Source organism: Mustelus asterias, chromosome 4 (assembly GCF_964213995.1).
Source record: "Mustelus asterias chromosome 4, sMusAst1.hap1.1, whole genome shotgun sequence".
In the NCBI taxonomy this organism is placed as follows: domain Eukaryota; kingdom Metazoa; phylum Chordata; class Chondrichthyes; order Carcharhiniformes; family Triakidae; genus Mustelus; species Mustelus asterias.
In genome coordinates, this window is record NC_135804.1 from 95,855,367 (window position 1) to 95,978,961 (window position 123,595).

The 123,595-nt window shown below is 43.4% G+C and overlaps 3 protein-coding genes and 1 pseudogene across 3 annotated transcripts in view; all 4 read left to right on the forward strand.

Annotated features, from left to right (window-relative positions):
- Positions 1 to 4,673: 4,673 nt before the first annotated feature.
- On the forward strand, positions 4,674 to 5,498 carry LOC144493147 (uncharacterized protein C21orf140 homolog). The gene has a single exon (XM_078212047.1). The coding sequence runs from the start codon at positions 4,674 to 4,676 to the stop codon at positions 5,496 to 5,498; it is 825 nt and encodes a 274-aa protein (XP_078068173.1).
- Positions 5,499 to 19,676: 14,178 nt separating this feature from the next.
- On the forward strand, positions 19,677 to 116,353 carry LOC144492862 (uncharacterized). Its single transcript, XM_078211395.1, has 21 exons — positions 19,677 to 19,817; positions 41,843 to 42,303; positions 47,956 to 48,107; positions 57,654 to 57,747; positions 60,584 to 60,677; positions 64,992 to 65,073; positions 68,716 to 68,991; positions 70,864 to 71,115; positions 79,230 to 79,472; positions 80,139 to 81,788; positions 83,105 to 83,200; positions 90,896 to 90,943; positions 93,845 to 93,936; positions 95,404 to 95,505; positions 97,818 to 97,987; positions 98,484 to 98,586; positions 100,943 to 101,104; positions 103,081 to 103,159; positions 106,084 to 106,183; positions 107,031 to 107,236; positions 113,635 to 116,353. The coding sequence occupies exons 2-21, from the start codon at positions 42,182 to 42,184 to the stop codon at positions 113,778 to 113,780; spliced, it is 4,269 nt and encodes a 1,422-aa protein (XP_078067521.1). The 5' UTR covers positions 19,677 to 19,817; positions 41,843 to 42,181; the 3' UTR covers positions 113,781 to 116,353.
- On the forward strand, positions 61,960 to 62,170 carry LOC144493206 (U2 spliceosomal RNA; annotated as a pseudogene).
- A 6,807-nt stretch (positions 116,354 to 123,160) lies between the features above and the next one.
- LOC144492863 (ras-related protein Rab-39B) overlaps positions 123,161 to 123,595 on the forward strand; it is an 18,056-nt gene continuing 17,621 nt past the window's right edge. Inside the window, exon 1 of the mRNA XM_078211396.1 lies at positions 123,161 to 123,375. Within this exon, the coding sequence (XP_078067522.1) occupies positions 123,161 to 123,375 (215 nt within the window). The remainder of the gene's footprint in view (positions 123,376 to 123,595) is intronic.

Below are 123,595 nucleotides of genomic sequence, written 5' to 3' on the forward strand. Positions count from 1 at the left end.
GTCCAGGGAAACTCAATGAGCCCTCGGATGCCCTCTCGCGTGGAACATGTGCTAGTATTCAGGAGGATCGTTTGAACGCCCTCCATAATGATCTGTGCCATCCTGGGGTCACTCGGCTCTACCACTTTGTAAAAGCCTGCAACCTGCCTTACTCGGTGGAGGACGTCAGGTCGGTAACAAGGAGCTGTCGGATTTGCGCGGAATGCAAACCGCACTTTTACCGACCTGACCGGGCACATTTGGTCAAGGCCACTCGTCCCTTCGAGAGACTGAGTGTTGATTTTAAGGGCCCCCTTCCCTCAACAGATCGGAACGTGTACTTTCTAAACGTCATCGATGAGTACTCCCGGTTCCCTTTTGTTGTTCCCTGCTCGGATACATCCGCTGCCACGGTGATCAAGGCATTCCGTGATCTTTTTACCCTGTTCGGGTACCCCAGCTACATCCATAGCGACAGGGGCTCGTCGTTTATGAGCAATGACTTGAGGCAATTCCTGCTCTCATACGGGATTGCCTCTAGTAGGACCACGAGTTACAACCCTAGGGGTAATGGACAGGTGGAACAAGAGAATGCTACAGTCTGGAAGCCTGTCTTACTGGCGTTGAAGTCCAAAGGTCTTCCAGTCTCCCGTTGGCAAGAGGTGCTCCCTGATGCGCTCCACTCTATTCGCTCCCTCCTGTGTACGGCAACCAATGCTACTCCCCACGAGAGGATGTTCTCATTCCCTCGGAAGTCTTCCTCGGGGATATCTTTACCGTCTTGGTTGACGTACCCAGGACCCGTCCTCCTGCGGCGACATGTAAGGGCCCACAAGTCCGACCCCTTGGTCGAACAGGTCCATCTCCTCCACGCCAACCCTCAGTATGCCTATGTGGCATACCCTGACGGGCGAGAGGACACGGTCTCGATCCAAGACCTGGCGCCAGCAGGGGACGTAGCAACCCCTGTCGCTCCCATACCCCCAGTAACAAACCCATTATCTCTCATTTCTTCCCTGGACACGGCGCGGGCAGCATCGGGACCATTGCTTAACCATTTTACTCCCAGGTACAGCTTGCCTGAGCCCAGAAGATGGTCGCCACCGCAGGACGTGTCAGGATCCCCTGGACTACCGTCATCTCAGGTCAACCGGCCTGTGAGTCCGTGGAAGAACAGCGGGACGCCGTTTTGGGGAGAACGCCACCGCAAGTGCCTACTCCAGTGTCACCACCGGTATTGAGGAGGTCACAACGACGGTGCGGTCCCCCTGACCGTCTGAACTTATAGACTGCTGACATTTTATTCTGGTTTTTGTACCCCGCCGGCCTTTGTTTTCAAAGGAGGGGTGAATGTGGTGAACCATCGTTGGTTCCCACTGGATAGTGCTGAGCCAGGGGCTGGCCAGGACTACAAGGATGTACATATGTTACTGTTGGATTGTACTATTGTTGCTGTTGGGTTAGGGTGGAGTTGTTACACCTTTGTATGATAGTGTTGTGGCACATCCCAGTCGGGCTCCGTCTCCTGGGAGAGGTATAAGAGTCCCTGCTCTGGCCGGGACCCCTTCAGTCTGGGATAGTGTACATAAGTTCTGATAGCTTCATTAATTGTAAATAAAAGCCTTCATTTACTGAGCTTCGAGCCTCATGTCTAAATTGATGTGCATCAGAGTCAGACTAGTTTGCACCAGGGAATCATCATAATGGTGCTTAGTGAGTGGTCACCACCCTCCTGCCTGCCAAAAAACTTACTAACACAGAGTACCCAGGCTCACCACTCTGGTATGACATTGTTGCAGAAGAAGGAATTTTTTGTGGGGGGGTGATGGAATCCACAGATACAAACCTCTAGCGAGTGAACCACCTGATGATCAGGGCCTCCCTTGCCGCCCTTGCATGCCTCATTTGAGCTGCCGGCCCTCCGGCGCCTGGTTGGTGTTCCTCGGCCTGCTCTTCCTCTTCTTCCTCCTCCTCTTTCTGCTGGTCATCCTCCCCAGTGACGCCCGGCTGGTCAGCCTCCATGTTGTCCTCCTCCTCCAATATGTCAGCTCTCTGTAGAGCCAGACTGTGCAAGGCACAGCACACGACCACTAAGCAGGAAGAGATCACAGGGCTGTATTGGAGGGCCCCATCAGAATGGTCCAGGCACCAGAATCACATTTTGAGGAGCCCAATGCACCTTTCGCGTGGGTGGCTCCATGGGCCTCATTATAGCAGGTCTCCACCTCAGTCACAGGCCTCCGCACAGGCATCATCAGCCATGTCCGAAGCGGGTAACCCATATCACCCACGCGCCACCCCCGCAGCCTGGGCTCCTCCTCAAATGTCTCCGGGATGTCCGAGCTCCTGACAATGAAGCTGTTGTGCACGTTGCCTGGGTGTCTCGCGCAGACATGAATAATGTTCATATTATAGTCGCACACAAATTGAACATTCGGGGACTGGAACCCCTTTCTGTTGATGAATCTCCACGAATTCTGTAGGGGGGCCTTGAGGGTGACGTGTGTGCAGTCAATGGCCCCCTGTAAGTTAGGCATCCCCGCAATGGCTGCGAACCCTGCAGCCCGGGCTTCCTGATGGGCCTGGTCCAGGTTAAATTTGATGTCCTGCCCAGCCCGGGCATACAGGGCTTCTGTGACCCACTTCACACAGGTGTGCACAGCTGATTGGGAGATGCCACAGACATCTCCGCCAGGGGTCTGGAAGCCAATTGCATAAAAGTTCAGAGCGGCTGAGAATTTGACAGCCACCGAGAGTGGGTGCCCCCCCCTCCCCCCCCCCCCCGCCCCCGCCTCTAAGTGCCAGGTCCTGCAACAGGTGGCACAGGTGTTGCACTGTCTCCTTTTGGAGGCGGAGACTTCAGCGGCACACGGTGTCCAACATCTGTTCAAATAACACTCGTGCACGGAACTGCCGAGGTCTCTGCTCCCTCCTTCTCCTGTACCCCCAGTCCCCCTCTGGGTGAATGGCAGCCACCTCTTGCCTCTGGTGGTCATCTCCCTCTACTCCTGCAAGTGGCAAGGCCTGGGCCTCCTGTGGCCACAATTCTTCCTCTAGCTCCTCCTCCTCAGCTCCAGCAGCAACCAAAAGAACAGCAAGATCAATCGGTTGCATCGCAAAAGCCATCTCATCACTCTGAAGTGGGGGGGGGAGATGGAGAGGAACACATGTAGAGGTTAAGGAACACTGCTTGCCCCTAACAAATGAACAGTCACAGCAACTCCCCACCCCACCCCCCCCCCCTCCAATTCCCCCAGCCACATACTCCCCACAATCACAGCTCCTTGCAAAGTTGAGAGGCTGCAGCAGTGCAATTTGCAAGGGCTTTGTGCACATCCTTCAGCTGGGAGTGAGCTGAGTGCACTAGGACCCGATAAGGATTACGGGAGTCCTTTTCAGATTGTTGAATCATCATAACACTGCTCAATGCTTGGAAAAATTAGACTAATATGCAAGAACATGATCTGCTCATTGTGCTTTGAGAACTGCAAAGACCCACAGCAGATGTAGATCTCCAGTTTGCATATCTAAACAATCTCCAGCCTATTTGGAGTGCCATTTAAAGGCCGGCCTGAAGTTGATTTGAACAAAGAAAATTACACAGGTTTGGGCCTTTCGGCCCTCCAAGCCTGCACTGACCATGCTGCCTGACTGAACTAAAACCCCCTACCCTTCCAGGGACCATATCCCTCTATTCCCATCCTATTCATGTATTTGTCAAGATGCCCCTTAAAAGTCATTATCGTATCTGCTCCCACTACCTCCCTAGGCAGCGAGTTCCAGGCACCCACCACCCTCTGTATAAAAAAACTTGCCTCGTACATCTCCTTTAAATCTTGCCCCTCGCACCTTAAACTTGTGCCCCCTAATAATTGACTCTTCCAACCAGGGAAAAAGCTTCTGACTATCCACTCTGTCCATGCCCCTCATAATCTTGTAGACTTCTATCGGGTCGCTCCTCAACCTCCGTTGTTCCAGTGAGAACAAACCAAATTTCTCCAACCTCTCCTCATAGCTAATGCCCTCCATATCAGGCAATATCCTGGTGAACCTTTTCTGTACCCTCTCTTTTCTGTACCCTCTCTTTTCTGTACCTTCGAGGCAGACAAATTGGTTCCAACAGACTTTCAACTGCTGTTCACCATTTTTCATGTGACAAACAGGCAGCCAGCAGGTATTAATAGTATCCACACCGCCCACCCCTCACCGCCCCCCCCCCTCCCCCCCCCCCCCACCACCACCCCACCCCCACCAAATCCTTATCATATAATTGGTGTCTTTGTGTTGAATAACATAGAATATAAAAAGACCAACCTAGCTACTGTAGTGCTACTATGGAATCCAATTACTTTATTATTTGCCTTTCTTTTTCTACTTTTCTTCCTTTCTTTACATTGCACATCTCTGGTGAGAGGATGGGTCAGAGTTTATTCCTAGACATCAGGCAATGGGAATCCAAGAGGTGGATCAAACAGCCTCTGGATACAACTGATTTTTTGCTCTCATTGCAATGTCATATACAGTCACTATCATCCATTGCGATGTCATGCATATGTCAACGCATGCATTATGTTGTCATGAGCAATCCCTCCCATCCACTGCAATGTCATGTATAATGAACCCCACCCATCATTGTGTTATTGGAGTTTTCTTTCTCAATTAGTAGTCATGTGAGCTATCCTGCATGGAACAATATGCAAATTTTCATTAAATTACTTCTAAGATCTAAGATATACTCAAATGAAATTCGTAACACAAGAAGATACCAATGTTTGCAATACTTGAAGACACTGAGGAATTTTCAGAATGATGGACTTTACAGTGTTTATTTGGGTGAAACTCATATTTCTGAAAATCTGATGACGGGTGACATCTCCTACAGTGTAGCCAAATCCAAATCCCCATTAGAAGGATTGACACTGATGCATGCTGGAGGAGTCAGAGGATGGGTTCCATGGCAATACAGGGTCTTCTACCAGTCACAAGAACTATGGACATCTCCAGACACTATAGGAGTTAAAGAAGAGGTTTTCAAAGGATTATGTCAGGTGCTCAGGACGTCCTACGGAAAATGCACAGTGGTGATTAAACCAAAAGATTGGGTTGCTTCTTCAGGATTGGGGCACCATAATCCTACTAATGAACCATCAGAGATTCCAGCACAGAAACCCGAGGTCATCCGGAATGCTCTTTTACAATCTTCATCAACCATCCAAATGACTAATGTTTCTTGCTGTCCTAAAATTGCTAGATATTACGGCCATGAGCTTTTGTACTTGCCTCCCAGTTACCCTCATCTCAGTCCTTTAGAATCGGCATGGTCTTCACTCAAATGGGCTATAATCAATAATAGGAAAGACTTTACTGTCACATCATTTCCAAAAATACATGACTACCAGTGCATCGACTTAAAGGCTCTGATTGAAAATGGCATTGAAGGAGTGACTCCACATAAATGGAAAACATCTTTTAGTCGAGTCAAGAAGTGGGAAAATCGTTATCTTCACAGCCAACCTTAGTTAAATGTCTATCATTTGAGAGCTGCAAATAAAATGTAAATAGAACATTTGGAGCTATTATTTTTTAACCATTTTGGAAAGACTTTATGAAAAGCACTTTTGTCATTTTTATAATTGAGAAATATTATTGCATCTCACGATCGACTGAAGGTGGAATTCAAGCCAGCACTAATTACTGGGGACATGACAGGGCTACTTAACTGAAAAATTCATTTTTTGTGAGACAGGATCTTTTTAACCAATTAATTTTCTACCTTCCTGCAGCCCACTGCATTCTTGCATTCAGAAGTTGATCCTTTCAACCCCATACTTTTGTTTTAAATCAACAAGGTCTGATTAAGCTCAGCAGTGTTGAATGCCTAACCCCCCATCACTCAAAGCCTCCACTCTGGTGAAGAGCTCTCACTTGTGTCTCCAAATTGTCTTCACTGGCCCTTTCTCCTTTTACCCTGCACCTTAACTTAGAAATGGAATACACCAGCTTGAGCCAATGTTTAATGGATTTAAGACCCCCAACAGAAAATTCAGTTTATCATCTGAACTGATGTTCCAATGCAATATTGTCAGAGAGGTTTCTTTTCCTTCAGATTGCGTGACTGGGGCTATGACTGACACTTCCAGGTGATTATTAATGACTTAATAGCATTATTTGAAGGTCATTGAGGAATATTTCTATCACCATCATTAATAATGTGACTGACATCGATACTTGCCTTTAGGTCTGCAGCTAGTGGATTTGGAACTGTAGTATTAGGGTGTTAAGAAATGAAATGTGTGGGACTGGAGAAACAGTATCGCCCACATGATTGTGTGAGAAAGAATCACATGACTAGGAGTCTAAAAGGAGAAAGCCCATGGCTTAGACTGAGTAACACTTGTATATCTGTAAATAGTTACTGTTCAGATATTCCTCTGTCTCAGCAACCATTACAACCAACATATATCATAGTGGCAGCTGTGAAGGACCCCAAAATCTCTGCAAATCAACTATAAAACATACAAAAAGAGATACATTCACAGATTCCGACCATGAGAGAGAAACATTGGATTGTGAGAGGCACAACAGCAAGGAGCAGAAGAGAGGATCAAATCTAGATCTAGATAATGAGTACATGGGACTTAATAGGATGGAGGGTTATAGGTAGACCTAAAAGGTAGGGATATGTTCGGCACAACTTGTGGGGCCGAAGGGCCTGTTTTGTGCTATAGTTTTCTATGTTTCTATAAGAGAAGTTTCCATTCTATATAGGGGTGACCCAGATGTCGAGAGTCAAACCAACAATCTACCAGCTACTGCAACTTTTACCAAAGACCAACAAAGTCAAAGCTAAGAAGTCCAAAGAGAGGCTGCCAATCTTCCAAGTCTGGTAAGAATACAATCCAGGAGAGCCGAGAAACCTCCAGACTGATTAAAACAATGAAGTCAGAGACTTTGAGGGAAAAGGGGAAGTATGTAAAATATATTTGGACAAAGACTTAGGGGGAGATGTAATATTAGGGTATTCAGGCTGAAGGGGTTAATGTGTGGGACTGATGGAACAATACCATTCACATGATGATGTAAGGGAATCACATGACCAGGAGTCTAAAAGGAGAAAGCTCATGTCTGCACCCAAGCAACCCCACATCTCTCCTTCCACCCCCCCCCCCCCCACTCTCAATTCCCCCATCATTGCCTGTGACAGTTAAAATTCCACCCATTGTCACGCAACAAGATTGAGAGCACAAGAGGTCAGGGAAGATCTGGTCACTAACTAATTCTGCAGATTTAGAAACATAGAAACGTAGAAAAACTACAGCGCAAAATGGGCCCTTCGGCCCCACAAGTTGTGCGGAACATATCCCTACCTTCGAGGCCTACCTATAACCCTTCATCCTACTAAGTCCCATGTACTCATCCAGGAGTCTCTTAAAAGTCCCTATTGAGTTTGCCTCCACCACCACTGACGGCAGCTGATTCCACTTGCCCACCACCCTCTGTGTGAAAAACTTTCCCGCCTTCACCTTTTATAGACCCTATTCCTTCACGTCTCATTCTTTTACTTTTCACATATTTATAGAACGCCTTAGGGTTCTCCTTAATCCTACCTGCCAAGGCCTTCTTGTGACCCCATCTGGCTCTCCTAATTTCCTTCTTTAGTCCCTTCCTACAAGCCGTATACTCATCTAGATCCCTATCTTCGCACATAGTACAAAATGTGCGTGAATGTGAGCATTAGCTGCTCAGATTGGGATTTAAGGAGGTGCATAAAGAGAGAAAGCTGCATGTTTGCTGGTCTGAGGAGTGTTGTGCAGGCGAATATTGGAAAAGTCCAACTTGGCACGTGAAAGTGTTATGCCTCTCATTATGTCCTTTCCCCAGACCCTTGACCTTGTTGAGTGCTCTAACCAGGTTGGAAGGAGCATATGCCTAATGGCTCCCTTGTCCTTTTCCATCCACACTACCTTGGTTGAGAGGGTGGCCTCTTCCTCCAGTCCTTGGCAAATATTTTATTTCAATTTCAGAAGTGTAGAGAGCAACAGAATCAGATCATAACATGATTATGGATGGAGAAAGTCAATTACCTGATCTTCGTTCATCAAGCCTACTTGATTCCCTCTTTTAAAAGTTGTATAACTGGTTTCTTTAAGCCTGGAAATGTTTGAATTCTGGATCAAGTTGAACTTTTTGATTCTGTGCTTGCCTCAACTTCCATTTCCTATATGTTTCCTCTGAGTTTTGGACAGGTCTCGCGATGTGCACTCCCCCTCATGCACTCTGACAGGATGACAAATAGAAGCAGAGAAAGTCACACCTGGAATACTCCCTGCTGCTTGTCGACCATTGGATGGTCACTGAAGGTGGCCTGTTCCAATTTCCGCAATCCGAGAGACATCAGACCATGTGACCAATAGAGGGATAAAAATGCAAAAAAGTAGTGAAGTACATAGAATACACTCAAAAAAATGAGAAAATAAGATTCAACTGAGATATAGGCCGAAATCTTCCATCTTCACTCATGGGTGGAACTTTCCAGTGCTGCTAAAAGTTAATGAAGTTTTGGTTGGAATGCTGAATTTTCCGTTCTTGCTTGCAACAGGCCATGGATGAGACCTGAGAATCCCACCCATTATGCAAGACGTTTCAGGAGGTTGGACAGCACCACCCTCTACACTGATGTGTTAGCCTGTTGCCTGTTGTCTTTTTATGAGTGGGAACATCTCAAAGGTAGAGCCTACCAGAGATCTGTCTTGGCTTATTGATCAAAATGTTTCTATCCCTGACAAGAATTTACCTCACTGATAATATTTGCCATTTTCAAAATGGATTGCGGCACAAGACTCGGGAATTTATGGCCCCGCTCATCCGAAACCGTGAAATCCCGTCCGAGGTCAGCAGACTTTTCCATTGTCTGTCCCTCGCCCGCTCCGATTCCTGTGGCGGGCAAGGCGGTAAAATTCCGGTCATAACGTCAGATCTTTTACAACTGAGTGAGCAAATGGCTGCAATAGGCGTCATTGTTAGTCCTCAGAGAACACAGGGACAAAGGTCCACTTACAGGAACTGCTGGCTGACTGTAGGGGGAGCCAAACCTTGCAAAAATATCAAGGTTGATTAAGCTTTTCCTATACTATGCCATCAAACACTCCCAGGTCTTGTGCAGTCTGGGAAACAATGTCAATCAAATAATTTTAAGCATTGCCAACTGGAGGAGCACAAGTTGATGCATACTAAACGAAAAGAGGGAGTAACCATTGTTGATCATGGGCTGTTAACAGGTTGTAACAAGATAACACTTCTGAACCAGCAAGATAGTTTACTAAAGGGTATTTTCTTTAAATTATTATTGTTGCAGTTGCCTAAAAATTTTTTTTTAGCCCAATCTGCTGCTCGGAACTTCCCATCTTATCATTAAAATAACAGCATTAAAGGTGAGTCCAAACTTCTGTAATGACGCTTTGACAGACTTGACATAACAAATGAATTTTGAAAATGGCAGCCTGAATTTATTCAAAAAGCCTTTCCACATGGCCAAGTGGTATTATCGCCAGACTATTAATCCAGAAACTCGTCTAATGTTCTGGGGCTCCGGGTTCGAATCCCACCACGGCAGATGGTGCAATTTGAATTCAATAAAATATATCTGGAATTAAGAATCTACTGATGACCATGAATCCATTGTCGAATGTCAGAAAAACCCATCTGGTTCACTAATGTCCTTTAGGGAAGGAAATCTGCCGTCCTTACCTGGTCTGACTTACATGTGAATCCAGATTCGCAATAATGTGGTTGACTTTCAATTGTCCTTTGAACAAGGGAGAACTCTGGTAACCTTGCAACAGTGTATGAGCAAACACTTAGCACTTCAGGGCAGAAAGGTAACAATTGTGTTTAAAGCAAGAAACATTTATCTAGCACCTCTCATAACTTTGAAACATCCCAAAGTGCTTTATGGCCAATGAAGTATCTTCTGAAGTGTCGTCACTGTTGAAATGTGGCAGGTCAATTCTTGCACATCTTAAGCTCCCACAAGCCAAGATATACTAACCACTAGATAATCTCCTTTTAAATCATGTGGATGGAGAGATCACTATCAGGCAGGACACCATCACTAAAAGTGAAATCGTATGAGCAGTGAGTGTTTAAATGAATTCAATTTGCACATTCAAATAATCTATTAGGGTCAGTCGATAATTAGGGTAAAATGGGGTACCCAGACAAGCGCTCCAATCCCGTGTGGATCAGCTGGCGGGGGTATTCGCAGACATCTTTAACCTCTCTTTACAACAATCTGAGCTCCCTATCTGCTTCAAGAAGATGACTATCATCTCTATACCAAAAGAAAAGCCAAGCAACGTGCCTTAATGACTATCGTCCGGTGGCTCTGACATCCATCATTATGAAGTATTTTGAAAGGTTAGTCATGGCACGAATCAATTCCAGCCTCCCAGACTGGATCCATTACAGTTCGCCATTCACCGCAAAGCTCTACAGCAGACGCCATCTCCCTGGCCTTGCACTCAACCCTGGAACATCTAGATAACAAAGACACTTGTGTTAGGCCCCTATTTGTTGCCTACAGTTCAGCCTTCAACACCATTATTCCTACAAAACGCATCTCCAAACTCCATGGCCTGGCACTCGGCTCCTTCCTCTGCGACTGGATCCTGAACTTCCTAACTCACAGGCCATAAACAGTAAGGACAGGCAACAACATCTCCTTCATGATCATCCTCAACACCAGTGCCCCAAAAGGCTGTGTCCTCAGCCCCTTACACACCTTATACACCTATGACTCTGTGGCCAAATTCCCCTCCAACTCGATTTTCTAGTTTGCTGATGATACCACCGTAGTGGGTCGGATCTCAAACAATGATGAGACGGAGTACAGGAAAGAGACAGAGAATCTGGTGAACTGATGTGCCGACAATAATCTCTCCCTCAATGTCAACAAAACGAAGGAAATAGTCATCAACTTCAGGAAGAGTAATGGAGGACATGCCCCTGTCTACATCAACGGGGATGAAGTGGAAATGGCTGAGAACTTCAAGTTTCTAGATGTCCAGATCACCAACAACCTGTCCTGATCCCTCCATGCCGATGCTATAGTTAAGGGAACCCACCAATGCCTTTACTTTCTCAGAAGATTAAGGAAATTTGGCATGTCCATTAAGACTCTCGCCAACTTTTACAGATGCATAATAGAAAGCATTCTTTCTGGTTGTACCACAACTTGGTATGTCTCCTGCTCTGTCCAAGACTGCAGAAACTACAAAGGGTTGTGAATGAAGCCCAGTCCATCACACAAACCAACATCCTATCCACTGACTTTGCCTACACTTCCCAATGCCTCGGAAAAGCAGCCAGCATAATCAAGCACCCCACGCACCCCAGACAAACTCTCTTCTACCTTCTTCCGTCAGGAAAAAGATACAAAAGTCTGAGGTCACGTACTAACACTCAAGAACAGCTTGTTCCCTGCTGCCATCAGACTTTTGAATGGACCTACCTCATGTTAAGTTGATCTTTCTCAACATCCTGGCTATGACTGTAACACTACATTCTGCACCGTCTCCTTTCCTTCTCTATGTATGATATGCTTTGTCAGCGCGCAAGAAACAATACTTTCACTGTATATTAATAAATGTGACAATAATAAATCAAATCAAATAAATCCTGTACTAGACCATGAACATCAAGGGCTGAATTTTTGTGGGAACCATTGGGTTTTTGGTTCAAAAACCTGTCTCCAGGAGAAACTGATAAAAATTAAAGTTTTCTCATGGGGGCTCCCATCATTTGCACAAAACAAGTTTCTTGTAAATCTAAGGGCGGAGAGCAGGCTATTGAAACTGAAGAGCCAATCAGAGACCTTCTAGCTTGAGTGGAGCATCATCTATGGTACAAGGTAAATTGCAGGGAGGGCACTTCGGCAAGAAGGTGCTCACTCTCAGCCACTGTTTAAAGAAAGATAGATAAAAAAAGGACACAAAAAGCAGCAGTGTCACCACTGTGTAAGGTTGCCAAACCTCTAGGGTTGGCCTGGAGTCTCTGAGAATTGAAGATCCATCTTCAGGACTCTGCTCTGCGAAACCCACCAACTTTGGGTGGGGCCTAAAATTCAGCCCCAGGTTTATGATTAATGCTGGACTATCTGCACTGGTGCAGATTCACCAACAGCCTACCATGCTCGAAACCTATTCTCACCAACAAATTCCTGACAGTCCGGCACCTATTCTGCTCACTTCATTGCCTAGAAAGCATTTCTCCCTCATGTGACCAGCCAATATTTTGAAATATAGCCAATGGGGAATCCAGAGTGACAACAAGTCAAACATAGAAACATAGAAGATAGGAGCAGGAGGAGGCCATTTGGCCCTTCGGAGCCTGCTCCACCATTCATCACGATCATGGCTTATCGTCCAACTCAATAGCCTAATTCTGCTTTCTCCCCATAATCTTTTACCCCATTTGCCCCAAGTGCTACATCTGGCTGTCTCTTGAATACATTTAATGTTTTGGCATCAACTACTTCCTGTGGTAATGAATTCCACAGGCTCACCACTCTTTGGTGAAGAAACAAACTCTCCCTTCCCCTTAGAGTAAAGCTGAAGGTTGATGGCACTGCATGACTCTCTTTCCTCCCCCCAAACCAATAGGGATTCAGATCAATATCACCCCCTCCCCACACGACCACCCCAATATCTTTTACATAATTATGAAATTTAGTAATTTAAAACAAAACACAAAACAAAAAAAAATGTTAACTATGTTTCTTAAAAATAAATTGCAGGATGTGAGACATTAAAAGAAGTGTCTCAATACCATAATATTCCCTTTAAAAATGAGAATTGCAAACAAATAAAAGCAATATATGAAATGTTAGAGAAAGTGATTAGTTATCTATGAACAGACCGTGGGCTGTTGGGCTGGTGTTCATGCTCAATGTTCCCTGCTTCATCAAGAACAGCAGTGTGCTGGTCAAACTGGAACAGAAATGGAAGTGGACAATTTTCACAATGTTAGTTGTCATGCTGGTTTCCCAACACTTCCGACATTCAGCAATCTTGCTCAGGAAGGTGGAAGTGGGACCCAATAACCCACCCAATCCACATCAATGTCCAGTTGAGCTGGTGGCTGAGCTTCCTGTCAGCTCATTAAAGGCTTGTTTCCATTTTTGTGGATAGGTCCAGGTTGCACAATGGATCAGGAACAGTCCAAGTAGGAATAAGTAGCAACACATCAGGTAGCTGGTCATGGCTGCTCCATTCAATGAGATGGGTTCATAAAAGTGTGCATTGCTGAGATGGGCATTCGTTGATTTAACTGAGGACTTCCAGACAACTACTGTGATTGTCTTCACATATAGGAGCACCAAATTAACAGCGTCAAGACCTTTTTGAACTTTATCCTTTTTCAAAATGTGCCCCTTTACACCAACCTCTGCAGGGACCTTATTTGTCCTTGTGTGTGTGTGTGTGTGTGTGTTGTGATTTTAAAAGGTGTAAATCATTACACTCTCAGTTTAAAAAATTATATGTTAACCAGTTTTGTAACTTGTTTTTAAGAATAATTTCTGTTTCATAATAAATCAATTATTCTAAGATTATTGAAAGAAGCTCGGTTAAACTCTCTTTTATTCTTGGTCTAGCAGCAGCGAGGGTAAACTATTTTGGTGAGTGAAATAAATATTTGCAGTTATGGTATGACCTGTGGAGTAGTGGGGCTGGATAAGCTGTACACTCCTCCCATCATGGTCATAACAATGCTGTTTAAAAATGTTTAATTTGGATAGTTCATAAGTTGCATCCTAATTCAAACTGAGGAATTTTGTGGAATTACTGACACTATCCCTTTGATCTTCCTTCCCCTATAGTATCTGGGATACATTTTGCTGTAACCGCTTTCACAAGCTTTACTGAAGCTTTATTTGGCTCTCCCTTGTTCACTATTGATCTGGCTCACACCCTGGTCACTCGCCATTCTCGACTGAGCTAACCCAGTGCTAGTCCTCTCTACGTACTGTCCCGCTCACAAAACTGGCAGTCTGTGCACTGCAAACTCCGCGCAAAGGATCCAGCTGCTTACCAGCTCTTTATCTGTGCACTGTTCTGGCATCGTGTCTTCAAAGCTTTTCCGTGTTGTCCACATGCTGCGTTTTCAACACTCACAAATGCTGTGATTTCATATATTCCAAATAACTCATTCAGCAGGAAGCTTTTGTGAGTTTAGAATAAAGGTTATTTGTTCTTACACACTTACCCCGCATTAATACAATGACGCACATAGGCACACATGTATGTACACACACAGTCACATTTATAGATTACAGCTAATCCAGTTGCTAAATTATGATTTCTAATCTCCCACGTGGTAGGCCTGTTCTCCGACGTGGCAGACCACTCCACACATCTACTCACCATCAGTGTCACTAACTGGTTAATGCTACAGAGGGTTGCATGTTTCTGTCAATGTCAGTGCACTCTTCCTGCATGCACTCCTATGTATGGCTCTCCAAGCGGTTGGCCACAATCTCGGCACGGTAGCACAGTGGTTAGCACTGATGCTTCACAGCTCCAGGGACCTGGGTTCGATTCCCGGCTCGGGTCACTGTCTGTGTGGAGTTTGCACATTCTCCTCGTGTCTGCGTGGGTTTCCTCCGGGTGCTCCGGTTTCCTCCCACAGTCCAAAGATGTGCGGGTTAGGCTGAATTGCCCTTAGTGTCCTGAGATGCTTAGGTTAGAGGGATTAGTGGGTAAATATGTAGGGATATGGGGGTAGGGCCTGGGTGGGATTGTGGTCGGTGCAGACTCGATGGGCCGAATGGCCTCTTTCTGTACTGTAGGGTTTCTATGATTTCTATGATCTCATGATGGAACTCATGTGTTCAGAACCCTGGGCCGTGATGGTGCAGATGAGCTGAATGGAGGCCTCTGTTCTCAGCCCATGGTTCCACACTATTTCAGGAACTCCTGACATGGGGCACACCTCTTCTACTGCTGATTAAAGTAGAGCCACCTTGCTAGTGCAACAGGGCTGTGTCAGGCCTCCATCCTCCAGGGGTGGTTGGGAGGTGGGGTGGAAATGACCTATAGCTTCCTCTGCCTTTCTCACCTCTTCTGTGCACTCATGACATGCTCTTCGTCCAGTGTGACAGGCTTAATGACCCACCAATGTGAGTGCATCTGCGCTGGTGCATTTGAATGATGTGACACTTTTAACTTTGCGACATCCACCTCTTCAGAGGGCTCCAGTGATTTTGCTGCAGCACTGGCATAATCCCCCTCTACAACCAGGCCTGCGGGAGATATAAAAGGCAGCTGAAGTTTTGGCTCACTGTTGGCTGAGGAAGAATGTACTCCATCTCCTTCACCTACAGATTTCAATATCTTTACGCCCTCTCCTCCAGGTTTCCCACCTCTCCATTGCCCAACGCCACCTTCGGAATGTCCAGTGCTGCCTCCTCCATTCTAACAAGGGTAGGAGGCTGGGGGCGGGCACTCTACAGTCTGTACAAACCATCTTAACTGGAATTGTGTGCCCTCTTCTCCTGCAAGGACAAAAGGGAAGGAGATATAGCAGTAACTCTCACCAATTCCAGCAGCTGATGTAGATTAAAAGCTGCATTTATTATTGCTGCCAGCTTCTCAGTAGTGCTAAATATTTGAGCCTGGCTGACAGGTCAGTTATTGTCCTGGGGACACATTTCTCCAAGGTGCAGGAACATCATGTACCCTCAGGTTGCTCAACTGGTGTGTCTGCTTGTGGCTGCAGATCTGGAAGCCTGCCATCTATGTGTCAGGCAGCACCTTGCCAGAACAAAGAAGCGCATTGAACCTCTTACAGCACTGCACCCTGGTCCTCTGGATCACACAGCAGAGGCCAGCCAGCCTGCTGAGTTTGGCTGGGTGGCCTTTTCCTGTCACCCTACAGGCCCAAGACCTCTCACCTTTCTTGTACTGCCTCCAGCATGACCTTGAGGATGGAATCGCTAAAGCTCGGGGCAGCCATTTTATGGCCTCTGCTCTCTCCTTGTATCACAACACAGCTGCTACAGTAATGGTGGCCACATGCCTTCAAATCAAGCCCGCACTTTCAGACACTCCTGTCCTCTGCTTGCACCCACCACCATTAATTGTCTGCCAAACCCACTTTCTTTCCAATTGGGGCCCTCTCAGTGGCAATCAGGACCATTGGCTGCTTCCCGTTCAGAGCAGGGTCAGGATCCAGAACCCCGGTCCTGAGCATAAACAGAAAATCCAGCCCCAAGTGTCTAGTTTCATTAGCATTGCTCTGGGCTGCAGGAAATTATATAATCGCCACAGTGCAGAAGGAGGCCATTTGGCCCATCAAGCCTGCACCAACAACAATCCCACCCAGACCCTATCCCGTAACCCCATGTGTTTACCCTGCTAATCCCCCTGACACTAAGGGTCAATTTAGCATGGTCAATCAACCTAACACGCACATTGAATCAGAGGGCAGAGGGCTAAAAAAAGATTGTGTCGTGAGATTGTGTGTGAGATTGATTGTGTCGTGAAAGAACGGGGCAGCACGGTGGCAAGTGGTCACCACTGCTGCCTCACAGCGCCAGGGACCCGGGTTCAATTCCCGGCTTGGGTCATTGTCTATGCAGAGTCTGCATGTTCTCCCCGCGTCTGTGTGGGTTTCCTCCGGGTGCTCCGGTTTCCTCCCACAGTCCAAAGACGTGCTGGTTAGATGCATTGGCCATGCTAAATTCTCCCTCAATGCGTCCAAACAGATGCCGGAGTGTGGCGACTAGGGGATTTTCACGGTACCTTCATTGCAGTGTTAACGTAAGCCTACTTGTGACAAATAAATAAACTTAAATGTTTGCTGTATCAGCCTTAAGCAGCTCCCAACATCCAGGCCATGAATTGCATCAGCTAAATCATGGGAACGGACTATTTGCTTAATCTCTCAGCCTGTCTCAGGTTACTGGAAATGTAGAGAAATGGTAACGATGGGGGTGTGGGAACCAGAGAGATGATATCATTGGTCACTTGGCCTCTAGGAACAGTCTAATGTTTAAAATCTGAAAGCACAAACTGACTTGTATTCTGATCCATGAGCAGTTGTAACCTTCTTATATTTATCCCAATAACCATTCTTCATTTGTGTAATTCATCTAATAAACCAGTGTGCAGGGGAGGGAAGAGGGGGGAATCTAAGCTCACTTGTGCTCTCACCTGACAATCACAAATATTATCTTTCTACCAGGGATCACTGGTCAGTTTCCTGATTGCTCACTTCATGAGTAATTGCTATGAACCCAAGGTGCCTGAAAATGTGGATCGCACTATCCCATGGAATGTTTGAAGCACATTGATGTATTTAAGATGCGTACATCAGATTGTGAAGAAATAGTTAGTGTCCATCTTTTGTTGGCCCAAAAAGGTGACCCCAGTCTGACCAAACAAAAACTTTCACAAGTGTCCCTCTTAAAGCACCACTAATAATTAAACTAAAAAATATGCCAAAATAAACATCAAATCTCATGAAAACAAAGATATACCTTCCCTGGTATGTTTATTGGTATACAATAAATGAAATTATTGTAATAGAAATAAAATGCTACGGGTGCCAGAAAATACTGGAAATACTCAGCAGGTCAAACAGCAGAGTCATCATGACCTGCAACTCTGTCTCTCTCTCTCTCTCCACAGATGCTGTCTGAGTATTTCCAGGATTTGATTGTTGTCTCTTGCGGTGCCCACTGGTAGTGTGCTGGTAGGCACTGCAGTAATTCGAGTGGGAGGAGGCTCAAGTGGAGTGGATGCACTGACTAGACAAAGAGGTTGAGTGGCCTATTTCTACCAAGTTCTATAAAATCATGTCCGATCACTTACATTGTGGGCTAAATGAACCCCGTGACATAATTTTCTAACCAGTTTCCCTTCTTTTCCTCAAAAGAATACTATAGCAATTTACTGCACAAATGAAAATCTATTATTTAACAACGTCACAAGCCTTTTGAGATTTATTGGAAATCTTTGTAATAATTAATGTAATATCTGAACAATTCACTGGTCCCTCCCTTTGCATTCCGTAGTAAGTAGTCTCACAACACCACGTTAAAGTCCAACAGGTTTATTTGGTAACATGAGCTTTCGGAGCGCTGCCCCTTCATCAGGTGAGTGCCAATAGAATTCCATAGAATCTCTACAGTACAGAAGGAGGCCATTCAGCCCATTGAATCTGTACCGATCACAATCCCACCCAGGCCCTATTCCCATAACCCCACATATTTACCCTGCTAATCTCCCTGACACTGGGGAGCAATTTAGCTTGGCCAATCCAGCTAACCTTCACATCTTTGGACTGTGGGAGGAAACCGGAGCACCTGGTGGAAACCCACGCAGACACGGGGGAAACATGCAAACTCCACACAGACAATGCCCTGAGGTCGGAATTGAACCTGGGTCCCTGGCACTATCAGGCAGCAGTGCTAACCACTGTGCCACCATACCACCAGCTGCTTCTATTCACACCATGTGAAATGTGTAATATCCCAGTAACAATTCTCCCCTACTTTAGTAGATCAAAACTGACAGGGTGGCTGCTTTGTAGAACAGCTCCATTCAGCCTGACCCTGAGATTCAAGTAGCCTGTCCTTTTCATGCTCCACTTCCTCCCTCTCTGTCCTTGGCTTCCTACTGTCCCAATGAAACTCAACATAAGCTCAAGGGACATTTTTCAGTTTGACACTTTACAGCCTTCCGGATTCAACATGGAGTTCAACAAATTCCAATCATAACATCTGCCCCATTTCTTTCAAACAGCACTTCTGCTGGTGATTCTGCTGTTGCTATTTCCTCCAGACTCAACTTTTGTTTCTTTATTTGTCCTGGTGTCAGTGTGGCAGGAGCCATTTGGGCCATAAAGTGCGGCTGCCAGAATTTTACTAGTAGCTGGACACCACCCTCACCACACGTGGAGGTTGCCAACTTCTTGGAGACTGTCTATCTGTAGCCGCTCGGTGGAGATGGGGGGAGGGGGGAGTGGGGGAGTGGGGGGGTGGGGGGGGGGGAAGGAGGGGAGGGGAATAATTGGAGAACAGTATCTCTATTATGATTGAGAGTGAGCAGAATATAATATTCCAGTTGTATTGGAGTGATGTCACCTGCAATGGCTGTAACAATAAGGTAGTAAAGATGCAACACATTTCAATGTGAATCAAAACAGACCATTATTGATTATCATAAAAATCCATCTGGTTCACTAATGTCCTTTAGGGAAGGAAATCTGCATCCTTACCTGGTCTGGCCTACGCACGACTCCAGACCCACAGAAATATAGTTAACTCTCTAAAAAATGTCCCAGAGGGTAATTAGAGATGGGCAATAAATGATGGCCCAGCCAGTGATGTCCACAGCCATGAAAGAATTTAAAAGAACTCAACATGGTGTTTTCTAGACTGAAGAATAAAAACAAAGTTTGGAATATATGCTGCTATTTTACATTTTAATTGCATGTAACCTCTTCCAAGATGGACGATTTTATTCAGGTTGCTTTATTCCTATGGAAATATTACTAACTGGACCCAGTAAGAAGAGCCCCAGCTGTCCAGGTTCCCTTGCTACTGGAATTGGAGTTGGATCCTGTGGTGGATTTACGGATTCCTTTTGGTTGTGTAAATCCAGTCCGGGTTTTCCCTCTGTTGGTGGCTGCTCATTGAGCTGGGTGTGCACAGATATCTGTGCAGAGATCCTGTTAGGTTGGGTGTGAGGACAAGCTGTGAAAGTTTTCCTACTGAGAGTAACAATGTTTTGGAATGGTGGCTTCCTCTCAACACCTGATGCAATTGATCAGAGAAGGTAAAAGTTTCTTTGTGCTGATTGTTATACTGATGCTGGATGTTTAAGCTTAATTGTTACTTGTGTGAATCCATGTTTTGGAATTTTTGTTTCATTTTAGAGGAAGCCAATAATCCGTCCTGCCCTAAAAAAAAACACGCATTTAGAGCCTGAGTTATTTTTGTTTCAGTAGCTGGTTGGATTTCTTTCTACCATGTCTGGTTTTTTTTTTATCAAGTGAGTGCTTTATGGTAATGTCAGCACTCTGACTATACAATAGCTAGTTAGATTCAGAGAAAAGTAACTATCTCCCGTCTAGTTAAATATCTTTTCCTGCCCCAATCCCTTCTCAGCCAGTGCTGTTTGGTGATTTATTTGCGTTATTATTGCTAGGGTTTGAGCATGTTGTTTCCCTGGTGAAACGTACAGAGGTAACACAGAAACAGGGTGAGGCCATTCAGCCCCTCCAGCCTGTTCTTCCATTGAGTTGGATTATGGGTGGCATGGTGGCACAATGGTTAGCATGCTGCTACACAGTGCCAGGGACCCGGATTCAATTCTGGTCTTGGGTCACTCACTGTCTGTATGGCGTTTGCACGTTCTCCCCGTGTCTGTGTGGGTTTCCTCCGGGAGCTCTAGTTTTCTCCCACAGTCCAAAGATGTGCAGGTTAGATTGATTGGCCATGGTAAATTGCCCTTTAATGTCAGGGGAGACAAGCAGGGTAAACACATGTGGTTACAGGGATTGGGTTTGGGTGGGATTGCAGGCTCCATGGGCTGAATGGCCTCCTTCTGCACTGTAGGGATTCTATGATTGGCCTGTACCTCACCTCCTTATCCATTGTTGTTCTGTATCCCACTACCCTTATCACAAAAATCTAACTTGGCCTTCAATTTCAATTGACCAAGATGTACATTTTGGGAGGTGAGTTCCAGTTGTAACGCAACCATTTGAGTAAAGCTGTGTTTCCTGATTTCATCACTAAATGGTCTAGCTCTAATTTTACGATGATACCCTATTGTGCTGGATTCCACCACCAGAGGAAATAGTATCCCTGTCTCTCCTCTCTTCAGTCCCTTCATAAATGTTAATTATCTTGGTTAGATCACCACTAAACCCTCTCAGCCCAAGGGGATAGATGTTAAGTTTATACAAATTGTCCTCCTGATTTAACCCTTTTAATACCTGGTACAATTCCAGTGAAGCTGAGCTATGCTGCTTCTCAGATCATTATATCCTCCTTGAGGTCTGGGGCGCAAAGATGAATGAGATACTCCAGGTATGGTCTGAGCAAGGTTAACAGCAACTGGAATAATAAAATATATTGGCTAGGAAAGCTGTAAATGAGCAATGGTAGACCGCCAAAGCAGCGAGAATTTGGGTACAAAACAAACTTATTCCATTAAGGGAGAGCGGCGGAATTTCCTGCAACATAGAAAAGGAGGTTTAAGATGCATGTTACGTAGAGAATACAAGCAGAAAACAAGCAGAATGCAGAGAGTGCAATGGGAAAATGATATGAAAGAGCGAGTGTATGAGAAAGGATTAACAGGTTACATGACTTGGAACCCAGTTTTTCTTTATAAACATATCCTTCTTTGGCGATCACTATCTAACGAGTTTGATTGTCCATCCAAGAAATTCCGTGTCACTGGTCATGGGTTCTATGGGTCCTTGCGTGGCTCATGAACCCGATCTCTGACTGCACATTTTTCAGATGTTTCCTGGAGGTGGGATTGATCCTTGGATTTGTGATTGCTGACATTCCTTTCTCGGGTTCCTTTCGGAACCTCATCTTATCGTCGGGTGTTCTGAAGAATTGTGTCCCTTCAATCAGGTAAGTTTCTTCTGAGCGAGAGTCTTCCGAGCATTGACGTCTATGTTGCATTACTTGAGGTAAGCCTTCAGGGTGTCTTTGAAGCGCTTCCTTTGTCCTCTTGTCCAGATTAAACTCCATCTGCAGACAGATGGGGCTAAAGGGATCAAGGAATATGGAGGGAAGACAAATTCAATAAAGAGCAGACAGAGAGCAGTTGGGGGAAGAAGGCTGTGGTTATATCTTCTGGAGTGGAAAATCCAAGGAACAGTCCATGATGTATGGACTTGGATTCACCATCAAGAACAAACTCGTCAACCGACTCTCAGAGCTTGAGCCTTCCTTAAGCTGGGAGATGATTTGCTTTGGCATCCTGAGAATTTGGCAACCCCAAGGAGTTGATTTTGGATGATCATGGCATCCAGCAGTCATGTGCAATGGTCATTACATTGGTGATGAGAACATCCTTTTGGCTTCGGGATCAGAAGATGACGTGGTTGATCGTGTGCTAGTGCTTTGATTGTGGATGTCTCCAGAAGGTCTTGAACTTGTCTTTTAAGTGGAACAATGTTAGTGATGTCAATCTGGTGTTCCACAGATTTAGTGGGCAGGAGAACACTGTTGTAGTTGCATTTCCCAACTCCGTCCTTTCCAATGGATCCTTTCCAGAGTTGGGAGTCCTTTCCAACCCTGAAGTTGAAGTCCCCAAGGAGGATGATCTTATCTTCCTTACAAATGTTGGAAAGAATATGGCAGGTCTGTCATATGATGAGAGACTAAGACTAGGATTGTATTAATTGGAGTTTAGAAGAGTAAGAAGGGATCTCATAGAAACTTATAAAATTCTAACAGAGTTAGACACGTAGATTCAGAAGATATGTTCCCAATGGTGGGGAGTCCAGAACTAGGGGTCATAGTTTGAGGATAAGGGGTAAAACCTTGAGGAGTGAGGTAAGGAGAAATTTCTTCACCCAGAAGGTGGTGAATTTGTTGAATTCACTACCACAGAAAGTAGTTGAGGCCAAAACTTTTTGTGTGATTTCAAGAAGAAATTAGATATTGCTCTTGGGGCTAAAGGGATCAAGGAATATTGAGGGAAGTCGGGATCAGGATATTGAATTTGATGATCCACCATGATCAAGGTGAATGGTGGAGTAGGCTCGAAGGGCTGAATGGCCTGCTCCTGCTAGTTTATATGAGAATATGCTGTCCAGGGTGAAATAGAAGTCTTCTTTGGAATCATCATCAGCTTCAAGGGTTGGGGCATAAGCACTCACGACCATTGCCTGCTGGTTCCTGGCAAGTTGTAGTTGGAGAGTCAGGAGGTATTCATTGATGCTGACAGGGAGCTCTGAGAGTCGGTTGACGAGTTTGTTCTTGATGGTGAATCCAAGTCCACACATCATGGACTGTTCCTCGGATTTTCCACTCCAGAAGATATAACCACAGCCTTCTTCCCCCAACTGCTCTCTGTCTGCTCTTTATTGAATTTGTCTTCCCTCCATATTCCTTGATCCCTTTAGCCCCATCTGTCTGCAGATGGAGTTTAATCTGGACAAATGCGAGGTGATGCATTTTGGAGGATCAAATTTAGGTGTGAATTATTCTGTAAATGGCAGAACTCTTAGGAACATTAACCTACAGAGGGACCTGGGCGTGCAGGCCCACAGTTCCCTAAAAGTGGCAACACAAGTGGCCAAGGCGATTAAGAAGGCAAACGACATGTTTGCCTTCATCTTTCCAGACATTGAAGACAGGGCAGGGACGTCAATATTGAAGTGTTTGAGTTCATGGACAACTAGGGCAGTTCTCCATTCTGGTTGATTGTTCTGCTCGTTTTCCATGAAGGTTCGTACATTCCAGTTCTGAGATTGAGTTTAACTTTGATTTTGTAACCACAGGTTGATGAGCCTGCTGGATGTGGTTTACCAGCCAGATTGCAGACAGAACAGACTATTTTTAGGGCACCGTTCCTAGCCCTTTCCCAGTGCAGGTGAGCTGAGTGGATCCTGAAGAGGGCTGCTCAGTTGTGAAGAAAGCTGCTCGTATTCCAAGAGCAAAATGGCTGAATCAAACTCCACTGCCCACATGCCAGTCCGAAGCTAGGGACTTCCAGATTGCACAGTCCTGTCACTGCTCGCTGTTCACCGCAGGGCCTTTCTGAGTGGGGGGGTGTATTGGTTTCCTCTAGGTAGATGCCTCCTGCGGGACTTCCTGTAACGTAGGAATGCAATTGCACATCATCAGATGCACGACCCTTGATGCGAGGTAGGTCCAGTTCTTGTGGCAAGGGAACCCCTGGCTTGGGATCTACCTACTGCTGCAGCCTTCATTCGTCAATGCAGCCATTGATATTGCACGAATATCTGCCACCTGATCCGCCATTGAGGACTTTTTGTTTGGATTGTACTTTGTCCTGTTCCTGCCCTCCAACTTTAGCATAGTGGGTGACCTTGCCTGGAGTTAAGATTCTCGATGGCATCTCTCTTGGGATCAATGGAACACTCAACCATGGCAAGGTGGCAATCCATGGAAAGATGCAAATGTATGAAAAGTAACAGGAAAGTGAGGGGACCAATAAATGAAATCTTGTGCAAGCAGAGGGCATGACTAAGCTCCTGAGTCTGTCTTCACAAAAGCAGAGGATGAGGTTAATGCTGCATTAGAAAAGTGGCAAGGAAAGATACAGGATAGTATAAAATAGATAAAAATAGTTTGGCGTCAACCCAAAGTTAACAACTCACCCTGTCCAGATATACTTTCAAAGTTGTTGAAGGAAATTGGGATGGATTCAGAAGCTATTTGAGTGGTGTCAGAGAAGCGGAGGATTGCAACTGTTCAAAAAGAGGAGACGGAAAATCCTGGTAACTACAAGCCAATCTGTTTAGTGTGAGTGGGAAAACCACTAAAGACTGTTATTGAAGGCAAGGTTCATTCTCATTTGCGGGTTAATGAGGGGCAGCCGAAATGAATTAATGCAGTAAATGTTGTATCTATGGATTTTCAAAAGGCATTTGACCAAGTACCCCATGAAAGGCTTAATTGTAAAATAGAAAACATGGGGCGGGGTTTTCTCCCACTCTGCGGCATGTTTCCTGGTGGAGGAGAGCCAGTGCATGCTTGCTGGCAGTGGGATCATACGGTCCCACCGCTGTCAACAGGTTTTTCCATTGACTGCACGCCTCGCTGCCAGGAAATCCACAGTGGGGGTGCGCAGTTGGCAGGACAGTCAGCTCCTGCTGGCGTGGACAGTAGCAAAATGTCAGCAACTGTATTAAAGAAACGCTTGTGACATTGACTAAAGTAGAGGCAGAGTATAGTAGTGAACAAATGTTTTCAGTCCTGTGGGTGCCTTAGGGGTCAGTATTAGGACCATTTTGCCACTTGTGTACATACAGACCAGGGTCAAGAGTTCGGATTTTGGGTCAGGACCTTGATGATGGGGCAAATAGAAGTCAAGATCCTGCACCAAGCAGTGATTTTTTTTTTCCCAAATTGGCTACTTAATGGTCAGCGGATGGGTGTGCCATCCAAGGATTTTTAAAATTCACTCATGGGATATGGGTGTCACTGGCTAGGCCAGCATTTATTGCCCACCCCTAATTGCCCTTGAGATGGTGCTGGTGGTGAACTGCCTTCTTGAACTGTTGCAGTCCATGTGATGTACCTACACCACATGTATCAGTGGTCGAGGGAGTGAATGTTTGTAGATGGAGTTCCAATCAAGTGGGCTGATTGGTCTTGGATGGTGTCAAGCTTCTTAGTGTTGGAGCTGCACTTAACCATGCAAGCAGAGGGTATTCTGTCACCATGGATGACCAGAGATATTCAGGATACAATGAGAAGGAAAAGAAAGGTTTTTAAAAACTACAAGAGGAGCAAATCAGTGAGGTGTAGAAAGTGCAGGGTGGAGCCCACTTTCAGGGAGCCATGTACTTGAACCCCAAGGTTCCTCTGTACATCAGTGCTGTTGAGGGTCCTGTCATTAACTGTATACTTACCCTTAACACTTCATCTCCCAAAGTGCAGTACCTCACATTTGCCTGGATTAAACTCCATCTGCTGTTTCTCTGCTGACAAAACCATTCACCCATTTTTAACATTGTTCCTAAGGGGAAATTGGTTTACCACCTGGTTTCCAGGAACCGATTGTGTTACAAGTCCGAGGACTGCCTGTATTACAAGAGCCTAATTTGCCCTCCCCTAAAAACCCCCATTCTAGCAGCAGTCATTAGAGAGCAATGGAAAATTTGGCTGAGTTCTTTTCCTTTGGTACCCTGGGGAAGCTGTGATCAATTATACACTAATTGCTGTTCAACCTTGGATCAACTAACAATATAGAGATTGACTGACTCATAGTCTGTGTGGTCCAATATCTTTAAAACTTTATACCTTTAAGATTTGATTATTTGTAAAGACTGCATTCCAATCATTATTCTGTAAATTGAGTTTGTGTCTCTACGTTTGTCCCTGTTTGTGAGCATTTCTCCACTCCACCTGACGAAGGAGCAGCGCTCCGAAAGCTAGTGGCATTTGCTACCAAATAAACCTGTTGGACTTTAACCTGGTGTTGTTAAACTTCTTACTGTGTTTACCCCAGTCCAACGCCGGCATCTCCACATCATGGTCCAATATCTCGCACAGCATTGTATTTACCCCAAAGCATTGATGGAACTCCATAGGTTTATAATTAGTACACTCTGGAGGGATTCCTGTTTGTCCGTATGCTGTTGTATCTTTGTCAGTATCTGAGAGTGACTGCTGCTATAATTCTTCCTTTGCCCTTGACCTAGGAATTGTAGCCAACCTCTATTTTATCATCTACTTCTGCTCTATCTTAAGTGGTTTTGAACATTGTCACTGTTGGTGAAAATTAAGAGCAAATCATCTTCAAGCCCTTTTCGAAAATCAAATAATATACACTCTTTGTTTTTTAAACATTTGTGCTGTTGGTTCCCTCCAGCATGAGGAAGTTGGGTTAGTATCAAAAACTAATCGCTGAGATGGTTCTTACTGCATACAGCATCCGTACTGACAAAGAAGATGTTTGCGTGATGCTATATTTATTTAAATCATTCTATGTATGGAGGGATGTGCTTGGGTAGTTTGCTGTTCAGATAACCTCCTTGCCTTGGTGTTCTGTTTCTAGTCCGTTGAGTATCATTTTTTTCCCTCTGATCTTTCTCTTTTTAAAGACACTGATTACTGCTTTACATTTGTACAGGTCATTGCTCTATTTTTTCCAGTAGCCAGTTTTCATTTTTTATTTGATTTATTATTGTCATGTACTGGGATACAGTGAAAAGTATTGCTTTGTATGCTATCCATACAAATCATACCATACATAGCTCTGGTGCCATCTTGAAACATGGATATGGTCAATCCGCAGTGAGATCAGTAACACATCCCCATTCTCTCTCCACTCCCTGGGCGGAATTTTACTGGCACGTCCGCCCGAAGTTTAGTATGATCCCTTGTGAGACCAACGGATAATGCCATTCTCCCAGTCACGCCTGCCACCGGAATCTGGGCTGGCGTGCTGGTAAAATTCCAGCCCCTGTGAGTCTCGCTATGCAATGTCAGCAGATTTGAGAGGATTGGAGCTGAGCTTGATTTTTGTCTTTATTCAGCAGCAAGTTACTAGATGTGAAGTGGCGCTGGAATCTTGGTCGATTTTGTGCTCTCCCTTGCACCCCAGCAGGGATGAGTCAGTCAGGCTAGTTGCAGCGCGGCGAATTGAGCAGAGATCAATTATTTGGACACTTGTGATTTGTACCACCTCACTGCACTTCTGGGCCACAACCTGAAAATTCTTGTCATGCTAGGAACAACCGAGCAAAGAAGTTGGGGAAACAGATTAAAGACAATATTCTCATGGCAAATAGCTCTCTTAACAGGAGAGTTTTAAAACATGTTCTCATAAATTTCCAGCAATGTCTCCTAATTGCATTTCCTGTCTATGTGTAAAAATATCAAGACCACAAGATTGAAAAGGAAGTTGAGCACAAATTGGTTCATCACGGCATCTAAGAAGACATTTGATTCCATTGCCCTCCCAGGAAGTTCATTAGAAATTACTATTTGGGCAAAGTATTCAAGGAATATTTGACCCTTTTTTTTCAGTGTGTGCCATGCCTCACACTCGCTCATAGCAAATGTCAACTTTTGTTCTATTCACTTTATTGCATATTGAAACAATAGGTGCACACTGGGGTGTGGTGAATGAACAAATTCTATTTATAATTCTGTGAGATTACAAGATCACATTTTAATATACTCTCAACTCTCTTTATTCGAGATCTTTAAATGCTGTCCATTGTGCAACAGATTTGGCAACCATGCCTTTGGTCCCTTCATCCAAGACATTTATATAAATGGTAAAATAATGAGGCCCCAGCACTGATCCCTGTGGCCTCACCACTTGTTACATCTTGCCACCCAGAAAAAGAAATATTTATGCCTACCCTCTGACTTCTGAGAGGAAATTTGCTAAAATGGTACCTCGGATGAGTGATTTCAGTTATGGAGAAAAATGAGAGAAACTGGGGGCTATTCCCCTTATAGCAGAGAAGATGAAAGGGAGATTTGACAAGTGTTGAAAGATTTTGATTGAGAAAATGATTCCAGTAGCAGGAGGGTCAGTAACTGGAGGATCCAGATTTGGGATAATTGGTAAAATAACCAGAAGCAACGTAAGGAAAAATATTTTTGTGTAGCAAATTGTTACGATCTGGAATATTTTACTTGAAACAGTGACTTAAACACATTTAACAACTTCCAATAGGAAATTGGATAAATACTCCCAAGTGGGGAGATTTGCTGGGCTATGGAGAAGGTGAATGGGTCTAATGGGTTAGTTCTTTCAAAGAGGCAGCATGGACACAATGGGCCGAAGGTCTCTCCTCTAATTCTATAATACCTGGAATTTACTAGAAACAAGAAGAAAGTTCAATGCAGCAATAATGAATCAAATGTCAACAAAAAATTGAGTGGTGGTCTATTGATGACTGGTTATTGTGATGTTCTGGGAGACTAAGCTCGATCAAATTAGAATTGATACATTAATATGAACTCACCAGTAGATCTCTGCTATTGAACGTGACTGCATGCCGGTGTTATTTGTGTTAAATGTTTTTGGTTTGCAGTCAGTTAGGTAAGGCAATTTATTAACTACCATCTTGTTACAACATCTGGCAAGATGTCACATGGATATATATATATAGATTTCAAATAGTATAAATTGAATTGATCTGTTTAATTTTGGAGTTGGAAACTCACAAAGCTGTGTTACGCTTAGTGGTGAGATCCCGAATCATAAAGATGAAGTTTGTAAGTGAATGTGTTGGATCATAGGAACTAGGAGCAGGAGTAGGCAATTTAGCTCCTTGAGTTTGATCTGCCATTTAATACGATCATAGCTGATCTCATCTTGGCCCCAACGCCACTTTCCTGCCCATTCACCATAGCCCTTCCAACCTTTACTAACTAAAAAGCTGTCCAACTCTTCCTTAAATGTACTCATGTCCCAGCATCCACAATGTTCTGGGATAGTGAATTCCATAGACTCACGACTCTTTTGGGAGAATTAATTTCTCCTTGTCTCAGTTTTAAATCTGCCACGCCTTATCCTACAACTTTGATCTCTTGTTCTAGATTGCATTACAGGAGGAAACATCCTCTCCACATCTACTTTGTTAGTCCCCTTATCTTGTACACCTCAATTAGATCTCTTCTCATTCTTCTAAACTCCAGGGTGTATAGACCTAATCTGTCCAATCTCTCTTCACAAAACAAACCCCTCCTCTCTGGAATCACTCTAGTGCCCCCTTTGAACCAACTCCAAGCAAGGGGGCCAAAACTGTACACAATATTTATATATATTTTTATATTATATTCCTTTAGCAATAACTGCTAAGATTCCATTTGCCTTCCTTATTACTTGCATACCAGTTTTCTGTGATTCATGCACAAGGACCCCCAGATCCTTCTGCCCTGAAGCACTGAAGTTTCTCTCCGTTTAGATAATTTGCCTCTATTTTTCCTCCCAAAATGGATAACCTCACACTTATCCACATTAAACTCCATCTGCCAAAATTTGTCCCATTCGCTTAACCTATCCATATCCATTTGTGAATTTCTTATTTCATTATTGCAACTTACTATTTTAGTGTCATCTGCAAATTTGGCTACAGTACCTACTATCACTACATCCAAGTCATTAATATAGATTGTAAATACTTGGGGCCCAAGTACTGAACCCTGTGACACCCCACTAGTTACATTTAGCCAACCAGAAAAAGACCCATTTATCCTGACTCTCTTCTTTCTATTGGTTAGCCAATCCTCTATCTAAGCCAGTAAGTTACCCCTAATCCCATAGGAACTAACCATGTGTATTAACCCTTTGTGTGGCACCTTATCAAATGTCTTCCGGAAGTCCAGATAAACCACACCTACAGGACTCCCATTATCCACCTTGCTTGTTGCATCTTCAAAGAACTCAAGCAAATTAGTCGAACATTATTAACTTTTCACAACCATGCTGATGCTGACAGGTTGCATTTTGACTTTCTAAATGTCCTGTTATTACTTTTATAATGGATTCTAAAAATTTTCCAACAACCGATGTTAAACTAACTGGTCTATAGTTTCCCACATTTTGCCTCCCTCCCTGATTTGATTTGATTTGATTTGATTTATTGTTGTCACATGTATTAACATACAGTGAAAAGTATTGTTTTTTGCGCACTAGTATGCAGACAGAGCAGACCGAGAAGGAAAAGAGAGTGCAGAATGTACTGTTACAGTCATAGCTAGGATGTAGCAAAAGATCAACTTAATGCAAGATAGGTCCATTCAAAAGTCTGATAGTAGCAGGGAAAAGCTGTTCTTGAGTCGGCTGGAATGTGACCTCAAGCTTTTGTATCTTTTTCCTGACGGAAGAAGGTGGGAGAGGGGGGTCTTTAATTATGCTGGCTGCTTTGCTGAGGCAGCAGGAAGTATAGACTGAGTCAATGGATGGGAGGTTGGTTTGTGTGATGGGTTGGGTTACATTCACAACCTTTTGTAGTTTCTTGCGGTCTTGGGCAGAGCAGGAGCCATACCAAACTGTGATACGACCAGAAAGAATGCTTTCTATGGTGCATCTGTAAACATTGGAGAGAATCATATCTGACATGAAAAATTTCCTTAGTGTTCTGAGAAAGTAGAGGCGTTGGTGGGCTTTCTTAACCATAGTGTCGGTTGTTGGTGACTTGGACACCTAAAAACTTGAAGCTCTCGACCCTTCCCACTTCGGGTGTTATATTAATATTTTTCCAATCCAGTTGAACTTTTCCTGCCTCCAGGGGACTTTAAAATATTATCAATGGATCAACTATCTCCAACACCACTCCCTTTAAGACCATAGTATGTAGGCCATCAGGCCCTGGGGTTGTGCCTGCCTTCAATCCCAATAGTTTGCTCAGTATTTTTTCCCTAGTGGTGATAGTTCTATGTTCCTCCCTTTTCTATAATGTACAATATACATAAATGATTTGGAGGAAGGAACTGAAGGAAGTTTTCGGATGATACAAAGATATGTAGAGCAACAGGTAATATTGAGGAAGCAGAGGGGCTGCAGACGGACTTGGACAGGTTAGGAGAGTGGGCAAAGAAGTGGCGGATGGAATACAACGTGAAAAAGTGTGACGTTATGCACTTTGGAAAGAGAAATGGAGGCATGGACTATTTTCTAAATGGGAAAATGCTTAGGAAATCAGAAACACAAAGGGACTTGGGCGTCATTGTTCAAGATTCCCTTAAGGTTAACTTGCAGGTTCAGTCAGCAGTTAGGAAGGCAAATGCAATGTTAGCATTCATGTCAAGAAGACTAGAATACAAGAGCAGGGATGTACTTCTGAAGCTATATAAGGCTCTGGTCAGACCCCATTTGGAGTATTGTGAGCAGGAAAATTATGTTGAAGTAGAAGATCAGCCATGATCTCGTTGACTGGTGCCATAGCAAAAATTCCGCTCTTAGCATCTATAGCCTGATGAAAGTTGAAAGCTCGTTAGGCCTAAAAACCACTGTACAGTTTTATTTTCCAAACCATGCAGGTATCATGTACCAAGTGCTTTCGGAAATCGCGTCAGTAGTTTATCCTAAGTACTAGATTTGTTTATGAAAACTCTCTCAAGACTGCACAGAGATAAAATCAAATACCAGCAAAGTTTTTGCAAGACATTCTACACGCCCTTGCTTTCTAAAGTTCCAGCTTTTAAACCAGGAATAAGGCAGCTTTGGAATGTATAAAACTACACTGTGATATGAGGTTACCTCAAATGGAGCAAAATTTGGAATGGGCTATTTTGCGCACACTTGTTTTGGAAAGCATAAACTATAGTTTTAACGGGTCTGATGGGTAGAAGGGCCTGAAAGCTACATTCAGTTTTTCTTAATAACCTTATTAAAGATGGAAATGTTAACTCCTCCCTCTGACCTTGGATCTTCCTCAATCTTATTGTAATTTCGTTTATGACATGTTGCTACAAAGACCTACAAAAGATCCAAAAGAATTCAGAAAGTTACTATAACTTTCTGGATAAGACAGCTAATTTTTCTGCACTGGGTATCAATGTAACTAATCAGTTGCTGTTTATAGTTTGAATGTAATCCCATCCTTAATGCTAGTATAATGTATAGTGGATATATCCATATACATTCAATCCTAATCCAAACGTGACCTTTAAATTTTTAATTAGGGAGCTATTTGTTTTTTGTTTGGCTGTTTGTTTTCAAACTAGTTAGAAACTCTGAGTGAAGATTTTAGTTTTGGATATTAAATATTTTGGGAGTTTTTTTGAATACTGAATTTATTGAATGCTTCACCAGAATACAATTGTAATAATTGTTGTTGTCTTCAGTGTGTGTGTTTCTCTTGTATTTTACTTTGAAAGTAGATTTTAATGTCGTTTTTCCACAATTGTCATACTATCTACTCCAGATGTTAGCTTTAGCGGAGGTGTGGTTCCATATGTTGCTCTCCAATACCTTGTTCAGATGGCCATTCTTCATGAATGAGGATAGGCAATAAGTGTTGGCAGGCACTTTGACTATATAATCCTTGTATCACAACCTATACTCAGCCTATGTCCATACACACATTCCAATGGAGATCGCTAGATGGCAATTAGGAATTTGGTCTATGTTTCCTCTCCAACTCTCTCTGCAGTCTAAGGATTCTGAGACCAGTTGTATCATCCCTACCCCCAGTCTGGCTGGGGACTAGCTCAATATCGACCAGGGGTCTTTCTACATCGTATGGTTCAGTACCAAGGTAGGCAATGTACCATTGGACTTGGAAGCTCCACATTTTAAGAGACATTCTTGGAACAATGGTGCACGTGGGAGAAAATGGAAACGGCATCAAGAATTATAACCGATGGATAGCATTTCTGTTGCAATTACATTTTCACAATTCAAATTTAAAAATGTATGACATTTTTGTCCCCTATTGACAACTCCTTTTGGATGTCCATTGTACACCCCCTGTTTATCTCCTCTTTCTGGCTGGAAGGTAAGAATGCACACTATCGGATATCAATGGACCTGTTATCCTCATTAGCAGTTAGATTTGAGGATGACCTGTGTTCAAGGTCGCGAGTTTCTGTCTTGGGGCCTACTGTGACTGAACAGGCCAATTCTTGACTCAGGCTTTTGAGCACATGGGGAATGATGTCCCACTTGGCGGTGAGATCCAGAGTGCAGGATTTGCTTCCTTATCTTTCTTTCTGTGCTGCTGCTCTGCCTCATCATTAAGATGTTATGACTCAGTGTGATGCAGCTTAATGGACAAATTGTCACCATTTGAATGATTGGTAGCAAACTCCTCCCAGTCATTAATGTCAATGTTGCCATGCTTCAAGGTGAGCTTCTGAGTGCCTTTGTAGCATTTTCTTTATTCTCACCTTAAACATTGGCTATTTGAGATTTTTTTTAAATAAGATAGGGTGGGGGAGAGACTTCTGGCCATCCAGACATAGTGTCCAGTCCATCGAAGTTGATTTTGCAGGAGTTTTGCCTGAATGCTTGTGCAGCTGGCTTTAAGAAGGACATTAGATTTATTCAATGATCCACCTGGTGAATCAATGAACTAGGCAGGTGTGCAGGATAATGGCAAATGGAGTTCAATCCAGACAAGTGTGAGGTAGTGCAGCTTTTGTTTTGTCTTTTTAGGGGAGGTAGTGCAGTTGAGGAAGGCTGCTCTAACTATGACCATATATTATCTTGTTAAATCCAATTCTGCTTCTGCAATTGAACTTGACAACATGCTGAAACCCTTCGACACTTCCAATCACAGTCAATGGGGAATAAATTTAATTGATAAATTCCACTGTTGGGCTCATTGCAAAAGCCCTTGGAAAAAGTTACATTTTGTTAAATGAGCTGTAAATGGGTTTTTATTGACGTATTAAGTTTATAATTTCTACTAAACAGCCTCAGTAGTCCTCAAGGTGCAATTTTGTATTTTTTTGAAAGCCAGATTTCTCTATTAATAAGAATCTACATTTTTTTTTGCTTATGTGATTTTTAGCTTCTATTTTAATCAAGCCGTCATTTATTTTCTTATCTGAAAATTTAAAAGTGGAGGGATCCAGTTCTTTGACCTTCTAGATTGCTGTCTGTGAAAATACTTGAATTTGACTGGCTGCTTGCTGATGCTACTGTTTCTGCAGCTAGGTGCCTGATTTAAGATACTGTTGGGAAAAGATAAAAATTACCCTACAGAAATTGTTTTCTTCTACGCGAACAGGATGAGATATTGTTTTGCCATTGGCTGCAGAATTGGGGCCATTATCTCCTCCTGCAATCCTTCTCCCCATCACTATTCTTTCTAAGAGCCTTCGGTTTTCTCAATCCTACTCTCTGGCATCCTTTCTAAAACTTCTGTCATACAATTTTTTCAAAACCTATTTTAATGCAGTACCAACACGCTTAACTCTTCCTTCTCATTGTCCGCTGTGTGTAATGTGAAGGCATTACATAGGTATGTGATTTTTAAAAAAAAAATCGAGTTTGAACCTTTTCGGTATCATGCCAATGTTTCTGTTCCTCCATCCAGTTAATTGCAATGGGAGATACAATGATGCAGATTAAGCGGCTAACTAATGTATTTATTCGTGAGCTGATATTTGAGCTGCGGTCTCTAGCCTTTGTACATTGCTGTGTGTAATTCTTTGACATCTACATACACCACCATCCCACAACACCAGGTTGAAGTCCAACAGGTGAACAGGTTTATTTGGTAACACAAGCTTTCGGAGTGTCGCTCCTTCTTCAGGTGGGTGAGGAGTTGTGTTCACAAACAGGGCATATATAGACACAAACTCAATTTACAAGATAATGGTTGGAATGCGAGTCTTTACAGGTAATCAAGTCTTTACAGATACAGACAATGTGAGTGGAAAGAGGGTTAAGCACAGATTTAAAGAGGTGTGTATTATCTCCAGCCAGGACAGTTAGTGAGACTTTGCAAGTCCAGGCAAGTCGTGGGGGTTAAAGATAGTGTGACATGAACCCAAGATCCCGGTTGAGGCTGTCCTCATGTGAGCAGAACTTGACTGTCAATTTCTGCTGATAACTTGATAGCTGACACCCCCACAGCAAGGACTCCCCAGGCCCTGATCGCCATCTCCTTCTACTCTTAAATAAAGTATTGTGGGTATGATTAATTTTTTACGTTTCTTGTTTTATTCAACAATTTCTCCAGTAAATTTCTCCAAATGCATTAAAACCTTGGGCCTGATTTTCACCACACCCCTGCTGTCTGGCTTTTAGGCAGGGGTAGCATGAACCGACTTCCCTCTGGGTTCCTGCCCACCCCAACTTTGCAGCGTTTCTATGCTGGGATGGACAATGCCCATGGATGGGCTGCTTGCCCTTGCTCCAGTTAAGTCCCGAGCCATTTAGGGCTATTTTCCGCCAAGCCTCAATATTTAGGCTGACTGGAGAAGTTCCCGGGAAAGGGGACAGTGGGGGCACCTTCACCAGAAGCCACTTTCTGACTTTGGTCACCGCCTCCTTAAGGTCTGGTGACTGCTGGACCCAATGCCCCGATCTCCCAATTTCCGCCCCTGGGACCCTGAAGCTTACCTTGCCTTCCAGTCCCAGGACTTGGGCTCGGTCATCTTCAGGCACTTCCTCTCCTGGCCATTGCAGCCCCAGTCATTGCAGGAACTGGGGACTTCAGAGTGAGGGACGGAAGTCCTGCCGAACTGACCCCTATTAATAAATTATATTTTGTCATTATATTGCCATTTACGAGGCATTGTAGCCACCCACCCAGAGTATGTTCTGTGCCCCTGCTTTTTTTAAAAATTCATTTGAGAGGCATGGGAGTCACTGGTTGGCCAGCATTCATTACCCATCCCTAGTTACCCTTGAGAAGATGGTGGTGAGCTGCCTTCTTGAATCGTTGCAGTCCACGTGCTGTGGGTTGATCCACAAATCCTCAGAACCTTTCCAAGTGATATTAAACATGAAGCAATATTTATCAGTTGAGGGAGGACGGTGAATGGTAATCAGGGCATTTGTTGCCCACATTTGACCTGACATGAAACCTCATGGGGTCTGGAGTCAATGTTGAGGACTCCCATCTCTGTCCTGCTGAGACAGGCCATAGTCAGGAATGGTGAAGGAAGAGAATGAGAGACCTGAAAGACCTGATTTGGTGATGTCAGGCTGATGCTTGATTTACACAAGTTCCCAGATTTTAGTGAGGAGAAGTATATAACATCGACTGAGCAGGTTGTACCACTGTCGTTTCTGGTGCCTAGGTTGATGGCAAGTGGTCTGTCTGGTTTTATTCTCCTTAGACTTTGCGGTAGCAGTTTGATACAACTGAGTGGCTTGCTAGGCTATTTCAGGGTGCAACGTCATTGCCATGGGCCTGGAGTCACAGGTTGACCAGATAAGGATGGCAGATTTTCTTCCCAAAAGGACAGTAGTGAACGAGTTGGGTTTTCACCAATGAGCTGGTAGTTTTCTGATCATCATTACGGAGACTAAATCTTTATTCCAGATTTAGTAATGAATTGAATTTAAATTTCCTCGGCTGTCATGGTGGGATTAGAACTTTTGCCTTCAGAGAATTAGTATAGGCTTCTGGATCACTAGTCCAGTAGCATTGCCACTATACCACTGTTCTCACTTGGTGGTAGGAACGGCCTAATCTGAAAAATTCTGGAGAAAGATTGTATGCAATGCAGTCAAACGTCAGAACACTGCATTGCGTTCAGTGTGGTTTAAATTTAGAATTTACCATCACCTTCATATGTACTCTTGTTTTTTGCAACAGTGCTTGCACACTAAAAATATTGTTCATGATTGAACTTGGTAGCAGGGGAAAAATGTGTTGCCTTTTGAAAAAGTGATTTCTCTTGTTGCAAGATGTAAGTGGCACAATGGTTTTCACAGAATGCAAGTCTGAAGTGTTATTCAGTCATGAAGGTGATGGGATAGACTCTTCCAGTCTCTTTTTATTTTCCCCATCTCCCCTGATTTCCAGAATTCATTGACTATTTGCTGGCATTTTGGAACAGGGGGCTCCCTGGGAGCATCATTCATTTAAGTTTCGACTGAATATATCGACAAGCTTTTTAACAATGGCAGGGATGGGGGGCGGGGGAGGGGGCATTCTCCTTATCTGACCTCTGCGCAGTAAACATCTAGAGAGGGGGCTACATGAATTCTTGGCCATAAAAGCTTGCTCTTCAGGGCCAAAGTCTGAACACTGGGGGAGGAAAATTGGCAGATTTCTGGCACAGCTGTTTTATAGGGCACCAGAGTGGGTATCTTGTGTTCTGGAAGAATGCAGAGCTGGCAGATTGTGATGCCACTTTTCGCTTCTAGTACATGATCTACCATGCTGGATTTTTCAAAAAAAAATCCTACCCACCCCACCAGTGTGCAACTTTTAGTTGAGATTTCTTTTTACTTCCTTTTTGCTGTTGTAGAATAAATGGAAGTTGGAGGAGTTGCCAGAAATTCTTTCATTCATGTGGCAACCTTTTCATTCTTTTATCATTGCTGTACAACTGAGCTAACCACATTAATATATAACAAAAGCCCTACCTAACATGTTAAGAGACCACTTTTTCAACCTGTAGCTCAGCTAGAAGTTGTGCCCAAATTGGTTTTACTTTTTTTCGAAAGAAACTGTCACAGAATCATGCCACTTTCTGGCACCAGATCTCTCTCCACCATTCTCCCCTTCAATAACAATGATTTAAATCTGTGGGCTGGAACAAGAGGGAAAATTAGCTGTAAAATCCAACTGGGGTCATGAATACCCTGTGGGAAGGGAAATGTGCCAGACCATACCGCAGTGTTCTTCTCGTGAGCCAGACTTCTGGTTTCATGCTTCTTATCTTGCCCAATAGCAGTTTTATTCATGAAGACTTTGTCATTGAATGAACTACTGCTTGGATTTTCACTAAAGATTAAGCACAGAGAATGAATAAATAAATCACACGCAATGTATCAGTGTTGGCATGGAAACCAAAGTCCATGAGGTCAAATTGGAGCTATTTGATTTCTTGTTTTGAGTTTGATGACTTAGAGTCATAGAGCTGTGCAGCGCAGAAAAGGCCCTTTGGCCCATCAACTCTGCACCGACAATTATCACAAGTCGTGCTAATCCAATTTTCCAGCACTTGTCCCATATCCTTGAAGGTTGTGACATTTCAAGTGCTTGTCCAGATACTCTTTCAACATTGTAAGGTTTCCAGCCTCCGCCACATTCCCAGGCAGTGAATGCCAGATTATCACCACCCTCGAGTGAAAATATTTTTTCTCAAATCCCCTCTGAACTCCTGCCCCTTACCCTAAAACAATGCATCCCTGTGATTGACCGCCTCAACTAAGAGGAACAGCTGCTTCCTCTTCACCCTGTCCAAACCCCTCATAACCTTACACACCTCAATCATGTCCCCCCTCAGCCTTCTCTGCTCTAACGCCAATCGAGTCTCTTCTTATAGCTCAAATGTTCCATCTCCAATTGCGAAGATTTGTTGAATTGCTTAACCTTGCAGCATTAAGTAAATATCTTCAGTGCCCCTTCCTTATCTTGCTTCTTGTGTCCTGCCTATATGTAAAAATATATTTCGAACAGCTGTATGCCTTTGGTGGAAGTGTCACATTAGATAGTAATGAAAGATTTTGTTGTAATTGGAACTATAATATGAGCTTAAGTGAACTCTATTCATTTTAAACACTTTCTTGTACACTTCCAGCTTTGCTGTTACTTTTATTAAAAAATCGATCTGGTTCCTCCCTACTGACCATTAACAGTGGGCAGGGGAATGGAGATCTAAATCTTTGAGGCCAAAATAATCTTTTCCTGGGCAGCCTTTCTCATGTGCCATAAAGTTTATCAAACATACAGCTTGAAGATTAAGATGGCTGCTGAATGGATCTATCCTAGATAGAAATTTAAGGATATCATATCTGTGAGCCTACTCTTTCGATGTGTAAAACAACTTACTCATAAATGACAGGGAGAAACAATGCATCCATGATTTAACTTTTTATATAGTTGAGTGCAATAACTTTAGATTTGGGTTTCAGGGTTTGTCTGGATAGAGGTATTGGGGGTGGGGCGGGTGGAGTATGGGTGCAAAGTCGGGGAGAGGGGGGCTTTGATAAGGAGAGGTTCCTCAGAAAAATGGGGCTGAGTTTGTCTTTGGTCCCTTTTGACCTACTGGGTGTAACTTCTCCATCTTCCTGCCTGCTGGCTAATGCCAGCTATTGTTTGCTTAGTAGGCGAACCGACTTGTACAGTCATAAGAAAAATAAGTTTCCATAAATAAAAATGACTTCATAAAACTCTGCACCTGGAAATCAATTTTTAAAAAAAATATTTCAGCAAAATGCTGTGCTGTTAGCAATTTTCTCATTTGGAAGGCAGTGGGTCTTCAGAGTATCAAGTTGAGGCATGTGTTTGGGTTTTTAAAAAAAATAAGTGCCGATCCCTTGTATTGCATGCGGCAACTTATTTGCTTTTGATGCAACATGTGGGTTTACCCACAGCTGGTAAGGACAATAATCTTTGTATCAGGAACTAATCAAACTCTTCATGTCTGGAATCTATTCCTTAACTATTATACCTCTTCTTGCATGCATGCAATTACAGCAAGAAATGTACCAGGCCTTTTTTTTTCAAAAGGCTGGTTAAAACCTGAAAGGTGTTTTGTGTGCAGTTCTGCTGCTTTCTGGTCACCCTGCCCCACTGGTTTATTAACAGCTGCAGACAAATAAGGGAAAGGTGAGGTACTCAGGCAGATTTTTCATCTTCAATTCAGAATCATTTTAATATCTTATCAGAATAGTGTTTTTTCTTATTTTTAAAGAAGAAATGTCTGAACCTTGTGCATAGTGCACTGTTCCTCTGAATAAGTTGGATAAGCATTTATTCAATTCATCGTAGACAAGTTTTTCATTGTGAATTTGGTCCTATTACAATGACAATGAATTATTCAGGAACTGATGGGACGTCCTCCTTGAATTAAAAGAAATATTGGCTGAAATTTTAACATCCCCTTGGCGATGGGCTCTGAGATGGCAAGGCTGGTAAAATGTTGTGGGGTGACATGCCCTGGTGCATCCCTGCTATCGTGCCTTTTGCCAGTAATGGGAAAACTGTCAGACTGGGCCCTTGGCTGGGCCCAATTGAATGATTTAAGAGCCTCTTTCAGCCTCTGTGGGAATTCTACCAGCAATTGTGGGGGTCTGCTGGTCTGTGGGGAGACCATCTTGTAAAACCTGATGGTCTCCCAGTAGAGTCTAGGAGGGCAGTCTCCTTTTCTGGGCAATTCACGGCCTATGAGGGGTCTCCCAACAGCAATGGCCGTGCCCATGGCAACAGCACTGCCTGGCCTCAGGAAATTCCCTCCCCAATCACTGGAGAGCCCAGACTACTTGTCCACTGCAGCCCCAAAGAGTACTTATCTGTATTTGAGGGTGCACAGCCATCGATGCACTCTCATGCTGCAGATACAGCTGTGGTAATGGCCACTGCTCGCGGCAGCTCTGCTGAGCTGCTAATGCTCTGATTGGGTCGGCAGATCTTTGGGGACAGACAGCTGTCCTCACTGGGGATGGCCACTTAACTGGCCAACCCTAGGCACATGTCTCCCTGGGTCCTACCACCGGGTGAGTGAGAAACTTTCAAATTCAGTTTCAGGACTTGAGCTTTCTTCATAAAATGCAAACTATTGTGCCGAGGAAATAAAGCTAAGTTCAAGAAAGTTTGCTGAAGAGACAACACTTACCAAACCAATTAGACAATGAAATAAGATTACAGGCCTATTTCTATTACTGTTAGCGTTCCAATCACCTCACCCTTTCACTGCACCTCCAGGACAGAGGACAAATCTCACCCAGCTACATTGTGTACCCAGTGGATTTTGCAAAGCATCATTCTGACAAGAGGCTTGGTAGCCTGCCAACCTCCCAGCCAAAGTAAAGTCAGACAGGGATTAAAAATTCATGTGACTCTCCATAAACCCTGGTAATAGCCGCCTTTTACATAGTGTGTGGGAATAGTGACACTTCTAACTTGATAAAGTACTTCAAATTTAATGCATTTTTGACTTGATGTGTTTTATTTACTTCCCTTTTCCCTCATGAAACGGACTGTTATTTTCCTTAGCAACCAGACTTGGAATTAGATGCCTGTCACATTGTCCTCTTGTATTCAATGCCAGCTAACTGGCACTCGTGACGGTATTATATTCCAACTGTTTTACCAAAATATATAAACACACAGTGTAAAATCTTCAAGGAGTAACCGCAGAGTTTCTGCCCCTCTGATCTGACATGTGCCAGGAGTGTTTACTGGATTATTTAAAAGTTTTCTAAGATCAGTGAGATCTTCGTTCATCTGGACAAAATATTATGCCTGATTTTACTACTGGAGACTTCTAAAGTATTTCTCCATTCTGTACACTAGCCTGCTGGGAATGGTCGTTGATTTCTTCAAAGACACGTGTGAAATAACAAAGGTGCCAAGAGTTACTTGTTTTTAAAGATGCCTGTCAGATTCAACTGGTATATAGTAGGAGTTGGAATGTTTCATTGTGTTTCAAAGGTGCGATGTAAATATTAATTGTCGAGACAATCTCTTTGGCACAGTGTACCAGTCTAATATGTCAATGTTGTGACAGTGATCTTTATTTTTCTTCCTGCAGGTGCTTCCAGATATGTTCCCTCTGAAGCTGTTGATGAGTAGAATTTGCAGATGCATGCACACTCGGGATGTGGAAATCTACTGAGCTTCTGATTGAAGACTCTTTCATCTGAAGCAAAATCTGATGACTCCTGGATGTGGACATTCTGATACTAGTCCTGCAAGCAAGAAGAGAACTTGATACTTTTTGGAGAACCATTGCTGAGATTTATTATGTAATTGCTTGTCCAACTAAGTCTGATCGTACAGGATTGGGTTGAATATTGTCTGTGAATCCAATAGTAGTAGCGGTGCTTTGTGTAACCTCCCCCACCCTCACCCTGTGCTACTGGAGAACGGAATGAAGGGAGTGATGGATAGTCACCTGGACCTCAGCTTCCTGACGGAGGATGAATATCAGACAGTCTTGAATGTAATTCAGAGAGATTCTGAACTCAAGAAAAGAGATAATGAGCGAATCAAGTAAGACCTTTGTTTTATCAACATTTATTCACCGAACAACTGTAACTCAGTCTGTGCTGATAATTGCTCAGTGTTGTAATGTAGCGACCACACCTATGTGCAGGTGTAGACTTGTCACCCTTGAGATATTACGAGGGCTCCAAATGAATGAAAATCCTCCCAGGCTTTGGTCTGTAACAAATTTTCTTGTTTTAGTCATCATAATTCATTACAAGCTCTTTCCTAGTTTTCAAGCTCAATTTTCTAAATTATCATAAATCCATTGCCAACTCCAGATGTACAGAAGTAGTCTTGATAAATAGCATTCAAAAATGTTGGCAGTGTATTGCGATGCATCAAAAACCTCTTTAACTAAATCTTTTCACCCGATATTGTGTGCCTGTGTTTTGCCGCCATTTGCTTGATCAATCAGCTTCACGTCATACAGTGCATTTCCTCATGTACCACTGGATTATCAAGCTTTTTGGAAATGTTCTAGTCCATAGAAATTTCAGCACTTAAAGAAGTCATGTTGGCACCTTGTACTGATTTCTCCAACAGAGACTGCTCCCAAAGATGTCCCGTTTCAAAGATCAGTGATGGCATTTGATGTGGAGAATTCTGCCCAAAATATTGGTACCTTAGTGTCGATCACGTGAGAATAGCTATGTAAGAGGTCACGTGACGGGAGCGCAGGAGTTATTCCCGGGATCTCTGGCAGAGCACAAGTACTGTATATAGCTATTGAGTTTAGGAATAAACCACCTTTGTTGGAATTCCTTGATGTTGGTGATTTGAGGAACCCATAACATTCTACATGGCATGGGGAGTTGGCAGTATGGCACAAAGACTTTGCTGCATCAACCCGCTCGTCTTTGATGAAAATATTGCAGGTAGCTTTGAAGAGTTCCAGAAGGAGTAGCGTATTTACTGTGGTGCTGCACTCTCTGACATATCGGAAAAGGTATAGGCTTTTACCCTATTAAATCTCACGTTCCCCGAAGCCATTGAAAATTTGAGTCATTTGTCTTCCAGCCAGAGAAGAAAAAAAAGTCCCCAAAATAATCTTGAAATGATTCGAGAACATTTGCCTCCCAGTAAAAAAAATCCAATCCTGGATAGACATGTTTCCAATTTCACAAACCAGAAAGCAGATGAGTCAGTGCATCCTATAAAGCCACCCTGAAAATATTGGCAAAGAAATATGCGTTCAGAACTCTCATTGAAAACCTAATCGCGGATTGATTAGCTTGTGGAATACATAGTGACTTCTAGTCCGCAAGCAGCTGCTGTGAGAAAAAGGCTTAATGTTATAAATAGCCAACAAAGTAAAATGAAGCAGAAATTTTAGGTAGGAAACCAAAGTATTTGCAGTACAAGGGTACACCCTGTTCCAACTACAGTCATGATGTGGAGATGCCAGCATTGGACTGGGGTGAACACGGTAAGAAGTCTCACAACACCAGGTTAAAGTCCAACAGGTTTATTTGGTAGCAAATACCATAAGCTTTCGGAGCACTGCTCCTTCGTCAGATGGAGTGGAAATGTGGCCAGCACCCACTGACCAGAACAGCTTGTTTTGCATGTGGTAAAAGATGCAACAAATACAGGACATGAAACAGCTTTTAAGTGCTGCAGATCCAATCCACAACAGCCCTTCTCTGCCATCAGTAGCAAGGCAGCAGTTCGAACCACAGACAAATTATCTTTCTATGTTTATCCTGTGTTATAATGAAGAATCATCTAGTCTCATGAAACTAGATGTACCACCGACAGTCTGTGCTCCAAGAAGAGTACCAGTAGCCATGAAGCAGAAGTCATTGGTGAGCTCCATCGGATGATGGCACTAGCTGTCATTACTCTTATAGATGGCGCCATGGAATGGGTTTCAGCAACGGTGGCGACAGTAAAAATAGCTGGCATGCTCAGGATATGTATTGACCCAGTGCACTTGAATAAAATGCTGCTCAGACCACATCACCCTTTGAAGACAGTGGAACTGGAGATAGCAGATGTGCCAAATGTTCAGCATTCTCGATGTGAAATGTGGGGTCTGGCAGATCCTGCTGGATGAGGAATTCTCAAAAGTAACCACATGTCTCCAGTAGGAATATATAATTTTCTTTGTATGCCCTGTGGGATCTCCACTGGAAGTGAGGTCTTTTAGTGGTGCATGGAGCAACTCTTTGCAGGCCAAGTTTTCAAGAGCATTGTTGATGGCATCCATGTTTGGGGTCATACTATGTAGGACCGTGATACATATCTGCCTCTCGTCCTTGACAGAATCAGGACCATCCAGTTAAATCTTAACCTGACAAAATGCAGATTCAGGGTCAACCAGGTTCCTTACATGGATCATTCACTCACAGCCGATGGTGTACAGCTGACAGATGGCCATACAGCAGTTTCTTGGTATGACAAATTATCTTTCTACGTTTATCCCGTGTCATAGGTCACTGAACCTCTTTGTCAGCTTCTCCACCAGGATGTCAAATGGTGCTAGCAAAAGTATCTCACTGAGGTTTTCTTCAAACTCAAACATGTGCTCCCAATCCCACCAATATTATAATATTTTGATGTTTGAACACCTGTACTTGTATCAGCAAATGCCTCCCAGCACAGACTTGGTGTAGTCTGCATCCAGAATGATAGACAATAGCCTTTGCTTCATGTGCCCTCACTGACACTGATACTCGCGCTGCACAGATTAGAAAAGAACTCCTTGCTCTAGTTTTCGCCTGCCAGAATGAAATCCTACATCGCATGAGACTAGATGATTCAGTCCCACCAACAGTCTCTGCCCTGAGAAGTATACCAGTAGCCATGAAGCAGAAGTCATTGATGAGCTCTGTTGGATGACAGTGCCAGGTGTCATGGAACGGATTTCAGCAATGCCCTGAATCATAACTAGATTAACGAAGCTCTCCACACTTCATCTGCACAGCTGCATGATAAAATTGCAATGCTACAACCTCAATGTCATCTACGAATGTGGCAAGGAGCTGTACTTGGCTGATGCCCTCTCCAGAGACTTCATACCCACTATGGACCAGGCAGATTGTTAGGAAGATGTAGATATTATGGCAATAGAGCTGTTTTCTCATCAAATTCAGGAACTCGAGCAGGCTTTACAGGCGGACATGTAGGGGCTGCGAGAATCCTCAAGGGAGCATCCACATTCACACATTCTTCGCCATCAGAGATGAGCTGGTTATACTGAATGGGCTAATATAACGCAGCCAATGATTTGGCATCCGTGTTGCTTTCCAGAGATACCACACACAACAACTTCACCAAGGATACTCTGGGTTGGAAGCATCCAGATACTGGACCAAAGAATCACTATACTGGCCCTCAAATTCCGCAGACACGGAAAGGAAAATCTCCAGCCGCTGCAGAAGGTCATTCGCAGCAGCCCACAGCTTCAAGTGGAATGCAGACAAAAGTTAGTCTTAGTTGATTAATATTCTGGGTGGTTTGAATTTGATTACTTGCCAAACATGCTGAATAAAATAGTAATCATTAGGCTTAAAAGAAACTTGGCCACTTGCGGCATCCCACAAAGACTCATGAAAAAACAACACTCGGCAATTCATCTCTGCTGAATTTCACAACTTTACGCACACGAGACTTTGAGCATATCACAAGCAACCCCCTATATCCACAGTCAAATGGCCTGGCGGAACAGGCGGTTCGCTCAGCCGAGCGTCTTCTCAAGAATGTGCATGAGATCACTGCAGCCCAAACTTGAAACCAACATCAATGAAGCTCTCCTGCAGTTCAGATTAAGATGCAAAATACATTATGATTGAGATGCCTGTAGATTCAGCCCTCTAACACCGGGTGAAACGGTCAGGATTTAGACTGCACATGACCATGACCAGTTAGTGGTGGTACATAGCAATGCTCCAAAACCGAACGGCTAAATGGCAGCCTCCGATGGTGTCCACTATGTATGCAAATGCCGTCACCTTCTGTAAGTATCAAAATCAGCACCAACAGATAACACAGCACTTAAGCCATCCAGCCTTAGGCACCAGCCCCCTGCACCAGTGAACATGCAAATCCTACAGAGGCCAACGCAGCAAGTCCTGCACCTGCCAAACACACTGATGAAACATCCAAGGTTGTTAACCGTGAAGACACTGACCAGAGAGAGACCACAACACCACCAACAATCAGAGTGCCTGCACAGGCCGAACACAAGATTCTAGTACTTTATTGCCACTCAGCCGAGAAATGACTTTCAAATTTCAGTTTTCTTTCCAGCAGAAAAGGCGGGGGTGATAAAGAGACGCAATGAGGCGATGCCTAATCTGTGCCCCTATATATGTTGCACAGAGGCCTGTATAGTTTCCTATAATGCACTCATGCCATTGGGTGTCCTGAATAAATGGGGAAGATGGAGGCGGCTACAAAAGAGATCACTTGGCGGGAGCGTAGGAGTTATCCCCAGGATCTCAGGCAGAGCACAAATACTGTATATAGTTGTTGAGCTTAGGAATAAACTACCTTCATTGGAAGTCCTTGATATCAGTGATTTGAAGAACACACAACATTCTACACCTGGCAATCTTTTTATTTTCTTTTAAACAATGGCTGACTGAGACAATGCTTATATAAAACTATGCTATTTTATTACCTTTTGCAAATGGAAAATTCAGACGCCTGTACTTACTGTTCTACGCCATTGAGCAATTACAATGCAAATTATTTAAATAATTAAGATGTGGCTCTTGGCTCAGTCACCTTATCGCTGGTCCCAGAAAAGTGTTATCTCTGTTTTCTCAGCTATGACCCCAGCAATCATGCTTTTGAAAACACTTAATATGCCAATATTATTCAGTAAGTGGTTTAAAGCACTGCCCAGATTTGGCTGCAATTGTGCCACACACTGTTTCAAGGGGCAGATTGGAAGTGTTTATATTTGTAAATGGTGCACAATACACACACACACTACTCTCAGTGAAACAGCATATCATTAGATTTATTATAGGCTATTAAGGTGATTACAGATGTCGCACTGCCAGAGATGGAAAGCAATCTTAAAATACTGGCGCTTCTGAACTGGAAATTCACTAGCATGTCATATTGCAGAAACTTTGCTGATCAAACTGTAAAACTTAGTGTCCATGTGTAGTAATTAGAGTTACAGCCTTAGACTAATCTGTCTCTTGAAAGACGTTGTCAGCATTACAACAGAATAATATCCCGTGTCATATTGTAATAACACACTAATGGGAGCATTATCCAATTTATTGCATGTGCTACAACCATGGTTTTTAAAAGGTTAGTTTCAACCACAAGTGAAATTTTAATAAGATATTTCTTGTGTATGAACAGGTCAGCGATCACCCTTTCAAAACTATTCATGATAATCATCAGCGCGTGGCCTTGAAACATACTCTTAGTGTTTGTGTGTACCATTACATAGAAATCTTCAAGTTTAAAATCGAGATAGCCACGGTTGACTGGTGAATTTTAATTTGTAATTGATTATTGCATTAGTTATGGCAATGCACTTCCAAATCTACAAAATGCTTGCCCTTTTCCCTTCCGCTCTCATTTTGTAAAGCTTTGTGCTTGACTAGGAGATTCTGTGACACTGGAATGTAACCTTTGATGTGAGGAAACCTGAATGCTGTTTGAAAACCCTCTCTCCTCTTGCTTCAGGACAGCAGAGAAATCCATTCAAGATGAAAAGAGAAGGAAGTTAATTACTGGACAGTGGTTTGATGAAGTTAAAGCAAAGCGTTACCGGAATTCTTTACTTGGAGTGGACCTGATCAAGACCTCTATAAGGAAGAAAAAACCCATAACGCACGGTAAATAATTACAAGGCCATGCATCACCTGAATCCCCTCATCATTTTAACTTTGTAGAATACAAAGATGGTTAAGTGACCAATAATGCATTTTAATGTAATTTATATATTTTCTACAAGCTTTATGAAGCTTGTCTTTTCTAAAAATTTGTTTTAACATCTAATAATAAAATTATACCTTCATATAAATTAAAGTAAGAGCACTTAGTGCCTTTCGTGATATTAGAAATGTAAAAGTGCATCATTGCCAATTAAGTATTGCTGAATTGTAGTCATTATTCAAATGTAGGAAATGCGCTGGCCAATTTGCATTCAACAAGATCCCACTAACAGCAATGAGATTAATAATCAGACAATTTGTTTCTGAGGTATGTTGAAAGGAAGCTGTTAGCTAGGATGCCATGCTGCTCAAATAGTGCCATGGGATCTTTTAAGCCCACCTGAGGGGGAGACTTGTTTAACATTCCATCCAAATTTAAATCTTATGGCTCTGATGAATAAGGTTGTTTTAATTATTTTATGAATTCAGATCATCTTCTGTTTTCAACATGATTGATCTTTCTTGTAGATCCATTGCTCTGTCGATGCACATATGCAGATGCAAGTTACAACATGGAAGCAGGCCACCTGGCTCATTTAGCAACTATTTTTCATGTTCTAATTTATTCACCAATTCCCTTCAACCCCACTTTTCTCTATCCATTTTAATCTTCAATAGTTGAGAGTCACTGCCTCAAATATTAAGCCTGGAAGTGAATAGCAGCCTCATAATTCTACGTAAAAGAAATTTCTGCTGCCTTCTTCTTCTAAATCTCTTGCATTTAACTTTGTATCAATGGCCCTTCATTCGTAACATCTCAACCACTGGAAAGAACATACAAGCATACAAAATAGGAGCAGAAGTAGGCCATTCAATCCCTCAAGCCTTTTCTGTCATTCGATAAGGTCATGGCTGATTTGTTTATGATTTGAGTTCTACATTCCCATCTACCCTCAGTAATCTGATTCCCTTGCTTAACAAGAATCTATCCATCTCTGCCTTAAAAATATTCATTGCTCCTTTCTCCACTGTCTTGTGAGGTAGAGTGTCCCAAAGTTGCACAACATTCAGAGAAAAGATTTCTCCTCATCTCAGTTCTAAAAGGGCGACCCCTAATTTTAAAACAGCGCCCCTAGTTCCAGACTCGCCCAAAAGAGGAAACCTTATTTCCACATTCACCTTGTCAAGACCGTTCAGCATCTTGTATACTTCAATATAATTACCCCTTCCCCCAATCTTCTGAACATCAGTGGAAGCAAACCGATTCTGTCCACTCTTTCCTCATAAGCCAACCTGCTCATTCCAGGTATCAATCTAGTAAACTTCCTCTAATACATTTACATCCTTCCTTAAATAAGGAGACCAAAGCTGAACACAGTATTTGAGATGTGGTCTCGCCAGTGCCTTGTATAAATGAAGCATAATATCTTTTTATATTCAATTCCTCTCCTAATAAAGGATAGCATTCCATTAGCCTTTTTTAATTACTTGCTATATCTGCATACTAGCTTTTTGTTGCTCATACACTAGAACACCTAAATCCTTTTTGCATCTTGGAATTCGGCACTCATTCTCCGTTTATGTAATGCTCTGCTTTTCCCAAATTATATTCCATCTGTCAGATTTTTTTGCCCACTCACTCAACCTATCTATATTAATTTGCAGTTTCCTCATGTTCTCTTTGCAACATACTTTCCTACCTATCTTAGTGTCATCTGAAAATTTTGCTACCATGCTTTCGCTCCACTCATCTACGTAATTGATACAAATTGTCAAAAGTTGAGGCCCCTGTGGGACTCCACTCATCATATCCTGACAATCAGAAACAGACCCATTTGTGCATACTCTTTGATTTCTGCCAGCCAATCTTCTATCCACACCAATGTTGCCCCTTGCATCATGAGCTTTTATTTTCTGCAATAACCTTTGAATCGACACCTTTTCAAACGTCTTCTGGAAATCCAAGTACAGTACACCTATGTCTGTAGACCTGGATAAACATGCCCCTTTATCCAAGGCATATATTATTACAATAAAATGGTAAACCATGACTTCCCTTTCACAAAACCATGTTGACTCTTCCGATTACCTTGGGATTTTCTAAGTGCATTGCTTTAACCACCTCAATGTTAAATGTCAAGCTAACAGTCCTATTGTTTCCTGTTTTCTGCCTCCCTCCCTTCATGAATAGAGGGATTTTGTTTGCTACTTTCCAATCTGATGTAACCTCTCCAGAATCTAGAAGTTGGAAAATTAACATCAACTCGTCTACTAACTCATTAGCCATCTTTTTTAAGACCCTAGAATGAAGTCCATCAGGAGCCAGAGACGTCAGCCCACAACTCCGTCAGTTTTCTAAGTAGTTTTGTAAGAGTGGCTCAAGGGTTGGTGTCAGAGAAATGGGTTTCAATTCATGAGGCACTGGTACCAGTACTGGGGATGAAGGGAGCTCCACTATTGAGACAGCTGTCACCTGAACAGTGCTGGGACAAGTGTCCTGGTGAATCAAATGACTAGGGCTCTAGGGTGGTCTGTGAACTGAATAGTTTGGAGGGGGGATGGTTATGTGAAGGCAAGTTTGGAAAGTTCAAGAAAAATGAGAAAGTAATAGTGTTGCAGTTAATGATAACCACAGTGTAACACAAAGGGACAGAGTGTACTGACATAAGAATGCATCAGCAAATAAGGTCAGAATTGGGGAAACTGGTAAAAAGATAGAATTGAAGGCTCTTTATCTGAACGCATGGGTGAGAAATTTTGGCCTGAAACTAGTCTCTTCAACTTAAAGGCAATTAAAATATTGTGAGGACCAAGTTGGCTAGAATGAAATGGGAATTTGGGTTAAAAAGTGCTTCCCAAATCTTTCCCTATGTGACTCTCATTTTAATGCCTCTGACATTGCGTGATCCCAGAATGGTGGAAGGGGTGGAGGTGGTGTGAGAAACTTAGGGAGTTGTTGATTGGAGGAGGATTATTTTACGGGAAATATTGATTACCCAGGATGGGTGGTTAAAGTTGCTGCGTTTTCCCTGATAAAGGTGAAAGACTACCTTTTTACAGTCTGTGGTCATAGCAAACAATCAGGCCTCATGATTAAATCATGATCACTAGCATAAAAAAATACAAGCAATTAAAGGTACCTCACAAATGTCAAAACTTGGCCTGAGCTCCACGTCTGCCATTGCTGCCTCAGAACTCGCGACCCCAAAATTCTGTTTAGTGACCTCACTGGCATCTCAACCCACATCTTGGGAAGCCCTAGGTTAAGAGGTAAAATGGTAGAGAATCAGCGACAGACATTTTGAGGAGATTTTTCATAACTCTAAACTCTAAACAAAGATGTATTCCATTGAGTAAGAAACACACTGTGAGAAGGATGCACCACGCAAATTGGAAAAAAAAGATATGCAAAGATTAGTGGTAGCCCACGAGATTTGAAATATTTTAGAAATCAGCGAAGGATGGCTAAAATAAAAGAGGGAGAAATTAGCGTATGAGAGAAAGCTAGAAAGAACTATGAAACAGAAAGTGAAAGCTTCTACAAGTATATAGAAAGGAAGAAAGTGTTTTGAGTGCTAATCCCTTACAGAATGAGACTCGGACATTAATAAAGGGGAAACTAGGAAATGTCTGACACTTTCAACAAATATTTTGTATCTGTCTTCACAGCAGAAGACACAGAAAGCATCCAAAAATAGTGCAAAATGGAGGGAGGAATAAAAGCTATCACTAGAGAGAAAATAGTAGGTAAACTAATTATGTCATCTGCATAATTTATGCAGCTCTGCTGATTTTCAACATGGAGCTGACAGCACCAGAAATTCGGCGCTGGGAGACTCACGGAGGCCATGGCACACAACGGGGAGCCCATGCAACAGCCTCCACTAGAGTTTCCTGGCCCGCTGCACTACAAAAGCAACGTAGTGGGCTGGGAGAATCACCCCGTTTAGTCTCATTGAGGAATCAAATTGGGCACACAGTTTAAAAATAAGGTGTCTCCTAGTTAAGATGGGGATGAGGAGGATTTTTCTCTGAAGTTGCTAGTCTTTGTAATTCTCTTCCATGGAGGGCAGTGGAGGTTGCATCATTGAATATATTCAAGGCTGAATTAGACAGATTTTTGATTGGCAAGGGAGTCGAGGGCTGAGGTACGATATGGCGGAACAGGTTTGATGGGCCAAAGGGCCTACGTCTGCTGCTATTTCTTAAGATCTTACCCTGATAATTATTTTCATAATTTTAAGCACTTGTATCATTCAACTGGCCTGTCATCACTATTTGCTGAGGGGGGGAAAAAAATCAACATAATTTTTCATGCTTTCCTCCATATTTTGTATTTGCTCACACAGGCAGTATCTTAATGAATCTGTATTGCAACTTTTCTAAAGCCTTAAAATCTTGCCTGTAGTGTGAAACCCACTGTCTCACATACTACTCTATTGGCAGTAATCTTTTAAATAGGCTCCACATAATCTGTGGCTTTTATATTCAGTGCCCCTTGTGACAAATTCTACAATCTCATAAGCCTTTTTTGCTGCTTTATCAAACTCAGTGTTGCCTTTAATGCCCGGAGAATCTACACCACAAACCTCTCTTCCACAGCACCAAGCCCACTTCCATTCAGAGTCTATTTATTGGGTGGAATTTTCCCAACATTTACCAGGCTCTGATTTAAAATGGGCGTCTATCTTTCCAACGGGACTGGGAGTTGAAGACAAAGGCCCCATGCACCCACACAAAAAGCGAAAACTCAAAAAGGGTGCAAAAACCCTAGGAGAAGTGAGAGAGACAGAGATTAAAAAACATGCTGTTGTAAAAATCACAATATTGATGCAATGCCAATAACTTGTGTCTATAGTTATGTTTAGCTAATGCCTAGACATGAGATTAGCATTATGCTGAGACTTCTGTCCTGCACTTCAGCTTTCTCCTTTCCAATTGTTACCGCTTTTTTTCTCATGCTTAGTTTTTCTATCTGAGGTAAGAGTACTCAAAATATTAATATGATGAAAGGAAAATACTGCAGATGCTGGAAATCTGACATAAGAAAAAAAATGCAGGAAAATCGAATAATCAAGTAGCATCTGTGGAGAGAAACAGTCAACATTCATACTGATGACCGTTTCAAAATATTAAATCTAGTATGAACTGGATAAATTATTTGTGAACTGTTTCTAAGGAAATCAAGGTTCCCTTTTATACAGTTTATATTTATATTATATTTACATTTTTCTAAGTCAGTGGCCCAGGTTTTGTGATAGCTTCGTAAAACTATCAGTGCTCAGCATTATTAAGGTGGGAATCAGATTTTTGGCATCCACACATGCACAGTATAACATGGAACCTGCATTTCCTGATTCTCTCCTGATTCTCTCTGACGGGGAGCGCAGGCTGAAATTTGCCCCAAAACATATCTTTTGCTAGAGGGCAGTACAAAGAAAATAGGAGTGTGCTTCAATTTTTTTAAATATATAGTATGGTGGTGCACCGTGACATGTAAAAGATTGGGAACCATTGATCTAGAAATAGGCAATCGTTAGAGGAGTCTCATCTTCAGTTGGCACAGTGATAATGAGCAGTTATTTCAGATAATCAGCATTAGAAAGGGAGCATAGGGTAAAAGGTCATTAAAAATACTAGTTACAGTGGATGTAAAAACAAAGTTCAACCAGATTGAGAACAGAAAGCATTGGTTTCATAGTTAGAGTGCATAATTTAACTATTGATCCCTTCTTGTCCCAAATGCACAATTCCCCTCTGTTAGAGAGTGCATGGCAACATGACAGGCCAAACCAGTTGGACAGCATTTTGCAGACAGGCAAGCTGACAGAATTGCTTCAGTGCAGTGTCATGTGAGTTCTGACCTTGGGCTATTTCAACGTTAATGATTTGGACACTTGTCCTAAACTAGAGGTTGGGTATGAACCGGCCAACATTTCCCACTGTTTAATACCTCAGAATTTAAAATGCCTTGAGATCCCAAGATTATTGAATCAGTATTTTTGTTGTCTTAGGTAGATGCAATAGGAAGACCCCTAGTTTTCTTTAGAATGTACTGAATGAGTTGACTCTCTGCTTGCACGATCCAGATTCTCGAGGGAGTTGGGGGGAGGAAATGTTGGGGGGGGGGGGGGCACAAGTGCTTCCCTAACTCCCAATATAATCTCATTTTGGCATGGTGGTCTTAGCCAAACTGGCATGATGGGAGGTGAGCAGCAGGTGGACTGGTAAGGTGCTCGTGTAACGATAGGCTTGGGTTGATGTAGAGCTTTCTTGCTGCGATCTCACTCCTTAGGTGAGGGAGTGGGATGTTGCTCAGGATGGCAGCCAGGAGAGTTGAGTTGATCAGAGACAAAACACAATTATGAGATGCCATACCATTCTATAATATGTAGGGGGTACCATATTAGCATGGATAAAGGATTGGTTAGCTCACAGAGAATAGGGATAAATGGGTCTTTCTTGGGTTGGCAAGCTGCAACCAGTGGAGTGCCACAGGGATCAGTGCTGAAGCCTCAACTATTTACAATCTACATCAGTGACTTGGATAAAAGGACCAAATGTATGGTAGCTAAATTTGCCAATGACACTAAGAACCATAGGACAGTAAGTTGTCAAGAGGAGGTGAGGAGACTGCAAAGGGACATAGATGGGTTAAGTGAGTAGGCAAAACTTTGTAAGATTGAGTATAACGTGGGAAAATATGAATTTGCATTCTCTCCGGGTCTGCGTGGGTTTCCTCCGGGTGCTCCGGTTTCCTCCCACAGTCCGAAAGACATGTTGGTTAGGTGTATTGGCCGTGCTAAATTCTCCCTCAGTGTACCTGAACAGACGCCGGAGTGTGGCGACTAGGGAATTTTCACAGCAACTTCATTGCAGTGTTAATGTAAGACCACTTGTGACATTAATAAATAAACTTAAATTCTTATGCTCTCATTTTCATTCTCGCTTGCTCACGTTCACTTGATTTGATTTATTATTGTAGATTGCTCTTGTTTGCTCACTTGTTTTACTCTCCCCTCTCCCCTCTTCTCTCTCGCATTGATATATATAACAGCGTCACATATATCCCCATGAAATGGGAGAAAAAGCACAGTAAATGGGATGTCATGTTAGGATCTCAGTGATTGCTTTTCTGACTTTTATACCTGGTATATTGAGACTTCAATAAAGGAGCTTTGCACCTTTGTTTTGGTGTTCTGACTTGGAAGGATTTAATTGGGTTTATTTGATGTCCTGCACCCTCAGTCAGTTCCAGTATGGGTCGAATTGATTGGTGTTCTGTTTCACCAGCACAGAGCACGTTGATACAGATCACCATTTACAGCAAAACATACCTTTTGCATTAATGTGTAACATGCCAAGGACACTTGGGAAAAATCTTTCTATTCGCTTAGGTACATACCAGTAGGCAAGACAGATTAGGGATACTATTTTAAGTTTTTTTTTCTGCTTGGCGATCATCAACTGGAAAGTTGATTTGCTTTTGTAACCATGCCAACGTAAATATTAACTGATTTCCCATAATTTGATTGGCCTGTGCTTCTGTGGGAATCAGATGACCTCTCCTAAACTGAAATGGAAGAATCAAAAACCTGAGATGGATTTTCTCGATGTGGAGATGCCGGCGTTGGACTGGGGTAAACACAGTAAGAAGTTTAACAACACCAGGTTAAAGTCCAACAGGTTTATTTGGTAGCAAAAGCCACACAAGCTTTCGAGGCTCTGAGCCCCTTCTTCAGGTGAGTGGGAATTCTGTTCACAAACAGAACTTATAAGACACAGACTCAATTTACATGAATAATGGTTGGAATGCGAATACTTACAACTAATCCAGTCTTTAAGAAACAAAACAATGGGAGTGGAGAGAGCATCAAGACAGGCTAAAAAGATGTGTATTGTCTCCAGACAAGACAGCCAGTGAAACTCTGCAGGTCCTGCAGAGTTTCACTGGCTGTCTTGTCTGGAGACAATACACATCTTTTTAGCCTGTCTTGATGCTCTCTCCACTCCCATTGTTTTGTTTCTTAAAGACTGGATTAGTTGTAAGTATTCGCATTCCAACCATTATTCATGTAAATTGAGTCTGTGTCTTATAAGTTCTGTTTGTGAACAGAATTCCCACTCACCTGAAGAAGGGGCTCAGAGCCTCGAAAGCTTGTGTGGCTTTTGCTACCAAATAAACCTGTTGGACTTTAACCTGGTGTTGTTAAACTTCTTAATGGATTTTCTCCACAGGATTGATTTTGGGAGTGGATGATTCACAAATCAACCTTGTTTTAAGAGTAACAATGTAATCAGATGGAAGTAAGTTAAGTAGAGGAGGAAACTTAAAATATAAATGCTAGATTCAAGGGGATGTCCATAATCCACATAGTACAGGGATCAAATACAATGTTCGGCTGGTTCAGATATTGTTTATTCGGGGAGAGGAGAAACTTAAATTAGTAACAAGAATTGACAGGAAACTTAATGCCATTGGGTGTGTGTGTGTGCGTGCGTGCGTGCGTGCGCGTGTGTGTGTGTGTGTGTGTGTGTGTGTGTGTGTGTGTGGAAGAGAGAGAGAGAAAGGGAATGGGAGGGAAAAAGAGCAGATGAGACCCAGTTACTTACACACGCATATAAATACACACACACACTTGAGTAGGCAATCCTGGAAAATCCTGCAATCATATATACAAAAATATATTTTCATAAAGCCCTTTGTGGGAATTATCTCTGTTCTCAATACTAACATCCATCATATTATTTAAGTTATCGTCATTGATGTGCTCTGGCAGCATGCCCTAATTTGGCAGAGTTTTATACAATTTGCTAAGTGTACTAGGAACCAGGTTGAGACTGTAAGAAACTCATTTCACATATTACTCTTGCAGCTGGCAGGGGGGAGGTGGCTTTTATCCCATCAGTCTGGGTTGAATATGAATCTAGTTCCTTGAGGTGAAAGGAGTAGTGTACTAAACTCTGCCACACTCGGTGCCAGTGGGGTGGCTTTAAATAAGAGACCTGTTGGCATAGTGGCAAATCTGCACCTTGTGAACACTGCAGAAGTTTAATCTTGTAATTTGTACTAGATTTGGATTCTAAATGAATGAACTGCGAGGAGGATTACATATCGCAAGAGTAGGATGAGTAACCAGTTGTCTGTCTTTTTGAATTGCTGGATGGATGAAATTATTGAGTATTCAATAAAATATTTTTCATTGAAAATATAATTTTTGATATTTATAATGGCTAATATTTGGTATTTACTAAAGTAATTGATGTTTTGTACATGGTTTCATAGCGCATGCTGATTGTTTGATATCAGATCTCAGCCCAACCCTGTTCCTCCCTGATATGCAGCTATTACTAAGCATTATATTGCTCAAGCGCACTATATTTTTGGAAAATAAATACGGATGGAGGAGGCGAGAGATATTTTCTGACATCAACAAATAAAGTTTTTGAGCAAATAATTGCACTTCCTTTTGGATGCTTGTTAGCTTTTCTTTTTTCTGCTTCCAGAGACCACTGCGAAGACTGAATCACAGCAAGTTCATCTGACTCCATCGGTCCCCATCCCAAAATTTTCTCAAACTACAAAATATGAAGATACCAGGTGACAACTTTCAAATATGCCATAACATTGTTTCCAATCGCTGGTAGAACTGGGGTCGGTAACCTTAATAACATAAAGAGCCTTTTTTAACATTTAGCCAAAAAGGGCATATTTTAAGAACTACATTGCTGTTACTCAGGTGCCCAATAATAAAAAAAACAGAGCAGAGACACGATTCAGCAACATATTTAAAGGTTTTAACAGCATGGTTGCTAATTGTATATTCTTGTGAGACGTTATCAATGTTAGTAGGAGTTTTTAAAAAAAAAAGAGGAACAAGCCATTTGAATGAGTTTGATCGATCAAGGTCAGGAATTGGGGGGCATGTTAATTCTTAGTCAGACATGTGACTCTCTCTGCAATGTGACCCCTGTTTTCAGGAATGGTGGGCTAGGATGAAGATTCTGCTCTGTGAGTGAGGATATTTAACCTTTTAACACTTGTGCAATACTTTGGGGCTATTATCGATCAAATTGTACCTTTCTGTTAATAGGATACACAGATAGGGTTAACACTGCTACCTCACAGCGCCGGGGACTCGGGTCAATTCCTGGCTTGGGTCACTGTGCGGAGTCTGCACGCGCTCCCCATGTCTGCATGGGTTCCTCCGGGTGCTCCGGTTTCCAGTCCGGAAGACGTGCTATTTAAGTGCATTGGCCATGCTAAATTCTCCTTCCGTGTACCTGAACAGGTGCCAGAGTGTGGCGACCAGGGGATTTTCATAGTAACTACATTGCAGTGTTAATGTAAGCCTACATGTGACACTAATAAATAAACTTTAAAAAGGAAATAATAAAGGCATCTGGAGCTTCATTTATGTATAAAACTATTTTGTCTCTGTGTTTCTTCCCTTTTCTTCCCCCCCCCCCCCCCCCCACTTCCACCTTCTGCCCCAAACCACCTTGTAACATCTATGTTTAAACTGTTTTCTTTTGAGTGTGTGATCAGCCTGGGTTGACTTTCATTCCAAATCTTTCTTTTTCCTCACCCCCACCTTGCCGAAGGGAAATGCTGTTCCCTCCCAACTGATCTTTGAGGAATCAGAACATTGTTGTACAGGGAATTGTGAAATGTGAACTTGTATCCTGTTGGCATGTGGTACACTAGATGGTTTTGCTTTGACTTGTGCAGAGCTGAATTTGTGTCCGCCTATTAATTATTAAATGGTTTGTGTAGCGTGCAAACCAAATAATATGCGCACTAAGTCAAGACGGCTGTCTTTCACCTGCTATGGAAAAACAAAGAACTCTGATCTTCAAACAATAAATTGTATCTCAAACACAAATGTAATGTAAGGACAATTGGTGTGATTGCAGAATGTGACCATTAAATGCTCATTAAAAATTCTGCATGCCTTTGTTATAACCAAATTTCACATCAGTCAGGTAAATCAAAGATTGGTGTGGCACTTTAAAACAGTGTTGTGTTCATAAGAATAGATTTTGTGCAACAATGTGTGTTATTGATAAACTGCATCAAAATCCACCCATCTGCTTGCATAGGTAACAACACCAGGTTAAAGTCCAACAGGTTTATTTGGTAGCAAAAGCCACACAAGCTTTCGAGGCTTTTGCTACCAAATAAACCTGTTGGACTTTAACCTGATGTTGTTAAACTTCTTACTGTGTTTACCCCAGTCCAACGCCGGCATCTCCACAGCATAGGTAACTGCCATGTTAAGAATTACATCCAACTTTTCCTGCTTTCTTAAATGCTTTCATAGTGAGGCTTGTATTGTTAGTGATGTGTGAAAATTTGATCACCTTGCCCTGTAGCCTTATCACTTTGCCTCCTAAACAAACCATTAACAGTTAATGTCTTTTTATCTTTCTCGGAGTCTGTATTGTTTGCATAACACCCTTGCATTCACTGCTTGAGTAACGCGATGCAGGTAAATAGACAAATGCTGCCAAGATAAATAGAGCGAGCGGAAGGGCTGTTTGTGGCACATATAGGTACATCTCCACACCCTTGTTAATACAGGCTTTTATCAATATTTGGGTAAGGCTGTCACAAGATTTATTTTCATGACTTGTCTGCAAATGAGCTTAAACTATTCTTCAGCCATTTGGCAGATATTTGGCTTCAACATGACCAATACGGTGACCTTGTGCAGCATTACTACTGGGTTTTCCATGATACTAAAGAATGTTGAGGAGTTGTTCAAGTTTTGATTTTAGTTATCATTATGCCCTTCGTTTTCCAAAAGAAAAATAGAGGGTGTGCCTCGGGATAATGGCCTCCTTCCAGATCAGGCCAGGAAAATGTTATGTTGTAAGCAGACCACAGTAGGAATTCAAAGTAATGTTATAGAATTGTTGATGGGTCAAGCAGCTCATGCTACCTTTACTACAGAACATGGTCTCTTGCTATTTATTCTCTGTTGGGTGGTATGGTGGCACAGTGGTTAGCACTGCTGCCTCACAGTGCCAGGATCCCAGATTCAAATCTGGCCTCGGGTCACTGTCTGTATGGAGTTTGCACCTTCTCCCTGTGTCTGCAAGGGTTTCCTCCGGGTGCTCTGGTTTCCTTCCACAGTCCAAAGATGTGCGGGTTAGGTTGATTCGTCATGCTAAATTGACCCTAGCGTCAAGGGGTTAGTAGGGTAAATGGGTGGGGTTGCATGTATAGGGCTTGGGTGGGATTGTGGTCAGTGCAGACTTGATGGGCTGAATGGCCTCCTCCTGTACTGTAGGGATTCTATGATTCTATAATTCTTCCACAACTTAATGCGTTCATGGTTCAGGAGGTGAATATGCAGTAATTTGGTTTGACGTGATCTCCTCATGTGCCCAGCAGCAGTTGTGATCTCACTGTGTGTTTGCTTTTTTTAAAGTGTTTCAACTGATGAAACCAGTGAAGGAGTTCCAGCAGAGGAAGAAAATATCCCGGCAAGGCGAAAAATGAAATTGAAGTCTGTGATTCAACAGGTAGAAAAGGCAGGATTGGAGTGTAGATGCTTTACCGGTGAAATCTGCAAATGCTTGACCTTTTTAAAAGCAATCGTATACACTGCTGGTTATTACTCTTTTTTTTTTTTACCTTCACCTTTCTTGAATTTGTTTTCCAATTTCTGACCTCCCCCCAAGACAAGTACTTGGTCCATAGATGCTAGTAAGCATCCACCGCCCCTCCCCTCCCCCAACACCGCCTGCACTCACCAGCTAAGACTGTGCCCCACCCCACTCACTGGTATCAGAAAACACCCCCACCCCACTAAGTGAGCGAGATCCCACTATGGGGTCACCAAAGGACCCCCATTCAGGAGCCCCTCTTCAGGCCCCCCCCCATTTGGCACAGCCAACCTGGCACCGCCAGGGAGAAGGGGGCAGAGTGGGGGGATCTAATGAGGAAAGGGGATCCGAGTGGAGGGTCTGAGTTCCAATTTGCGAGAATCGTGATCTTAGGAACATGTTATAAACTTGATGAGTTACCTGTGGAGCTGAAGAAAGTTTTTATGATTTTTAAGAGCAAAGAACAGTACAGCACAGGAACAGGCTCTTCGGCCCACCAAGTCTGTGACGACACAGATGCCTCTCTAATCTAATATTTTCTTGTCTCTAAGTGGTCCATATCCCTCTATTCCCTGCCTATTCATGTATCTATCCAGATGCCCCTTGAACGTAGTTATTGAATCTGCTTCCGCCACCACCTCCGGCAGCGTGCTGCAGGCATTCACCACCCTCTGTGTGAAAAACTTGCCCCTGACATCGCTTTTAAACTTTCTCACACTCGACCTATGCCCCCGGGTAATTGACTCTCCGATCCTGGGAAAAAGACTCTGACTATCCACTCTATCCAAGCCTGCCATAATCTTGTAAACCTCCAACAGGGACCCCTCATCCTCCGACGCGCCAATGAAAACAATCCAAGTTTGTTCAACCTTTCTTCATGGTCCATATCCTCCAAACCAGTCAACATCCTGGTAAATCTCTTCTGCCACCTTTCCAAAGCATCAACATCCTTCCGGTGGTGACCAGAATTGTACACAATACTCCAAATGTGGCCTAATCAAAGTCTTATACAGCTGCAACATGATTTTCCATTTCCTAAACTCAGCGCCCCGACCGATGAAGGCCAGCGTGCCATATGCCTTCTTGACCACCTTGTCCACCTGAGTTGCCACCTTCAGGGAACTGTGGATCTGCACGCCCAGATCCCTCCGCATGCTAATATTTCTAAGGGCTCTACCATTTACTGTAGACCTTCCAAATCGCTTCTCGGCCTTTTGGCTAAGATCAAGTGTAGTATGGATGGGATGCTGCGCTTGGTTGAGGTCATTGGGTTACACTGAAGCTTCATATGTTTCATATGAAGCAATTTTTAAAAGCGGCATCTCGGCCTTTTGGCTAAGATGCAAATGAGCTCAAGTCTTGGAGGAGGAACCTCCTCCCTTCTCCAATCAGCTTGGCTCATGTAGATCAGGCCCAGGACAGGGTGATTTGGTCGCTCGCCCTGTCTTGTCAGCCTGGATCGGAAATGTCTCAACTTGTTGAGACTTTGAATTGGATTTGATTTGATTGAATTGGAAAAGTATTTAAAAAAAGTAGACCTTCCAAATCGCATCACCTTACATTTAACCGGGTTAAATTCCATCTGCATCTTTTGGCCTAGGTCTCCAGCTGAATTATATCCTGCTGTATCCTCTGCCAATCCTCCTCACTATCCACTACTCTCCCAATTTTTGTATCATCTGCAAATGTACTAATCAAACCATCTACATTTTCCTCCAAATCATTTATATGTTACAAACAACAGAAGCCCCAGCACTGATCCTTGTGGAACACCGCTTGTCACAGACCTCCAGTTAGAAAAGTACCCTTCCACTGCTTCTTTCTGCTTTCTTTACCCAAGCCAGTTTTGTATCCATCTTACCAGCTCACCTCGGATCCCATTTGACTTCACCTTCTGTATCAGCCTGCCAGGAGGAACCTTATCAAAGGCTTTACTAAAGTCCATGTATACAACATTCACTGCCCTGCCCTGGTCACGTTTTCTTGTCACTTCTTCAAAGAACTCAACCAAGTTTGTGAGACACGAGCTCCCCTTCACAAAATCATGCTGCCTATCGCTAATAAGCCTATTTTCTTCCAGATGTGAGCACACCCTGTCCCTAAGAATCTTCTCCAATAATTTCCCCACCACTGATGTAAGGCTCACAGGCCTGTAATTTCCCGAATTGTCTCTTCTGCCCTTTTTAAACAGAGAATATCACTATCCATTACTCTCCAATCCTCTGGTACCTCGCCTGTGGCTAAAGAAGATATAAAGATTTTGGCCAAGGTCTCGGTGATTTCTTCCCTCGCCTCTGTCAGTATTCTGGGATAGACCCTATCTGGCTTTGGGGACTTGTCCACCTTAATGTTTTTCAAAACCTCCAATACCTCCTCCCTTATCTCAGCATGTCCTAGAATGTCAACATCCTTCTTTCTACACTCACCATCCACCACATCCTTCTCTTTTGTGAATCAATAAAAACAGTTGTTTTCTTTGATATCATCCCAGTCTCCAATCATCGATTAGAATCCTAGAATGGTTACAGCACAGAAGGATGTCATTCAGCCTTTCGTATCCATATTGCTTCTCGGCAGAAAGAGCTCAGCTGGTCCTACTCTCTTACCCTTTCCCCGTAGTCCTACAAACTTTATTTTTTAATGTAATTATCCAATTTCCTTTGAAAGGCATGATTGGATCTTTCTCCGCCACCCCTTGGGCAGTGCATCCAGATCCTAATCGCTCACCTCATTAAAATATTTTTTCTTGTGTCATCACTGACCTTAAATCAGTGTCCTCTGATTCTTTGCTCTTCCACCAATGGGAAAAGTTTGTCAACTTTTCCAGACCCTTTGTGATTTTGAACACCTCTATCAAATCTCTCAACTTTCTCTTCTGTAAGGAGAACAGTCCCAGCTTCTCCACTCTATCCATATAACTGAAGCCCCTCCCCTTGTGAATCTTTTCTGCACTTTCTCCAAAAGTTCATATCCTTCCTGAAATGTGATTGAGTATTGTGCAGCATACTCCAGTTGAGACAGAATCAGTGCTTTATAAATGTTCACCATAACTTCCTTGCTTTTGTGCTTAATGCCCCTGTTTCTATACAGCCTAGGATCCCATGTGTCTTATGAACTACTTTCTCAACTTGCCCTGCCACCTTCAACGATTTATGCACATGCACTCTTGGCCCCTCTGTTCCTATGAAATGTGTCCTTCATTTTATATTGCCTCTTTTCATTCTTCTTCCAAAAATGAATCGTCTTGAGAAAGAAATTGACATTACTTAGACTTTTGGAATAAAACTATCCTGTATTTTTGTAATATTTAGAACACTTGCATGTATAGAATAGAATGCATTGCAAGAAATTGGATCTTACCATTTTATCTCTGCACTCAATATCAACTTCAGGAACACTTGGCTCTTTGGGTACAGCACAGATTAGATAAGAGTATAAAGTGTGAATTAAAAAATGCTAATACCTGGATTTTCCTTTCTGATTGTGTGCATGTTTCACCTTTCAAAAGAAGATTCAGATGGGTCACTGACTAACTCATAGTGTGTTCTCACCCAAGGTGTGTACAGACATTCCCTTGTGAACATGCTTTCTGGTACAGGCAATCCAACAGCTTTCCCCTTTCTCAGTACACGTAGGAGAGGAGGGTGTACACTTCAGGTGGTTGATGGGGAACACTTGTCCCGATAAACATCTCATTCATTTCATTTTAGATTTTGTGGTCCGGATGGTGAGAAAATGAATCCTGTTATCAGCAATGTCTCAACATTTTTTCAGGCACTCGTGCCTTCAATTACCTGGGCCAACCTGTGAGGTCATTAAAACGATCCCAGCACAGAATTTCTCTGCAGGTGGTGGAATTGGCGCTGCCTATCAATGTTCCTTCCCTCCAGTCTGGCTGTGCTTCCTCTATCTGGGACTTTATTCTATGTATGCCAAAGAATCTTCAACCCTATCTCTGCCACCATAATCTCCACTAAAACCTCTGAGAATCATTGTAGAGTGCCCATTTGTAGATTTATTCTCCTGTCATTTCTTTTCTGCTTTTTGCTTTAGAGGCTTTGGGGGAGGATGGTGTGGTTGAATAGGATTACTTGTCTACATGGTTTTTGGAGGGAATGGGTTTCAGAAGTGAAATGACCTTTTCTGGGAGTTATACAGCTAATAATGTCTTAGCTGAGATTTTGATGATATCTAATCTGCAGATTTAACTCTTCTCTCCTTGTGCTGCAGGACAAGTCATTATATGATCCCTGGGAAAGCAGCAGTGATGAACCAAGTTCTACAGAAGTTGCTGTACGAGCAGCGAAAAAGGGTAATTAGACAATATCTGAATGACATTTTATCTTGATTATTGGTCCATTTACAAAGGGGTGGTACACCAACTGCACAAGTTATTGATTGTGAAATTTTGTAGATGTTGAGGCACAGAAACAGGTCATTCAGCCCAACTGCTCTATACCAGTATTTATGTTCACAACTTCCTCCCATCCCTACTAATTTCCTTCCACTTTTTTTCTCCCTCCGGTTCTTCTCCAGCCTCCCATTAAATGCTCTATTAATGCAGATAGAATTCAAATGCATTGATTGGACTGTTTTGTATGATGAGTATAGTATCGGAATGAATTTATAGCTGCATTTACAGAAATGCAGTATAGTTGCTTAATCAGACATTCTAGGAAGTTTTTTGGGGATAAAAGAACAAAGAACAGTACAGCACAGGAAACAGGCCCTTCGGCCCTCCAAGCCTGTGCCGCTCATTGGTCCAACTAGACCATTCGTTTGTATCCCTCTATTCCCAGAATGCTCATGTGACTATCCAGGTAAGTCTTAAACGATGCCAGCGTGCCTGCCTCCACCACTCTACTTGGCAGCGCATTCCAGGCGCCCACCACTTTCTGTGTAAAAAAAAAAAAAATCCCTCTGATATGAATTATACCTTGCCCCTCTCACCTTGAGCCCATGACCCCTCGTGATCGTCACCTCCGATCTGGGAAAAAGCTTCCCACTGTTCACCCTATCTATACCCTTCATAATTTTGTACACTCTATTAGGTCTCCCCTCATTCTCCGTCTTTCCAGGGAGAACAAGCCCAGTTTACCCAATCTCTCCTCATAACTAAGACCCTCCATACCAGGCAACATCCTGGTAAACCTTCTCTGCACTCTCTCTAAAGCCTCCACGTCCTTCTGGTAGTGCGGCGACCAGAACTGGACGCAGTACTCCAAATGTGGCCTAACCAGCGTTCTGTACAGCTGCAACATCAGACTCCAGCTTTTATACTCTATACCCCGTCCTATAAAGGCAAGCATACCATATGTGCTAGAGTTATATGCTCCTCGCTTAACTGCATACCTTGACAGTGCAACCATAGGCAACTAATGAAGCCAATGTGTCACTCTCCTGATCCATAGAGTTACAGAACTGGATTAGAAGCACAAGAATTTTTGCAGCGGCAAGATCACCTCATGCACGAGTGCTTGAACAGCCAGTGATGTATTCTGCACTTGAATTTCAAAACTATATTTTTCCCCTCGCATGGCCTCATAATTTCTACCAGCGTAACTTCACATGAGAAGGGGTCTTAATCGACAACCTCTGCATTCGCCATCCAATTAAGGAAGCGGGAGGCCCAATAGAAGGACTCACAATATTTGGACAATGGCTCCACTGGGAGGAGTGAGTGCTGCTGGCGAAGAGGGAACCCAGGAGGATGCCTCTAGAGACATTCACAAAGGTCCTCTGCTCCTTAATGCCAGTTGAAAATGCTGAAAACACTACTGCAAGACCTCGGGCTCTCTGTGCTTGAACTAAGGATGGAATTTTATGCCCTTCCACTGGGTTACTTTGGTAACGGGGCATTTAACTGGGTAGAAGGGTGGTGGGTGGGGACTGAGCTTCCTTCCTGACCCTGTGCTCCAATTAAGCAAGAAGGCTGCTCCCAATTGCGGCCCTTAAGTGGGCAATTGATGGCCACCCGTGGGCCTCATTCCACTGTCGCTGGTGCTTATCCAGCTTCAGGCGGTGGACGTGCCATGCAGAAAGCCCAAAAAGCAAGCCCTGTCAAGTGCCTGAATGAGGCACCCAGCATTGGGGAGGCCTGCTGAGTGCCACCCTCTTGCTGCCAAATACCCCTTCTCCCTTTGCCCACAACCCCCCTCGCCGTTATCAATCACCAATGCCTGACCCATCAGCAATTCTGGCCAGACATGTGGGTGTGGGCATGTGTAGTGCCGGCAGCAGTCACTGCCTCCCCAGTGGCACTGCTGAGCAATGAAGGGCAGCTTTTAGCAGGCAGCATCTTCATCCCAGGGTCCTTGATACAAGAGAAGGCCCACTACTGCTGCCCAGTTAATTATTTGATTGGCACTTAATTTGGCAGACCTTCTGGTGAAGAGCTAGTGCAGGGCTCTCCAGGCAGTGAGCAAGGTGAGATGGAGTGACGTCTCCGTTAAACTTTGCCCTAGCTGTCTAATCCTAATTTCACACAGGCATTTCCATGACTGTTCTCTATTTGAGGGCAGGTGCTGATAAATTTTTGCAATTTAAATTGGAAGAATAGCTCTTGTGATCCTGCCCTGTACTTGCCTCAATTTACAGATCAACAGACTTTGGAATGCAAATATGGAACACAAAACACCAAGATCATAGTTGAAAATCCTGCGTTTGAAATGTGAAACATGAGCTCCAAATGCTATATTAAAGCACCCTCTGGTGGCTGAATTAAACTACACAATAAATATATTCATAAACCAACCTACAGCAGATGCTGGAAATACGTGACAGGTCAGGCAGCATGTGCTGAGAGAGCAGCAGAGTTGACGTTTCAGTTTGATGACTTTTCATTGTGTTCAGACAGTGAAACACTCTGGACACGATTTTACGCTTGTCCCAAAACCATAAAAATCCGCCCGAGGTCAACGGACCTTTCCATGGTCTGCCCCTCACCCGCCCCGATTCTTGTGAGAGGCGGACAGTAAAATTCCAGCCTCTGTGGCTCAAAGGGTGAGCTAGTAACCACTCTCAGAATCCTACCAATACCTCTTTAACCAGTACACAATGTGCAAGAGTGGCAAAAGATGCCTTGGTGACTCTTCCTCATTCAGAGCAAATGTTTTAACTTCTCTTCTGGATTCTTTATTGTTTTCCCATCAAAACACATCACACGTGGCCAATTGCAACCCACTTAAAATGGACGTCCACCCTGGCAGAGGGCTGCTTTGGCTTGGTTCTGTGTTGAGAGCATTTCCTTGCATCACCTTCAGATTAAATCTATGGTGTGAGCGATCAATGTCGCGACAGAATTGGATCAAGTAGCTATTTTGGGGAGTGAATGCGAATCTGTCGATTGTAGTCCAACTCAAATGGAATGTTCCATGTGTGTTTTGGTTTTCTTTTATTTTTTTCCCCTTCAATTTCTCCCTTCTTCTCAGACTGAGATCAATAGAATTTTGTTGGGTTAGAACATCAAAAAATATGGATCAAAGATGGTGAATAGAGATCGGTTACAGATCAGCAATGATCTGACTGAATTTTGGAATTGGTTTCAGATGTTATAGAACATAGAACAGTACAGCACAGAACAGGCCCTTTGGCTCACGATGCTGTGTCGAGCTTCGTCCGAAATCAAGATCAAGCTATCCCACTCCCTATTATTCGAGTGTGTCCCATGTGCCTATCCAATAACCGCTTGAAAGTTCCTAAAGTGTCCCGACTCCACTATCACAGCAGGATGTTGCCTGGCCTGCTTATGTTCCTATGTCCCTCTGTTCCTCCTCAGCTGAATGTTGTTCCATAATGACCCAGGTTGGACAAATTGTTATAATGCAAGACACAGTAACCTTTTTACCAATCTGAGCATGGCCTCTTTTTGACCGCAATGAGATTTCCTGATACATGGTGTAAATCATTAATTCTAACAAAACTCCTAAGTTTTCTCAACTGGTGTATGTTGCAGGGCAACAAAGAGATACAGGACCTAATGTATCCTCTCCAATATCTGAGCCAGCTTCAGATTGGCAGGAAGAAGCCAAGAATGTAAATATTCACCATCCACAAACTTGCCAGACTCCCACAGGTTCTGACATTTCCACTGACCTGCAGATGAGATGTACTTCTAGTGTTTCTCGAATCCCAAGAAGACTTAATTCTATGGGTGCTTCGGGAGACTTGGGTAAAACTGGGGAGCCTACAGCACCAAATACCAATATAATGGAGCAAGGCCATATAAATGGTAAGTAGGTGAAGGGGAAATGTGCTTTATTGGGATGTGCATAATTTCTGAATGATGATACAGTCTTCTGAAAATTCAATTTTTTTGGTAAATACTAAAGAATTGCTTATGGAATTCTACATGTAACCTTCTACAGAACGCCATGATCATCAGAAAACGTTTGAAACATTAGATTGATATTCACTTTGTCTGACCTCAGACAATGCTAGATCCTGAAACTAAAATCTTAATAATAATGAGATAGTGACTTATTATGATATTTTTCTCCTGATGGTTTTCTGCATTTTCAAAGGAGATTCACCAGGCTAATTCCTAGGATGAGAGGGTTGTCTTAACAAGAGAGACTAAATAGCCGAGGTCTGTATTCCTTAAAGTTTAGAAGAGTGAAGGGTGGCCTTATTCAAACATATAAGATTCTGAGGGGGCTTGACAGGATAGATGGTGAGATGTTTTCACTAGTGGGAAAGTCTCGAACAAGGGGACTTAGCTGCAAGATAAAGGGCCGATCATTTAAAACTGAGATGCGTAGAAATTTATTTAGCAGAGGGTGGTGAGTCTCTGGAATTCTCTGCCCAAAGGGTAGTGGAGGTGGGATCATTAGAAATATTCAAAGTGGAGGTGGATATATATTTAATAGATCGAGGAATAGATGGCCTATGGGAAAATGGCACGAAAAAGGAGTTGAGGCTGACATAGATCAACCATGATCGTATTGAATGGCAGGCAGGCTTGAAGAGCCTGGTGGCCGACTCCTGCTTCTAATACTTATGTTCTTGTTCCACAGGGCAATCTTACTCATCTTTTGAAATTGTTCGGTCTGCTGATAGTTCTATATTTTAACCAGGCATTAGCAAATTTTGAGGAGAGGAAGTGTTTGCTCCGTTTTAAAACCTTGTTATTTTAAAATCTGAATTTATATAGACAGGCTTATGAAGGCATGAATTCTACCCTTGCTACAAAGAAATTCAAGGAGGCATCATGAGACATTAAGCAAAAGCTTAATACCTATCCAAATCTGCTTTTTCAAAACAAAATAATCTGACTTTGAGTCAGGGAAGTAATTTTTCCATTTTATTCCTCAATTTAAATGAAAGGGCAGCTAGTGGAGATATTGAGCCAGTTGCATGAAGAAGTTAAGAGCATGTTCAAGATCAACTTAGTGTTTGCAATCCACTATCCTTTTCTATAAATACTGTGTACCAGTGGTTGTTTGTCTCATCAAAAATGAAATCCATACATTTGGGTCCACGATGAATGCACCCCCTTGGGGTGGGGATAAGAAATTGTTCCAAATGCACTGTACGGACTTGTCCTTAAAGCTACCATTGTCAATTTGATTTTTCCAATCTATATAAAGACTCAAATCGTCCATGATTATTGCAAAAGCTTTCCTATGTTTATTTCTTGATTTATACTGTGTCTTACACTTTTGCTATTGTTCGGGGATGGGGGGGGGGCAATTATTATTCCCACATGGTGACTTCTTTCCCTTGCAATTTCTTATTTCCACCCAGACTGATTTTTCATCTTTATCTTCCAAGCCAAAATCATTTCTTACTACCTACTGAGCTCATCCTTTATTAACAGAACTACCCACCTCCTCTTCTCTCCTTCCTATCCTTCTGAAATGTCAAGTATGCTTGAATATTCAGTTCCCAGCCTTGGAAACTTTGCAATCATTCCTCAATAATGGCCATCATAAAATGAATAAGGAATCTACATATTCTCAATACGAATATGAAGCTAAAGTTTGCTTGTCTTTGCTTGTACTGAAAACCAAAAATGATCTTAATATATGTTTGACTTTCCATTGATAGGCCATATTATGAGACAGCTACTATTTGGAATGATTTGATATGGTCTCTGTTACAGGTCAGTACAAGATTCCTGCAGTTTCCAGTGTAGAATCTCCTACTTGTGAACAAGCTCCAGACCTGACGAAACAAGACAATGTTGCAGGTAGTCACTGTGATAGGACACAGGCCTACCAGGCTGCTGAGATTAGGAACCAAAGAGTTGCATCAACTGATGACAGCTCTCTGATAACAAGAGCACAGGGTAATTTAGATAATACAGATGAAACATGGAAGGCTCCAGAAGAAACTGAGCACATTAATCTAAATGGTGAGTGTGTGGTCTTGAAATGAGCTCAATATGTAAGGATTCAAGCCATGTTAATTGTTTAAAAATTATCTCCTTTCCTCTCTCCAAATTTCCCAACAATCTGACTAAACAATAGTTTGAGGATCTTTCATTGTCAATAACATCATGGTTCCAAACCAAAGTGCCTTTGAATTATCTAATTGGTGATGCAATTACTGTGGCTCACCACATGAAGAGCATGGCTTAACTTCAGTGCAGAAGTTTGCAATTGATCTAAAGTGCTTAACCAATCTCATCATCTCATGAAAGTATGGTTATCCAATTTTCTTGCACTTTCTCCCACCCTACTGCTCATCATCTCCTTACATTAATACAGCCCCCTCATTTTTGGTGGTCTTTCCATTGAGCAGTTTGTCAATGACGATAACTTTACCATTAATCTAGTTCCTTCACTCTGGTTATTCTCTTCCTGGTTAGAATCTTCAAGGTTATCAACATTCAATTTAACAATTATGTATGCTTCTTTTAAAAATAATTGAAATGGGAATTAGAAAAATTACCTTCCCAAAGTGAGCCAAGAAATACAGCTGATATGGGAAATGGAAATTCCTCTATATCCACTCAAACATCAAACCCAACAGTACTAAAGGTGATGTGATCCACACTGTTGTTTTCTCTTGCCTTAAAGAGCACAAAGTTAATCAAAATCTAGAGATTGGTGTATCAAGAATTTTAAAGTTCTATCGTATTTCTTTAACGCCATTGCGAACCTTGAGTAATTTTCCCCTCTATTTTCAAAAGTTTCCTCTATTGTAATGAGGATGTGCAATTGCAATTTATCAGGGCAATCTTTATTAGCTTCCTTAATCACTGTGACAGAGTCGAGGCTTTCCATTTGCCATGTCTTCCTCACATCTGCTTTAGGCAACTTTTAACAGAAAGGAAATTATAAATGACAGAATTCCGCAATGTGGTCTTTCAAAGACTAATAGTCTCAAGTTATATTTATAAACCTGCTATTTGCACAGCAGTATGTACTGAATCCTGGAAATGTATAAATCCAATGAAAGAGCTTCATTGTATGTTAATATAGGGAAGGAAAGAACAAACTAGTTATATAGTTTCATACAGTTCTTAAAACGTCATTTGAACTTGGAACATGAATTTGAACCATTTGACGTGTGTCCTGGAGAAGCTTGCCATTGTGACTGAATATCCTCTCCCTACGTTTGCTTTACCCTCAGTCAATAGTCATGCAATAATGTTATTGATGGGTTAAAAAATAGTGGGGGTGATTTTCCAAAAACAATTCATGTTGAATTTGGATAAAAACTGGAGTGCATCATGCTGTTTTTTTTTCAGCGGGAGTTTCAAAACGAATCTCCCACATTTTGTGCACTGCAGAATGCACTAGCGTGAATCACTCCAGAAACCAATGGGCAGGGCCTATTCCCGCTGAAGAGGCTGGCAGCATAGTGCTGAGCGGGCCATTGCACACGCGCCGATCTGTCAGTGCCGAGAGTGCATGCGCAGTGGTCCCACACTGCTGGCCTTCTGATCGCGCCAGAAATTGGTGCGGAGCTGATGGTGCCGGAAATGGCAAAGCAGTGTAGCAGGATGGGAGAACCCCCCCGTATGTTTGAGAAATCTGACTCTACCACAAGAGAAAATGTACCTTTGTGCTAGTTTACCATTCATTCCAAAATGAAAGCTTCGTTGCTGGTAGAGAACTTCAGTGAATATCAAGCTAAAAGAATTACTCAGAGTAATTAGCACTCCCAGAACCATTAGATGAAACAATAGTCATGGTTTGAATTTACATAGCACCCTTAAAAGGAAATCTCAAGGTACTTCACATTTGAAAATGGACATAAGATAGTTAGGGATCAAAGGCTTGGTCAAAGTGGGTTTTATGACAGGCATGGAGCTGGAGAGGGAATTAAATCCTGGAGTGGGAGCTCTGAAACAAAGCTATGTGTGGTGGATTTAGACTGTGGAGCGAAGGAGAATGGCTTCAGTATCTCCATTGTTCAGCTAGAGCAAGTTGATTCGTTGCGTTTGATGCGCGATATAACTCACGAGGCTAGAGGTACTCGGGGAAATAAAGGCTTTTATTGACTACAACAATAGAGCTACCATATATAACACACGATCCCAGACTAAAGGGTCCCAGACAGAGCAGTGACCTTTATACCTCTCCCAGGAGGCGGAGTCCGACTGGGATGTACCATAAGAACTATATTACAGGTAGAACAGCCCAACCCTAACCCCAACAGTAACATGTAGAACAGCCCAACCCTAACCCCAACAGTAACATATATACAGACTCATAGTACTGGCCAGACCCTGGCTCAGCACTACCTGGTGGGAACCAACAATGGTTCACCACATTCACCCCTCCTTTGAAAACAAAGGCCGGCGGGGTACAAACCACAGAACAATTGTTCATCAGTCTATAAGTTCAGACGGTCAGGGGGACCGCACCGTCGTTGTGACCTCCTCAACACCGGCGATGACATCGGTGTAGGCACTCGTGGTGGCGTTCTCCCCAAGGTGGTGTCCAACGGCTCCTCCAATATCTCACGGGCCGGTTGACCCCGAGGTGGTGACAATCCGCTGAACTCGGGCACGCCTTGAAGTGGCGACCATCTCCTGGACTCAGGCAAGCTGTACACGGGAGTAAAAGGGTTAAGTGATGGTCCCGATGCTGCCTGCGCCGTGTCAGGAGGGGAAACAATAGTTGGGGGGTCTCTAACAGGAGGTATGGGAGCGACAGGGGTTTCCAAGCCCCCTGCTGGCGCCAGGTCTCGAATCGAGACCGTGTCCTCTCGCCCGTCAGGGTATGTCACATAGGTATACTGAGGGTTGGCGTGGAGGAGATGGACCTGTTCAACCAAAGGGTCAGACTTGCGGGTCCTAACATGTCGCCGCAGGAGGACAGGTCCTGAGTACGTCAACCAAGACGGTAATGAGGTCCCAGAGGAAGACTTCCGAGGGAATGAAAACAGTCTCTCATGGGGAGTAGCGTTGGTTGCCGTACACAGGAGCGAGCGTATGGAGTGGAGCGCATCAGGGAGCACCTCTTGCCAACGGGAGACTGGAAGGCCTTTAGACTTCAACGCCAGTAAGACAGCCTTCCAGACTGTAGCATTCTCACGTTCAACCTGTCTGTTACCCCTAGGGTTGTAGCTTGTGGTTCTACTAGAGGCAATTCCGTATGTGAGCAGGAATTGCCTCAAGTCATCGCTCATGAACGACGAGCCCCTATCGCTATGGATGTAGCAGGGGTACCCGAACAGGGTGAAAAGATCACGAAATGCCTTGATAACCGTGGCAGCGGTCATATCAGAACAGGGAATGACAAAAGGGAATCGTGAGTACTCATCAACCACATTGAGGAAGTACACGTTCCGATCTGTCGAGGGAAGGGGGCCCTTAAAATCTACACTCAGTCTTTCGAATGGACGAGTGGCCTTAACGAGTTGTGCCCTGTCAGGTCGGTAGAAGTGCGGTTTGCATTCCGCGCATACCCGGCAGCTTCTGGTTATAGACCTGACATCCTCCACCGAGTAGGGTAGATTCCGGGCTTTTATGAAGTGGAAGAGCCGAGTGACCCCCGGATGGCAGAGGTCATTGTGGAGAGCCTGCAATCGATTCTCCTGCATACTAGCGCATGTTCCACGCGACAGGGCATCCGAGGGCTCGTTGAGTTTCCCTGGACGATACATGATGTCGTAATTATAGGTGGAGAGTTCGATTCTCCACCTCAAGATCTTATCGTTCTTGATCTTGCCCCGTAACGTGTTATTGAACATGAACGCCACGGACCGCTGGTCCGTTAGCAGGGTGAACCGTTTTCCCGCCAAGTAATGGCGCCAATGCCGGACGGCCTCCACAATGGCCTGGGCCTCCTTTTCCACTGCCGAATGTCGAATTTCGGGGCCCTGGAGGGTGCGAGAGAAAAAGGCGACGGGCCTGCCCGCCTGGTTAAGTGTGGCGGCCAGGGCGAAATCCGATGCATCACTCTCCACCTGGAAGGGGATGGACTCATCGATAGCGTGCATCGTGGCTTTCGCGATGTCGGCTTTTAGTTTTTCAAAGGCCAAACGAGCCTCTGGTGCTAGGGGAAAAGAGGTGGACTTGATGAGCGGACGGGCTTTGTCCGCGTATTTGGGAACCCACTGTGCGTAGTAAGAGAAGAAGCCTAAGCATCTTCTCAGTGCTGTTACGCTAGTGGGCAGGGGAAGTTCGAGGAGGGGACGCATACGGTCTGGATCAGGGCCAATGACCCCGTTTTCCACCACGTATCCGAGGATAGCTAGGCGGCGCGTGCGAAATACACACTTCTCCCTGTTGTAGGTCAGATTCAGGCAAGATGCAGTGCGTAGGAATCTAAGAAGGTTGGCATCGTGGTCCTGCTGGTCATGGCCGCAGATGGTGACGTTATCCAGGTACGGGAAGGTAGCCCGCAGTCCGTTATGGTCCACCATTCGGTCCATAGCCCGCTGGAAGAGCGAGACCCCATTCGTGACACCAAAAGGAACCCTTAGAAAATGGTACAAGCGACCATCCGCCTCAAAAGCCGTGTATTGTCGGTCCTCTGGGCGAATGGGGAGCTGGTGGTAAGCAGACTTTAGGTCGATGGTGGAGAACACCCAGTACTGCGCAATCTGGTTGACCATGTCAGATATGCGTGGGAGGGGATACGCATCCAGCTGCGTGTAGCTGTTAATGGTCTGACTATAGTCTATGACCATCCGGGGTTTGTTCCCACTCTTGACCACCATGACCTGCGCTCTCCAAGGACTAGCGCTAGGTTGTATGATCCCTTCCTTGAGGAGCCGCTGAACCTCAGATCGAATGAAGATCCGATCCTCAGCGCTGTAACGCCTGCTCTTAGTCGCGATGGGCTTGCAGCCTGGCACGAGATTCTGGAATAAAGAGGGTGTGGTAATCTTAAGCGTCGAGAGGCTACAGATGGAGCGCGTTGGGCAATTTAGAGGCTGCGAGTCTCCCACTGAAAGCGGAGGGAGTGGCCCACCGTACTGTAGGGTTACACTCTTCAAGTGGACCATGAAATTTAGTCCTAGGAGTATTGGCGCGCAAAGGTGCGGTAACACCAGGAGCTTGAAGCTCTCGTAAACCATACCCTGTACCGTCAGATTTACCACGCAACTCCCTAGCACGGTGACAGACCGGGACCTTGACGCCATCGAAATTGTCTGCTTGACAGGCTGAATCCGGAGGCCACACAGCTTCACGGCGTCTGGGTGAATGAAGCTCTCCGTGCTCCCGCTGTCAAACAGACAATAAATCGTGCGTTTGTTTACCTGTATGTCCATCATGGACTTGTCGAGTCTGTGAGGCTTTGCCTGGTCCAGGATGATCGACGCCACTGTTGGTTCGTGGGCACCACTGCAGGCAGCTGAGATGGATGATGACGACCCCTGCTAGTCATTCGCGGTCGGTGCCGACCAAAATGGCTGCCGCCATAGGTCGCACGTGGACGATGGCGCCAAAACCAGCGGCCCCTGGTGGTCGCGCGTCTCTTGCGACTCCGTCGTCTGGAATGGCAACGTCCTGGCCTCGCACGTGGAAGAAGCCCTTGATGATGCCGTCGACAACGAGGAAACCGGCTCCGGGGAGTCACACGCCGCACTGCTGTTCCTGGATGGAAGTTTGGATTGGCATACCTTCGAATAATGCCCCTTCTTGCCGCAGGTGGAGCACAACACCGCTTTAGCGGGACATCGCTGCTGAGGGTGCTTCACTCCCGCCTGGAGCTGCTGCCGTCGTCAGGCCCGAGGGTGGGAACGCAATCACGCAGTTTTTCGGTCCTGCTGAATGAAGTGGGGTCTGTGACTGCCCCTGCCACACTGTCTCCATGTGGTCGCGGGGTACATCGCCAGACTTTTGGAGGCCGTTTCTAGCGCATCCGCTAGCTCTATGGACTTAGTGAGATCGAGATTACCTTGCTCCAACAGCCGAAGGCGGATGTAAGACGAGCCGATTCCCGCCACAAACGCATCTCGAGCGAGGTCGTTCATGTTCTGGTCTGCCGATACTGCCCTTGCAGTTACAGCCCCTGGCTAGCTGTAGGAGCTCGCACGCGTACTGTTCCGTCGTTTCGCCGGGCTGCCGCCGTCGAGTGGCTAAGAGATATCGAGCATGCATCTCGTTTGGCGGTTTAATGTAGCGCTTCTTAAGAAGCTCGAGGGCCCCTTTGTAGTCGGTGGCCCCACGGATCGCTAAATGTACAGCGTCGCTTACCCTCGTGTGGAGGACCCGGAGTCTGTCGGTGTCGGTGGTGACCGCTGCGGAGGCTTCGAGGTAATCCTGAAAGCATTTCAACCAGTGGTCGAAGGTGTTCGAGGCGCCCGCCGCACGTGGGTCTAACGTAAGCCGTTCGGGTTTAAGCATTTGCTCCATGCTCTCTGTGTCGTTTTTTTTTCAACGAAGAGAGTTCAATTGTAGTCAATAAAATTGATGCGTGATATAACTCATGAGGCTAGAGGTACTCGGGGAAATAAAGGCTTTTATTGACTACAACAATAGAGCTACCATATATAACACACGATCCCAGACTAAAGGGTCCCAGACAGAGCAGTGACCTTTATACCTCTCCCAGGAGGCGGAGTCCGACTGGGATGTACCATAAGAACTATATTACAGGTAGAACAGCCCAACCCTAACCCCAACAGTAACATGTAGAACAGCCCAACCCTAACCCCAACAGTAACATATATACAGACTCGTAGTACTGGCCAGACCCTGGCTCAGCACTACCTGGTGGGAACCAACAATGGTTCACCACAGCGTTAAAGGAATATTGTCCTCTCTAAAGAAGTCACATATTGGTGGGATTTTGATTTTTTTTTTGCTGTACTTTTTTCCACTCTGTTGTGGGGAGTTTTTAAAAGGTGGCCAATTTATGTCTAAAAACTTGGACTCTATTCAAAAACTCGCAAAAGGCAAAGTTTCTGTTTTAAAGACATAACAAAATGTATTTAAAACACAAAAATCAAACAAGACAAACAATACATAAACGTATGGCCGTTCGGAGGTCCCCAAAGGGTTAAACCGCTCAGGTTCAGCATTGTAAAACCTCCCCAAAGGTCTGAGGCACTCAGCCAAAGTACAGAATGATTATACTTTTTGTTATCTAAAATACACCTCTTCATTAGCTTAAAATCAATTTCATTTAGTGTTCACATGTCAGTCCGGTTTTTGGTAAGTATCTCAGTCAACTGCCAACTGTCACTCAGTACAATGATATCTCATTACTCCATTCAATCTGGACATCCTCCCATTTTGGCTAAACCCGTTTCCTGGTTGCTATGTTACAATGGACGCTTTCCATAGATGAACTTTTCCCACAGATTCATTGCCAAGACAGAAAGATACGTGATTTCTGGGCCCTAGAAATGCATCATCTTATGTCAGGACAATGTGTGCCACCATAATGTTACAATATTTGTCCCAAAAACTTGAAACTTTCTAATACTTTTTGCTAACTCATGGATTACCAGCTTATAGCTCTAACCTTCTGAATTTACCATTACACTTTGCAGCATTTTCTCTTTTTGACTAAGACGAACAATACATTTTATATATTAAAATACACTCAACACTTTGATATCTATATACTTCAAAATCATATTCATTTGTTTTAATACTGTTATTGCATTCACATATGAGCAAACCGTCTAAATTAACTTGATAAAAATAATCATTTAATCCCTTCTCGCTCTCGTCTCCTAAAAGACTACATTTGTCTGTGAATCTTACTAGCTGATTTGAAATTCCCTTCTACACACACTTATCTCTCCTTCTGCCATTTTTACCTCATTGTCTTAGTCATTTTCATGTTGATGTGAGACCAACCAAGCCCTGAGTTTCACCAGACATTTCCTAGCAATTGGCAGAGGGGAGGGATTTGCCACTTCGTTTTGAACTGGATTTAATTCAGCTGTGCTATCTATCCACTTGTTCATCATCTTAAATCATACAATTGGTGTATACTTCAGTACTGAAAGTGAAATTGCAATGGATGTATCGTACATTCTGTGACTTGAGAAGGTTATGTTAGAAAATAGCTGCTCGTTCAGTGAGCATCATTTTTTCTTTTGTTTCAGGGCAAGGATTTGCCTCTGTCGCTACCAATGAGCCAATGAGTGAGAAGGTCCTGGATGCGCCAAAACCAAAGAAGAGTGTGGCCACTCACTATAAAGGGGCACCTACTTATCAGATTCCAGAGGCCAGTGACAAAAGGAAAATATCTATCTCTAGCATTACCCGGATTCCAAAATGGAGGAGCTTCTCTAGAGAAAGTGAAGCATTATCAACAGAGAAACCAGAAAGCCTTGCCTCTGAGCCAGGTGACGTATAGTGTTTAAATTATTACTTCAATAAACTTTTCCTTCAGGCACTGTCTTCTTTTGAGACATATCTGATTAGCTTTTCCTCTTTTAGAAGTGTCAACATAATTTGCAGCATTGTGTTATATCAGTTAGGATATAACACTTTTTCTTTGGTGTCTTATGAATATAGTCTGTTACATTCAGTTTGCTTTAAAAAAAACATTTGGTTGGCTTAGTGTCATTTGAGGGTGTTTTGTACGTTTAAAGGGAGCTGCCTACTAGACATTTACACAACTGAATCTCACAATGGCTGGAATTTTCCAACAAACCCACAGTGGGGTTGGCGAGCCTTGAAATCTTTGTTCACATTGGCAGGACTGGAAGATTTCGCTAGCACAAAGGGCTGGAAAATTTTGGCCAACCTGCTTGTTTGAATTTGTCAAGTCCAGCCCAAAGATCACTGAATAATCCTTGAACGTTAGTGTTGAATTTAGGCAGGGATAAGATTTCTGACAGTACACTGGTGTAATGTGATTGATCTAATAATTAATACCAATTCAGAGTGGGCCAAATGCTTTATTTTTATCATGGGAAATTTTACTGATTTTAATATCTGTCCACTTCAGTGTAACTTAAACTCGAGCATTAGACATAATTGACTGAATGTTGCTTTATGAACTGTAGGTCCACAAGGACTGCCATTAGCTCCTGCTAATGAAGACCAACAAGCTCTCAAGACGCTTGAGAAATTGGACTTGTCACCCACATCTCGAATTCCAAGACTGAAGAGTGCTTCAGAAGCAGCAGCAGGAGAAACTCCTAAAGCACCTGTTGAGGACCTGAAGCCATCAAGTAGGCAGTTGGCAGGTAAGGACGGGACTACTGAGGTGACTGGTCAAGCAAAGGCTGCCTTCCAACCTTCTTCCAGAATAGCTAAATATCCGCCATCCTCTTCTGATGATGACTCAGACAAAGGCCGCAAAGCTGTGTTCACCATACATGCTTTGGGTAATAAGCACCTTGAAGATGAAATCCAGACTGATCCCAGCCATTTTAAAAACTTGAGGAGTTTTTGGGAAACAGGAATTGAATCCAGTAAAGCAAACAATGAACCTCCAAGTGAAGTTTCCAAAATTCCATCCAGAAGGCTCCGATCACCGGATTATAAACGCTGTCCAACTGAAATAAAGCATTCGACAGTGGCTGAGTCCAGGTCCAATTTGGTAACGAGGGAAATTCCTCCGACAAATAACTTCCTTAAATCTGAACGTCAAGGGAATCAATCAGAACTTCATTCCTCTGAGGAAGAAGTTGGTCCGTTAAGCAGGATTAGTAAATTACATCCTGTTCCTACACCAAGAATCAAAGCACCTAACAAAATGGGAAAGAATGATGCAGGGACGGCCAAATGGGATAAGCACGAAGAATTAACTCCCTCCATGGTTGATGAAGTACCTGAAGCTAATGTCCAGCGAACTCATAGCTATGATCATCAGGCCAAAGATTCCTTTGTGCCAAAATCCTTTGAACACGGAAGATCCACAGAGTTTATGCTCTCCAATGACCCGAGTTGGGATGAATCTCTGTCAAACCAGAAAAGCAGACAAGCTACTTGCGATTCCGTTAGGGAGGAAACTATAAAAAAGGAGATTCTTCCATCAAAAGAGAAAGAGAGGAAGGAGTTCTTCAAGAAGATAAAGAAAATGGCAGCTGAATCAGCACCTGTAGATGAGTTCACAATGAGAGAGGCTGAAGATGAAGTCAGCAGTGAGAGACCAATACTGCCTAACAATGGTCACAAAGCAGAGATGAGGATCCCTGTGGACAGTGACACAAAACTTGACAGAGAATGCCAAGGTTTTCCAAACCATAGCAACGAGGAAATCGGACTGAACTCTTCCAAGTCTGATATTCCTCTATTGGAACAGCAAGTAGCCCCAGTAACAAATGACTCTGCCAATCTTTCTTTGAGGAGCCAAGTAGAAGCCCTGGTGGACAAATCATCTGAAGATGATTTAAGTGAACCTGAGAAATGCAATAAGCACAGAGTATCAAGAGGTATGAGTGAAGAATCAAAATCTTTATGCACAAAGGCACGTTCTGGAGATGCTGGTGTGACAGCATCATCTACAGATGAGCTCCATTGTTCAGTCAATGTAAACCCCATCGTCAATAGCAAACCTTTAACTTTCACCGGCACACACGATAATGAAGATGACCTTTCGGGCAATGCAATAAAAAGTAATTCCAGAGTCCTGCCAGAGGAGTATTCAAACAGTGTCCATTCTATGGATGATTCGGAAAGTAATGACGATCTTCAAAGAATGGAGCCAGGTTTGACTTTTAATATCTAGTAATTTATCTTTTCGTGATGGCTGAATGTTAAAATCCTGAAACCTACCTCCTCTACTTTGTGGTCAACATAAACAGAATCATGCTCTCAATCTACTTGCGCACCTCCGAGAAATTGTGGTTTGACACCACTTGGGCCCATCATTTAGATGCAGCTTTGACTGGTGCATGTCAATTCTGTATTGTACAATGATCCCGTTCAACTTTGGGAAAACCATGACAAAGTGACAAAAGTTAAATATAAACTCATTAGTTACCTGAATATTGAGAAGCTTCAGGTTGAGCAGCAGGTGTGAGTCTGGGTTTAAAGATTGGGAGTGAAGATTAGGACGTGTGTTTTCCTCTAGAGGAAAGATTTCAAGGTGAAGTTTAAGATTTTAAGAGGAATTGCCAGTTACCAAATGCAGGTAGTTCATCATGGACAAAATATTCAAATATCAAGAGAAGTGAATTCTAAAAATTGGAAAGCTAGGAGTGTAAACAGTGGGTGGCATAGTGGTTAGCACTGCTGCCTCACAGCGCCAGGGACCCGGGTTCGATTCCCGGCTTGGGTCACTGTCTGTGTGGAGTTTGCACATTCTCCATGTGCCTGCGTGTGTTTCCCTCCGGGTGCTCCAGTTTCCTCCCACAGTCCAAAGATGCGTGGGTTAGGTTGATTGGCCATGCTAAATTGACCCTAATGACGGGGATTAGCAGGGTAAATGAGGATTAGGGCCTGGGTGGGATTGTGGTCGGTACAGACTCGATGGGCCAAATGGCCTCCTTCTGTACTGTAGGGATTCTATGATTCTAACAGAAGATGAACTTTTACATCTGGGGCCAATAACTGTGAAATGTTATTGTGGAATGTCATTGGGAATTGTAATGAGTTCAAGAAAGGGCAAAAGGGATGGATAGTATTGTTAAAAAGGGGAATAGATCGAGTTCATCTAATTAAAAGAATTGAGTTTGTTGGACCAAATATTTAAAAATTATTGGATTCTTATGGAATTTTTGTTTGAATTATGAAACAAACCAGACAATTATGTTCAAATGTTAAGAACAAAAAGTACTTTGCAAACAGATTTGTAGCAAAAAAAAAATAGTCATCAATGGGGAAAAAAAATGATTTGGGCTCATTTCAACTTCTGGCCTCTTAGTAAAAGGATAATGCTTTAGGATTTCTCCAGCTAAAGGAGCTTCCCTTGTTCAAAGATTGAAGGCTGATACTTCAGCTGTTTGGATGTGCCTTGCTGCATGTATGTTATTTTGTAATGTGATCAGTTTTGCATGAAAACTTTCTCCTAATTTTAATTCAGGTCCTACTTATGGATTGTCTCCTGTAATGAGGGCTTTAGTCAGAGCTAAGAAAGCCAAGACTAAGAGTATGGATAACCTAAACTCTACTACAGACAGTAAGTATTGGCATTCCCTGACACATTCCTGCAATGGAAGCAAAAACATCTTGCGTTTATTTGGCAGTATTCAGATCCTTGAAGTGCCAAAGCATTTTGTCAGTAAATTAATTTTGGCATGTCAATTATAGAAACAAATGCAATGAATTTGCATGTTGTAAAATCTGACAAACTGCAATGAAATGGAAGACCAGCTAATCTGTTTAGGTGAGGGATCTGTGTCAACTAATGTTAATAGTATTCAGGTGGTGAGTATGAATTAGAGACTGCTCATGTATATACCCTCCTTCTTAAGCAACCCTCAAGATCAAGGATGACTTACTTTCACTTACTTTTGATTGGTTCTAGATGGCTGATAAGTCCAGTGTGATCAGGCTGCCAAGGTTAAAGGTTCAAGTAGATGAGTTGATTGGCAGTTTCTGCACTATCTCCAACATCTCAACTTCATGCTGTGGACTAAATCTCTTCAATATTTTTGATGTCTTCTGAATGAAACTTCTCCAGTTTGGTTGGTCACAAGCCAGGAATCCCCACTAGTCTTTGATTTTGTTTATTATTGTCACATGTATTAGTGTACAGTGAAAAGTATTGTTTCTTATGTGCTATACAGACAAACGATACCGTACATAGGGAAGGAAAGGAGCGAGTGCAGAATGTAGTATTACAGTCATAGCTTGGGTGTAGAGAAAGATCAACTTAGTGCGAAGTAGGTCCATTCAAAAGTCTGATGGCAGCAGGGAAGAAGTGATTCTTGAGTCAGTTGGTACGTGTCCTCAGACATTTGTATTTTTTTCCCAACGGAAGAAGGTGGAAGAGAGAATGTCCGGGGTGCATGGGGTCCTTAATTATGCTGCTTTTCCGAGGCAGCGGGAAATGTACACAGTGTCGTTGGGTGGGAGACTGGTTTGAGTGATGGACTGCGCTTCATTCACAACCCTTTGTATTTTCCTGTGGTCTTGGATAGAGCAGGAGTCATACCAAGCTGTGATACAACCAGGAATAATGCTTTCTATTGTGCATCTGTAAAAGGTGGTGAGCCATAGCTGACATGCCAAATTTCCTTAGTCTTCTGAGGAAGTAGAGGTGAGTCACTTGGAGGGGAACCTCCAGGTGCTGGTGTTCCCAGGTGTCTGTTGCCCTTGTCCTTTTTAGATGGTAGTAGTTGTGGGTTTGGAATGTGCTGCCTAAGGAACCTTAGTGAGTTCCTGTAGTGCATCTTGTAGATGGTACACATGACTGCCGCAGTTTGTTGGTGGTGGAGGGATTGAATGCTTGCAGAAGGGTAGCAATCAAGCAGATAGCCTTGTCCTGGATGGTGTTGAGCTTCTTGAGTGTTGTTGGCACTGCACTCATCCAAGCAAGTGGAGAGTATTCCATTACACTCCTAACTTGTGCCTTGTTAATGCTGGACAGGCTTTGGGGGGTCAGGAGGTAAGTTACTCACTGCAGAATTCCTAGCATCTGACCTGCTCTGGTAGCCACAAGATATATATGGTGAGTCCATTTCCGTTTCTGGTCAATGTTGATCAGGGATTCAGTGATACCCCAGGATGTTGATAATCAGGGATTCAGCGATCCCCCAGGATGTTGATAATCAGGGATTCAACGATGCTATTGCCATTGAATATCAAGGGGCGATGGTTAGATCCTCTCTTGTTGGAGCTGTTCATTGCCTGGCACTTGTCACTTGTCAGCCCAAGCCTGGATATCATCCAGGTTGTGCTGTATTTGGACATGAACTGCTTCAGTTTCTGAGGAGTTGCAAATGGTGCTGACATTGTGTGGTCATCAGTGAACATTCCCACTTCTGACCTTATGATGGAATGGAAGTCATTGGTGAAGCACCTGAAGCTGGTTGGGCCCAGGACACTACCTTGAGGAACCACGGCAGTGATATCCTGGAGCTGAGACAACTGACCTCCAAGCACCTCAACCATCTTCCTTTGTGCCAATATGACTCCAGCCAGTGGAGGGTTTTGCCCCTGATTCTCATTGACTCCAGTTTTTCTAGGGCTCCTTGATGCCATACTCGGTCAAAATGTCTAGATGTCAATGGGAATCACTTTCATCTCACCTCTAGACTTCAGCTCTTTTGTCCATGTTTGAACCAAGCTGTAATGAGGTTGAGCGATCTAGGCAGAACTCAAACTGAGCATCAGTGAGCAGGTTTTTGCTGAGTGAGTGCTGCTTGATAGCACGATTGATGACCCCTTCCACCATTTTACTGATGATTGAGAGTAGACTGATAGGACATTGCTGTTGTCCAATGTTTCTTACCACCAGGTTTGGAAGATCTTGCAAAGGCACTGCTGGGGGTCCAGTTCTTTGAGGTACCTGCTGTAGGTTGTCCAAGTCTCTGAAGGATATAGGAGCACTGCTGCCCACTTAAACATGATCTTAGTCTCAGGTTTGTGATCCTGTTCCTTAAATGCTCCTCTCTTCAGTTGATTGGAGGCTGAGCCAGCACAGTGGAGGAATTTTGTTGTGTATAGGAGCAAGTTGAAGGAGGGATTGTTTTTTAATTGGAAGTGCATGGTATGCAATGTGTATCTCTGTAAATATGAGATTGTAAGTGAATTAAGATGAGGTTCCAGTATTCTGTCCTACACCACCTAGCTATCTGAGTTTTGACGCACGTGATACTGGAGAATTTTGTTGCTAGTCTTTGAATAGTGCAATTGAATCTTTTACACCTTCTTTAACAGGCAGATGGGGAAAGATGACAATACAATGCTCAGTACCACATTGAACTATGCAGCATGTACAAGCATGGGCATCACAGTGGTGCCTCATAGCACCAGGGACCCGGGTTCGATTCTCGGTTTGGGTCACTGTCTGTGTGGAGTTTGCACATTCTCCCCGTGTCTGCGTGGGTTTCCTCCAGGTCCTCCAGTTTCCTCCCACAGTCTGAAAGATGTGCTGGTTAGGTGCATTGACCTGAATGGGCGCTGGTGTGTGGCGACTCGGGGAATTTCACAGTAACTTCATTGCAGTGTTAATGTAAGCCTTACTTGTGACTAACAAATTAACTTTAACTTTTAAGTTTACTGCTGTGTTTCACAATGTGAAATAGTGCTTAGACCTAATCTGTTAATAGTTGATATATTGCATGGTAGCATATTAGTTGGTCAGGGTTGTGTGCTCAAAGCTGCTGAGTGAGAGAAGAATCTTGGGGGAATTGTTTCCTGGTCACCGGATTGTTGAAAAAGCTAAAAGGGTGTTGGGATCAATTGCTAGGATAGACAAATATAAAACAAGATGTACTATCTTTTCTTTCAACAAGATCAGGCTGCATCTAAAACTGTTTATTTTCCATCCCTTCGTGTATTGGGTAAAGCATAGATGTTGAGGATTTTCAAAATAATCGAGGGATTAGATTCAATGCACATGGATAGGCTTTTCAGCAAAAGGCAAGAGAGGATTAGGGAACATAAATACAAGTAATGAAAGTCTGGAACTGGATTCTGTGCAGCGCCGATCTCTGAAAACAACAAAATTGCAGAGAGTGCGGGTTTGCTGCAAATGTTCAAAATGGAGTAGTATGAGTCCTTGTAAGAGGTAAGCATCTTGAGTGAGAAGGTAGGTGAGCCAGTGGAGCTAGCGACACCAGTAATTCTGTTAACCTGAAATTAAGTTAACCATATTTTTGGTCTGAGAAGAATTCCTCAGAGATTTTCTGTTAGGTTAAGGTTCTAATCTGAGTTTTCACCATTCCTGGGTATATGTGGGTGGGTATGTTTGTGGATATGGGTGAATGTGGGTATGGGTATATGTGAGTTGGGTGAGCATGGGTATGCGTAAGACGTTTCTTTGTTGTATTGACTATTTAAAATCTTGTTGGTATGGTCTTCATTCTGGGGTCAATTAGTAAATTTGGTTATTTTGGTTTACGGTTCACCCACTGGGATTGTAACAATGTCTTCTGTGCTTTGTGAAGGAGACGCTCACAGAATTATGCAACTCTTACAGGCAAATCCGCAGCGTTCGAGTCAGGTGAAGACAGCAAGGCCAGAGGCTGTGAAATTGGCCGTGGCCATGAGTTTCTTTATGTTGGAGCGGGCAACATCTGTAACATCTCTCACTTTGCTGTCTACTGGCGACTTGTACTCTTGCTAGAATGGAGAATTCATTGGGTTCTCTTTGGCCAGAGAAAAGCAGACAGCATGCTAGGATAACAGACGACCCTGTGGTACAAGGTGCACACTTATGAATTTGTGTGAGTAATATCTATATCTGAAATGTATCCCAACTGCAAGGAGTTCCACTTGCTGAATATGCAGTTGGTGCATGACCAGGCTCAGCATATCATGCTGATGAATGCCTGCTAACCTGGCAGCAATCAAGATGCTTTCATTCTGTATCATTTTCCAATCCCCTCAGAATCACCTCTAACTGGAGGCTGACTGCTGGACGACAAGGCTATCTACTTAGCACCTGACTCATGACTCTGCTGTGCAACCCAGTGACCCATGGCTAGCACACTAAGAACCGTGCTGCAGAACAGGCTGATGGGTGTGGATTGATCTGGAGGAACCCTCTCGTACTTATTGGAGCGTATGTCCTGATGTTTGATGCTTTGCTATATCCTGCATAACCTGGCCATCATCCTTATCTCCAGGGATATTACCAGCAACTCGGGAAGAGGAAGAAGAGAAGAGGCAATCGATACATTCCCTTTCTAGCCAGATTGTTAACAATTACTTCATCCAGTTATAACTCCACTGAAAACAACCCCAAATCTCCATTGTACAACAGTCATTCATCTTACCATTTATCTGTTACTAATGGTCATAATGTTCTCTTGGCCAAAATATTGATATAAAACCCACATTGAATAACTATTCCAAATCACCTTTATCTAATAAACCATCCAGTATTCTATACAAAAGTCAACCAATTGCCCTTGTTCATTCCCTTAGCCTTTTTCAGGTATCTGCTTGGTCTAATGTTCCTATATAGTGCCACCCTATTGGTTGATTCCTGACTGGTGGAAAGCTGCTAACTCTTATTGGGAGAGACTACAGATAGCCTTGAAAGGTGACCTGGAGCAGCTCTGGGCTTTGGAGGTCTTGGTTTGGATTGCATCAACTCCGAATGGGTGGCAGCAGTCTGGGTTGACTGCCTGAGAGGCAAGGGTACTCGTGATCCGCAAATGTTCTTATGGAGTTGGCCACCGATTCCACATTCGAACCTATGGACTTCAAGCTTCCTGCAAACACCTAGTGCCGTGTTGCTGCTGGATTCCTCTGTGCTCCTTGATAGTGATATTAGGCTTTCCGACAGGCCTGCCACACCACCAAATATTTCATTCCACGTGTCCATCGGCCTTTTCCTGTGCACCACCCCATCAGACTCCTCAGCTGAGTCCCCTGCAGAACTTGTGGCCTTCTAGGGAGCTGACACCTGGGCAACCCTTCCCCCTTGCCTGGCTGCAGGTCCAGTGACTCAACATGTGGTGATAACACCTCTACACTAATCTTTAAATGTGTGCAGCACTAATATCTGAGCTGCTGGTTTAAAGTCTAAGATTGTGTGACTGTTTTTCCTTCATCAGTTACCACTCCTCTTGCACCTCACGCTCCTGCACCAGTGTTTTGCCCAGGTGACAGTTTTTGGATCTCTGAAAGGAGGAAGGCACAAGGTTAGGGATGTGAAGAGGAGGGGGAAGGAAAACTTTGAGGCTACTCCACTCCTTTTTACTTGCACCAAAACACTGCTGCACGTTTTGCACCGAAGCTTCCAACTCGGGTCAGGAGTGCAGCTCTTCAGGAATCTTCTCCGTCAAATGCAGCAACAGCACTAGCTGCTGTAAAGCAGGTCAGCTGAAAGGTCAAGCCAGTCTGAGAAAGTGGGGAGAAGGTAAGTTGCCAGGATGGGGGTAGGGATCTGATGATCAGTGGGAGTGGAGGGTCGAGAGTTTGGGGAGTGGGAAGGGGGAGGATATATGGAAAGGGGTAGGGAGATAGATGAAGGCGGATGGGTGGGAGAGGTTGGTGCTATACTTAGCCAGGAGTCGCTTTCATGTTTCTAACATTTCCAGGGTAATTATTGTGGTAGTACAGTCAGAGCCATCTGAAGTCTCCAATTTTAAATCAGAGTATTGGATGATTCCCAGCACAATGTAATTGAGTATTGGAAGCTTGAACTTCCTGGGTAATTCCTGGGAATTACTTCTTTGGGGTACCTCCTGGGTATGATGCCCTGGAGATGAGAGGTTATGAGCCATGATCTTGTTTCTGTGCGGTCACTGGCCATGCTGTCTGTTATGGTGAGTGATGGTGAGCACCATCTCGGCTGGGCTTTGAGGACACAGAATTTTAATTGGCCTTTGCTGATTGGGTGTTGCTGCCTCCAATTATGTCCTATAAGAGGGAGGATAATGTGTCACTGAGTGTTGTACAATATGATTGGGTGAGGTGCCAGTCACAGTTGAATTCTGGCAATGTAAGAAATGTTGGTGTGAGGCTTGCAGCCATGCTCACTATGTAAGGGTGAGTTGAGGCTATGAATGTTAGGTCTGAGTCATGCTTGTTACAGACTATTGGTAGGTGAGTGAAAGGGGATGGTGAATGGAGTGGTGTGTGGGGAGGCGACAGCCTTGTGGTATTATTGCTAGATTATTCATCCAGAAACTCAGCTGATGTTCTGGGGACCCGGGTTCGAATCCCGCCACAGCAGATGGTGGAATTTGAATTCAATGAAAAAATAAATCTGGAATTAAGAATCAATTGATGGCCACGAAACCATTGTCGATTGTCAAAAAAACCCACCTGGTTAACTAATGCCTGTCATCCTCCCTGGTCTGTGCTACATGTGGTTCATTCCAAACTGCCCTCCAAGGGCAACTAGAGATGGGCAATAAATGCTGGTCAGCCAGCAATGTCTATATCCCATGAATGAATGAATAAAAACAGTAAGGATATGGCATTTGAAGATGCATTCACTTGTGTGTAGTACTTACGCTTCATGCATTGCATCCTGCTGAATGGGGCTAGACTGCTGGCATTGAAAATGAACATTATCTGCCCTCACAGCCTTCTCAATATCTGTCTGGAAGGCCTCCTTGTTCCCTAAGGGAAGAGGATTTCTCCGTAGCAATGCCTCCACCAAGGAATCTAGTGCTACATCAAAGAACCTTAAAAGCCAGTGTGTACACACTGCCTAGTTATGCCATTTCCACACTTCTTCCTGCTCAGGGACTCTTCTGTAGCGAGCTCCAGCACCTACTACAACCAGAATCTACCTCGCCATTAAGTGGTGCAAGCCTTGCACAAACTCTGGTCCCCTGCTGAGGCACGTAACCACTCAGCAGTGTGTATAAGTGCTGGGCTATATGCCACAATCATTTAAATTAGCAGGCAGTACAAAGTTTAGTACAAAGTTTACATCCTGTCTACATCACAACTAACAGATGCAGATTAATTAGCATTACAATTTCCCTTTTCCCTATTTTCCTGCCTTATCCAATTTGTTTTCCCTACTTCCTTCGCAACGGGTTCTGCCTGACCTCTGAGTATTCCCAGTATTTTATCATTTTTATTTCAGTTGTTTAGCATCTGCAGTGTTTTTCCTTATTTGCCTAACCTGCTCACTCTATGGTATGGGGTGGGAGTCTGTTGGTTCTATTGGCACAGTGTTTGGATGTGTTTATCATTTTAGTAACAGCCAGAATTCAGTTTTGTTTTCTCTTTACAGGAGAAACCATCGCTTCTTCAGTAATTGAGAATGAAATGAAAGGAGATGGTGAGGAATTAATAATTAAAATGTAGCGAAGTTGTTTTTGAATCTTTATCCACAAATTAATCACATTGGGAACTCTGTATGATTTGCTGAATTCTGAGATGTTCTTTCAGCTGAGTGTGGAAGTGGTGTCTGAGGTGTATAGCCTCTCCTTCCTCTTTCTGACTGCATTGTAATATGCTTTACCAGAGGCAAAACAGGACTCGAGAATACTAAGTGCACACTCTCTGTGTGATTTTTCCATGTTGTAATTAACTCTGGGTCCTCCTTGCATGTTAATTCTCCAGGATTCCACTTAGCATTGGTATTACCTGTGTCTAATTGAGAATGAATAATGCTGAAAGTCTTCTGCATTTAAGGATGGTCTAATAAATAATGACCAGGGATTTGCAACCTGTGGCAAAGACATTCACTGTGGAGTAAGTCTTGCCAAGTGACTTGGGGCCATTACTTCCTGGCTCCCAAGCATCTCACATGGGAAGTACTCCAAATATGCGCTGGGGAATCCATCTCGGAAGCTTTCAGGTAAGGATTTACCCTGAAATGGTCCAGAAGGGACAACTTCCCTGTGACAATTGCACTGGGCTGGGAATCATCCGACAAAGCAATTTAAATCGTTGGCTGGAATTCTCTGATGTAGTTACGCCCCGTCGCTGTTGCCAGCAAGAACAGCGAATTTGGCATTCAGCCAAATCTTCATTCACAGCAGTGGGACTGGAGAATCGCAGCCGCGGGCGAGGTCAGAAAATTCTGATCACTAACTCCAGATGGTTCTGCCAGTTTTATATTCATAGTTGCTCTGAAAGAGTTAGGAGATAAAACACTTCAGAGTAACTATTTTAAACACCCAGAATGAGACCCACATGGTAGACTCTCACACACCCCCAATTAAGCCCCCCCCACCCGCATGAAATTCTCCACCCTGTTCCCAACTTGACCCAAGTGATACCCCCTTCACACCCACCCGCAACGCAAATGACACCCATCCCAACCCGGCCATGCGCCCGCGTGCACCACTCCGATGCCTGGACCCACCCCGCCACTGATGTCCAATCCCCCCCACTCACATCCCATTCTCCCATTAATTTAGAAACTTACCTTCTCCCTTTCAATGGGACCTTTAAAATCCCAGCTAGTGCCGCAAAAAGGGTGCATGTCCTCTTTTGCGCCGCTCCATTTGTACTTTGCCACTGGAGCCATGGGCATGCTTTGCTTCTTCAGTCTTATTTGGTCCGAGTCAGGAAGGTTGGGCGAGATGGGCACTTTCTGTTTCAAGTGCATGTAAGTTGGAAAGGAGTGTCAATCCACCACTGATTACCACTCTGAGGAAGTTATGGGTCTAGTGATTTCTCTGGTGCAAATTTCACACCTATTTATGCGCAGTAGTACTGTAACTGATGGTAATGTTCTTTATTCCAGCTCTATGCCTTCAATGCCCTGTAATGCCAGCAAGCTGTCCAAGCAGCCAATCATGTCAAAGGATTTCCACAGACACCCAAGAAACAAAAAACAATAAGATAAAATCACTAAATTTGTTTATTTGGAGCAAATTAAAGATTAGTACATTCACATGAAGTGAAGGTAGAAGCTAAAATATTCTGAAGAAACTGATTAAAATATCTTTTCAAAAAAAAATATGTTAATCTACTAATTAATCAGTTAACAGCACTCCCAAATATTTTCTTTTCCAGGGCCAGTTCTATTGTTTGTCATATTTTATTAATCACATCATCATTTAAACCCCATTTAACGTAATTTTTTAAGACGTTTCCAACAGCAATGTGGGAGCAGCAGGAAAGTTGACATTTTCATAGATTTGAACAAACGCAAGTTGTGGAGTGATCCACAGCACAACCTGTATTGGAGAATGAATGACTGATTGAAACTTCAGAATTCCGTCTTGCACCCTGAAGTTGCAATCAATTTCAGGGGGGTAATGACCACTGACCACTTGCCACAGGCACAAAACATGGCCTGATATCTTCCACTGGCATCCAATGATTAATTGTGGCATTGTTGACAGCACAGTGGTTAACATTGCTGCCCCACAGCGCCAGGGACCCGGGTTCAATCCCGGTTTCAGGTCACTGTCTGTGCGGAGTCTGCACGTTCTCCCCGGGTCTGCGTGGGTTTCCTCCGGGTGCTCCGGTTTACTCCCACACTCCAAAGATATGCAAGTTAGGTGGATTGGTCATGCTAAGTTGTCCCTTAGTGTCCACAGATGTGCAGGTTAGGGGAATTAGCAGGGTAAATATGTGGGGTTACGAGATGGCACCTGGGGTAAGATGCTCTGTCAGAGAGTTGGTGCAGACTTAATGGGCTGAATGGCCTCATTGCTCACTGTAGGGATTCTGTGGCATTTCTTAATTAGATTAACGAGTTGCTTGCTAATGGAACTATTTTTAAAATAAGTGATTTTAGATTGTGGTGCTCTGCTAGGCAACTGGCTGTGGAAAGCTACTAAATTCAATAATAGAATGAAAACGTACAAACAGTAACAGGAGGAGTTACTGAACCTTCAGAATAAAGAGTCATTAAGGATCAGTACAGATGGTAACTTTGACACAAGTGGGTTGCATTCAGCACTCATTTTCTGTTGCTTGCAATTTCTACCAATCAGCAAGAGTTTCTGCATCCTACACCCTTAATTTCAGTTTTGTGTTTTTAAATAAAATATTTGTAGGGCAGAGGTTACGACTGTGCTAAATCATTTTTGAATGAATTTCCATCAAGCTTTTTAAAAAATTGCTACTTAATGACGTTTTGTTAGGGTTACGCACAAGATTACATTTAAGGATGACTTTGACATGCACTAGAAGTTGTTGTTTACAGGCCATTATTGTAGCTTGCTCCTTGTATGTCAGAAGTAGTTCTATATTTTAATGCCAAAATCTGCTTTTCCAGCTGATGACAAAGCACCTGCTGTAAACCTTCCAACTGTGGAACATGAAAGAGTGAAGGAGTTGAGCAAATCTGTTCCTTTGCTCATGACTGAGGTAATGTCATTGTGAGCAGGAAATGTGCATTCAAAATGAGAGCTGGTTGTATAAATTAGATGAAAATAATTAATTCCACCCCCACGCACCCCCCCAAAAAAAACAGTGGGCTGTTGAGTAGTAATGGGAATACATTTTGGTGATTTAAAAAAAAATCTACCAACCTTTATGTTAATTATATTTATGTGAGTTCCTTCAATGATGGTAAGATAATACATTCACAAAGTCTAACACATTTAAAGTTTAACCCTCCAAATAAAGTGAAGCACTTAAAAATTAAGTGAAACTGATTCAGAGAGGTGTGGTGTATTGTGCTTACAGATCAATTGTCCTGAATTAAAACCACTATAGGATCAGTGGGAAAAGTTATGGTGGAGATGACTTCAACTTGCTATGTTATTTCCCATAGGGTTTCATACTTTTTATTCAGTGTCACTGGACCAACTTTGTTTAAGTCTGCACAGTGTCACATGATAACATATATGGAGTTTTTCAAAGCTTGTGGTTGGGTAAGCGTACAGGTGTTTACCTTGCCTTGGAAGGCCAGCGATGGGATTCCAATGGAGAAGGCAAATGCATGAAATTTTGTAGATTAACCTCTACTATTCCTTAAAATACATATTGCCTCTTTCATGTCACCTAACACTTCCTCTGCAATGTAATTAGAATTTACTGTATACAGCCTCCATCGCTGAAGTTGCTTCCAAAACCCTCTTCAATGGAAAAATTTGTTCTTTTTTCTCACAACTGACTTAAGCCTCTCTGTCCAAGCCTTGAATACTGCTTCCGTTACTGAGGTGAATCTTCTAATACCAGTCTCTCATTTCCAGTTAACATGACTGTCCTATTTTTGAGACACTAAACTGAGATTTCAATCTGCATATTCAGCTGGAAGTTGAAGATCCCATGGCATTATTTGAGCAACAAGTTGAACTGGCAAATATTTCACCCTTGACTAAACAATCAAAAAGCAATTCAACTTTCATTGATCCCATGACTAATCAGGGAGTATTGATGATGTAGAATGATTGTTGTATTTCCTTACATAACAGAACAATTGTATTTCCAAAACAATTCATTGTATGACATATATAGATCTGCAAACTTTGAGCTGCTTTGGTATTATGGAGCACTAAGCTAGCATGGTTGATTCCTAATGCAAGCCATGTGCTGTTGGTTACATCTCAAAGATAAGCCTCTAGAAAGGCCTATATTTTTCTCCCATTAGATCTTCCTAGTAGCCAGCCTAAGTGAAGCCATGGCATTTTAAGCTGACCAAACCAGTGTGCTGTGTATCGGTGAGGCAGTAAAAGGGGCACAAGAATTTTAAAAATTCTTTAAATAATTTGTTGAGGAGAAGGAAAGGAAAAATAAGTGTAGATGTATTTTGCCCCTGACTAATGATTAAGCATCTTGCTTATTTTTCGAAGTTGAATTACCTTTATATTACTGGTCTTATTTTGACAGAGTGAATCAGATTCTGCTTCTGAGGTCAGCTTCAACATTGGATGGCACAGGAAGACTCCCAGTGATGCCAGCCACTCCTCAGATATGGCATCTGTGTCTTCGGTATGAATTTATTTGTAAGCGGCAAACAAAATCTTGGAATAGTTTAAGCCTGTGCTTATTGGGATGCTGCATAAAATTATTCTAGTACATGTTATATGTACACTGTTGCATAAAAATTGAAATCCCTCTGACATCCTGAGCATTCTGCCAAGTGACACTGCAAACTCTATTGGCTAAGGCTCACCAGGGCCTCGGTTTATCCTGTTTGTTGTCAATGACAATTGAATATTATTGAATGTTTTGGGTTTGCATCTTCTAGAGGCAGTAGTGGAACCAGTCAGCAGCCAAGTACTCAGTGATTCAGGAAGACCTTGGAGAACATTGATGCCACTGGCTGAGAGAAAGCTGTTTGAGCACACATTTGTTTGGACTACAGGGCTCATACCTGACCCTGTCTGGTGATTTGGCTTATTTTTCCCAGGGTGGAACATAAACAAATCCACCTGCGAATTACTTTAGTGATTGCCACTGGAGTCAAGAGGAATCCTGTGCACACGGAAAGATCATTGTCGATAAGAATTTTGGAATCAATGCAAAGCAGATGATAGTAGGCTCCCTCACTTTGTGTAGCTGGTCATAGAAGAAATCATAGAAACCCTACAGTGCAGAAGGAGGCCATTCGGCCCATCGAGTCTGCACCGACCACAAACCCACCCAGGCTCTACCCCCATATCCCTACATATTTACCCGCTAATCCCTCTAACCTACACATCTCAGGACACTAAGGGGCAATTTTAGCATGGCCAATCAACCTAACCCGCACATCTTTGAACTGTGCGAGCAAACCGGAGCACCCGGAGGAAACCCACGCAGACACGAGGAGAATGTGCAAACTCCACACAGACAGTGACCCAAGCAGGGAATCGAACCCAGGTCCCTGGAGCTGTGAAGCAGCAGTGCTAACCACTGTGCTACCGTGGTGAATGGGTGTTGGCCATGATGTGGAGATGCCGGATAGAAATTTGATGTCTGTGTCGATATGCGCGATCTTCTTGGAGATCCTCTCCACTTGGAGCCGGCAGTTTGCAGTGTCGATGTTAGCCATGATGTGGAGATGCCGGATAGAAATGGGTGTTGGCCAGTGTCTGGCTAGCACCGGTTCTGAGAGTTTCAAACCTTGTAAGCAAGGAACTCCCCTGCCTGTCAAATGTGGAATAACCTGAGTGAAGTGTTTGTATAGGCCATTTGCTAACTTTTAGAGGAATTTATATTGCCATTCTTCCATTTTTCTGTAACTCCTCAATGTGAACATTGAACACTACAAGCTTGTAATTAGCATTATGCAGTTTCCTACAGTTGTAATTACTGACCAGCCAATCCTGTAAAATAATGAAATACACTTGTATACAAGTGTCCCGTATTAAATTGGCCCATGTGTTATGCATGACAAACATCAGCGTCTCACTTTGACAGACAATGTTTTTGGGCTCTGAATGACGGCAAGCAGTCCATGAATACCCCTCGCCCTGTACCCACCACCTGCCTATTCCTACTATCCAACTCCTCCCGAGTCCATTGGTTAATGCAGCAGACCGATCCTGTTCTTCCTCTTCATGTACACCTAACACTAATGACCTGGAATATTGATCCTGTATACTGGAGGAGAGGAAGGGAAGTCTCTTGAATTGCTTGGAAGAGTTACTCAATAATATTTTCTTGCAAAACTTTGAAGTCTTTCTTTGAAGCATGCCCCTCAGACTTGCCTCTCTTCCCCCGACAAGCTCCACCGTCCGAAATGCATCCAGCATTTTGAGTCTTCAGTACTAGGATTTCCCCATTTAGGTTGTGTGTTTGTTATTTTCCTTGAAATACCAGCAAATGAACATTACCTAATCCTGATAATGCATAATTGTGAAACTTTTGGTTCATGGATGTCCACCCCACTCTTGAATTATCGGAGGTTAGCTGTATGGCTATGCAAAGAAACTAGAACATACCTTCTATGTTCTCTTTTGCTTCTAGTAGTCTCGAAACATTAGTGGTGCCTGTTCTATTGATAAAACAAATAATAATTGGCTAAACTTCTGTTGGGCACTAAATAATATTCTTGATGTTTCTAGCTAAAGGTTTGCTTGTACGTTTTAAGATTATGCTTCTTGGTTATGTGCAGATTATTTGAAGAAGAATTTTACTGTCTCGTGGATTAAGAATACCTCAATACCAAAACTATGGTTTTCTCTTCCTTTTGTCACCATTCCATGTAACAATGGTGAATATAACAATTTTGTGTACCCTGTGCACATGTACCTGTTAACCTGTCTGGTGTTATGATGGTTTAATTAGAAGTAATTGTCTGTTAATGCCACCTTCAGGTGAGTGGAAGTATCATGAGTGTCTACAGTGGTGATTTCGGCAGCATTGATGCCCAGGGGTCAGTTCAGTTTGCTTTGGATTACAACGAAAAGAATAAAGAGTTCCAGATTTATGTGAGTCAGTGTAAGGATCTGGCAGTAGTGGATGAAAAGAAGGGTCGGACTGATGCGTAAGTCAATAATTTTCTAGCTTTTCTTTGTTTTTTGAAACCAGCACTTCTTCCCCATGCCCCCACCCCACCTTTACTCTCAAAACAGATTTTACTTTAAAGATCTTATATCAATGCAAGTAAAATAAGTTATTGGAACATTATCGTGTAATTTTCCTGGGATATTCAACTTTGAAGAAACTACTGGTTTTCTATCCCTGGTCAATATCCGCACACTGATTCTCAGAGTGAGACTTTCTTGATGACTTTATCCTCTTCTTTTCCCTTTCCCTAGCACAGAAGCATGTCTGGCTCTCACCTAGTTTAAACCACTTTTTCTTGGCAAAGGCTGAGATTGAGCCTCACTGGTCTTTTATGGGTCATTTGTGCTATCAAATACCACTAATGTGGGGGAGAAGGGCAGAGAAAGTTTTTTTTAATCATTGTATCAATGTTTGAAAGGCCATGTTGTATCATACATCAAACAGTTGAAGCATGTTGTTTTGGGTAATTGCAGATATGTTAAGACCTACTTGCTTCCAGACAAGGCACGTATGGGCAAGAGAAAGACCTCTGTCAAGAGGAGAAACATTAATCCACTTTACAATGAAATATTGAAGGTATGGCGGTGGCATTTGCATTCCTTTGCATTAATTTGAGGACTGTAGATAGCTTTCAATGCCCAGAGATTAAATAGAAACCTCATTCCTGAAGTTCTTCTGTGATTAGACCAGCCTTGCCAGAAGAAAATTCTTCACATGCCAAAACCATATCAGTCAGCAGTGATTGTTTACCAATGTGTAACAGCATTATGTTTGCCATTAACTTTTGTTGCAGTCCAGGGTGTGAGCACATATCCTCTTATCGTTCATCCTTCAAGATGAAGATGATTATGTTCATCAACTGGACTGTTGGTAGGGTTCCAGTGGGTACGTAGGTGACTTCCAAGTTTTTTTTGTACTTTTCCAATTCAATCAAATCAAATCCAATTCAGAGTCTCAACAAGTTGAGACATTTCCGATCCAGGCTGATAAGACAGGGCATACAACCCTCTACCCTGCCTTGGGCCTGATCTACAGGCTTGATCTCATTTGCATCTTAGCTAAAAGGCCGAGATACCGCTTTTAAAAATTGCTTCATGTGAATCATATGAAGCTTAAATGCAACCCAATGGCCACTACCAAGTGCAGCATCACCAGACCACACTTGATCTTAGCCAAAAGGCCGAGAAGGTGACTTCCAAGTTTGATCTAGGCATTCTATGTTAACAATGAAGTACAGTAACAAGGAGGTCGTGCATTGTCTAAGCTGCCATCTTGTCAGTAGAACATTAAATTAAGCCTGCCTATTTAGGATAATTTTAAAGATCCTGGAGATCAACTTGAAGAAGAGCAAAGAGTTCTGAGTCGCACGCTTTTCTTTTCGGATTCATTGATCTCCTCCTTTACTGTTTGCGGCATCTTGTGTGCAAATTGCCTCCCATATTTGCCTACATAATATGGACCACTTCAAAATTTGAATGTGAAGTTATTTTTTTATAAATCTCCCTTTATCTCCTTCCCTCTCATCCGTTCTTAGAAAGTCCTGGTTAGCATGTTCTAGGCTCTGATTTTTCTCCAAATTTCCTTTTGTCTGTCTATCATGGTGTAAACATTAACATTCCTTACAGATTGCTTTTCTCCTTCGGGAGCACCTGTAGCTTTCTTAGCTATATGCTATTCTGAATGCTGGAAGTTGAAGGCCATGAGGTGTAAAGTTGTCTTGAGCAGTGGTACAAACAAGTGTTTGTGATCGAGCAATCTCATTCTTGACTATCCTTCCATGGAAACTGATTGCCTTAAACACACAGTTGTTCAAAAAGGGAATTATTGTACCTTTAGCTGAGGTTTGCCTTAAAGGTATATACAACTCTTTGGTAGAATCTTCCAATAGTTTGTTGCTTCTGAGTCCTAGGCCACTGATGGGCCAATTTACCTGCATGGGATTCTAATGAATAACTTGTCTGTATTAACCGTTTTGAGGAGTGGAGCAAATTTTGCATCAAGAGTTTTCAGGTTGAGTGCAGCACAAATTATTCTACTATGTTGTGCAGACTCTTGTGTACTGATTGATCTCAATGACTGCTAGCCACAAAGGATGGTGGTAATTATACAGGAAGTTTCCAGGTGCTATTATAGAGCTTGTAGGATGGGATCAGATGAGTTGCAGGGTTATGTTCTTTCATCTCAATAAGAGGTTTGGGGATAGAAATTTGTCTTGGGCCATGGCACGAAAGGCCGGAATCAAATCAGTCAATGGAATTAAATATCAGGCACTGATGTAATAAGAGGCTGATCTGATGCCACATGTTTTGTGCCATTGCCAGTCAATTATTTCTTATTAATCCTCCATTAAAATGTCATCTAAACTTTCGTCCTGCCAATAGATGTCAGTTCAATACCATGCACTGCATTGGTGCGACCATTTCATTTTTTCTCCAGCGATCATGATGGGTCGTCTACAGGGCATTTCCAATTGTGCGCTAACTATGCCAAATTCTACAATTTAATGTTGTGCACTCTACAAGACACACAGTTGACAACTGCTGTGTCTGATTTCGCTGCCAGTATTAGAGCTCGACTTTTATCAATTCTGTCTGACCTAGAATTGTATCTTGACAGCAAAGATTTGAGCGGAAAAGAAGATTCCTGTTTACATAGCAGATTTCATATCTTTGGGTAGTCCCAAAACATTTTGCAGTTTATGAATTATTTTTGAAATGTAGTCCCTATTTGAAAAGCATGATGGTGAATTTGTACTTCTATAGACAGCGATGGAATAAATTTCCTTTATGGTATAATTGGTTGAGGGAATCATTGGTTAAGACTTTGAAAAATATTAGTGCTTTATTTAATTACACCAACCACCAGGCAAATAAATTGATTTTATACAACTATCTCTGTTGCGGTAATTACTTTTTATTCCCCTCCCACACAGTATAAAATTGAGAAGAGTGTTCTGCTAATCCAAAAGCTCAATCTATCTGTCTGGCACAATGACACTCTGGGCCGAAACAGTTTTCTGGGAGAAGTGGATGTGGACTTGGCCAGCTGGGACTGGAGTAACCGAGAACTCAACTGGTATCTTCTCAAATCGAGAGTAAGTAAATCATTAAATGCTGCAAACCTGACTGTAATCCTGTTGCAGATCCTTGCTGCAGCCTTTTTTGAAAAATGCTTCTTGGAATGACTAGTAGCAATGATGAGGGTGTTCAAATCCTGTGACCAAAATTGCAAAGATTTGAATAATGCAAAACCTACCACATTAGCTATCAGGATGTGAGATCCAGGCATCGGATTCACTGCCCCCACTCCCCTCCTCATAGCATGTAGATACTAAAAGGGCCACCTTTTCTTCTCATCTCTTTAGCTCTAACCAAAGACTTTGTCTTTGGCGTTACCATTTTGGAAAACCCTGTTTCCCTGAAGACTGGATTATTGAAAAAAAAACAGATATTCCATTCATTTTGCTGACTTCACAGTACAATGTAGGACTGCCTCTGGAGAGGAATTGGAGATTGTAAGGATAAATGCAAATAGAGATTGTCATTTATTGTGTGGAACAAGATTGTTGCTGAACTGCAGCCACTTAATGTGCTGCCATCAGCAAAATGTGACCAAGCCAATCCACCTCCCCCCACCTTCTGAAAATTCCTTTTCTGTGAGATTATTAGCAACCTGCTAGGCAAAGGAAATTAAAAAGTTCAATTTGCAAGTGCAAATCTAACTACACAGCTGCTACAGCAAATAATGGTTCATTGTGTCCTCATTCCTCACAAATTGACTTAATTAAATGTTTTAAAGAATGTGGATAGGTGAAAGAGAACTTTAAGTACTACCTTTGACCCTAGCGATACACAATTAAGTAGTGTTCTTTAAGATATCTTGGCTAAAGTCCTACATTGCACCCAAAAAGAGAGGTCTTCAATTATAACGCCCAGGCAGTAACCCAGCAGCTGGATTGCATGTGAAGGCAAAATAATGCATCTAGTCCAAAAATTGGTTCAGAGCTGCCTTGGGCTGATGTGCATTGCAGCACAAATGATTATGATGAGTCAATCTCCTGTGGCGCTGTGTAATCTTTAGGTGAAGCTGGCTGGGTATGCAGTGGTAAGATTTTTTTTCAATAAAATATAGGTGCATAACATACAGTCCCCATTTTAACCATGGACATTTTGTCCCTATTTTCATTTACTTGCAGTTAGTTAGTTCTGACTTTGGGAAAGAGAGAATTTGGTTTGATTCATGCTTCAAAAGAAAAGGTTTGTTCCATGTTTGTCGACTTATGGGGCACGCAATGCCACCACAGGCTACCGCTACTGCTTGCTTCAGTGCTCTCGATGGAAATAAAAACACACATAGCTAGCACTATGTGAACAAAATATTCTCCCTTGGAGTTTCTCTGCAGTATACCTGGGGTGGATTGTTGCCGCCCCTCTTGCCAGTGGGATGCTCCGTTCCGGCCGAAGTCAATGGAATTTGCCACGTTTTACTGCCCCGCCTTTATTGCAATTTCTGCTCCTGGAAGTTTTCGAAATTGTCAAAAAGGTGTACAATGCTGCCACCAGTGGCAGGAGGGTGTCATTAGGATGCCAAATTGACGCAGATAATTTCAATTCAAATTGTGGATGGAGGGAATTAAAATGGGTGGGAGCAAGGGAGTTGACCAACATATGGCAAACTTGAAAACAGAAAGTAAACATGTGTAGTTAGGATCTGTATGTGTGAAAGTTATCTAATATAAAGATTTTTAAACTACATTCATTACTATTCAGAAGGCAAAGTCAAGGACACATTGCACATTCTACATTGAGGATGGAAGTTAAATTTTACTGTTCCTTTTCCTAAAACAAAATATCAGACCAGTGAATATTTTGATTGGAGGGGAAGAAATGATGGAATTTTCAATCAATAATTCTGTAGTGACAATGCTGTTTTCCTATATATTTTCCTGCAAGGGATAAGGTTTCTATTCTGAGTAGGCATTTTTCCACTGATCATCAAATAAGCAAACTATGACTGAACGGATCACTTTATGTACAACTTTAAATTTTTTAAAAAACTTTTTTTTTGCAGAGTCCTGCTGTGGGAGTTGGAATAGATCACAGAGGGGAGATAAACCTTGCCATCAAATATGTACCACCGGGCGCTTTAGGTAAAAATCAATCTATCCTTCAAAGGTGCTTCTAAGTATAGTCCAGCAAAGAGCATATAAATTCCAGTGATATTGTCCCTATTCGACAGTTTGGGTCCCCCTTCTCAAGGTAGCTGAGATTTATCAATGTATATCCCTTCCAAATTCTCGCCTTGTCTCTTTGTGTGCAGCCTCCGATGAATGCTGCAAAAACACAAACCTGTCTTCCAGCATTCTATGACACAGTCACACTGCACAATGCTGATAGCATCTGGCAACTTTCACCTCCATTTTCTGTAAGATTTCCCCTGCCTTCAGATTTCCTTTGTATGCAACAGGGCTGGAGAAGGCACCCCCTCTCCACTGCTCTCTCTCTCTCTCTCTTTCCCCCCCCCCCCCCCCCCCCCCCACCCACACACACACACACACACACACACTTTACTATTTTGCCAGTAAACAGGAATCCCTCTGACTAAAAAACTGCTATTGGCTAACAAGCATTGTATAAAGACACCTTTCTCAGTTCATTGAAACAACAGCAAATACTCAGTGAGGGGTATTGATAAAATGGATGTGGAGAGGATGTTAGGGAGTCTTTGAATGATTTTAAGGCAGAGCTAGATAAATTCTTCATTAACAAGGGGATGGAACGTTATCGGGGCTAGGTGGGGAATATGGGGTTGAGGTTCCAACTAGATCAGCCACATATTATTGAATGGTGGAGCAGGCTTGAGGGTCCGGGTGGTCTACAGCTGCTCCTAATTCGTATGTATGTTTGTATGTTGGTGAATGCATATGTATATATGTGGAACCTCAGTTCCTCTAGTCAAGTGGATTCATAATTCAATGGCGGAATGATGGCAAGAAGATAACAGGTCTCTGGAATACTTAAATTGTTCTGTCCAAACAAGAACCCTGTCTACCTAATGCTGGGATGAACAATCGGTGTGAGGTATAAGTCAGAAATAAACGTCATTAGAATTTAATAATATCATGCTCATTATTGCTATTTTGGATGAAATCTTATAAGAGCAGATTAAAAAAGTTAGCTTTGTTCTCGTGGTGGTGGCATGGATGGGGGTGGGAGGAGGAAAGAGATATGGAAGGTAGCATAAATCTTATGGTGATGGATGGTTAATCCAGGCCCAGAAACTAGAAGATGTGCTTTAAAAATAATGAAAGTATTGTGAATTTAGACTGAGCATTTGCACCATGGATACTAGCTGCTTGGGGCAAACTCATGGGAAAGACCATTGAAGCAGAGAGTACAAATCGGATCAAAGGGTGATTTATAGAGGCAGCTTGCAGGGAGCTATGCTGAGAAGGTGGATGGGTAAGAGAGTTGAGATCACTCGAGAAGGGCAAAGTTATTGTGCCAAATGACCTTTGCCCCATATAAAAAAGCAATAGTTTTTTGAAATGAGTTTGAACATTTAATCTAATCCTATTGAAAACATATATCACTGTGGGAAGTGGAGGGCATAGACATGTAAGACTGTGGGTCTGTGCCATAGTTTTTTATGAACTAATGGGACTGTCCTGACCAAAGGCAATCTCTAATGTTGAGATGAGCCCCCTTTCTTTCCTTGTGCTAGTATCTTTCTCTGGAGCTACAAATTTGGTTCAACCCGAGTGGGACAAATGTCAACATCACTTCCTTACTGCTTTAACTTGGCAGGAGTAATGTATAATAAATGAACTTTTATTATCAAGTGAAATTTGATTTATTAGTGTCACATGTATTAGTATACAGTGAAAAGTATTGTTTCTTGCATGCTGTACAGACAAAGCATACCATTCATAGAGAAGGAAAGGAGAGAGTGCAGAATGTAGTCATGGGCAGATTGGAGTGATTAGTGATACAGACTCTTCATTGTGATGTCTCTATAAAGTTTACCTGACTACCACACTGAGTTCTTACCATTTCCAGCTTTACAATGAGCAGGCTAAATATTTCTGGAGAATCAGTAATGGAAGGTTTCAAAATCATCTGCCCACTATACTGCTACATTCTGGTAATTAATATAGTGCTTCTCCCTGTTCTGTGCATTTCAAGTACAGTTTAGGTTTCTATAAGAACATAAGAAATAGGAGCAGGAGTAGGCCATCTAGCCCCTCGAGCCTGCCCCGCCATTCAATAAGATCATGGCTGATCTGAAGTGGATCAGTTCCACTTACCCGCCTGATCCCCATAACCCCTAATTCCCTTACCGATCAGGAATCCATCTATCCGTGATTTAAACATATTCAACGAGGTAGCCTCCACCACTTCAGTGGGCAGAGAATTCCAGAGATTCACCACCCTCTGAGAGAAGAAGTTCCTCCTCAACTCTGTCCTAAACTGACCTCCCTTTATTTTGAGGCTGTGCCCTCTAGTTCTAGCTTCCTTTCTAAGTGGAAAGAATCTCTCCATCTCTACCCTATCCAGCCCCTTCATTATCTTATAGGTCTCTATAAGATCCCCCCTCAGCCTTCTAAATTCTATTGTTTATCCTGGTAGGGGAGAGCAGCGAGGACCATTTGCTTCTTCCCACTTTGATTTCTCATACATAGCAGATTGTATGGTGATTGAACCATGATCTTGGAGTGCTTTGTTTTTGCTCATAGTCCTTTTGCAGTGGAGTGAGGAAGATTTAGTCCTGATCAGCCACAAAATGATTGAAACACCTCAATATAGAATCACAGAATCCCTACAGCGCAGAAGGAGGCTATTCGGCCCATCGAGTCTGCACTGACCACAATCCCACCCAGGCCCTATTCTTGTAACCCCACATATTTACTCTGCTAATCCCCCTGACACTAAGGTCAATTTAGCACGGCCAATCAACCTAACCTAATATAATTCTTCAATTCCACTTAATAATTTTAATTTACACCTCTGCTTTACAAAGTAGATATATTTAGTCTTGAAAGGATTAATTTGAGTTTATGTCTAATTTGTTAAGGTGCTGGAGATCCACTCACTGGAGAGGTTCACATCTGGATGAAAAATGCCAAGGACTTGCCCCAGCTTCGATCATCTGGAGTAGATTCGTTTGTGAAATGGTACTTTAATACCTATCTCTAATGTATATCCTGCAGAGAATTCACAGGCTCACTCCTTTTTCAAATCCACAAGAGATTTGGGGGGATAGCAGAATTTCTTTTTCTCATTGTCTCATCTATTTCTTGTCATTCATAGAATCTCAGCCAGTGTCTGATTTATCAGACTGTGAGAGGGGTCTCAACCACCAGTTGGAAAACTGGTGAGGAACCCCCATCAGGTCTGTGGGGGAGGCCTGACTGAGTCAAGCGCTCTTCAGGCACATGGGTGGTCACCATCGAGCCTTCCCCGGGATTAAGATACCTGGTTGGTGGAAGCCCCACCCACTGAGCTGTCATCCAATCAGAGGCCAAGAGCTCCTCATGCTTCCAGTGGGGGTGTTGACAGCTGGTGGCTTAGCAACTGATGACAAGGCAACCACCAGAGGTCCAGGATTATCCTGGCACCACAGACCAAAGGTGATTGGTGGGATAGGAGTTGGGGTGGGGGTCTGTGAGATGGGGCAATGTCTGAGGGTGCCTTTCAGCACCCCTCCCTTTCCCTCCACCCACCCTTTCTGATGCCAAAGCCTTTAACAGGCACTGAGTGCCAGTGTATGAGATACACCTCCACCCCTGGGCCACAGGCAAACCCAACAGGATTTTTGGGCAGCCTTCAGAAGGCATGGGAAAGGCATGTGACTCCCATTTAATCCTGAGGCACCACTAACTTGTGGTGGAATCAGAAATGGTGTCGGTTTGGCTCATTAATCTACCCCCCCTCCCCGCCAAACCTCCACCATGCCCACAATCTCTCTCCACCCCCGCCCCCCACAAGACCACTTTAACTCCCCTCATTATTTATCCTCAGTTACGTGCTTCCCGACACAAGTAAGAAGAGCTACCAGAAGACTCGGATTGTGAAGAAGGACACTAACCCTATTTATAACCACACTATTGTGTATGATGGCTTCAGACCGGAGGATCTTAAGGAAGCCTGTGTTGAGCTGACTGTATGGGACCATGAAAAGCTGACCAATCACTTTCTGGGTGGACTGCGACTGGGCTTTGGCACTGGTAAATGCATCATTCTTGTTTGGGCTTGTGGAATTTTTTTGAGGGCTGTAGTTTTCTGTGGCAAGGTGGTTGGTCTGGTTGTAGGTGCTGATTGACCAGTAAAGGTACAATCGCCATAGTCCCAGATTACCACAGGCTGCTTGCCCCCTCAAAGGGTGGTGACTGGTGGCGATTTAACTTGAGGACCATCATGTCTCAGGCGAGCGGCAAGGTTGAGAAGGTAGCCCTTCATGAATAACCTCAGCTGGTACGGGAATTGAACCCATGCTGTTGGCTTCGCTCTGCGTCACCTAACCAGTCGTCTAGCCAACTGAACTGAACAGTGCTGCTGCTGGGATCCAATTTTTGTTTGTATGGGCAATGACTGCCTCTTGTCGGTGATGTCTATAAAGTAACCAAAGTAAAATGATGAACAGACAAATTCAGGGCGATTTTCCAACCTCGCCACGCCTGGAGCAGATTGCACTGATCCCAAAAATTAACGTGTGGTTTTGCACTTGGCGCAAAACAGTTTGCAATCGTTCAGGTCCCTTTCTAATGTTACAAAGGGTGCAAGGTTAATTAACATATTTAAAGTTGCATTTAAATGTGCTTAGCCTGTTTGATGCCAGATTCCCCCAGTTCCTGGAATCTTCCAACCTTCGCGTGCGGTACAATACTAGCGAGAATCAGTACTGCTCTCCACTAGCAGAGACCAGGCGCGAAGGCCATGCCAGGGGCTTTGGAGGCCATTGAAGCCCCCCATGGTTGGGTACGTGGCCGGAGCAGTGTCAAGGGAATAGGACCTGAATGGGTGTGGGGTCTGCGTGGGGGGCTATGATGGGGGGACTTCGGGGGGCCGTGCAGGGGTGGAGCTTGAAGGGAGGGCATGTCAGGAGTCATGATGGAGGACGGTCATGATCGGGGGACCCATTGAGAGTGCTCCAACACTGGTGACCTGTGTTGGGGAGGGGTGGGGAAACATGCTACTGATAAGGTGGGGGGGGGGTCACGATATATGGGAGGGGAGAGAGGGGGTCTCCCATTGCACTGAGATCAGGGCGCCCTTTCAAAATGGTGCCCAAGTGCTTTGCAATCAGGCTCATTGGTGTGTTTATTCCGCCCCCAGCCCCCCAAACTGATGCGCAATTTGCCGCTCTCCCAAAAATGTGGAGAGATTGCAGTCCAGACTGGCACTGATTGCACCGGTTTTCTTGTCGTTAAGACACTTTGTTTTTTTGCAGCGGAAAATTTTGCTTGTAATGTATATTTTCCAGGAGGCTGCATGTTGAGGCAAGGTTGGAGGAGACTGGGTGTCATGATGTGGAGATACCGGCGTTGGACTGGGGTAAACACAGTAAGAAGTCTCACAACACCAGGTTAAAGTCCAACAGGTTTATTTGGTAGCAAAAGCCACTAGCTTTTGGAGCGCTGCCCCTTTGTCAGGTGAGTGGGAGTTCTGTTCACAAACAGGGCATATAAAGGCACAAACTCAATTTACAAAATAATGGTTGGAATGCGAGTCTTTACAGGTAATCAAGTCTTAAAGGTACAGACAATGTGAGTGGAGAGAGCGTTAAGCCCAGGTTAAAGAGATGTGTATTGTCTCCAGACAGGACAGTTAGTGAGATTTTGCAAGTCCATGCAAGTTGTGGGGGTTACAGATCGTGTGACATGAACCCAAGATCCCGGTTGAGGCCGTCCTCATGTGTGCGGAACTTGGCTATCAGTCTCTACTCAGCGACTCTGTGCTGTCATGTGTCGTGAAGGCCGCCTTGGAGAACGCTTACCCGAAGATCAGAGGCCGAATGTCCGTGACCGCTGTAGTGTTTCCCAACAGAAAGAGAACACTCTTGCCTGGTGATGGTTGAGCGGTGTTCATTCATCCTTTGTTGTAGCGTCTGCATGTTCTCCCCAATGTACCATGCCTCGGGACATCCTTTCCTGCAGCGTATCAGGTAGACAACGCTGGCCGAGTTGCAAGAGTATGTACTGTGTACCTGGTGGATGGTGTTCTCACCAGGCAAGAGTGTTCTCTTCCTGTTGGGAAACACTTCAGCGGTCACGGGCATTCGGCCTCTGATCTCCGGGTAAGCGTTCTCCAAGGCGGCCTTCACGACAGCGCAGAGTCGTTGAGCAGAGACTGATAGCCAAGTTCCGCACACATGAGCACGGCCTCAACCGGGATCTTGGGTTCATGTCACACGATCTGTAACCCCCATAACTTGCCTGGACTTGCAAAATCTCACTAACTGTCCTGTCTCTTTAACCTGTGCTTAACGCTTTCTCCACTCACATTGTCTGTACCTTTAAGACTTGATTACCTGTGAAGACTCGCATTCCAACCATTATTTTGTAAATAGAGTTTGTGTCTATATGCCCTGTTTGTGAACAGAACTCCCACTAACCTGACAAAGGGGCAGCGCTCCGAAAGCTAGTGGCTTTTGCTACCAAATAAACCTGTTGGACTTTAGCCTGGTGTTGTGAGACTTTTGACGGAGACTGGATGGACAAGGATGGATTTGGAAATAAGGAAAACGATAAAGTAATTCACGGGATGATGGAATCAGTCCGTGGCGTATTGTGCAAGAAAAAAATAGTCAATGGGCTTCTAAATGGCCTGTAATTTGTGGACATAGGATGGGCAGCAAGGAGAATTTTGTAGAAATTAATTCTTCAACAGCCATGTGGAAGGGGCAAGAAAGACAGCGGACAATGTTTTACAGATGAAGGGGAAAAGGAATAGGCTGGAATTGGAGCGGGCAAGGGGCGGAGCATAGGAAGGTCCCTTGACCTCGGGCAGGATATTATGGTTTCGGAACCAGTGAGGCCGTAAAATCCTACCCATAGCCTTTTAATGATTCAGATGTGGGGCAGGAGGCTCTGCTGAAGATCAAGCTTTAGCCTAAGGGTGTCGAGGCTGAGATAGCAGCCAAACAGGATGGCAGAATTGAGATTGGATGGGTGCTCAGGTAGAGAGAGAAGAAAATCTGCTTTATTCCTACGATCATTAATCTGGAGGAAACATCATCTTAAACAAATAATTGGAAAGGGTGACGCTACCATTGTAAAAAAAAATGCTGCATTGCAATTGCAAGGAGTCCCAAGTTGCATGTGACACTTAACTGTTTTTCTGATAATAACTCTCCCCAAATGAATTCTGTTTGTTTATAATTCTCATCCTGTGCATAGTCACTATGAACATTCTTAAATGATGCACATATCTGCTATAATTATTGTTTAGTTTTATTGCTGTTAGAGTTGTGATTTATTGTGCCTAATGTTATCTATTGACATATGGATAAATAGGCATCCATATCTGCATGATCATCGTGTAACTTTTGCAGTTACCATTCAGGACTGGGCAGTATATGCAGGAATGCTAATTTGTTAGAACTGCAGGTGCATAAAACAAAAACACAGCTTCCACATCGTACAATACTGTGGAGCACAATTACACCACACACCTGTCAGCAGGAATCACCAATTCCTCATTTAGAGTCTCCCTAAAATGCAATGCTTAATTTGACATTGCTTTGTAGTAAATATATAGATAGACAGCCTTTTGGTTAAGATCAAGTGTAGTTTGCTGATCCTGAGTTGTGCAATGTTGTCTGACGAATCGGGTGATCTCCTACGGGACAGCTTGGAATCAATGGACTGGTCAGTATTTAAAAACTCTGTCACCAGCCTGAACAAGTACGCCATTAGAGTAACTGACTTCATTAGTAAGTGTGAAGAAGAGGCAAATCCGCATGTTTCCCAACTGGAAACCATGGATGAACAGGGATATCCACTGCTTGCTGAAGTCCAGGTCTGTGGCGTTCAAGTCAGACAACCCTGACCTATACAGAAAGCCAGATATGATCAAAGGAGATCCATCAAAGATGCCAAAAGACAGTACTGGACAAAGCTTGAGTCCCAGGCTAGCCACACACAACCACGCCGACTATGGTAAGGTCTGCAAGACATAACAGGCTACAAGATGAAGGCATGTAAAATCACCGGCTCCAACGCACCCCTCCCTGATGAGCTCAATGCATTCTACACCTGTTTTGAGCAAGAGGTCAGTGAGAACATGCCCTCCATCCCGAAAACCTTGGATGAACCTCTATCTGAGGTCACTATTGCAGATGTCAGAGCAGTTTTCTCGAAGGTCAACCCACAGAAAGCAACTGGCCCGGATGGGGTACCCAGACGAGCACTCAGATCCTGGCAGATCAGCTGGTGGGGGTATTCGCAGACCTCTTCAACCTCTCTTTACAACAATCTGAGGTCTCTATCTGCTTCAAGAAGACAACCACCATCCCAGTACCATAGAAAAGCCAAGCAGCGTGCCTTAATGACTATCGGCCGGTAGCTCTGACATCCATTATTATGAAGTCCTTCGAAAGGCTAGTCATGGCACGAATCAATTCCAGCCTCCTGGACTGCCTGGATCCACTACAGTTTGTTTACCACCACAGCAGACGCCATTTCCCTGGCCCTGCACTCAACCCTGGAATACCTAGATAACAAAGACACCTATGTCAGACTCCTATTTATTGACTACAGCTCGGTCTTCAACACCATTATTCCTGTGAAAGTCATCTCCAAACTCCGTGGCCTGGGCCTTGGCCCCTCCCTCTGCGACTGGATCCTGAACTTCCTAACCCACAGACCACAATCACTAAGGATAGGCAGCAACATCTCCTCCAAGATCATCTTCAACACCGGTGCCCCACACGGGTTCTCTGTCCCTACTATACTCCTTATACACTTATGACTGTGTGGCCAAATTCCCCTCCAGCTTGATTTTCATGTTTGCTGACGACACCACCGTAATGGGTCGGATCTCAAACAATGAAGAGACAGAGTACAGGAATGAGATAGAGAATCTGGTGAACTGGTGTGGCAACAATAATCTCTCCCTCAATGTCAACAAAACAAGTTCAGGAAGCATGGAGGAGCATATGCCCCTGTCTACATCAACGGGGATGAAGTAGAAAGGGTCGAGAGCTTCAAGTTTTTAGGTGTCCGGATCACCAACAACCTGTCCTGGTCCCCCCCATGACGACACTATAGTTAAGAAAGTCCACCAACGCCTCTACTTTCTCAGAAGACTAAGGAAATTTGGCATGTCAGCTACAATTCTCTCCAACTTTTACAGATGCACCTTAGAAAGCATTCTTTTTGGTTGTATCACAGCTCGGTATGTCTTCTGCTCTGCCCAAGACCGCAAGAAACTACGCAAGGTCTTGAATGTAGCCCAATCCATCATACAATCTAGCTTCCCATCCATTGACTCTGTTTACACTTCCCGCTGCCTCAGAAAAGCAGCCAGCATAACATAGAATGCCCGGGGTGCGTGGGGTCCTATCTTCCACCTTCTTTCGTCAGGAAAACGATACAAAAGTCTGAGTTCACGTACCAACCAACTCAAGAACAGCTTCTTCCCTGCTGCCATCAGACTTTTGAATGGACCTTGCATTAAGTTGATCTTCCTCTACACCTTAGCTATGACTATAACACTGCATTCTGCACTCTCTCGTTTCCTTCTCTATGAACGGTATGCTTTGTCTGTATAGCTCGCAAGAAACAATACTTTTCACTGTATGCTAATACATGTGACAATAATAAATCAAATCCTACACTTGATAGAAATCAATGAGGTTACACTGAGACTTCATTTGAAACATTTTTTAAAAATGCCATCTAGGCCTTTTGGCTAAGATGAACCTCAGATCAAGCACTGGAGGGGGTGTAATGCCTCCCCCTATTAGCTTGGATCTTGTTGATCAACCCCAAGGCAGGAAAAGTGGGGCCTGTCTTGTCACCTTGGATCTGTAATGCCTCTCTTGTAGGGACTTTAAACCAATTTGGTTTTTGATTGGATATAACGTAAAAAATATATATACAGTATATGGATAGACAGTTTCTCATTCCCTCCAATATATTGCTTTGAATTCTACTGTGGACTTTGGGGTTCCAGTGTCAGAGTTGCCGCACAAGTGCACCAGTCTCCTAATTGGCTGCCTTTCCTTTCCTTGCTTTCCTTTTAAAGGATGGCAAGTGGAATTTCGATGTTGCTGGAATTTCGATGTTGCTGGAATTTCGATGTTGCTGGAATTTCGATGTTGCTGGAATTTCGATGTTGCTGGAATTTCGATGTTGCCGGCCCAGTCAGGGAGCCAGTGTCTCTGGAGCCTCAACAGCAGCAATTGGAGAAATTCCATATTGCTCGACTCATCAATGTTGCCTGTAGTTAACCTAGTTCCAACATGATCTCAAAATAAGACCATTTTCTTCTGTGCCTAGCCTGTTGTTTGAAATATTCCTGGTCATTGACACTCCTGTAAATGTAACAAAAAGTGGTGCGCGTGTGTGCGTAGGCGCTAGGGCGAGTAAACTTTCACACTGCTCTTGTTCATGTTTTGAAGGATATAGTTATGGAATCCCAGTAGAATGGATGGACTCCACAGAAGAAGAGGCGACTCTTTGGCAAGAGATGGTGTCCAGTCCCAATGAATGGATACCTGGGTCCCTGCTACTTCGGCCTCAACTGGGAGGCAAGAAGCTGAAATGAAATAGCACTTTGTGCAAAAAGACTCGACTGCCAAAATGTCATTTGTCTGTCAATCAATCAACGACTGATAAATGCACTCAGTGGACTTGATAACATGAATCAAGATGTGCTTTTTTTTTTCTGTTTTAAATATTTAACTTTCTGAAATGACTGAAATCTGTTGCCTTTGTATACTTGAATCTTGAATTTCTTTTAAAGAAACCATTTCAAATGTTTGTACAAAAACTATTTTCTTAAAGACTTTGTATCCCAGCTTTGTCATTAAGTATCTATATTTTCATGGAAGTTTTCTCATGAGCCTTCCTCACATTCCCACTATTTTCTGTGAACCATCAATAGGTCTGTTCCCTGATTGTAGGCCTCAACAGTTACACTGGAAATGTAACAGCATGAAACCTTGATCTGATTTATTGAGTTTCAATCCTGAACATTCTCTTGCTGAAATTAAAAAGAAGATTGCTGGAAATACTCAGCAGGTCTGGCAGTATCTGTGGAGCTAAAAAAAATGAGTTACTGTTTCAGGACCAGGGTCTTTGTCAGGTCACAAATGAAGGGCCATCAAACTGAAACATTAACTCCTGTTTATCTCTCCAGCGTTGTCTGAGCTGCTGAGCATTTCCAGCATTTTCTGTCAGTTCAATTTCCTGCATCCATAGATTGTTTCATCTCATTGCCTTGTTCAAGGTATTCTCAGGAACATTCCAACACTTTGTACCAAAGCATGATGGAATGTATGCCTGTGTCTATCATTCCTCATTACATTGAGCTGCTGGATTTGGATATCCCACCCAGAAAGTTATTGAGTGGGAGGCTAGGTAAATGAATAAGAATCTTTTCAGTCTTTGCACGCCTTCTGCTAAAAGTTCTTGCCTTTTCTAACTGAACAGTGAGTGAAACTGAATTCCAGGGTTGGTTGCATTAAGCATTTGGTCCGTGAGCAGGCCCGAAGAATTGCTGCACAGAGATGTGTCAGATGCTGCTGCAAGTATTGGCGAAGTACTTAGCAGTAGCTTCTCGCTGGTTTGGAGAGTGGTCTTTCTGTTGTATTTTGTTATGTGACTTTTCTGTATAGCTTTTACCTCCATTAGTGATCATTTGTAAGAAGTTTTTGCTGAGATTGTGCCAGTTCTTGTGCTTAAACTGATTCTATTGTATAGATTAATAGGGCACATTTAGCAAATTAGCTTTTTGCACTGATTCTAAATGCCCATTTACTTCCCTTACACATATAACATCACTGATGTCGTTAAGAAAATAAATACCATAGGAAAAGGCTATGTTAGGAAAGGATCATAAATAGAATCAGTTCATGAGTCATAACATCCAGCTGGCTAAAATGGGTTAGAGAAACACTGCTGCACCTGGGGAGATGTAATGCTGTTACTACAGTAGAAATATAGCTCTAAATTGCCCAGTTAGGTAATTGCTGTTTCATTATCAAGTTCAGTTGAGGATTTAGTTTTTGTTGGATTCCTTTTTTGTTGTTTGTCTCGACCCTTCAAACATTTGGATTGTTCCCAGTGTTGCATAGCAGCGTGTACTCTGCATCCCAAAATGTCCTTGTTTTATTGTTGCAACATTAACAGAAAGGAGGTGAACAATGCTCCTTGTAAATGTTGAAGCTCCCTTCCGGTTGCATTGCCACCTCTTGTGTTTAGTTCATGTACTGCTGTAAAGTGAACCAGCCTTGCCTTTGCTGTATATATCATGATCCTCTTCATCTCATGGCAGGAATTCAAATTTGAAGCATTTCCTTCAGAACAGTGAATTGCGTGGGTGCACTTTATATACGGTGACCCTGCTTCATTCATTTTGTATCATCCAGTCAGCCATACATGATGATTGGGAACTTGCTGTGATGTTGCTTTTAAGTTCTAATTGAAGTAGTTTGTCTATCTCACAGTGGTAATATTTATGCATTCCTTCCTCTCTTCCCCTCACCATCTATGTTTAACAACCCGATCAAGGATTAACTGAACATACTAATGAAAGACAGGTGATTGTTCACACCAGTAGCAAGCAATGTTGGATCCAACTCTCTGATTTTCTGGTTGATGGACTAGTTAGCTATTTATCCCTCCGTTTACAACTGGACCACATTTCACTTATGAAAAAGCATTTGCTCCTCCCGGTAATTTTCTGGTTAAAATCGATTTGTTAAGCAAGGAAGGTATGAATGAGCACTCGAGAATTGAGGTAAGACTGTATGCCTTTACCTCATTTATAATATTTTTAAAAATCTGTTTATCTTTAGACCATTGCTTAATGGTTTGTCGCTGCTATTTTCTGACACAATTTGCATTTCAATGTTTGCGTGCTGTAATATATTTCTGTGTCTGATCAGCTGGTATTTAAGTTTTAATAAGAAAACATAAAGGCTTTCCCTGGCCTCCAACCTAAATTGAGAATAGCTTTTTGGTGCAAAATCGATGGATCTCAGTGGAGCTGAATTTGACTTGCATGATGCTAATATAGTTTCTTTTTTCAAATTGAACTTAAGAAATGAGAAGTGGAAAGCTGGGCTATAATTTCATCCTAGAGCAATGGTGGATAATAAAATATTAAATATGTCACATTCTTTTGTGTCTGTTGACTGTTTAAAAGCTTTTTCAAGCTGAACTAATTCCTGAAAATATAAATTGAGATACACTTACACTTGCAGGGAGAATCCATTAGAATATATGGGTTTATCAATGATAAAAAAAGGAATTAATAATGTCCTGTTTTTTTAATTTTCAGTGCTCATTAGTAATTTCTCTTGTTTAATCTGCTCTTCTCAATGTGTGTCGCTCTCTCTCTCTCTCTCTCCACGCTGCCAGCACCCCCTCCCCCACCCTGCCTGGGTGCTGACTAAATCAGGATTCATGTGACACCAGCCCATTCCAGCACAAGAGGCCATCATAACTGATCCTGTTAGACTCTCTTCCCAAGCAAATGCTGACTTCACAACCTGATTTTACCCTTTCCCCTGCTCCAAAGATATTAACACTTTTTTTGTAGTCCTTAAACGCTAGTAGGCCAGTCCTAGCTGGTCTCTCTTGTTTGAAACTGTGTGTATTGCTGCATTCCAACAAGGATATTAAAGTGCAAGTACAGCTGGCACAGAACTCTGCCATTAAAGTTTATTTATTAAGTAGGCTTACATTCACATTGCTGTGAAGTTACCACATTCCAGTGCCTGTTCGGGTACACTGAGGGAGAATTTATCATGGCCAGTGCACCTAACCTGCACATCTCTGGACTGTGGGAGGAAACTGGAACACCCGGAGGAAATCCACGCAGACACGGGGAGAATGTGCAAACTCCACACACACACACTGACCCAAGCTGGGAATCGAGCCCGGGTCCCTGGAGCTGTGAGGCAGCAGTGCTAACCACTGTGCTGCCCGTCAAAGAATTAAAGTAGTCCAGTGTCTGTGTGCAAGATACAAACTTAACACCGAACTTAACAAGTACCCGAGGGAACAAAAAGCTACACTCTGCATGACATAATCCATTCCATATAATGGAGCTTCACCCGGAAGTAAGTACTGAAGTATCAGTAAGGGAATAAAATGGGAGGCTTTACATTTGGTGTCCAGCTCAGTTTTTACTTCAAATATCTCTACTCTATTTAAGAGTTTGAGAGTTGAGTATAGTATTTCAGACTCTTCACTTCTGTTTTTCAAAACAATATCTCCCCTGCTTTGCCTTCCACTTTGATCCCACCAATTTTGCACCTTATTACCGTCCCAGGATGGTACCTCGTACAAACGAGCCCCTGGCTCCCCTGTGCTCTTTCCTTGATAATCTCTGCCACGTTCATTTTGACAACCATTGCCGGCTCTCCCTGAACAGCAGCCCCAAACTAAATAGATTATTGTCTTCCCTTCTAATCCCCAGTACAGTACATGCTTATCTTTGGAGACAGTGAGTGATTGAGAGTCAGAGGGAGATAGCAGCCAGGGATTCGCTGCTTTGTGAACAGGGATCATAGAATTCCTACAATACAGAAGGAGGCCATTCGGCCCATCAAGCCTGCACCAACAACAATCCCACTCTATCCCTGTAATCCCACATATATACCCTGCTAATCCCCCTGAAACTAGTGACAATTTACCATGGCCAATCAACCAAACCTGGACTGTGGGAGGAAACCGAGCACCCGGAGGAAACCCACACACACAGGGAGAATGTGCAAAGTCCACACAGACAGTGACCCAAGCCGGGAATCGAACCCAGGTCCCTGGCGCTATGAGGCAGTTGTGCTAACCTCTGTGCCACTGTGCTGCCCCTACTGGATCATTAGTGCTTGAACAGCTAGTGATCTGCTGCGTACACTGCATTGGTATTGGTATCATAATACAGTCCAGGCAGGACTTGAGGCCCAGCCGTCTGTTAATAAACTTCGCAGCATATCTCTGGACTTTAATTCTTAGCTATAGGCTCTGACTTGTTGCTTGAACTGGGATTCAAGCGATGCTGTATATTTAATAAAGGAAATGATTTTGTGAAAACAAAAGCTTGTAGCCCTTTTTTAATTCACTCGTGATGTGAGCCTCACTGGCTAGGTCAGCATTCATTGTCCATCCCTAATTGCCCTTGGGAACGTGGTGGTGAGCTGCCAACTTGAACCATTGCAACCCATATGGTGTAGGTACACCCATAGTGCTGTTAGGGAAGGAGTTCCAGGATTTTGATCCATCGACATTGAAAGGTTTGTGATATATTTCCAAGCCACGATGGTGTATGACTTGGTGGGAACTTCTAGGTGGTGTTGTTCCAATATATCTGCTGCCCTTGTCCTTCTAGATGATAGTGGTCGTAGGTTTAGAAGGTGCTGTCTGAGGAGCCTTGGTGAGTTCCTGAAGTGCATCTTATAGATGGTACATATTGCTGCTACTTTGCATCAGTGGGGAAGACAGTGGAAGGAGTGCAAATCAAGCAGGCTGTTTTTTCCTAGGTGGTGCCAAGCTTCTTGAGTGTTGCTAGAGCTCCACTCATCCAGGCAAGATCACACCCCTGACTTGTAGATTGTGGACAGGCTTTGGGGAGTCAGGATTGCACATTGTGCCATCATCAGCAATGATAGAAGAAAGGTCATTGATGAAGCAGCTGAAGATGCCCCTGAGATACCATGGAGCAGAGATGCCTGACTTCCAACAATCACAATCATCTTCCTTTGTGCTGTGTATGACTCCAGCCAGTGGAGAGATTTCCCCCTATTCCCATTAATTCTTTCTCCCCAATTGCCATTGTTCTCTGAGAATAACTGTCAAGCAAAGTGATTTGACGCGACACCAGGAACTGGTGAGTGCTTGAGCTGTGAAGCTTCACAGGTGAAGGCCAGTGATCATCTCTAGTCAATCATCTTAGGCAGTGAGTTGTGTAGTGCATTGAATCTCCAAGAGGTGAAGAAGAGTACATGGATTTAATATAACAAAGCATTGTGATTATAGTATTGCAGATGCAAATAATTAAAGCAGAGTGGGGAACAAAGAGCTCACTGAAGTAGATGAAAGTAACAGTAGTACCATGTTCCTTTTCAGAATGAAGCCTTCCCCCATTCTCTGCAGCTGCTTACTGCAGCTATGTGCAGTCTCTTTCCCAACTGCCTGACAGAAAATTCAGCACAGAAAGAGGCTTTTGTACTGTGCGAGTTACAGATTGGTGTAATCTATTTTAATTCAATTTCCCTGGTCTACCCCTGCAGTGTTTGATATATTTATTTGTGTGATTTGACTCAGTTTCACTAACTATTGCGGCAATGAATTCCAAATTTTAAAGATTTTGAATATTTTTCTAAATATTTTGAACAAAACAAATTACAGCACAGGGAAAGGCCCTTTGGCCCTCCAAGCCTGCACCGACAATGCTGCCCGACTGCACTAAAACCCCCTATACTTCCAGGGACCATATCCCTCTATTCCCATCCTATTCATGTATTTGTCAAGACGCCCCTTGAAAGTCACTATCGTACCTGCTCCCACTACCTCCCCCAGCAGCAAGTTCCAGGCACCCACCACCCTCTGTGTTTTTTTTTAAAAAACTTGCCTCGCACATCTCCTTTAAACCTTGCCCCTCACACCTTAAACCTAGGCCCCCTAGTAATTGATTCTTCCATCCTGGGAAAACGCTTCTGACTATCCACTCTGTCCAAACCCCTCATAACCTTGTAGACTTCTATCAGGTTGCCCTTCAACCTCCGTCATTCCAGTGAAACCAAACCAAGTTTCTCCAACCTCTCCTCATAGCTAATGCCCTCCATACCAGGCAACATCCTAGTAAATCTTTTCTGTACCCTCTCCAATGCCTCCACATACTTCTGGTAGTGTAGTGACCAGAATTGAACACTATGGGACCTATTTTACCATTTTGATTCTGAGTGCTGGGCGGACTTGAAACTGGGAGTGTTTCAGATCTGATTTTCTGACCCATTCTCAGGCGCCCCCATACGTCCCCATAATATCAGCGATTCTGAATCTCGCTGTTGAAGTCTGAGGGTGGGGCTTAATGCGCAAAAAATCATGCAGCTCCGATTAGCGCCTCCAACAGCACGTGCACAGAAAAATAATGATAGAATCCCCCACCCACCTGCCACCCAGACCGATTGTGGCCCCCTCCCCCCCCCTACCGATCACAGGCAGAGTGGCCATTTCGGGTGCGGTCCTGATTGCGTCCATTTTCAGGCCTTAGTAAAGGGGGAACCGGCACATGAAGTGGGTGTGGATTGCGCTACTCACCTCATGCCTGACTTTACCAGGTTTTCGCGCCCGAAAATGGGTGCGATGCAATGGTAAAGTCGGACCCTATATTTCAACTGCGGCCTAACTAAGGTTCTATAAAGCTGCAACATGACTTGCCGATGTTTAAACTCAATGCCCTAGCCGATGAAGGCAAGCATGCCGTATGCCTTCTTGACTACCTTCTCCACCTGCATTGCCACTTTCAGTGACCTGTCTACCTGTACACCCAGATCCTTCTGCCTATCGATATTCTTAAAGGTTCTGCCATTTACTGTGCATTTCTCATCTGTATTAGACCTTCCAAAATGCATTACCTCACGTTTGTCCGGATTAAACTCCATCTGCCATCTCTCCGCCCAAGTCTCCAATCGATCTATATCCCGCTGTATCCTCTGATGTCCCTCATTGCTATCTGCCATTCCACCAACCTTTGTGTTTTCCGCAAACTTACTAATCAAACCAGTTATATATAAATGATTTGGAGGAATATGTATTACAAACAGCAAAGGTCCCAGCAGATCCCTGAGGAACGCCACTTGTCACAGCCCTCCATTCAGAAACGCACCCTTCCACTGCTACCCTCTGTCTTCTATGACCGAGCCAGTTCTATATCCATCTTGCCAGCTCACCTTTGATCCCGTGCGACTTCACCTTCTGCACCAGTCTGCCATGAGGGACCTTGTCAAAGGCCTTGCTGAAGTCCATGTTGACAACATCCACTGCTTTACCCTCATCAATCATCTTTGTCACTTCCTCGAAAAACTCAATCAAGTTAGTGAGGCACGACCTCCCCTTCACAAAACCATATTGCCTCCCGCTAATACGTCCACTTATTTCCAAGAGGGAGTAAATCCTGTCTCGAACAATCCTCTCCAATAATTTCCTTACCACTATCACACAAATAATATTGTCTATTCAAAACTTGATTTTATAGATTTAAATTTTCCTCATTCGTTTAATTAAAAGATGAAGTAAATGACTGTATTCCATTTTTTAAAAATTAGGTAAGGCAATGTTGTGAGCCCCGCTTTGAAATGAGCATGTGCACCATTGCTTTGTAAATACATGCAGTCTGCAATTGCAAGCCCCGGGCTGCAGGCTAGGAGGAGGCTGTGGGCTGCAGGGGTAGGAGGAGGCTGTGGGCTGCAGGGGTAGGAGGAGGCTGTGGGCTGGAGGGGTAGGAGGAGGCTGTGGACTGGAGGCTAGGAGGAGGCTGTGTGCTGCAGGGAAGAGGAGGCTGTGGACTGGAGGCTAGGAGGAGGCTGTGGGCTGCAGGGAAGAGGAGGCTGTGTGCTGTGCTGATGGTGCTGATGTTGCAGTGATTTCATCAGCTTTCGCCCAGAGCTGCAACTTGCTCAGAAAAAAAAAACACGCTGTGACTCCTGCATCAGAGAGCGAGGTGGGAGAGAGAGGAGAGGCTGAGAGCTCATCCCCGGGGGAAAAGCAGGCACCACCTTCCACCCATCGCAGGCAGGCTGCCATCGCCCCAGCCTGGGCAAGCTCCCCTTCCCGGCCTATTCGCCATTGAACTGTTTGATGTTTGAAAGCGCCCTGCTCTTTCTTCTCTCTCTGGCTCCGGGAGGTGAGGGACGCTAAGCGGGGCATCGTTACTGTTACAAACCAAGAGAGTAAGCTTGTCGTTATGTGCAATCTTTAAAACAAACCTAATTGCCAATCAGCTGGATTGCAATCTGTATTTTTTTGTGCATATTCAAGACAGCTGATTTAAAAAAATAAACAGAAATTCGCCAGTGAAATTGAATATTTAGTTTGCAGGAGTGTATCATTGCAATCCATGTTGTTGTTCCCTTGAAGCGGCTCTCTGTTTCTCCTCCTCTCTCAGAGCGATGGGAGCGACCTTGGAAGGAACAAGTAGCCATTATTTGGAAAGTGGGAGTTTGGCCAGGCTCTAACCCCCCCATTGGCACCGTAGCTGCCAGTTTTCTCGCCAATTCTTCCATTCGATGCGGGCCAGCCAGCAATAACTCTCCTTCTTCATGCCTGAATCTCAGTGAATTCTCCCCGACCTCCCTCCCTCCCTCCATGATTCTGACAGCTCGCTGTGGCATGAATGTCTTTCTCTTGGTCGATATTGAGGAAGATTTAAAGATGGAGACTGCTTGAATTACCATCCGAGGTGTTTTATATATATATATGTGTGTGTGTGTGGGGAAAACAGGAAGCTGAGAATCCAACGCGACTGCATGCGAATAAAAAAATAACAGCAGCAGCGACAAAACAATATCTCTATCTCGCAGCATCCTGATCTGAGCCGCTTTGAAATACTGGAAGCTTGTCCCAGCAGGATATTCATTTGGCGATGTGAGGAAATTGAGGAGGGTATGAACTGATTCCTGGACTGATACATCCTTTTGTGTCTGCAAATGCTGCGTTTTTCTTTTGAGCAGTTGATCATGGTAATCTGCCTGTAAAGAATAGGGACCAGTGCATTTCTTTCTGTTCCCCCCATCTCCAGAGACTCTCAGCCAGGGCCAGAAGACTTCTGTTTTTGTCTGTGTGCCAGATATATGGTTGATGTGTAGGCGACTTCAGTAACCTAGGCACACCTGTGATACTGCCAGTGGACTTGCTCCCTTTTTGGGGCTGAAAGATTTATTCATTTTTGGCAAGGGGTTAATCACAACATCCAAGAAGATGGAGGCTATTTGGGTCTATCAGTTCAGGCTGATAGTCATCGGGGACTCCACGGTGGGAAAGTCGTGCCTAATCCGTCGTTTCACCGAGGGACGCTTTGCCCAAGTGTCCGACCCCACAGTCGGTGTGGATTTCTTCTCGAGGTTGGTGGAGATCGAGCCAGGAAAACGGATTAAGTTGCAGATTTGGGACACAGCTGGTCAGGAGAGATTCAGGTAAGTCTAAACCTCTAGTATGTCTGAAGAAAACCTTATAGGGAGTTATATTTAACTGAATTAGTTGATAATCTTGTGTTCTAAAGGACAAAAACCATTGCACGTGGAAACATGCCAGTGTTGTGCCTCCTTTCGTTTTATGATTTGAAACTACTGGGAGCAGACATTTTGTGCAGAAGGCCCTTTGTGTGAAATCATGAGTTTCCACTCCCATGATGCC

Coding starts and splice junctions, on each gene's coding strand:
- LOC144493147 (XM_078212047.1), top strand. CDS start 4,674: ATGCAAATTTTCATTAAATTACTTCTAAGATCTAAGATATACTCAAAT.
- LOC144492862 (XM_078211395.1), top strand. CDS start 42,182: ATGAAGGGAGTGATGGATAGTCACCTGGACCTCAGCTTCCTGACGGAG. Junction 71,116..79,229: donor TGAGCACATTAATCTAAATG/GTGAGTGTGTGG, acceptor CTTTTGTTTCAG/GGCAAGGATTTGCCTCTGTC. Junction 97,988..98,483: donor AAGAAGGGTCGGACTGATGC/GTAAGTCAATAA, acceptor GGGTAATTGCAG/ATATGTTAAGACCTACTTGC.